The 144,179-nt window shown below is 36.3% G+C and overlaps 4 protein-coding genes and 3 long non-coding RNA genes across 10 annotated transcripts in view; 2 read left to right on the top strand and 5 right to left on the bottom strand.

The window, feature by feature from the left end:
* LOC128205886 (S-adenosylmethionine synthase-like) overlaps window positions 1-9,876 on the bottom strand; it is a 13,507-nt gene extending 3,631 nt beyond the window's left edge. The window contains exons 1-6 of one of the 2 annotated variants that reach the window (XM_052907936.1): window positions 9,696-9,876; window positions 6,275-6,475; window positions 5,894-6,006; window positions 2,783-2,926; window positions 2,342-2,560; window positions 1,669-1,689 (exon numbers count right to left, since the gene is read on the bottom strand). In XM_052907936.1, coding sequence (XP_052763896.1) covers window positions 1,669-1,689; window positions 2,342-2,560; window positions 2,783-2,926; window positions 5,894-6,006; window positions 6,275-6,475; window positions 9,696-9,840 — 843 coding nt within the window. In that variant the 5' untranslated portion in view covers window positions 9,841-9,876. The remainder of the gene's footprint in view (window positions 1-1,668; window positions 1,690-2,341; window positions 2,561-2,782; window positions 2,927-5,893; window positions 6,007-6,274; window positions 6,476-9,695) is intronic. The other variant, XM_052907945.1, reaches the window with a different exon arrangement.
* A 297-nt stretch (window positions 9,877-10,173) lies between these two features.
* LOC128218756 (uncharacterized) lies at window positions 10,174-19,984 on the top strand. 3 transcript variants are annotated; one of them, XR_008258445.1, is made up of 6 exons: window positions 10,174-10,279; window positions 11,815-11,894; window positions 12,495-12,620; window positions 12,748-12,872; window positions 15,289-15,401; window positions 16,665-19,984. It is a non-coding gene; the product is annotated as an uncharacterized LOC128218756 (long non-coding RNA). The 3 variants fall into 3 exon arrangements; XR_008258446.1 differs by having other exon boundaries at window positions 12,748-12,892; XR_008258448.1 differs by lacking the exon at window positions 10,174-10,279 and adding an exon at window positions 10,297-10,788.
* Window positions 19,985-28,828: 8,844 nt separating this feature from the next.
* On the bottom strand, window positions 28,829-128,135 carry LOC128204526 (follistatin-related protein 5-like). The gene is made up of 16 exons (XM_052905942.1): window positions 127,962-128,135; window positions 113,213-113,324; window positions 66,979-68,131; window positions 66,183-66,395; window positions 59,917-60,600; window positions 59,258-59,464; window positions 49,058-49,215; window positions 46,326-46,443; window positions 45,481-45,639; window positions 45,029-45,169; window positions 44,431-44,708; window positions 44,107-44,292; window positions 33,458-33,638; window positions 33,040-33,240; window positions 32,563-32,727; window positions 28,829-32,084 (listed from the first exon to the last, which is right to left on the bottom strand). Exons 2-16 carry the CDS (start codon window positions 113,282-113,284, stop codon window positions 31,879-31,881), a joined length of 4,122 nt encoding a protein of 1,373 aa, XP_052761902.1. The 5' UTR covers window positions 113,285-113,324; window positions 127,962-128,135; the 3' UTR covers window positions 28,829-31,878.
* Window positions 94,930-97,442, top strand: LOC128204583 (uncharacterized). Its single transcript, XR_008256150.1, has 4 exons — window positions 94,930-94,992; window positions 95,211-95,325; window positions 95,834-95,997; window positions 96,737-97,442. It is a non-coding gene; the product is annotated as an uncharacterized LOC128204583 (long non-coding RNA).
* On the bottom strand, window positions 119,183-120,115 carry LOC128213683 (uncharacterized protein K02A2.6-like). Its single transcript, XM_052919679.1, has one exon. The coding sequence runs from the start codon at window positions 120,113-120,115 to the stop codon at window positions 119,183-119,185; it is 933 nt and encodes a 310-aa protein (XP_052775639.1).
* On the bottom strand, window positions 120,766-122,748 carry LOC128213675 (uncharacterized protein K02A2.6-like). Its single transcript, XM_052919666.1, has one exon. The coding sequence runs from the start codon at window positions 122,746-122,748 to the stop codon at window positions 120,766-120,768; it is 1,983 nt and encodes a 660-aa protein (XP_052775626.1).
* A 5,791-nt stretch (window positions 128,136-133,926) lies between the features above and the next one.
* Window positions 133,927-135,423, bottom strand: LOC128204606 (uncharacterized). Its single transcript, XR_008256153.1, has 3 exons — window positions 135,235-135,423; window positions 134,612-134,675; window positions 133,927-134,161 (listed from the first exon to the last, which is right to left on the bottom strand). It is a non-coding gene; the product is annotated as an uncharacterized LOC128204606 (long non-coding RNA).
* Window positions 135,424-144,179: the final 8,756 nt, after the last annotated feature.

The following is a 144,179-nucleotide window of genomic DNA, read 5'->3' as shown; positions in this document are numbered from 1 at the left end:
TGCAAATTAATTTAAAATCATGCAGAATTTCCTATTTTATCAGGTTACCCCTGGACTTTCCATTCCAAATTAAGGATTTTTCTATAAATATTCCCAAATAAAGGTCCAATTTTGTGTTCCCAAAATGTGTAGAAAAAGCCCTTGCATATTAAAAGGGCTATTTTTTTTTTTATCTCTATCAAATCGACCATTTAAAATAGGCAATCCGGTTTCTTTACATAAATCTAACAGCATTAATCCATAATTATTTAGCTTCCCTTTATCTTTTGACCATCGTGTTAACGGTACATCAGTCATATAATTATTTCGTAACAACTCTGGCGACTACTATTTTCTGGTACAATATAAGATAATATAAACAGAAATACAGATCCTTATCTAAACCCAACGACACACTACTGATTTTTATACATAAAAAATCGTCATTACTCGTAAATATTAATGTTTCATTTGTAACATAAATGTTTCTCAAATAAACAATAATGCCCCCTGAAGACCGTTTACTATTTTGCTTATTTTCATGCCTATTTAAACATAACATTCAAAATTGTCAATATATAAATCAGGAAAGTCATTAGTCCAGGTTTCCGTCAAAAGAATTATATCATTTGATTGAAAAATATTTATTAACTCAGTACAGTGTAACTTATTCGTTCGTCTGCTAGTGAGACCCTGTACATTTAACAGCGTACATCTCAGCGTGGCCTTCTTGTCAGTACACTATGCCACAGTAAAGGTGTTATTCTTTATATAATCCAAGAAAATGCACGAGATTTCTTGTTTCATTATTTTCACATTATTATTTGAATATGCATTAATATGCATTCCTCTATAACAAGATAACAAGCAGAGTAAAATAAAGTCAGTTACTAGTCCTGTATGGTTTCGCACATTGAGAGAAGCAGACTACAACTAACTGCAATGATTATACGCCACCTTACAAACATCTACTCACTACATTTTGTGTGGAAACAAGTTTGAAAGTGTTAAAAAAGTCCAACAATCATGCATTTTTTGACAGGGTTACAACACACTGAGGTGCTCATTGGAATATTCAGGATTTACAAAATTCAATTCTCAAAGAATTGATTTATGTCAAAATTCAATATTTTTCTAATATAGCTTTCACATTTCAAAATACTTACTAGTTAGCACATCATGTCCTGATCAATATGAAGTATTTTGAAATGTGAAAGCTATATTAGAAAAATATTGAGTTATGACAATTCTTGGAGAATTGAATTTTGTGAATCTTGCTAGTAAGGTTTTATATATTGAGTTATGACAATTCTTGGAGAATTGAATTTTGTGAATCTTGCTAGTAAGGTTTTATATCTTTTATTTGTAGAGCAATATTAATTGTCAGTATATATGTACTTTCTAGGTTTAATCAATTGAGCAAACCTCAAGTTTAAAGCAAAGTTAGAAGGCAACGCAGCAATGTGAAAGTATAAACTGAAATGGATGGAAATGGTTATTCATTCATTACACACAGCTTTAAAACTAAACATTCAGATTTAAAGAAGTGAATTAGGTCAGGCAAGATAATTTATAATTTCAGTGATATCAACATTACTGTATTGCCTTATATAGAAGCAATACAAAATATAGAACAGCAAGTAAAACCAGTGCTGAAACACAAGCCGTTATATTAAACTGCTTGCTTACCCGCAGGTGCTGATAGGTCTTCTATTTGACATAAAAAAGAACTTCATGGTTATGGACAGTCAAAATGCAGATTGTAAATACATGATACATCTTTCTAGCCTTTTAGAAAAGACAAAAACTTAACAATGTTTTCAGTATAAAAATGAAAAGTTCACTGTTTATCTTGCCTGACCTATCACATAGCTCTTCCCATTGCCCAAGGCCAGTTAGTTGACATAATTTCTCAACTTCAGCAAATAAATCTCAGTCCAGAGGAGATAACACAAATCAAAATTGGCACACACATGCCATAAGATTTGACAAATACCTTTCCCACGTTAATCTAGGTTCTGCCTCAAGATAAGGACATTGTAAGCAAACTGGTAACAACACAAAGGCCATAACAAGCTTCAAGCACTTAATCCTCAGATGTTTTAGGTCATACAACATGCTGAAAGTGATGTAATAAACACATGTGAGCGAACCAAGCAGAAATGGTTCTTGTCATTTATTTCTTATATTGTCAGTTTTTAGCATCATTTCAAATCCAGAACATTAAAGCCAGATTTATGGGCATTGCTATACAGGTGCATCTTGTCTCCGGCATCATGTGTTCAATGTTTCAGTTGTATATCTTGAACATTTTTTTATAGTTATGGCCTATAAAAAGCTTTGACAAAATGGGGTATTGTACCTGTGGTCCACCAATTATGAAGATACCGGAAGGTTGGATGTGGTACACGGTCTGTTCGTCAAGATACTTCTTGGGGATGACTGGCCCAACGACCTTCTCCATAACCTCCTTGCGTAGCTGCTCCACGGAGATGTCTGGACTGTGCTGGACCGAGATGACCACGGTGTGAACACGGATGGGCACACATGCTCCTTCCTCATACTTGTACTCAATAGTTACCTGTATGATATATAGTATTTGCTATCATTAATGTCAAAAAAGCCTTCACCTTAACCTCACTTTTGACATACCAATTCATGTTCTTGACCTGGACAAGGCACTTAAAACATATTTCAACAGAATTTCTGCATATTTCATATATTTACAACAACAATAATAAGTATTATTTTCCATAGAGCACCATAAGACTTTGCAGCCAACACAAACACCAGTAGTGGGTACCTGTGTTTTAGTGTCCGGTCGAGCCCAACCCATCTCTCCATTACGTCTGAGCTGTGCAATCTTGGCATTCAGTTGGTGTGATAGAACAACTGTCAGGGGCATACATTCCTCTGTCTCATCTGTGGCATAGCCAAACATTAAACCCTGCAAATAAGCATCACAGAAGTGGAATGTGGAGGCAATGAATCTCAAGTTAAGTATCTGAGGACATTCATTTCTTCAGACTGAATAGCAACCCCTATTATATACTAAATGTTTACAAGATGTACATTCTTTGTACTTCCTTGCTCTTGGTATCAGTACATTACTAGTCCGTCTTGAAAAGCAACCAGTAAAGTGATAAGAAATATTCAGATCTTTTATCTGGTTCTAGATCTTGACCGTATACTAATTACTTGACTCAGTTTTACCTCAAACACAACTCTTGATGCTCAACACAGTTATTTAACACAACATCTTAAGCATAATTAAAGAAAGCTATTTATACATGCTTTACGGTGGATTAGAGAGATTTATCAGAAAAATTAAAACAATATTTTAGCCCATTCTCAATTCCAAGTCAAACATCAGCGTGCCAGGGCTTGGACAAAAATTCAACCACATGACGCAGCGATTATTTTCTAAAATGCAAATTGGGAAAAGAGAGTCAAGATTGGGAAAAATACAAAATCAGAACCAAATAGCAAACATAATGGCAAATATACCTGTTTAAACCTTTTTATGCATACATTATGCTGTGAAAGAGCAAGTCTTGTTAAGATTTTGTTTATTTTCCAAGAAATTTATTTCTTTTTTTATTCATCAACATAATCTGCATTTATCAAATGGGGAAAATATGATTTTTTTTGGAGAAAACGGACACTTTTTCGCTAGGGAAACAGACTTTAAAAGGCAGTAAATTGCACCAAAAAAACAAGAGGCCCATGAGGGCCTATGCTCTACTGGCATGGCTCTTGTGGTCATTTTCAATCCAGAGCATGTATGTATGGGTAATAGGCAACAAACACATAGTTCACGTTTTGTGTTTGGGTTAGCCGAAAACGTTGCACGTTCAACATCTGAGGACAGAAAGTGTTGTAAGCAGATTAGTTGCATGAACTATTTAAATATGTGCCAAGTAAAGGTCATCTGAGGAAAAATATATATTTGCTTTCAAAACTGTACTCATGGTCAAAATTTCATTTCATTAGTTTTAAAAATAAAAAAGTTGGTCAAAAGGTCAAAGTCAAGGTCATCCAAAGACAACATTGTTGCTCGTTTGCAAAACTGTACGCATGGTCCAAATTTCATTGCTGTTGCTTTAAAAATAAAAAAGTAGGTCGAAAGGGGTGGGGCCAGCTTTAGCATGAAGGTATGAGCCTTGTGGTTTGAAACAAGAAGATTTTGAAAATATTTCTTAAATAAGTCTCTTAGAAACTTGTGACGGGGCAGTGCCTGTTTTGACCCCAGGGGCATAATTTGAACAACCATGGTAGCGGACCACTAAATTATGCCTTATTCAAAATAGAAAGGGTCTGCATAGCTGGTTCAGACAAAAAGATTTTCAAACATTCCTGATTTAAGTAGACCAAACCTGTGAACCCCGGGGGATGGCCAGTAATGACCCCAGGGGCATAATTTGAACAAACATTCACAAGCAATTGTGTTTAGATGGATGCGCAAACACATAAAAAGATTTTCAAACATTTCCCAAATTAAGTATACCAAACCTGTGAACCTGGGGGCGTGGACAGTAATGACCCCAGGGGCATAATTTAAACAAACATTCACAACCAATTGTGTTTAGATGGATGTGCGAACGAACAAAAAGATTTTCAAACATTTCCCAAAATAAGTACACCAAACCTGTGAATCAGGGGGCGTGGCCAGAAATAACCCCAGGCTGAGGGGCATACTTTGAACAAACATTCACAACCAATTGTGTGGCCAATAGAGCTTAAAATGGCCTTTCAACAAGAACAAGGGAGAGTTATTCACAAAATCAACTGCAGAACCAAGAAGCAAGTTTTCTCCCTTTAATCCTAGACTTGACTTTACATGTAAACTTGGTTAAAAATAGACTTCGCTCATGTATACTTGGCTAAAAATAGACGTAGCATTTTTTTAATACTTTCAAGGCTCATCATCTAGGCATGAATTGGGCGGATCTGGCTGGTTTTAAAAAGGAACCGAGCTCTGATGGATATCTAAATATTGTACAAGTTTCATCGAGATACTATAAAAACTGAAGACTGTATCGTGTTCACAAGCAATTGTTTACAGACGCACGCACGGACGCACATACGACGTACACATTACCATTGCATAAGCTCTTCTGGCCTTTGGCCAGTAGAGCTAAAAAACACTGTGACGTTAGGATCGCATACAATTTGGCGCTTTACTGAAAAACTTCAAATGCTGTCATTTAAAATCTCTTTTAAGAATAATAAGAATAAAAGAAAAAGAAAAATTGTTTGTTTCAGTGGAGGATCACAATTTATTTCATCTCATGAACACCAAAAGTTAATATTTTTGTGGCTATAGCTTTTGGTGCTCACTCAATGAAATATATTACAATCTTACATTGAAAGGACAGATATCTGTTATTGTTTAATGCTTTGGACTGGCTTATAGACATTTATCAGTGAAATAAAAATGTTATTACACTGTTTCTAACAAACAAAAATTGTTTGGCTTAATACATCACTGGTGAAAAATAGCCTTTTGCACTTAAGTCTGTGAAAAATTGAGCGATTTAACACTGAAACAAACAAGTATCCTACATTTTTTAAGTCAGCAACTCTTATTTTGAAACCATACATAATGAATTGACCATCATAAAATAAAACTTATACTCAATGCATTCCTCACTTTTCTGAATTTTTTTGTACAAAATACAGTTTATGCAATCTCATTCATAATCTGATTATGACATCATAAATGAAAATATGCTTCTATGCAGATTTACTGGCTTCATTAAACTTCACTGAATTTATTTTTATTATTCAAGCATTCCTTAAGCTTATAAATAAACAATGATATGCAAGTCAACTGTTACTAAAACTTCCTGTCCTAAGAAAATGGGGAGAGTCCAAAATCCATTTAATGTATTGTTAGGTCATGGTTACCTACCTGGTCTCCGGCTCCAACATCATCTTCATCTCTCTGTAAGTGAACCCCCTGGGCTATGTCCGGACTCTGCTCTTCAAGTGCAATGAGAACATTGCATGTCTTGTAGTCAAAACCTGCAATTTAAAATTTGTATGTATAATTTTTAAAAGATGTTTGTATTCACAAATTTCATAAAAGGATACTAAATATATCTACTTATTACTTAAGAAAGCTATATTTAAGAGTGACAAACAGCATTCAGATATATGATGGCAACATGTACAGCAATCTAACGCTGTACAACATTGAAAACCTGTTAAAGCCATATGTGAAAGAATTTGAACAAAAGATGTTTTCAGTCCGTTAAAAACTCATATTTCAGTGTAATGTTACAAGTACTACCTTTAGAAGAGTCATCATATCCAATCTGTTTAACAGTGTTTCTGATGACCGATTGGTAGTCAATCTTTGCCTTGGATGTGATTTCCCCACAGCATAGGATCATTCCCGTCTTGGAGACGGTCTCACACGCCACTTTGGCTTCTGGGTCTTGACGCAAGTGGGCATCTAGGATGGCGTCGCTTACCTGGTCACATATTTTGTCTGAAATAGATCATCAACATTAATGTACAAAAATGACATAACATTTAAATCATTGTCAGGAATCAGTTCCAGTTTGACCATAGTCCACTCAAGTTACTGATATCGATAGTACAAGCAATTTTGACAATACCTTAATTGTAGTTTTATTCTTGTTAAATAACCTGTAATCCTTTACTATGCTTATATTATTTGTACCGGTATGTTTAAAGTAAATGAGTTACTGTTCAGTATTTAACTTGCTTTAGGCCATATTGTTAACAATAACAATTGAACACTGAAGAAGTCAAGACAAAAAAAATACAGTGAGTTAAAAAAAACTTTTAAATGTTTTTGTGTATATAAATACCTGCAGTGCAGCAGTTACTTCAATCTAATAAATATTATAACAATAAAAATAATATTTATATTCATAGAACTCATTTCAACCTTAACAAGCTTCCAAACAAAATACTCAACTGCATGTAAATGAAAGCCTGGGCTTGTAAAATCATTTAAGGGCCAGTAAAGTTCCAGTGCTACAGGCGACAGGGCTTCTACTTTTATTGTTTACTATCATTACAAAACTGCATGGACCTAAGCCTAGTAAGGCCTATGAATTTAATTATTCCATAGGCCCAGAAAGATTGTGCTTCAAAAATTCGCAGTCAGCAAAAAGAACAACCGTCTTGACAAAGGCATTTTTTTTTGTTACTGTCAGCTCTCAGAATATGAAACTTTATTGGAATGTAGGATTTTCATTGAGCATTCTTATTTTGTGCAAATTGTGGTGTATTCTCATTTTAATATTTAATAAGAAAGACCGTTGATAGAAAGCATCAAAGGGCACCATGAATTAGTTTGTAATGTTAACAAATTCATATGGAAGTGAATGACAAACAAAATATGAATGTGTTTTTAAAATATTCTGTTTTCAGATTCAATTAAATACCAAGTGACTGTCTTATCCTGCGATACTGCTGTTTTAAAATACAATAAGCCACGGCTCCAGCTTTTCTAAATAAGCCATAAAGGCAGTTATCAGCTAATGCCTTGGCCACAACTGTCACGGCTCTTCTCAATAATAGATCCGGGCATATTATCAGTGATGGTTGGTTCCGGCCAAAGCAGTCTTGACCTTTATTTTCAAGTCTACCCGGCAGTTATCGGTTTGAAGTCATGGCATATTAATAGATTGTCCTGGTAAAAATCTTATTCAGACGCGCCACATTTTAAAGCTGATCATATATGCAATATTATTTCTTCATAATACAAAAGGAAACATTATTTGGACATATTTTTTTGCTGTTTATATGGACTTAAAGAATCTTTTGTACGTTGGCAGATTTTTTTTACATTGTTGATATGGCAAATCATTCACGTACAAATTGTTTAGTATCAAAAGTGGGTAGTTGTTCCGATCAGGATTCCAGGTTAAAGCATATAGCGTCTATAAAATATCATAAAAACAAGAAATATTACCAGATAATGTTATTTTACATTAGTTCCGTACACAAAAAAATAAATATCCAACTTATAATTATGAGTTTGACGGCTTTTCTTCATTTCATTCTGTCAAAACATAACGATATATACATGAAGGGCACCTGCAAGGCTTCAAGGCACAGTTTTAAATCGCTTGGAACATTTCGGCCATGGCCGAATTGTTACGATTGTATTAACGAGGTCTATCTCGAAGCTTTGTCGGAGGAGGCCGAGTTATTACGATTGTATCAATTGTTCCCCTTGTATGTATGTATTTCTTTAGACCTTGCGATCAAGGATAACCCGTGAAAGTGCAAGCACTTATTTCCAACGGGGTCCTTTGTTTTTGCTGAAGGGACAGCACGCTGAAGAGACAGTGGTGGGATACAAGGAAGTCCGGGTGCGAGACCCTAGCTCTTTTTCGAAGAGACCCCTTGGTTCTTTTACGTGCTCGGTGTAAAGCACCGATACACGGGGTACAACTTTCCTGGGTTAAACCAGTACTGAGTACACCACTTTTCCAAGCACTACCCTTTAAATGCCAAGCGCCAGGCAAGGGAGCTACTTGTACCAACTTTTAACGTCTTTTGGTATGACGCGGCCAGGGATCGAACCCACGACCTCCCGCTCCGTAGGCGGACGCTTATCCACTAGGCCACGGAGACGGCATAATTGTTATCTGTCAGTCATATTTTGTATTATTGGAAAGGTAAACAACTTGTTTTAATGCATTAAATGCTTGTTTAGTGCTAAATAGCATTTCACTTACATGGTAAAATATGAATATAACTCTTTTTGATCAATTTCAACCATAGAATACTTCACTTTAAACGATTTCAATATTTTTAAAACACCCCTGGTTTTTGCACGGGTGCAGGACGAAGTGAACCATTTCACAAGTGAACCAGTTCCTAAGTGTACCATTTCAGGACCGAGTGAACCACATATGTATTATATAGTGGCTATTGTGTGATGGCACACTGTCTGAAAGGTGATAATAACTAGTAATTATCGCCATTTGAATGCAAGACTCAAGAGTAATTACCAATTAATAAGGCCAATTAAAATTAAAGTACAATTATCCATTAATTACACCCACACTTATTTGTTTTTGGGACATGATTGAGGTGTAAATAACAAACATAGATAATTTTTTGAACATATATGAAATAAAATTCAACAAAGTAGGATGTATTGATAATATATTCATTATAAGGATTAAATAAAAAGGTATTTTGTTTTTCTTTTTTCTTTTCCTTTTTTCAAAACATTGTTATATCAAAATACATAATTTTAATAAATAAACACTTTGATATGATTAACAATGTATTCATATTATCTATTAAATCATTTATACTCAGGAAAATAAACTCTGAAACATAACATTACATTAAGAGAATATTCCCTATATAACATATAGATGGTTCACTTCGTCTCACTGAGTGGTTCACTTGGGAAGTGGTTCACTTCGTCCTACATTCTTTTTGCACTAACCCGTTTAGACGTTAGGGATTGGAAGAATCCCGTATAACACGTCTATTATTTTAGACTACACTATTTAAATGATCTCCTTTCAAAATGACAATGGTGATTTGCAAATAATTAGTATAGCATTGACCAATTATAATATAATGCCTTTTGCAAACGGATTATTCATCAAATGTATCATATGATCCACTCAAGACATAAACATAAAATTATTCAAAGAAATTGGAACATAAACAAACCCACGTGACACTTTTGAAACACGAAAAAGTACCTGGGTGTCCCTCTCCGACCGATTCAGAAGTAAATAAGAATGTGCCTATGTCGTCTTGACTGCATTCTTCTGCATAATGATGGTGAATCTCTTTATAATGTTGATGATGCTCTCCAGCTTCGCCATTTACAGTGTTTTCCGACATATTTGATATGTTGTCACTCTGCCTTTAGTATTGGAAAAGAGATAGATTGAAAGAAATCGGCGCTTTTTATAATGGTATTATTCACGTGACTTCCAGTGATGTTTTCAATTGGTCTAAAAGTAGAACGATGGTAGGAGAGTTTAATTATGAAACAGGGGGAATAGATGTAGTGGGTATTTTGGTGTGTAGTTGCAAGCCAACTCGTATTTCGTCTAGAGTTTTCTTTTTCATTGTGTTAAAATGTTGTTGAAAAGATAAAGAAAGCGCATTTCTACTGATATAGACAATAACCCATTCTGAAATATACCGTACAATTGACTGATCCGGAAGTAATCTGGGTCAAACTGAAAGTAGAAAATGTCCACTTCTACGAGTTGGAGTTGGGCGATATTCGCATGCGGATCTGGCGCGCTAGGAGTTGTCTCTTACTTTGGGATAGGTAGCATGTACTACCAAATAATACATTGTATAGATAGCAGAGACGTTATTGACCCATTTCAATTCTACGCAATACAGTATGGTACTGTAGTGTAGTGTCGGTCACTGTGGCTCGAAGTTTTACATTTGTACTGTATTAATATTTATTAATTATATAATATAAAAATGCGGTACTGGTAGCTGTAAGACATCATATAAAGCTTCAAATACTAGATCTCTTTTATATACAGTTATATGTGTTTTAGAAAATCCAGCCCGTGTTGTCTCTGTGTTTTGCCGGTACTAGTCGGTAAATAGACGTGTTATACGGGATTCTTCCAATCCCCAACGTGAAGGATTTGCCATATCAAAAATCGTAAAAAAAATCTGTCAACGTACAATTATTTGGACTATGCCGGTACCAGCTGTTCTTATCCATGCTGCTGGTGTACACGTTGACGTCAGCAATTGCTTGTGCATTTCGTGCTTTGTGGAGGTTCAGTAAACCCTTTCCTTTGCAAAACAATGATGGTAAAATTCTGGATTTGTGGATATTTTATTCTATAAGATTAATTTGTGTATGAATAATTCAATTAAAACCCCAAATCTTTTAACATAACAATTTGTTAGGTATACAACAACTGCCAGTAAAAGCCCAAATGATTTCATCTTATATTATGTTTACAGTACATGTCTGACATTTCATTCATATTATCAGAATGCTACTCTTCGTTTTGGTACGCCAGATTCCACCCATTTTGGGCAGTATTCTGGATGCCAAGGTTTAAGAAAACTGGATGCCACTTATAAATAAAGACTAAATTGACCAGGAACTAACATTTGCTACATATATATGTAAATATTTAAGTAATATCTGATAATATTGAAGTAGCAAATATAAGTCAATATAATTTATTTATGAACAATGTTTATTGCAATCATGGACTAATTGACAGTGAAATCACATCTGTTAAAAGAAGAAGAAAAAATTGAAGGAATACATGGCATATAATTAAATGATATTGCTTCTATTTCCTGGCTCTTTTGGTGTAAATGATGTTGCATTCTTAATCTTAATGTATCTAAGGGACACAATTCTTTATATACTACAGCATATTTCTCTATTGTAGTTATTCATACTGAATACTATGTTTCCTATATAGCTATGCCTGTAGTACTGTATTTCACTTGATGCTTGGGTATGAATGAATGAACATGTAACTCCATTTGAGATCTTATGAATCTAACCCATTCCACAGGTTGTTGTAAGAACTAAACCAACAACGCAACAAATATGGTGCATAAAAAATCAAAATGCATGCTCTGTATGTTAGAGCGTACAAAAACCAAGCAATATTGGGACGTTTTATTTCATATTAATACTGGTATTCAAGTTTAAGATTAGGTGGTATTGTTGAATCCTGTGAAAAAATACAGCAGGATTCTGGATTACAAGGGTACTGGGAGTAGGATTAAATACTTGTTATTGGTCCCAGTTTAAATTCATAAAAGGTGGTACATGTACAAATTGGTTCTTCTCATTATCTCATGTTTTAGACCACCATGAAAGGGAAGAATACCATGATACTAAACAACACAGTGCTAGAGAGAGCCTTCAAAGGATAACACAAGAAAAGGTACTGTTTCCTGAATGCCTCGAGATGGATAGTTTATTAATATATTGAGGATGTAAGTTGTAACACCCTCCCATGTTGCCTACTGCATACTCAGCTTACAATTTCATGTCGAATCCTACAAAATGTATACTTTAATGAATTTCAGTTTCTTCATACAGCATACAAGACTTCCGGTGAATAAAACCTGTTTAATACTGTGTGTCAAAAATTGAAGTTTCAGCATCCTAATCCAGTATTGATTAAAGAACAATACAATTTTTGGTAGAAATCCATAATTTTAAAGATTTCACCAACATCAAATTAATAACTAAACAACACCAACTGCGGGGGTGAGTAGACTTGTGGTATAGGTGTCCGCCATTCATCCAAAATGTTGTGAGTTATGGGTACTTTCTCATGGCCTTAAAAATGGAAATCTGTACTGGTTTCTACAAAGAGCCAATACCAAAGATTGTTTTTAACTTTCGTCATTAACAATGTTTAATGAAATGAGTATAAACTTTTCAAGAAGTGTTTTTTATAATTGGTTAATTTTAGTTTGAAAATCGATATGTTTTTAAAGTCGATATGTAAATTTTCATATTTCAACTGATTCTACAGGCAGAAGAGTACCGGGAGCTGATACTGGAACCGCTGGAATAGGCATGCCTGGAGAAACAAGAGAAACACCTGAGACATGTGCTGGAGCCTTTGTTCTTCACAGGCAAGGGGGAGTTGCTTGGAGGGGTATGTTAAGCTTATATTGTAAGGGAAGTTCCTGGGGTAGATATATGTAGACAGGATGTGAATTGAATAATAGAAGCTGGCTATAAATTGGAATAGCTGTGTAGTACCCTTTCTTTCTTTTTCCTAGGACGAAAGACTAGAGACCAGTAGAGATGACAAAAGTGTAAACAAAGAGGCCAGGAAAGTACGGTAAGACGGTTTCCAGCTCACGTACAAGAACACATACCAGCACAGCCAACCAGGAGAAAGAGGGTAACATACCCATCAGATGGGTAATTTTTTTCGAAGAATCATGGGGAATGTTGGAAGTCTTCTATTTGCAGAGTAAGAAGGGCTGTACTACTTGCCCTGGCGTCTGTGTCGGGTCCAGTTCAAGTTTTAGGCTTAGTAGGCATTTTTGCTTTTACTGTTCATTCAATCCTTTCACACTTCACACACTTGTTCAGGACCATAACGAAATTGTATTTCATATCATTCTAAATACAAATTATGGCCCCTGATTGACTTGGGAATGTAGGTTAAAGTTTTAGGGCACATTATATGAGGTTAAAGTTTTAGAGCAAGTTGCACTTTTCACTAATAACAACTATACCCTTCATTCTGTTCACTTCATACTTCACACAATTGTTTGCGGCCATCATACAATCAGTTACATAACTCCATGTTATTCTAAAGAAATTATGGCCCTTGATTGACTAAGAAAGTTTGGTTAAAGTTTTATGGCAACTTGGCATTTTTACTTTAAATTCCAATACTGTTCATTCACTGGACATCACACAGTTTTTCAAGGCCATCACACTATAATGTTTTCTTGACTCCATATTGTTCTAAATACAATTTATGGCCCTTGATCAACTTTAAAGTTTGGTTAAAGTTTTAGGGCAAGTTGGGATTTTTACTTATAAATCCTCTACCCTTCTTCACACTAACGGCCATTATGCAATTAGGTTACATAACTCCATGTTAACCTGAATACAAATTATAGCCCTTGATCAAGTTAGGTTAGGTTAATTTTACAGGTTTTAACTCAGTTCTTAGATAATATTTGTTCAAGAGACTTCATACTTTACACAGTTGTTCAAGGCCATCATGCCATTTGGTTACATAACCCCATATTATCCTAAACACAAGTTTTGGCCCTTAATCGAGATTGAAAGTTTGGTTAAAAATTAAGGGCAACTTGAGGTTTTAATTTAGATCTTAAATAATGTTCATTCAATGGAATTAATTCTTCACACAGTAATTGTTGTTCACGGCCATCACACAGGTTACATACAAATTATGGCCCTTGATTGCTTTTTTTTCTACTTTTTTTCTTGATTGCTTTTTGTTTTTCTTCATGCATTTTTGATAGGCACATATATCATATTCGAGCATGCAACGACAGCTTTTGTTACATTTACACTTGGAAAAATGTATACTTTTTGGAAATGGGAACATAGCTTCATAATGGCCAAAAACAGCTTGAAAAAGCCTTGTTTTATGAAATATATAAAACAATGCCCTGAATAATGTCATAAATAATGATGGAATGGTTTACTTTATTAATACAAAGTTTGGACTTGAATGGATTATTTGAATCAACATGTTTTCACTTTGCTTTTTACTTTTGAGTAATGATTTGAGCATGAAATAGAATAACATTCAGAACTACATCTATTACTTGTACCATATTGGAAAGTGTTTTCTTGTTCTTGTTAATGTACTTATTCTCATACCAGAAAGGTTACCAGTAGGCAGAGCTCTTAGGTACAATAAAGCTACTCCATTAATGATTGCACGGTATCTTGACAATATGGTACAAAGGAGTACACTTGTTCAGTATGATTTCAATGACCCTCCTAGTGGCTTCAGTAGCTTTTTTGTACATATTCTAAATTAAATCCGATAAGCTGTCTGAAAAGAATATTTTTGCCTTTCATTGAGCTTACATAAAATATTTGTTATATACAATAAAGTTGTGAAGATACAGTTATACTGCTTGAGAAAAACAACCCTTGAATGTTCATGTCCACTTGCAGTGATCGTCTTTTTCCTTGTGGTGATATCTTAACCAATGGAAATTTTGCAATTCAGTAAAAATCACAATGAAATTAAATGTTAAATGTCTGATCTGATGTCATCCTATATGATATGCAGGTTAATTTACTCCTTTATCAATTAAATGTTTGACCTCCTTGAAACTAAGGTGAGTGTCACTGCTCTTTTGAAATATTTGATGACATTATATGTGACACATTTTGTTTATTCTATGATTAGCAACTTTTAAATAAGATTGGTTTTTTAACTTTCCCATTTGTCGTGTTTGTTTTTCATGCTCATTTTGCTGTTGTTCTATCAATCATGTTCAAATAAGTTATAAATTACATATGTTACTGTAGTACATATAATTCTTATTTTGAGACATTTCATGTGTATATTAAATGATATTTTGGAATTGTTTGTGTGTGTGTGTGTAATTTTCATGGATTTACATGATTTTTAGCTTGTAATTGAGGTATTGTCATGATCATCTCTTCTGTAGTCATCATGCAAAATCTTTCTGTCCAGGTTGTTGTTATCCAGAACTGTAAATAAAGCCTATAACCCAAAACTGTATCAATGTTTATTTACAAAAGAGAAGTAATTAACAGTTTTCAATATTGACATACCATTTATCAATTGTCAGGTAATTGTGTTACCAGAGGACCAGAGGTGGGTGAGGATGTCGTCATGGTGACGGTGCATACACTGCGGGATGAAAGGCGAGCACGCAGGTTCCACCTAGATACCACCATGCAGGTGATGATTACAAAACTGTTGATGCACTGCTGCATTTATCTCTCATGAAATGTGTCAATGAACACTAGACATAATCAATGTAGCAAAAAACAAGTATGTTTAAGCTACAGTTTGGTTATGATTCCAATGGTGACTACTACATCTTTTTTTCTTTATTGCAAAAAGGCGTTGTATAGGTATTACCTTTGGCGAGCTTGATGGTATCAGCTGAACCTCATGCAAACAATAACAAAGGTATTTATCATCTAAACATGATAAAACATGGTGACAGGGTTCTTGGGCAATTTCTATGTGGATCAAGTTTGTTTGATCTTTGATAAATCACCTTAATACCACTTGAGATACTGTATGCTCCTTTTACATTTAAAACAGAAATAATGAAACTTCTGTTAAGTGTGTACAACCATGCGAACAGAATTGCATAGTGCGAAGTTCTTCATGCATGTTTTGTCTGTATAGGGTTAGAAACATATGAGTTATGGTTCTATATTTTATGAAAAAAACTTGAAATTTGTCTACCAACAGCCAATATGTTATTCAGGAATGTACCAATTTTGCCATACTAATTCCAAATCCTTAAAGCTAAAAAAATGTCAAAAACTTTTGACTTCATCATCGCATTATACCTCACTTGTTTTAATAATCCCTAAACCCACCAGAGCTCACCATATCATGTGGGTTATTTAAATTGTCCCAAAGAAAGGCCTTCAAACTGCCAAGCACATTAACAGCACTCCAACCACCTGGGTACTAAACACTCCACCAGCTTTTATGGAATGCTTCATAGGGCATACATGTATCGCAAAAATTAACCTTTCATTTTTAGTTCCACTATTCAAGAAAAAAGAATGCTATACTACCCACCCTTGTGTCAGCGTTGGCATCATACTTTGGTTAAGGTTTTGCCTGAAAACACCTTTAAGTCATTATCTCTGCAAATACATCATGTATTGCATTGAAACTTTAGACATGTGTTCCCTAACTATCTGACCTACTTAACTAATGAAGTTTGATAGCACTATTTTGAATGAAATGCAAATATAATGGGCGTTTAGTATTTGACTTGGAAATTCTGGTTAAGGTTTTTCTGGTCATTGGTGGTTTTAAACAAACTGATTGATGCCATTTAAGCTGAATAAGATTGCCCAAATTTCTTGTAATATTTGAATCCTATTGGAGCACATTAGACCCTGTTCACATGTGTATGTCTATATCTGTTGCTATGCATTGAGGGGTTACATGTTGCATGTCTGTTTTTCTCAGGTGCTGTTTGACTACATGACCACTCTGGGTTACAACCCCCATAACTACACACTGGCCTGGTCGTATCCAAGACAAACACTCCCTGACGAACCGGATGTCACTCTAAGCCAGCTCCAGTTTGGTTGTCGCACCTTGCTGTTTGTTCAGGAGAGGGAGCTCATGTGACAGTTATGTGATCAGTGAAACTGTCTGTACATGAGCTCATGTGACAGTCATGTGATCAGTGAAACTGTCTGTTCAGCAGAGGGAGCTCATGTGACAGTCATGTGATCAGTGAAACTGTCTTTACTTGAGCTCATGTGACAGTCATGTGATCAGTAAAAGTGTCTGTTCAGCAGAGGGAGCTCATGTGACAGTCATGTGATCAGTGAAACTGTCTGTACATGAGTTCATGTGACAGTCATGTGATCAGTGAAAGTGTCTGTACATGAGTTCATGTGACAGTCATGTGATCAGTGAAACTGTCTGTACATGAGTTCATGTGACAGTCATGTGATCAGTGAAACTGTCTGTACATGAGTTCATGTGACAGTCATGTGATCAGTGAAACTGTCTGTACATGAGTTCATGTGACAGTCATGTGATCAGTGAAAGTGTCTGTACAGCGGAGGGAGCTCATGCGACAGTCATGTGATCAGTGAAACTGTCTTTACTTGAGCTCATGCACCAGCCACCCAAGTTTTTGAAATAGTACCAGAGCACATAGCATGTATAATTTAAGTCACATGGGTTGTTGGTGAAGTAACTGTTTTGTACCATGTAGTCATTACAAGTTTATTTATCCGCATGCTAGTAATCACATGATTAAGCTTCACCTACTTTTTACCATTCAGATATGGGAGTTCATGTATAGGCGAAAACAATGAAAATACTTTCCAACATGGTACAATGAAAATAAATGACCTTCTCATGTAAATTTCTGCTGGTCTGAATGTGTCATGTTGTTGGAATTTTAAGCATAAATCTATATGTCCTGTCTCTTGTAGCATTTGCCTGCACAAACACTTTCTGTTGGGAACAATGATTCCTATCTTGACTTTAGACCACACCAAATTGATGTTTCATTTCTCAGATTTACAACACCTATTATTAAGAAAATGCAAAAACAAAATTTACAAAAAATCTTAAAAAGGACCAAAACCAGATTTCTTGTGAAGTCATGTTGCATCTTACAATGCAAGAACATGTTATTTGATGTGTCTGTGACAACTTCTGGGAAACAACAAAATTTAAAAATGATTACTTTGTGGCATTATTTTGTAAACTTACATGAGAGAATGAAGTTTTAATGTTCAGAATTATCATTCTAAATATTTATTTTGTGGGAAAACAACAAAATGAATTTTGTTTTTGTTTTTATGCCCCCAAAAGAGGGCATCATAAAATTGAACTGTCTGTCCAACTGACACATGAACTAGACATTATAAGGCTCAATAGAACCAAAGATCATGCAGGTCTTTAAGATATCTTGAATTGACTGGTTTTATATTCATATACAGAAGGTAACATTGGTTTTTATCGAGAATTAAAGGAATACACTATGCATCCATATTTACTCAGCAAAAAAAGTCATGCGACTAGGTATACGAGGTGCAGTCAAAAAGTTCCCGGACTGCCTTTGTACTTTTGACATTTTTGGGATTTGAAAAAATAAAATTACATCAAATTAAAGCTGAAACTATATTCTACATGACTAAACATATATTAACTTTTAATCACACATAAAACAATCATTTTTTACATAGCAAATAAACATAACTCACTCTGTACGGATCACTTCGTACGGAAATGACGTACTGTTGACGTTCACTAATGAAATTACGTCAATGTAGGCGCTTGTATGCTAGTCAATGTGTTTCAAAGCATATTGCCCTTGAAATTCAATACATTTTCTGTGCCAATCTACCCACTTATTAAAAATGTCTGCATACCACCCCTTTTTGCAATTGCTTACCGCCGACCTGACGCCACTTTTCATTTCTTCTGCTGATTCAATTCTGCCACCTCGTAAGTTGGCCTTTAATCTTGGAAATACACAGTAGTCCAAAGGCGCTAGGTTGACACTTTAAGTCGGATAATGCAGTCTTTCATACCCGAAAAATCTAATGTTAGTAGCGCGTCTTGATGAAAGATCAAATTTCGCAGTACGGACGTTTATTTCTCAATGATCGTGAGATGTCTCTGCACGTCTCAAATGTCACAAACATATGTTAACTCAATGTGAACCCAATTCATATCATAAAAAAGCCTGGAATCAATTATAAATAAATAATTGTCAAGATGTTGTGTATATTCCCATGGCTAAATCCGACACATCAGCTATTTCGTCGATCGATTTCCGCCGATGTACCGAAATGACACGCTGCATTTTGTCAAAACTGCCACTATCCTGTTCCATTATTGTCAGTTATGTCATCACCTGGAAATGCTTGTGCCAATCCAATATGAATGTCCGGGAACATTTAGGTAAACTATCTACCAGATTTATAAATTTCCATGCATCCTTTGGTGTCATTCCTGCACTCGCAGAGTAGTTCATGACTGTCCGTTGCTCTGTTCGCACGGATGACGTTGACATTTCTTCACCGGCGATATCTTCCATTGCTTCAGACAATGCATACTAATTCAATAATTTTTAAGTGATGATGTTTGTTTTGGACGTGTGTTTAGAAATGACGTTAGTGAGACGTCATGTAAATTTACATGATAAAACGGCGCCAAAATATTGCATATGTAGCGTTTTTAAGAGTGAAAACAATTTCGTAATCGGTAATAATATTCAAGGTGATCCGTAGCGTAGGTTATATACTACAATGAACATATTTTTCTATCAAAATATGGATGCTATGTAAATAATTCTGCTTACAAAATGTAAACATGTTAGGATTTATGTGTGACAAGTATCGTCATAGTCAGACGTCAAAAGTGTGCAATATATAACCAGTCCGGGAACTTTTTGACTGCACCTCATATAAGGGCATATAATTTAGAATGTATTGGAAAATATTTTAATGAAATACATAATATGAAATAATAAATCGAGGACAATCGTTTATTACAAATTTTAATAAAGTTTATGGCAGTGAACAAATCATTTTATCGATTTGATCAGTATAGGGGTCAGGGTGTAAAAGACACAGTACAGCTTGTTTCAGCATATAACCGTTTTGTATGACCAACTACTGGAATGAAATAAACAGTCGCAAAATCAACAAAAACAATGTAAAAAAATAAAAAGTAAATAACATAAACAGAACATCACATGACTACAAAGCCTTATATTAATTTTTTCTTGCTAATAAAGGCATATACTTTCTCTTTTTAAATGTTAATAATGTGTATGTCCCCCAAAATTGTCCCTGCATTCAATCATTCTGGCTCTTGATGAATAAACGAGTTTTTAGCTCGACTATTCGAAGAATAAGGAAAGCTATACTACTCACCCAAGCGTCGGCGTCGCCCCTTGGTTAAGGTTTTGCATGCAAGCACACATAGGTTAATATCTCAGCAACTACTTGAGGTATTGCATTGAGACTTTATACAATGGTACTCAACCATCCAACCTACTTAATTTACCAAGTTTGATAACTCTACTTTGCATTTAATGCCAATAATAGGCCTTTATAATTTGACTAAGAAATTCTGGTTTAGGTTTTGCGTGCAAGCACACATAGGTTAATATCTCAGCAACTGCTTGAGGTATTGCATTGAGACTTGATACAATGGTACTCAACCATCCAACCTACTTAATTTACCAAGTTAGATAACTCTACTTTGCATTTAATGCAAATAATTGCCCTTTATTATTCGACTCAGAAATTCTGGTTAAGATTTTGCATGTAAGCACACATAGGTTAATATCTCTGACAGCAACTACTGGATGAAATGCATTGGGACTATATAAAATGGTACTCAACCATCCAATCTTCTTAAATAACCAAGTAAGATAACTCTAGTTTGCATTAAATTCAAATAATGGCCCCTTTTTTATTCAACATAGAAATTCTGGTTAAGGTTTTGCATGTAACCACTTTTAAGTCAATGCTTCAGCAAATACATCATGTATTGCATTGAAACTTTACACACAGGCTCCCAACCATTTAACCTTCTTATTTAATCAAGTAAGATAACTCTATCTTTCATATTATATAATTTTTGCCCCTTTATTATGCGACTTAGAAATTCTGGTTAAGGTCTTGCATGTTAGCACACATAGGATAATATCTCAGCAACTACTTGATGTATTGCATTGAGACTTTATACAATGGTATTCAACCACCCAACCTAATTGAATAATCAAGTTAGATAACTGTGTTTTGCAAATAATGGCCCTTTATTATTACACTTAAGAATTCTGGTTAAAATTTTGCATGTAACCACATTTATGTTAATATCTCCGCATATCATGTATTGCATTGAAATCTAATCTAACAGTGATTCATGCATGTTTTGCCAAAACTTTTCAATCCTTACACTGAAAACCGGCGGAATAGTCGAGCGCGCTGTCTCTGTGACAGCTCTTGTTTAATTTCTTGTTGTGGAATGGCATCCCATTCCTCTTCAAGAAATCTTCGAAGGTCCACTAGGGTGCTATGTCCCAGAACATCCCAAACATGTTTAATATACGAGAGGTCGGGCGACATTGGGGGCCAGCTCATGCGCCAGAGGCGGATCCAGGAATGAACGTTAGAGGGGGCGTAACTTAGGGGCGCAACCTTTTGACATGCACCCCTCCCTCTGAACCGAAAGTGTATGGCATAAACTGTTTGCATATGGATTGGGGGTTAAGCAATCAAGAAAAATTAACAATTTGTAGTTGGAAATGATGCATTATAGGCGTATTTTATTATTTTTTATCTCCTAAAATGACATAAAAAGTAAACTTTGACGATTTTAGAGGGGGCGCGCGCCGGAAGCGCCCCCCTCTAAATCCGCTAGTGTGCGCTGTATGCCATTTTCCTGGACAAACTGGTTCACAATAGCAGCCCTACGGGGCCTAGCATTGTCATCTTGATAGATTGGCTGGCGAACGTTTATCTGGCGTAAGAATGGAAGCACATGCGGCCAAAGAATCTTGTAACGATACCGTTGACCGGTCAATGAGCCGTCAACAAGCTACCCTCTGCCATTTTACCTCCCCAGATCATAACTGATCCTTCCTTTCCTGCGACAGTCAGCATTACAGTACAATGCGCGTGATGCTCACGACGCTGGCATCACACACGCTGGCGCTGTCAACATTCCGAAGGTAAATGCGACTCATCACTGAACAACAGTCCGCCACTGCGCTCTGTTCCAGTGGGCATGTTCGTTGCAAAATGCTAGCCGGATATGTATGTGCCGGTCTTGTTAGCCTGGTTTCTTCGCCAAAACACGTGAGTTAAACCCGGCAGGGTGCATCCGGTTACGGATAGTTTGGAATGAAACAGGTCTCGTGTCTGGACCCGGCCTCGCCATAAGAGTTTGATGCAACGCAACACTGGACAAAAACCTGTTTCTAGCGACGTTTACTTCATGGTATAGGTCTTCCTCGCCGGAAGTGGCTCTTGGTCGCCCTGACTGCGGCATATTACGAACGCTCCCTGTCGCTTGAAACCGTTGCCATAAGTGATAAATCGTTGCACGGTTGACGTTTAAGCGCCTTGCACAATGTTTTCAACGTTCCACCCCGCTACTTTAAATCCGTAAAATCACGTAACCGGTCGTCCTCGGATAAATGGTTACCATTCATGTCTTCCAAAAGTGACATTTGGACATACAGAATCAAAACAACTTGTGCCTAATTCAAAATGAAATCCTCATTATGTAAAATAGAACCATTTATGTGAACAAAACAAGTTATGCAATTTCTCCGTAAGTCTGAAAAACACGCGCATTTTATGACTTTTTACTGTAGACCCCTACCCATTTCTAACAGTATTATTTTAAACTTTCACAAAATCAATACCATAATTTATGAATATTTAAAGTGCCTGAAAAAATCATAAGGGAACACGTTGTCACATGACTTTTTTGCCGAGTATATATAGCTATCATTTCTCAAGTTTTAGGTGCATAACTAGACTTGAATTAGAGCTTTGGTCTTTTGAAGAATGATAAAAATGCTCATAACAACATTATAAATCATTTGAAACCCTGTAAAAAAAAATATCCAATGATGTTAACCATGTTAAAAAGAGGTTCTTTTGTATATCCCAGGAACTTAATGTCTTTTGTTTCTGTATAATAATGGATTTTCAGGGCTTCTGAACTTTATGGGGAAAAAAATATTAACATAACATGGGAGTTTGACTTTTTGTTTAAGGATTATGTACCTTTCTGATTTCCATTTGTTATTATTCACAAAGTGAAGTGGGGGCTTTATAGGAATCGCGATTGTCATCACACAGAACCCTTGTTCCTACCTTCAAGGTCAAGGTCACAGCAACCTTCTGAACATACCAGTAGTATGTGTCCATCAGTCTGCCCAGTTTTTGTATTTTCAATATCTTTCACATTCATTGTCAGATTTTAAACTTACTAGAGTACTTATTATCTGGAGTAGAATCTTATGAATTCCCCTGCTTTCGATAAAACATGTTTCTTCTGCACTTGTTTCTGCATCTAATCATTCATTTTTACAATTTACCATGACTTATGATATAAATTTTGTTATTTCTTTAATGCTTTTCAGTGAAATATCATGTGTTTTCCACTGCAATAGGATATTTCCACTGCATTTTGATATTTTCATTGCTCTCAAAAATAATTTATTCTTAAATTTAGGCTTAAAAGAAAAAGATTTTTTATTTTCAGTGTAAAATCCAATTTATGTCTCTTGACTGCACCTCTTATCAACTATGTCTTTCTGTGATCACTCTGTGAAATTAATTTTAAATAAACATTTTTTATCATCTATATCATAGTAGGAATGTTACTTAGTATGTCTTTATTTGCAGAAGAATAACACTCAAATTTCCGCAATATTTAGAATCGTCTTAGTCCAGTATGTACAAATTTAGCTTCCACCCCTTAAAATATGGTTATCATATATATTGAATATCACAATAGTTGTTTCTGGCTATTATCATCTTAGTATGTCTGACCTTGATATCTGGAGCTGACAATTTTGTTTTTATGTCTTTAATTTTAGTCTTCATTTTAAGCAAAATATTGCCGTCCGACGTAGCATATACGACGTCATTTGTCACGTGGTATACACACACTGGATTAATGTAATTGATACATGTATGTAATTTAATAATCTATCAAGCTAATAAGGAGGTTTTTGCATTCAAGAACTTCAAAGGAGTGATAACTTCCCGGCACCACGCCGCCTTGACACAGGACGTTATTTATTGAATCTAGCAGATGTATTGATAAAACAAGTGGTCCATGAGGGCCCATGCTAGTGGCATGGCTCTTGTGGTCATTTTCAATCCAGAGCATGTATGTATGGGTAAAAGGCAACAAACATATAGTTCACGTTTTGTGTTTGGGTTACCTGAAAACGTTGCACGTTCAACATCTGAGGACAGAAAGTGTTGTAAGCAGATTAGTTGCATGAACTATTTTAATATGTGCCACGTAAAGGTCATCTGACAAAAAAAAAATGCTTTCAAAACTGTACTCATGGTCAAAATTTCATTTCTGTAGCTTTAAAATCAAAAAAATTGGTCAAAGGTCAAAGTCAAGGTCATCCAAGGACAACATTGATGCTCATTTGCAAAACTGTACACATGGTCAAAATATCATTGCTGTAGCTTTAAAAATAAAAAAGAAGGTCAAAAGGGGTGGGGCCAGCTTTGACCCCAGGGGCATTATTTCAACTGTTTTGCTTGAGAGTCATCATATGATGCTCCACTACAAATATCAAAGGTATGAGCTTTGTGGTTTGAAACAAGAAGATTTTGAAAATATTTCTTAAATAAGTCTCTAGGAAACTTGTGACCCTCGGGGCAGTGCCAGTTTTGACCCAAGGGGCATAATTTGAACAACCATGGTAGCAGACCACTAAATAATGCCTTATTCAAAATAGCAAGTGTCTGCCTAGCTGGTTCAGACAAAAAGATTTTTAAACATTCCCAATTTAAGTATAGCAAACCTGTGAACCCCGGGGGGATGGCCAGAAATGACCCCAGGGGCATAATTTGAACAAACATTCACAAGCAATTGTGCTTAGATGAATGCGCGAACACACAAAAAGGATTTCAAACATTTCCCAATTTAAGTTTACCAAACCTGTGAACCCTGGGGCGTGGCCAGTAATGACCCCGGGGGCATAATTTGAACAAACATTCACAACCAATTTTGTTAAGATGAATGCGCTAACTACAGAAACTTTGGCCAGTAGAGCTAAACAAGAACAAGGCAGAGTAATTCACAAAATCAACTGCAGAACCAAAAAGCAAGTTGTCTCCCTTTAATCCTAGACTTTACTTTATATGTATACTTGGCTAAAAATAATAAGATAATAGATGATTTATGATTATTTCAAAGGCAGTAGGTCTTATTTGCCACATGGGCATAGTGTGGAAAAAGTTTACTTTTCAAACCTTTGTAAATGTAAAATGTATGTTCAAGGGAACATCAACATGGACAAATAAGTCTTGCCTTATAACAAATATGCCTGGCATGAGTACCCTTCATGATGATCATGTGTACCAAGTTTCATAACTCTTGAAACACTTGTCAGTAACTAATACTAGTGTGGTTTCTCAATAGGTCAAGGAAATTGCACCTTGCATTTAAACCCCTGTCACACTAGGGCTGTATTCCAACGGCGTCTAAAAACAATCCAGAATGCCGATCTGCGCGCAGAGGAAGCATCACAGTGGCATCACCAGTGAACGTGTTTGGATCACATAAAATGCCGAGGGACAGCGTGCACTTTGAGCATGCCCAAAAAAAACACCGTTGCTCGGTGTTTTGATAATAGTACTGTGCGACTGCCATGAGGTCCCCGTACCAGTGCAGGTCTCCCACGATGCAACAGGATTGTCAAGGGGGCGCACAGAGGTGGCAGCGCGAACTCAATGGTTATCGGTGGCTCTTGCACAGCAGTCATACAGGCTGAGCTTTTTTTGAGATGACACTGCGTCTTCACTGGACTCAAATGGCACGTCTACGATGCTTACAACGAGTTTTGTTTTATAACTGTGCTCTGACAACAATTGTACGGAGCTGCCATGGCAATCACAATTTAAACAATTAGAATGGCTTCAATTTGAATACCGTTGCAAATATCAAACGGCTGTTATGGTATATAAATCTATTAACAATCTTACACCGAGTTATTTAAGAGACATTATAAAGTTATCTAACAATACAAGACATGGATTAAGATCTTCTATGCGACAAGACATTGCCCACATTCGACATAAACTCAATACAAGAAACACTCATGCATGCTACAGTGGGAAAGTTGGGAACTCTTTACCAGAACGAATACGTAAATCGAACACGGAAAAGACATTTAAAGCCTGCTGCAAGAAGTTCTTTTTACATCATCAATTGCAAAAACCGTTGTAAGAATTGTACACATAATTCCATGTATCTCGAGTAAGGTGTTAAATACATGTGTGACTGTCTTACTTACTCAGTTAATTAATTTTAATGATATGTTTTGTTAACCTTTAGGTACAAATTGATGTATTGTTCGGCATTGATGTTGTTATTAATGTATTATATTCATGTTTCTTTATGTTTTCGTATAACATTTTAATACGTACCCTTTTGAAATAACAAATTTATGCTTGCGTTTTCATTCTAAACATTTATGTGTGAGTGCGTGTGTATGTTCTTTCAGAAGGCCACATTGTAAATAAGTCGTGTGTTATGTTTGTTTATAATATGATGCCTATGTCTTAATGTGTTACCTTCTTTAAATAAAATTATTATTATTATTATTATTACTAATGTGGAACAGCAAGCCGGTCTACTGCTTGCCTTTATCCAGCAGATCCAGGATGAAGCAAACGCTGTGGATCTTATTTTGTGGCGACAACAGAGGGGGCGTAGAAGGCTTTGGTTAGATCATGGCTGGACAAAGGCAGATGGTTGCAGCATGGATACTATCATCAGCTCAAGCCTGAGCTGTAATATGAGGACCCTGCCAGTTATTTCAACTACTGCTATTTCATTTTTATAGGTAATGCAAAACAAAACACCATCAATGCCGTGAAAGCGCAGTGACAACTCCATGAACACAGTAGAAGCGGCATGACAGCGCAGAAAATCGCTAACTAGAATTCTGTAGGAATGCGGTAGATCGCATGGAGCTCTGTAGAAATGTAGAGTTGCTGTGAGAACACCTTGACATTGCCATCTTCATGAAAACTAAGTACTAAATTTCATAGTTACATTTCTAAAACTGTTGGGAGAAGTTCACTCCACGAAGTCCAATATAATTACATGTAATAGTGTAAACTAGACGCCAAATAGTGACAAGTTGAACCCGTTGAAAGAGCCTTTAGCTCAGACAAAATGCACTTTCATACACATGCAATACCAAAAAACATTGAGTTGAACAATAAAAAGATTATTATTAATGCATGGTAAAGATACAACCCATACAAGGTTCAGTCTGGACGGACAGACAGACACATTAGTGCGCATACGTGTTACCTGCTACTTTCCATCTCATCATGGTGAGCCTCCATGGCAAGATTTATAGAAATCCTATAATGCATGGTCAAGATACAGCCTGGACATGAATCATTTTAACTTTTGAACTGTTGAAAGTGTGGCTGACTTTTGAGGAACAGGCATGGGTCTTGTGTGCAACATGACACCTTTTTTACTTTCATTTTTTACTTTTTTTGAAAATCCTATCATGCATGGTCATACAGCCTCGACAAGGTTTTGTCCTGACGGATGCTCTGATGCATGCAACTGTGATTGTGACAACTTTGTCACACTCACAGCACGATCATGTTCAAGGACATGTAACTGAAAGATAAGCAGGAGTTTGGCTACGAGCTGTGGGAGAAGTATGCTCCACAGCATCCAATATAGCTATGTTCAAGGGCATTTAATGCACTCAAGACAAGTATTGGCTGCTAAAAATACGTCCGACACTCAACTCATCATTGTCATAATGTGTACAAAGTATTTTCATGACAGGCAGCTTGACTGACCTAGCAAACAAATGTATGATGACTCCAATAAACCCACCTTCAAACCTTGCGGGGAATTAATAATGGCCGCTAGCAGTAAGTGACTCTTTTAAGTATTTGACCTTGAACAAAATGTCTGGAAAATACTTTATTCAGATGTAAGGCACGTAATTACTGAGCTTTTGCAGTTAAGGATTTATTGATTGAACACATGATTATATAATAACATTTGTCCCCAACTGACCTTGAACCAAGTCAGCTAATGCCTTGGGGATGACTGGCCAGTCCTTATAATGTCATACGACCCTCAGTTTTGTGATTTATTTCATTGTTTGATATCCTTTCATTAGTTGGGGAGTTATAGAGTGGACATGAGAAATGGCTTCGTAGAGGTCTTTACAACTTGAAATTATGTAGCTAGGATTTATGCCAGATTATTTCAACTAGAACTGTCACAGGAATGGTATACTTATTCTTCAAAAAGGGTCATGCCTCTGTCAAAAATTGGTGGATTGTACCCCCAATTTCAAACTTTCAACAAGTTTGACAAATTTTATGTTGAAAAGGGACCATAACAGATGGAACAGATTGTCATATTAGTGGCCACTTAATGTACACCCAAAACATTCGGGGAGCATAAAATACTTATTGCAAAACTATGTCTCATGTACTTCGTATGTTTGCTCTTATGAAGTGAGTATTCAATCATACTTAGACAGCTGTTCTCACCCTTGCTTCTTAAGGATCTCTCTTCTAGATTGTATACTCCACAACATTTTGTCAGATTTAAAATATGCCACTTGTTATGAAACTTGGAAGCCTTGCCTTTGAGTCAAGGTCTTAAAGAGAGCACCACAAGTAGCTGCCAAAGAAAGTGTGTAAAACTCTGTTAGTATTTATACCTGAGCCCTTGCTTCATATGCGAGTATTGTTTCTGGTGACATGCGTACCAAGTTTCACATAAATATTTTTACAGTTATTAAGTTATGGCCAAGGAGGTAGGCAACACTTACACCAAGGCTAAAACAACACCTCAATTTTTGTGTCATCAAAAACAGACTAGCAATATTTTATGTTAGGCCATTTATTAAAAAGCAATGACCAGAAAAAGTAACAAACAAGCATTACAATAACAGAACAACACCGAGTGTGGAACATGAGACATGATTGATAACAGAATGTTTACCAGTCTTACAGTAACCTCTACAGTCATGATGACACCATTGTCAATATCAATAACATGTCCCAGATAGTTGGCCAACATGTCCCAGATAGTTCATCAACATGTCACGAGATAGCTCATCAACATGTCACGAGATAGCTCATCAACATGTCAAGAGATAGCTCTTCAACATGTCACGAGATAGCTCATCAACATGTCACGAGATAGCTCATCAACATATCACGAGATAGCTAATCAACATGTCACGAGATAGCTCATCAACATGTCCGAGATAGTTCATCAACATATCACGAGATAACTCATCAACATGTCACGAGATAGCTCATCAACATGTCACGAGATAGCTCATCAACATGTCACGAGATAGCTCATCAACATGTCACGAGATAGCTCATCAACATGTCTGAGATAGTTTGCCTATATTTTCAAGATAGTTTGCAAACATTTCTGAGATAGTTCTTATAATCAGAGATTAAAATATATATTTTTCTTAACACTAAGAATTCTCCAAGAGTTTTTTTTTAACTATATTATTACAACAAATGACTAGTTTAAAAGCAGGACTTTACCGGTACTTGAATACATGATTATGCATAACATGAAAAAGACCGTGTATTAAAATGGAACATGTAATCACCTTCATCTTGCACTATACAACAGGCATGTCAGAACACAGAAATGTTCTTGCATGTATTGGAATAAGAGCAATATTAACTTCCACAATTGCACATTTCATGTTGGAACGAAAAACTACTACATGTGTTGGTTGCATATTAAACTGTTGTATCTATTTGAATTCATGACAAATGTTAATACAGTCTTGCAAACAACCTTGAACATGTTAAAAAAGTCATGGCATAACAAAGTTAAGTATGCTAGCTTTTAATTCATATCATTATGACATTCATGGTGATTACAGTGAAAAAAAATGAATGGATACAATGAAGCAAAATACTTTACAGTTTGTAACAAGAGGCCCAAAAGGGCCTATGCTCTACTGGCATGGCTTTTGTGGTCATATCAATCCAGAGCATGTATGTATGGGTAAAAGGCAACAGACATATAGTTTATGTTTTGTGTTTGGGTTACCTAAAAACGTAGCACGTTCAACATCTGAGCCCAGAAAGTATTGTAAGCAGATTAGTTGCATGAACTATTTTAATATGTGCCAAGTAAAAGTCAACTGACAAAAAAAAAATGCTTTCAAAACTGTACTCATAGTAAAAAATTCTGTAGTTTTAAAAGTTAAAAAAAGTTGGTCAAAGTCAATGGCATCCTAGGACAACATTGATAAATTTGAACAAACATTCACAATCAATTGTGCTGAGATGGATGCACGAACACACAAAAAGATTTTCAAACCTTTCCAGATTTATGTTTACCAAACCTGTGAACCCTGGGTGTGGCCAGTAATGACACCAGGTGCATAACTTAAACATTCACAACCAATTTTGTTAAGATGAATGCGCAAACTACAGAACTTAAAGCTAAAAAATGGCCTTTGGGCTTTCAACAAGAACAAGGCAGAGTAATTCACAAAATCAGCTGCAGAAGCAAAAAGCAAATTGTCTCTCAAAATCCTAGACTTGCAAATTGTCTCCCTTAACTCTAGACTTGAATTTACATGTACATGTAAACTTGGCTAAAAATAGAATTCGCTCATGCAGACCTGGCTAAAAATAGAAAGCATTTCTTTGAAACTTTCATGGCCCATAATCTAGGCATTCATGGGCGGATCTGGCTGGTTTTCGAAAGGAACCGAGCTCTAATCTATATCTAGATACTGTACAAGTTTCATCGAGATACAATCAAAACTGAAGACTGTATCGTGTTCACAACCAATTTTTTACACAATAGCATTTTTTTATACTATCAAGGGCCATAATCTAAGCATGCATGGGCGGATCTGGCTGGTTTTCGAAAGGAACCCAGCTCTAATGGATATCTAGATACTGTACAAGTTTTATCAAAATACAATCAAAAGTGAAGACTGTATCGTGTTCACAAGCAATTGTTTACAGACGCACGACCGCACGGATGCACATACTACGTACACATTACCATCGCATAAGCTCTTCTGGCCTTTGGCCAGTAGAGCTAAAAATGTAAAATCTTTAGAATAAGTAAATGATAAAAATAGGAATGTATGAAGAACATTAATAAATTATATGTACATGAAAGTATATATAAAGCTTTACAAAAATGTCAACAAAATCTTGGTAAAAATAACAAATCAAAGTAAGCTAATAACATGTATACATGATCTTTAACAAAAACATAATGCACTAAGTCATTATAAACTTTTTCTTTTTTTTTCATAAAGAACACATTATTTAATACATAAAAACATTCACAAAGGACATTTATAAATTCAGATTACACATTACCATTCGGCGACTAGAAAAAGTTTTGCATTTCAAAATAAAAGTTACTAAAAATGTAAATAAACAACCCATTCAAACCGTATGAAAAAATGTAAAAATGTGACTTATAATCACTTGATCCATAAAATATTGCACATTATATTATTACAACACTGAACAAGCAATCCTACACCCCAGCTATGTATATAACACTATTGTTTTATTTTGTGAAAATGTCTTAATTAAAAGATAGATTACTTACATTTTAAATGAAAAAAGTAGACATAAATGAAAATCAATAAATATGTTTTTTAAAATTGATTAACCAAGATAAATTTTAAACACTTGGTATTAACCTATAAAAACAGAGATATTCCCTCCCTGTAATATTTGTTGTAAAGGCGGTCATGTTTTTTTTATTTCTAATAACTGCACATATACCAAGATAACCAAATGTGCCCTTTTAAATTTCAACGAAGTTTGTACACATACTTTTCACAGTTACTGAATGCAGGTGAAATGACGGCACAATGCATTTATACAGAGAAACTCACTCACATCAAATCACTCTATTACGTGGTAAGGTGGGTGTACACAATAACAGACGGGTTCTGTAAGTCCTTGTAATGACACTGCACGGCATGTTTCTTCCCATTGAGAACCAACATGGCTGACTCTCCAGTCGTAGACAGGAAGTCGCTAAAGACCCCCCCAGACACTAGAGGTCGGAGATTATTGAACCATGGTAAATACAGCTCGGAGTCCACCTCACCGATATCTGTGGTTAGAAAAAAATGGTAACATACGTCAATGAATTATGATAATGTCATTTAAACACTTGTATAAATTGTGTTTCACAGGATTTCTTTGTATGACAGTAGTTTTTACCTACACTGCCTTTTTATGATTCAACTGAAGCTCAGGGGCCAGTTGCTCAAGTCCTCTGTTAAATATTAACTGTCCGTTAAGCCTAACAAGCCTAACGGAGGTTTTGAGCAACCAACCCCAGGACTGCTCTCATGATATTTGCCACAAAATTACAATTTTTTTTCATGGAGTTAAAACACATAATTTATGTCAACTTCATTCCTGTAGTTAGCAAGTGAACCAATTTTCATGTGATATTTACATTTTCAATGGTTTTCAAATTATGGCTAAGGCTAAGTCTGCAAATATCCACAGCTAATCATTTCTTCTAAAAGCTGTCAAGAAAATAATAACAGTGTACAAATGTACAATTAATCAGACAGTTTTACCTGTTATGGTTTCTATCTGTCCATTGCTGAGACTGACAGAGAAGATGACTGGTTTATCAAGGGCAGTCAGGTAAATATCATAACCATGGTGATGGCTGGCTCTGTGGAATGTTGCCTTGCCGACAGGAGTACCCAGGGCAACATCAAACTGGTGGACTATCTCTCCTGTAAAATAATGCTGATGTAATTAAGTGAAGTATGTCACAATTAGTTAAGATCTTACTGACATGGAACTACATGGAAAAAAGTAGCTGTCTATAGTTGAATGATCATACTAGCTTTAAATGATACTGATTCACTTTGATTTTTGTGAAGAATGTTTGACAATAACATGAAAACTAGCATAAACATTTTGTATGACATGCCTTAAATAACCAACAAAACTAAAATACAACTAAAGCAATCTTGACTTTACAATCATGTACACAAAATTCTGTTCTGCTTAATCTGCTTCACAAAGATTTAATGTCTACAGACCATTCTCGTTGACTAGGTGGACATCGATGTTTCCCATTCTCTCCTCAACGAATACAACAAAGCTGACATCGGGACTGACATATGGGGTGGCGGGAGAGGTGATGTTGTGTATCACAGTGTCTGTGACTGTGTCGAGGGTGAGAAGACTGGTCACCTCAATGTCCACAGTCTGCCGCACACACTGTACCAGGGCATGCCCACCTGCGGGAATAGGACATACATTTAAAGAAGTTCAAGTGAAACAAATTGTTAGTCCTATTTCAAAAGTAAGTCTCAACCCTTTCGCTTTAGTTCATTTGATATTCTCACTTTAAATCATATTGCATGAAAATGTTTAAAAAGAACATTTGTTAACATTTTCAGTGAAATTAAATATTAATATACAGTCCGCTTGAGTGTCTTAACAATGCAATCCCACCTAACGGCACAAAAGCGATATTTGTTGGGACACATTCAAACTTGGAGAAGTCAACAGCCCTCTCATATTTCTTGAATTCAAGGTCAATCTTGAAGAGCCCCTGCTGACCGTTGTGGACAGTGTAACCATAGTGATACGGGTGATGTAGTTCTGTGTCTTCTGGGAGGAACACACCTTGGACCTGCAGAATATATGTTACAGATAAAAAATAATTTTACTTGAACAAACAGTATAAACAGTGTCAAGAAGTTTGTTAAACAGACATCAATCACTTATTACATAGCTGGTAGGGATGGGATGACCTTATTGAGTTGGGTCCTGGAAATGACCTACTTAAATTCAATACACTGGTTTAGCAGACCAAATTCTATAACTAAGCTGTTGGAAGACAGTTATCATCTCTCATTCAGACTACTCAACAAAACTTGTTTTGCTTTAAAATGTGCATAAATGAAATTAAAAATAAAATTTTCATAAATAATTACACAGGAAGAAGCCCATTGTCTGCAATGAAAGTACTATAGAACACTGCATACATACCACAGAACACTGCACAGGTACCAAGGAACCCTGCAAAGGTACCAACAAACACTGCACAAGTACCACAGAACACTGCACGGGGAACCACGGAATGCTGTACAGGTACCACAGAATGCTGTACAGGTACCACAGAATGCTGTACAGGTACCACAGAATGCTGTACAGGTACCACAGAACACTGCATGGGGGACCACAGAATGCTGTACAGGTACCACAGAATGCTAATGCTGTACAAGTACCACGGAATGCTAATGCTGTACAAGTACCACAGAATGCTGTACAGGTACCACAGAATGCTAATGCTGTACAAGTACCACAGAATGCTAATGCTGTACAAGTACCACAGAATGCTGTACAGGTACCACAGAATGCTTATGCTGTACAAGTACCACAGAACACTGCACAGGTACCAAGGAACCCTGCAAAGGTACCAACAAACACTGCACAAGTACCAAAGAACACTGCACGGGGAACCACGGAATGTTGTACAGGTACCACAGAATGCTAATGCTGTACAAGTACCACAGAATGCTGTTCAAGTACCACAGAATGCTAATGCTGTACAAGTACCACAGAATGCTGTACAGGTACCACAGAATGCTTATGCTGTACAAGTACCACAGAATGCTGTACAAGTACCACAGAATGTTGTACAGGTACCACAGAATGCTAATGCTGTTCAAGTGTAATGTTCATGGAATCATGTAGTCCGGAGCCCGGAAAATAATCATTTCTGTTTTAGTGAATTTTATAGAGTATTTGATTTTCGCTTTATCGCTATGAGGTCTTTATGATGATTTCATGTATTTAATACTTACGTTATGGTTTTAGTATTAAATGTCTAAATTTAGCTAGTAAATGATTAATTAATACGAACTAAGTTGTATTCTTAATAGTTTTCTACTTTTTCGTAAGTTTGACAAACTTGACACCCCTACTCTGTAACGTTAGTTATTTATAATGGTTTCGCCCATCGTGTTTGTTAAAATGGACCATTCCATTCTGGTCACGTGATGTTAGGGTATATAAGAAGCGAAAGGCATAGAAATAGTTAGTTCGTGTCTCGACGCCGATGTGAGAACATCAAGTTAATAATATATAGTGAAGCTTTAAAGTATCTTTTTTGTACTGTTTAGGGCGGGTTCTGAACTATTGGAGGCTAGGAGAATTAAAGTGAAGCATTGCGCTACAGCTTCTAGTTTCCAGGTTCGGACATCCGTGGGGTTTCTTTTTGGCCTCTTAGTAAGCCTGGATCATTGCGATACAGACGGAACAGGGTCAATGGTTTGATTCCCCGTAAAAGCTATACATTTAGGACTGTGGGTTTCGCTGATATATTGTGATTGGTTTATAAGCGTTTTGTATGCTGGTCTTGTTTGAAGTTATAGCATAGGTGTTGTAGTGTTTCTGTTTGTGCGTTTTTTTTTGGTTTTGGCATAATTAAACATTGATTTTTGAACCATTATAATTATTTCTCCAATCATTGGTTTTGTAAGCAATCATTGTTAATCACTTGTATATATTACTGATTTCATACTTAAATTTTGGGACAATGCAGTCCGAGAATAGGTTTATAGTTTAATTTAAGGTAGCGTGTCCGAGCTAGCTAGGGAAGACACGTTACACAAGTACCACAGAATGCTAATGCTGTACAAGTACCACAGAATGTTGTACAGGTACCACAGAATGCTAATGCTGTTCAAGTACCACAGAATGCTAATGCTGTACAAGTACCACAGAATGCTAATGCTGTACAAGTCCCACAGAATGCTGTACAGGTACCACAGAATGCTTATGCTGTACAAGTACCACAGAACACTGCACAGGTACCAAGGAACCCTGCAAAGGTACCAACAAACACTGCACAAGTACCAAAGAACACTGCACGGGGAACCACAGAATGTTGTACAGGTACCACAGAATGCTAATGCTGTACATGTACCACAGAGTGCTGTACAGGTACCACAGAGTGCTGTAAAGGTACCACTGAGTGCTGTACAGGTACCACAGAATGCTGTACAAGTACCACAGAATGCTAATACTGTACAAGTACCACAGAGTGCTGTAAAGGTACCACTGAGTGCTGTAAAGGTACCACTGAGTGCTGTGCAGGTACCACAGAATGCTGTACAAGTACCACAGAATGCTAATGCTGTACAAGTACCACAGAATGCTGTACAGGTACCATAGAATGTTAATGCTGTACAAGTACCACAGAGTACTGTACAAGTACCACAGAAAGCTGTACAGGTACCACAGAATGCTGTAAAGGTACCACAGAATGCTTATGCTGCACAAGTACTACAGAATGCTAATGCTGTACAAGTTCCACAGAATGCTAATGCTGTACAAGTACCACAGAAAGCTGTACAGGTACCACAGAAAGCTGTACAGGTACCACAGAATGCTGTTCAAGTACCACAGAATGTTGTACAGGTACCACAGAATGTTGTACAGGTACCACAGAATGCTAATGCTGTACAAGTACCACAGAATGCTGTTCAAGTACCACAGAATGTTGTACAAGTACCACAGAATGTTGTACAGGTACCACAGAATGCTAATGCTGTACAAGTACCACAGAATGCTGTTCAAGTACCACAGAATGTTGTTCAAGTACCACAGAATGTTGTACAGGTACCACAGAATGCTAATGCTGTACAAGTACCACAGAATGCTGTTCAAGTACCAAAGAACACTGCACAGGGAACCACAAAATGTTGTACAGGTACCACATAATGCTAATGCTGTACAAGTACCACAGAATGCTGTTCAAGTACCACAGAATGCTGTTCAAGTACCACAGAATGTTGTACAGGTACCACAGAATGCTAATGGTGTACAAGTACCACAGAATGCTGTTCAAGTACCAAAGAACACTGCACAGAGAACCACAGAATGTTGTACAGGTACCACAGAATGCTAATGCTGTACAGGTACCAAAGAATGCTGTTCAAGTACCACAGAATGCTAATGCTGTACATGTACCACAGAGTGCTGTAAAGGTACCACTGAGTGCTGTACAGGTACCACAGAATGCTGTACAAGTACCACAGAATGCTAATGCTGTACAAGTACCACAGAGTGCTGTAAAGGTACCACGGAGTGCTGTACAGGTACCACAGAATGCTGTACAAGTACCACAGAATGCTAATGCTGTACAAGTACCACAGAGTGCTGTAAAGGTACCATAGAATGTTAATGCTGTACAAGTACCACAGAATGCTGTACAAGTACCACAGAATGCTAATGCTGTACAAGTACCACAAAATGCTGTACAGGTACCATAGAATGTTAATGCTGTACAAGTACCACAGAGTACTGTACAAGTACCACAGAAAGCTGTACAGGTACCACAGAATGCTGTAAAGGTACCACAGAATGCTGTAAAGGTACCACAGAAAGCTGTACAGGTACCACAGAATGCTGTACAGGTACCACAGAATGCTAATGCTGTACAAGTACCACAGAGTGCTGTACAAGAACCACAGAAAGCTGTACAGGTACCACAGAATGCTAATGTTGTACAAGTACCACAGAATGCTGTACAAGTACCACAGAAGGCTGCAAAAGCACCACAGAATGCTGTACAAGTACCACAGAATGCTGTACAAGTAGAACAGAATGCTGTACAGGTACCACAGAATGCTGTTCAGGTACCACAGAATGCTAATGCTGTACAGGTACCACAGAATGCTAATGCTGTACAAGTACCACATACCACAGAATGCTAATGCTGTACAAGTACCACATAATGCTGTACAAGTACCACAGAATGCTGCAAAAGCACCACCAAATGCTACACAAGCACAACAGAATGTTGTACAGGTACCACAGAATGCTGAACAAGTACCACAGAATGCTGTACAAGTACCACAAAATGCTGTACCACAGAATGCTGTACAAGTACCACAGAATGCTGCACAAGTACCACAGAATGCTGTACAAGTACCACAGAATGCTGTACCACAGAATGCTGTACAAGCACCACATAATGCTGTACAAGTACCATACAATGCTTAACAAGTACCACAGAATGCTGCAAAATTACCACATATTGCTGTACAAGCACAATAGAATGATGTACAAGTACCATACAATGCTGTACAGGTACCACAGAACACTGTACAAGTACCACAGAATGCTGTACATGTTCTACCGAATGCTGTACAAGTACCACAGAATGCTGTTCAAGTACCACAGAATGCTGTATAAGCACCATAGAATGCTGTACAAGTACCACAGAATGTTGTACAAGTACCACAGAACACTGTACAAGTACCACAGAATTCTGTACATGTACTACAGAATGCTGTAAAAGTAATACCGAATGCTGCACAAGTAACACAGAATGCTGTACAGGTACCACAGAATGCTGTACAAGTACCACAGAATGCTGTACAAGTACCACAAAATGCCGTACATGTACCACAGAATGCCGTACAAGTACCACAGAACACTGTACAAGTACCACAGAATTCTGTACATGTACTACAGAATGCTGTACAAGTACCACAAAATGCTGTACAAGTAATACAGAATGCTGCACAAGTACCACAAAATGCTGTACAGGTACCACAGAATGCTAATGCTGTACAAGTACCACGGAATGCTAATGCTGTACAAGTACCACAGAATGCTGTACAGGTACCACAGAATGCTAATGCTGTACAAGTACCACAGAATGCTAATGCTGTACAAGTACCACAGAATGCTGTACAGGTACCACAGAATGCTTATGCTGTACAAGTACCACAGAACACTGCACAGGTACCAAGGAACCCTGCAAAGGTACCAACAAACACTGCACAAGTACCAAAGAACACTGCACGGGGAACCACGGAATGTTGTACAGGTACCACAGAATGCTAATGCTGTACAAGTACCACAGAATGCTGTTCAAGTACCACAGAATGCTAATGCTGTACAAGTACCACAGAATGCTGTACAGGTACCACAGAATGCTTATGCTGTACAAGTACCACAGAATGCTGTACAAGTACCACAGAATGTTGTACAGGTACCACAGAATGCTAATGCTGTTCAAGTGTAATGTTCATGGAATCATGTAGTCCGGAGCCCGGAAAATAATCATTTCTGTTTTAGTGAATTTTATAGAGTATTTGATTTTCGCTTTATCGCTATGAGGTCTTTATGATGATTTCATGTATTTAATACTTACGTTATGGTTTTAGTATTAAATGTCTAAATTTAGCTAGTAAATGATTAATTAATACGAACTAAGTTGTATTCTTAATAGTTTTCTACTTTTTCGTAAGTTTGACAAACTTGACACCCCTACTCTGTAACGTTAGTTATTTATAATGGTTTCGCCCATCGTGTTTGTTAAAATGGACCATTCCATTCTGGTCACGTGATGTTAGGGTATATAAGAAGCGAAAGGCATAGAAATAGTTAGTTCGTGTCTCGACGCCGATGTGAGAACATCAAGTTAATAATATATAGTGAAGCTTTAAAGTATCTTTTTTGTACTGTTTAGGGCGGGTTCTGAACTATTGGAGGCTAGGAGAATTAAAGTGAAGCATTGCGCTACAGCTTCTAGTTTCCAGGTTCGGACATCCGTGGGGTTTCTTTTTGGCCTCTTAGTAAGCCTGGATCATTGCGATACAGACGGAACAGGGTCAATGGTTTGATTCCCCGTAAAAGCTATACATTTAGGACTGTGGGTTTCGCTGATATATTGTGATTGGTTTATAAGCGTTTTGTATGCTGGTCTTGTTTGAAGTTATAGCATAGGTGTTGTAGTGTTTCTGTTTGTGCGTTTTTTTTGGTTTTGGCATAATTAAACATTGATTTTTGAACCATTATAATTATTTCTCCAATCATTGGTTTTGTAAGCAATCATTGTTAATCACTTGTATATATTACTGATTTCATACTTAAATTTTGGGACAATGCAGTCCGAGAATAGGTTTATAGTTTAATTTAAGGTAGCGTGTCCGAGCTAGCTAGGGAAGACACGTTACACAAGTACCACAGAATGCTAATGCTGTACAAGTACCACAGAATGTTGTACAGGTACCACAGAATGCTAATGCTGTTCAAGTACCACAGAATGCTAATGCTGTACAAGTACCACAGAATGCTAATGCTGTACAAGTCCCACAGAATGCTGTACAGGTACCACAGAATGCTTATGCTGTACAAGTACCACAGAACACTGCACAGGTACCAAGGAACCCTGCAAAGGTACCAACAAACACTGCACAAGTACCAAAGAACACTGCACGGGGAACCACAGAATGTTGTACAGGTACCACAGAATGCTAATGCTGTACATGTACCACAGAGTGCTGTACAGGTACCACAGAGTGCTGTAAAGGTACCACTGAGTGCTGTACAGGTACCACAGAATGCTGTACAAGTACCACAGAATGCTAATACTGTACAAGTACCACAGAGTGCTGTAAAGGTACCACTGAGTGCTGTAAAGGTACCACTGAGTGCTGTGCAGGTACCACAGAATGCTGTACAAGTACCACAGAATGCTAATGCTGTACAAGTACCACAGAATGCTGTACAGGTACCATAGAATGTTAATGCTGTACAAGTACCACAGAGTACTGTACAAGTACCACAGAAAGCTGTACAGGTACCACAGAATGCTGTAAAGGTACCACAGAATGCTTATGCTGCACAAGTACTACAGAATGCTAATGCTGTACAAGTTCCACAGAATGCTAATGCTGTACAAGTACCACAGAAAGCTGTACAGGTACCACAGAAAGCTGTACAGGTACCACAGAATGCTGTTCAAGTACCACAGAATGTTGTACAGGTACCACAGAATGTTGTACAGGTACCACAGAATGCTAATGCTGTACAAGTACCACAGAATGCTGTTCAAGTACCACAGAATGTTGTACAAGTACCACAGAATGTTGTACAGGTACCACAGAATGCTAATGCTGTACAAGTACCACAGAATGCTGTTCAAGTACCACAGAATGTTGTTCAAGTACCACAGAATGTTGTACAGGTACCACAGAATGCTAATGCTGTACAAGTACCACAGAATGCTGTTCAAGTACCAAAGAACACTGCACAGGGAACCACAAAATGTTGTACAGGTACCACATAATGCTAATGCTGTACAAGTACCACAGAATGCTGTTCAAGTACCACAGAATGCTGTTCAAGTACCACAGAATGTTGTACAGGTACCACAGAATGCTAATGGTGTACAAGTACCACAGAATGCTGTTCAAGTACCAAAGAACACTGCACAGAGAACCACAGAATGTTGTACAGGTACCACAGAATGCTAATGCTGTACAGGTACCAAAGAATGCTGTTCAAGTACCACAGAATGCTAATGCTGTACATGTACCACAGAGTGCTGTAAAGGTACCACTGAGTGCTGTACAGGTACCACAGAATGCTGTACAAGTACCACAGAATGCTAATGCTGTACAAGTACCACAGAGTGCTGTAAAGGTACCACGGAGTGCTGTACAGGTACCACAGAATGCTGTACAAGTACCACAGAATGCTAATGCTGTACAAGTACCACAGAGTGCTGTAAAGGTACCATAGAATGTTAATGCTGTACAAGTACCACAGAATGCTGTACAAGTACCACAGAATGCTAATGCTGTACAAGTACCACAAAATGCTGTACAGGTACCATAGAATGTTAATGCTGTACAAGTACCACAGAGTACTGTACAAGTACCACAGAAAGCTGTACAGGTACCACAGAATGCTGTAAAGGTACCACAGAATGCTGTAAAGGTACCACAGAAAGCTGTACAGGTACCACAGAATGCTGTACAGGTACCACAGAATGCTAATGCTGTACAAGTACCACAGAGTGCTGTACAAGAACCACAGAAAGCTGTACAGGTACCACAGAATGCTAATGTTGTACAAGTACCACAGAATGCTGTACAAGTACCACAGAAGGCTGCAAAAGCACCACAGAATGCTGTACAAGTACCACAGAATGCTGTACAAGTAGAACAGAATGCTGTACAGGTACCACAGAATGCTGTTCAGGTACCACAGAATGCTAATGCTGTACAGGTACCACAGAATGCTAATGCTGTACAAGTACCACATACCACAGAATGCTAATGCTGTACAAGTACCACATAATGCTGTACAAGTACCACAGAATGCTGCAAAAGCACCACCAAATGCTACACAAGCACAACAGAATGTTGTACAGGTACCACAGAATGCTGAACAAGTACCACAGAATGCTGTACAAGTACCACAAAATGCTGTACCACAGAATGCTGTACAAGTACCACAGAATGCTGCACAAGTACCACAGAATGCTGTACAAGTACCACAGAATGCTGTACCACAGAATGCTGTACAAGCACCACATAATGCTGTACAAGTACCATACAATGCTTAACAAGTACCACAGAATGCTGCAAAATTACCACATATTGCTGTACAAGCACAATAGAATGATGTACAAGTACCATACAATGCTGTACAGGTACCACAGAACACTGTACAAGTACCACAGAATGCTGTACATGTTCTACCGAATGCTGTACAAGTACCACAGAATGCTGTTCAAGTACCACAGAATGCTGTATAAGCACCATAGAATGCTGTACAAGTACCACAGAATGTTGTACAAGTACCACAGAACACTGTACAAGTACCACAGAATTCTGTACATGTACTACAGAATGCTGTAAAAGTAATACCGAATGCTGCACAAGTAACACAGAATGCTGTACAGGTACCACAGAATGCTGTACAAGTACCACAGAATGCTGTACAAGTACCACAAAATGCCGTACATGTACCACAGAATGCCGTACAAGTACCACAGAACACTGTACAAGTACCACAGAATTCTGTACATGTACTACAGAATGCTGTACAAGTACCACAAAATGCTGTACAAGTAATACAGAATGCTGCACAAGTACCACAAAATGCTGTACAGGTACCACAGAATGCTGTACAAGTACCACAGAATGATGTACAGGGACCACAAAATGCCGTACATGTACCACAGAATGCTGTTTAAGTACCACAGAATGCTGTACAAGCAATACTGGATGCTGCACAAGTACAACAGAACACTGTACAAGTCCAAAAATGCTGAACAAGTACCAAGAATGCTGAACAAGTACCAAAGAACACTGTAAAGTAACACATAATGCTACACAGGTACCACAGAATGCTGTACAAGCACCACGGAATGCTGTACAAGTACCACAGAATGCTGAAAAAGTACCACAGAATGCTGTACAAGTATCTAAGAATGCTGAACAACTACCACAGAATGCTGCACAAGTACCACAGAATGCAGTACAAGTACCACAGAATGCTTAACAAGTACCACATAACTCTGAGCCATTACCACAGAATGCTGTACAAGTACCACAGAATGCTGTACAAGTACCACATAACACTGTACAAGTACCACAGAACACTGTACAAGTACCACAGAATGCTGTACATGTACCACAAAATGCTGTACAAGTACCACAGAATGCTGCACAAGTACCACAGAATGCTGTACAAGTACCACAGAATGCTGCACAAGTACCACATAACTCTGAGCCAGTACCACAGAATGCTGTATAAGTAGCACAGAATGCTGTACAAGTACTACATAACACTGTACAAGTACCACATAACTCTGAGCCATTACCACAGAATGCTGTACAAGTACCACAGAACACTGTACAAGTACCACAGAATGCTGTACATATACCACAGAATGCTGTAAAAGTACCACAGAATGCTGTTCAAGTACCACAGAATAATGAACAAGTACCACAGAATGCTGCACAAGTACCACAGAATAATGTACAAGTACCAAAGAATGATGTAAAAGTACCACAGAATGCTGCACAAGTACTACAGAATGCTGTAAAAGTACCACTACACAAGTACCATAGGATTATAGACTAATTATGTTTGTTGTGAAGAATAGTTGTAAGTAAATCAAAAATGTTGATTCAATGCTGTTTATTGCCTCACTGTCAATACAACTATTAACTGCATACATTCATGACAAAGAGTTGAAATGCATACTTTTTCCATCACGCAAATGAAGAATTTTTATTTTACGAGGATTCGAGGTATCAGAAGATGGAAACACCACTCACCAGGTCGAATGTGTTGCCGATAGGCTGTGTATGTATGGCGTGGTGTTGGTTGCGCTGTCTGGCATCCCGGATCACCACAAGTGTCTTAGATCCACCGTCTTGCTCTCCATTCCAGCACAGAACCCACACCTCATCCTGGCTTGCCACGTAGTGGACGGAAACAGGCATGTGGTCTGTGTATATCACCTGTAATGGTAAGAATATTATGAGATCAACAATTGAAGACTGACATCATGGAAAACGTTCAATGAAAACATTTTATTTTCAGTTAAAAATTTACAGTACAGTGAATTTCAGAACTGTGTCTATGATTTCAGTCCTCACCTGATCGGGATTAAGAGTCTTTTTTACATCAATAACGAGGACTCTGTTTTGTCTGGGCTGCGTAATGTACACAAACTCATCTCCCACACTGACTGCCGAGCCCCAAACACAAGGGATTCCTGGCTCACACATGGAGGGCGGGGCATCAAGATCATCGGGCAGGAAGTGGAAGTTGGCAAACTCTGGTTTCACATGACGCTGGGTCAGACACTCTGTGGGCTCATGCATTGTGTAGCCATCATCATGGAAAATGATGAAACTCTCCTCATTACTGGCTTCTGAAATGAATTATCTTTTCTATCAGCAGACATTTTTTCAGTCTCAACTGTTTTCCTTATAAAAGACAAAGGACAGAATAAAACAACTCTTGTACAAGCATTTGAAAGCTTTCGCCTATCTCACTCAAATTAATAATTCAAAACACAGACATAATTGGTGTCCTTAATCTTACTCTTTCAGAACACTCTCAGATTTTCTGCATTGGACTAAACTCAACAATATATTTCTGCTCCTTTGAATAGACAATTTTAAAAATAGAAATTGAAAGTAAGTATCTGAATGAAAAGTTCAATCTTAAGTAGCAGTCTCATTCAAGTACCTGTGTTAGCGGTGTTGTTTGGATTATGTACAGAGATAGCTTCAGATGCCTCTGCCGTCCCCGCCGTATTTCTCCCCTCACAAGTATAGACCCCTGTATCGCTGGTGTAGTCTGCGCTGTACACGGTCAATGAGTCATCAACTGCAGGAATCATTCAGATTTAACCATTGTGTATCAGGATGCAGCACTGAGTTCAGTGGAATCTAATGCATAGTTTTGAAAATGTCTTAGTTTAACACAACTGGAATCATTCCCCACACAGTCTTGTATATTTTGTTTTCTTGGATTAAACCATGTTTCAACATTTGAGGACAAGTAAACTGACCGAAATGTTTACTAAAAATGCTTTGGCTAAATTGTCATTAAAACAAACATACCTTTAAAAACTATGACATTCTGACAACTTTTTGTTCAAAATGCTGATACAATGTATTTAACTGAAGCCCACTCACAGCTGTGTACATGGTACTTCTGTCCATTCTGTATGGTGTTTCCATCAAACTTCCATGTTACAGCTGGTCGGGGAAATCCCTCGGCATGACACTGGATGACAAGGTCACGGCCATGCCTCACTTCCGTTGATCTCATGTGGACCCGCACATGTGGTGGCTCTGGAATAAGTTGTCAGTTCTGAGATAGATAGCATTGAAAGAAATAGTTGCATTATTTTTTTAGTGTGTGGTTTTGTCCACATGTTGTTAAAACCTGTTTCAAAATCTATTAGCCCGTTGTTCAGAACATGCAGCAGATGTATCAAGTGTAAGCCATTAAACTTCCAGAGAAGTAACCATTTGAAACTTAACACGATGATGTTAAAAATGTTGTTAACTTTAAAGTCATGAACTATTGGCACACTATTGCATAAAAAATTTGAAAGTAATAAAATGTTTGTGAATGATTGTTACGTTTGCTTCTTGAGTTTTAGAGATAAATAGTGATCATGAACATTATAGTTATTTTATAAGCACTCAATGTAGCACTAGAGATGGCACAATCATCCAATATAATGAAAGAATTGTTAATTGGTGTTATCATCAAGCTTAACTGTTTCACTAAAAAACATGTGTTAAATGTCATTTGTCGAGTTATATTAAACATCACAATAGGAATATATAAAAAAATTATAAATATATATTCTTTCAAACATTGTTGGGCTAATTTTAAAATATGTGATACATAATAGTTGTTGAAATTAACATAACATTATTTCAAACCAATATTTAGGAAGCTTTTTATTTATTTTTTTACCCAATTATCGATTACACAATTTGTTTGATTATCCAACACTAGCACCTACTCTGTACGATGAGCATGTGAATCTGTTTGATAGCCGGCTTCTTGCGGTCATAACATGTCAGGTTGCCCACAACATGGAACCCGATAGTCTCTAAGTACAGGCTTCCATCTCCCAGCACCTGTGGATCAATAAGGTAAACATACAAATGTGGCAGTAATAAAAATATTTGTAAAATCTTAAGGTTTTTTCTTTTGTTTATTGATTGGCATCCGTTACACACTAAAACATTGATGACATCAGGATTAAACTGCTGAGTGCAAGTTTCTGGTAACATTCACATACATAATTAACCATGGCAATGGCATGGTAAAATCTTTTACATCCATTGAGGGTTAGTGAAAGGTCAGTAGATACAATTCTATATTGGTAAATGGCAACAATATGAACTATTGCTTAATACACTACCAACCAAGTGTTTTTGCATGGCTTCGGAAAACATGCATGCGGTATATCACTGCATTGCAGCTTATCACGATATGCAGGACTTTAAACAGATGCCATGGGAACAAAAAAGGAATTGTTAATTGTACCATGCTCGCAGAATGGCTTTCACCTGTATTGTGAGGGTAAAAAATCTCATCCCCCACACTTAATTAATAAGATTATTGAGTGTTTGTTAAATCGTTTTTGGAAATAAGTTAATTGATACTAAAATAAACCTGTGAAAGGAAGAGTTTGCACAAAAAGCTCCATTTATTTTTCATGGCTCTTTTTAGGTAGAGCAGAGATTATTGTACATTTTTGTACCGTAAATGACTAGACGCACTTTTTTCCCTCAGATTTCGATGTAAAAAAATGCCTGCGTCTTAAAACCAGTAACAAGCTTTTGAACTTTTTTCTGAGGTCGATTTCAGGCCGAGCGTTTGAGATTTATGTAGAAAGGGATGTTACTCGCGTCATATCGATCGAGTATATAGGGGTTTAAACGGCAGTTGAAGATCGGGATACGGTATATTGTAAGACGTTTATAATAAAAAAAAAAATTTGTATGATTAAAATTATTCAATATTATTTTGAATAAATAACAATAATTAAACATGCATATCAAGAAGCAAAGCTGTGCACTGTCAAAATATTTTTTGTCAGTTGTACGATAAGGTGTGAAAAACTTGCACTGCCTTTAAAGCTGTTTAACATACCAATACTACAAACTGTTGCGATAATGGTCTTGTTTTTTTGCACTTTGCCACATTCTTTATTCTTTTCTGTAGGTGGTGACATTTTGAGAACAAATCCGTACAATATAAGGTTTTTGCATTACAAACTTTTCATTCTCGACAGGTTATCGTTTACGATATATACTGTCAGAAAGAACTCTTACAAATTGTCATAAAAAGTACTTTTCAGTGCCATCCAGCTACAAATTTTAAATAATTTGTTATGTTTTATATAACATGATACAAATAAACAATGAAACATATTTTGCTTTTTATTAGTATTGTATGGTTTTAAAAATAACCATCACCATTTTCACGAAAAAAATAATTTCGTTACTGTCAACAAACATGGTGGCCGATCACGCCAGATGATTTTGACATTTTTTCCATGCGTCCTATAACCCAAAACAAAAAAGTGTCAAAACTAATTGAGCAAAAATTGAATGTCAAAACTAATAAAACAAAATTGAATATAGTTTTAGTTTAAAAAGTTATTATTTTGCAAATAGTTTGTTTAAATGTGGTTTGTGATTTTCAAAGTTCACAGCATATGGTTGAGGACCTTCTTGCCTCGTTTTCATTGGGAAAATTCCCCTTAATGTCACTTGCTATTTTTAACCACCAAAAATAAATATCATATAATTATACGCTACATTGTATTCAATATATTATTTAAATACATATACAAGTTTAACTAGGGCATTCAAAATTTAAATTAGTGCGAATAAGGTGATGCTGAATGAATAGCGTCTGAAAACAAATGTAAAGCAAAACTTTCAAGGTCAAACAATTTTTCGAGTACAAACCAAGTGATTTGTAGATTATGGGTGTAGTTTGTATGTGTTTAATAAAACTGACTAGAATTGGATGGGAACAAAGTAACAGCATTCAAAAAAACAGCTACATTAATTATTTTAATTACCAATATTTAACACTTCACATATAACGTTGACTCACGTTTGGAGACGAGGGGCAAAGTATAAAAATGAACGCGGTGTGTGATATGCTTATATTGCTGGGTATAGTGAAAAGAAGATTAAAAAGATAATGCCTGCGGTAAGGAAAAGTTAACTTGCATGAGCAAAATCTGCAAAAAACGTGTGATTGGTAGTGAAGGTAAAGAGAATAAGGACTGCAGTTTATGTACACAAACAGTCATGGCATAACAGATATTTGCCATTTATTTAAAGCTTCAAAAACAATTTTGATTAAAACTGCAACCTGATCCTTAATTAAAAGAAAATAAATTTAACATCAGAGGAATAATTGAAGCCTGAATGATACAATGTTATTTTTCTTAATATAACAGTTAGTATTTATTTTTCTTAATATAACAGTTAGTACAATGCTTTATTTATGGTTTATCTATATTTACCATGCTAGTTTAATTTCAACAATTTTATAAACTCAGGCAAGTAGTTTTTTTGATAAAACTCCAATTGGCATTCAATAAAGGAACTGAGATCCCTGATCAACGAAACTAAATACTCCTTTTACTAAATTTATTTCAATTCCTCGCTCAATTTAAGCTCAGTCTTAACATCAAAGCAACATAATTCTTGTTGCTACACTCACAGTAATCCCTGGGTAGTTGAGTACTGCAAGGTCCAACCCGTCCCGGGTCCAAATGACATCACGTGAGTCAGTGACATCACACTTCACTTCAAGCCCATTACCGATTGTGGCCAGCAGTGGAACCACCTCTGTCTCCCAGCTAACCAAGTCAGGGATGTCTGCAACAGATGGGGAGTGGTAAGACACAAGCGCCTGTACCTCTATCTTAAGTCTACTGCTACCTGTATCATGGGTCTACAAGTACCTCAATCATGAGTCTACTACAACCTATATCATGAGTCTACTAGTACCTCTGTCATGAGTCTACAGGTACCTCTTTCATGAGTCTACAGGTACCTCTATCATGAGTCTGCAGGTATATCTATCATGAGTCTACAGGTATCTCTCTCATGCGTCTACAGGTTCCTCTATCATGAGTCTACAGGTTCCTCTATCATGAGTCTACAGGTACCTCTCTCATGCGTCTACAGGTTCCTCTATCATGAGTCTACAGGTACCTCTATCATGAGTCTAAAAGTACCTCTATCACGAGTCTACAGGTACCTTTATCATGAGTCTACAGTGACCTCTATCATGAATCTACAGGTACCTCTTTCATGAGTCTACAGGTATCTCTATCATAAGTCTGCAGGTACCTCTCTCATGAGTCTACAGGTTCCTCTATCATGAGTCTACAGGTACCTCTATCATGAGTCTAAAAGTACCTCTATCATGAGTCTACAGGTACCTCTCTCATGAGTCTACAGGTACCTCTATCATGAGTCTACTGGTACCTCTATCATGAGTCTACAGGTACCGCTATCATGAGTCTACAGATACCTCAAGGTACCGCTATCATGAGTCTACAGATACCTCCAGGTACCTTTATCATGAGTCTACAGGTCCCTCTCTCATGCGTCTACAGGTTCCTCTATCATGAGTCTACAGGTACCTCTATCATGAGTCTAAAAGTACCTCTATCACGAGTCTACAGGTACCTTTATCATGAGTCTACAGTTACCTCTATCATGAGTCTACAGGTACCTCTTTCATGAGTCTACAGGTATCTCTATCATAAGTCTGCAGGTACCTCTCTCATGCGTCTACAGGTTCCTCTATCATGAGTCTACAGGAACCTCTATCATGAGTCTGAAAGTACCTCTATCACGAGTCTACAGGTACCTTTATCATGAGTCTACAGGTACCTCTATCATGAGTCTACATGTACCTTTATCATGAGTCTACAGGTACCTCTATCATGAGTCTAAAAGTACCTCTATCATGAGTCTACTGGTACCTCTATCATGAGTCTACAGGTACCGCTATCATGAGTCTACAGATACCTCATGGTACCGCTATCATGAGTCTACAGATACCTCCAGGTACCTTTATCATGAGTCTACAGGTACCTCCAGGTACCTTTATCATGAGTCTACAGGTACCTCTCTCATGAGTCTACAGGTACCTTTGTCATGAGTCTACAGGTACCTCTCTCATGAGTCTACAGGTACCTCTATCATGAGTCTACAGTTACCTCTATCATGAGTCTACAGATATACCAAGGTATCTTTATCATGAGTCTACAGGTACCTCTCTCATTATTCTGCAGGTACCTCTATCTTAAGTCTACAGGTACCTCTATCATAAGTCTGCAGGTACCTCTATCATAATTTACAGGTACCTCTACCTTAAGTCTACAGGTACCTCTATCATGAGTCTGCAGGTACCTCTATCATAATCTACAGGTGCCTCTATTATGAGTCTACAGGTACCGATATCATGAGTCTACAGGTACCTCTATCATGAATCTACAGGTACCGCTATTCTGAGTCTACAGGTACCTTTATCATGAGTCTACAGGTACCGCTATCATAAGTCTACAGGTACCGCTATCATGAGTCTACAGGTTCCTCTCTCATGAGTCTACATGTACCTCTATCATGAGTCTACAAAAACCTCAATCATGAGTCTACTAGAACCTCTATCATGAGTCTACTAGTACCTCTGTCATGAGTCTACAGGTACCTCTATCATGAGTCTACAAATACCTCAATCATGAGTCTACTAGAACCTCCATCACGACTCTGCAAGTACCCCTCAATAAGTCTAAAGGACCTCTATCATGAATCTACAGGTCACTCTATCACGAGGAACCTCTATCTGAGTCTACAGGTACCTCTATCATGAGTCTACAGGTACCTCTATCATGAGTCTACAGGTACCTCTATCATGAATCTACAGGTCACTCTATCACGAGGAACCTCTATCTGAGTCTACAGGTACCTCTATCATGAGTCTACAGGTACCTCTATCATGAGTCTACAGGTACCGCTATCATGAGTCTACTCTATCATGAGTCTGCAGGTACCGTTATCATGAGTCTACAGGTACCGCTATCATGAGTATTCAGATACCTCTCTCATGAGTCTACATGTACCTCTATCATGAGTCTACAAACACCTCAATCATGAGTCTACTAGTACCTCTGTCATGAGTCTACAAATACCTCAATCATGAGTCTACTAGAACCTCTATCATGAGTCTACAAGTATCGCTATCATGAGTCTTCAGGTACCTCTATCATGAGTCTACAAGTACCTCTGTCATGTAGTCTACAGGTACCTCTGTCATGAGTCTACAGGTACCTTTATCATGAGTCTACAGGTATCTCTATCATGAGTCTACAAGTACCTCTGTCATGAGTCTACAGGTACCTCTATCATGAGTCTACTAGTACCTCTGTCATGAGTCTACAGGTACCTTTATCATGAGTCTACAGGTATCTCTATCATGAGTCTACAAGTACCTCTGTCATGAGTCTACAGGTACCTCTATCATGAGTCTACTAGTACCTCTATCATGAGTCTACATGTACCTTTATCATGAGTCTACAGGTACCTCTATCATGACTCTACAGGTATCTCTGTCATGAGTCTACAGGTACCTCTATCATGAGTCTACATGTACCTCTATCATGAGTCTACAGGTACCTCTATCATGAGTCTACAGGTACCTCTATCATGAGTCTACAAATACCTCAATCATGAGTCTACTAGAACCTTCATCATGAGTCTGCAGGTACCTCTCAATGAGTCTTAAGTACCTCTATCATGAATCTACAGGTCACTCTATCACAAGGAAACTCTATCTGAGTCTACAGGTATCTCTATCAAGAATCTACAGGTACCTCTATCATGGATCTACAGGTACCTCTATCATGAGTCTACAAATACCTCAATCATGAGTCTACTAGTACCTTCATCATGAGTCTGCAGGTACCTCTCAATGAGTCTTAAGTACCTCTATCATGAATCTACAGGTCACTCTATCACAAGGAAACTCTATCTGAGTCTACAGGTATCTCTATCAAGAATCTACAGGTACCTCTATCATGGATCTACAGGTACCTCTATCATGAGTCTGCAGGTACCTCTATCATGATTCTATAGGTACCGCTATCATGAGTCTACAGGTACGGCTATCATGAGTCTATAGGTACCTCTCTCATGAGTCTACATGTACCTCTATCATGAGTCTACTCTATCATGAGTCTACAGGTACCTTTATCATGAGTCTATAGGTACCTCTCTCATGAGTCTATAGGTACCTCTATCATGAGTCTACTCTATCATGAGTCTGCAGGTACCTTTATCATGAGTCTACGGGTACTGCTATCATGAGTCTACAGGTACTTCTATCATGAAACTACAGGTACCGCTATAATGAGTCTACAGGTACCTCTATCATGAATCTACAAGTCCCTCTATCATGAGTCTACAGATACCTCTCTCATGAGTCTACAGGTACCTCTATCATGAGTCTACAGGTCCCTCTGTCATGAATCTACATTCACCTCTATCATGAGTCTACAGGTACCTCTATCATGAGTCTACAGGTACCTCTATCATGAACCTACAGGTACCTCTCTCATGAGTCTACAGGTACCTCTATCATGAGTCTACAGGTCCCTCTGTCATGAATCTACATTCACCTCTATCATGAGTCTACAGGTACCTCTATCATGAATCTACAGGTACCTCTATCATGAATCTACAAGTATCTCTATCATCAGTTTCAGGTATCTCTATCATGAGTCTACTTTATCATGAGTCTACAGGTATCTCTATCATGAGTCTACAGGTATCTCTATCATGAGTCTACAGGTATCTCTATCATGAGTCTACTTTATCATGAGTCTACAGGTATCTCTATCATGAGTCTACAGGTATCTCTATCATGAGTATACAGGTACCTCTATCATGAGTCTACAGGAACCTCTATCATGAGTCTACAGTTATCTCTATCATGAGTCTACTCTATCAAGAGTCTACAGGTATCTCTATCATGTGTCTACAGGTATCTCTATCGTGAGTCTACAGGTATCTCTATCGTGAGTCTACAGGTATCTCTATCGTGAGTCTACAGGTATCTCTATCATGAGTCTACAGGTATCTCTATCATGAGTCTACAAGTATCTCAGTCTACAGGTATCTCTATCATGAGTCTACATGTATATCTATCATGAGTCTACAGGTATCTCTATCATGAGTCTACAGGTACCTCTATCATTAGTCTACAGGTATATCTATCATGAGTCTACAGGTATCTCTATCATGAGTCTACAGTTATCTCTATCATGAGTCTACAGGAACCTCTATCATGAGTCTATTCTATCATGAGTCTACAGGTATCTCTATCATGAGTCTACTCTATCATGAGTCTACAGGTATCTCTATCATGAGTCTACAGGTATCTCTATCGTAAGTCTACAGGTATCTCTATCATGAGTCTACAGGTACCACTATCATTAGTCTACAGGAACCTCTATCATGAGACTACAGGTATCTCTATCATGAGTCTACAGGTGTCTCTATCATGAGTCTACAGGTATCTCTATCATGAGTCTACAGGTACCTCTATCATGAGTCTACAAATACCTCAATCATGAGTCTACTAGAACCTCCATCACGACTCTGCAAGTACCCCTCAATAAGTCTAAAGGACCTCTATCATGAATCTACAGGTCACTCTATCACGAGGAACCTCTATCTGAGTCTACAGGTACCTCTATCATGAGTCTACAGGTACCTCTATCATGAGTCTACAGGTACCTCTATCATGAATCTACAGGTCACTCTATCACGAGGAACCTCTATCTGAGTCTACAGGTACCTCTATCATGAGTCTACAGGTACCTCTATCATGAGTCTACAGGTACCGCTATCATGAGTCTACTCTATCATGAGTCTGCAGGTACCGTTATCATGAGTCTACAGGTACCGCTATCATGAGTATTCAGATACCTCTCTCATGAGTCTACATGTACCTCTATCATGAGTCTACAAACACCTCAATCATGAGTCTACTAGTACCTCTGTCATGAGTCTACAAATACCTCAATCATGAGTCTACTAGAACCTCTATCATGAGTCTACAAGTATCGCTATCATGAGTCTTCAGGTACCTCTATCATGAGTCTACAAGTACCTCTGTCATGTAGTCTACAGGTACCTCTGTCATGAGTCTACAGGTACCTTTATCATGAGTCTACAGGTATCTCTATCATGAGTCTACAAGTACCTCTGTCATGAGTCTACAGGTACCTCTATCATGAGTCTACTAGTACCTCTGTCATGAGTCTACAGGTACCTTTATCATGAGTCTACAGGTATCTCTATCATGAGTCTACAAGTACCTCTGTCATGAGTCTACAGGTACCTCTATCATGAGTCTACTAGTACCTCTATCATGAGTCTACATGTACCTTTATCATGAGTCTACAGGTACCTCTATCATGACTCTACAGGTATCTCTGTCATGAGTCTACAGGTACCTCTATCATGAGTCTACATGTACCTCTATCATGAGTCTACAGGTACCTCTATCATGAGTCTACAGGTACCTCTATCATGAGTCTACAAATACCTCAATCATGAGTCTACTAGAACCTTCATCATGAGTCTGCAGGTACCTCTCAATGAGTCTTAAGTACCTCTATCATGAATCTACAGGTCACTCTATCACAAGGAAACTCTATCTGAGTCTACAGGTATCTCTATCAAGAATCTACAGGTACCTCTATCATGGATCTACAGGTACCTCTATCATGAGTCTACAAATACCTCAATCATGAGTCTACTAGTACCTTCATCATGAGTCTGCAGGTACCTCTCAATGAGTCTTAAGTACCTCTATCATGAATCTACAGGTCACTCTATCACAAGGAAACTCTATCTGAGTCTACAGGTATCTCTATCAAGAATCTACAGGTACCTCTATCATGGATCTACAGGTACCTCTATCATGAGTCTGCAGGTACCTCTATCATGATTCTATAGGTACCGCTATCATGAGTCTACAGGTACGGCTATCATGAGTCTATAGGTACCTCTCTCATGAGTCTACATGTACCTCTATCATGAGTCTACTCTATCATGAGTCTACAGGTACCTTTATCATGAGTCTATAGGTACCTCTCTCATGAGTCTATAGGTACCTCTATCATGAGTCTACTCTATCATGAGTCTGCAGGTACCTTTATCATGAGTCTACGGGTACTGCTATCATGAGTCTACAGGTACTTCTATCATGAAACTACAGGTACCGCTATAATGAGTCTACAGGTACCTCTATCATGAATCTACAAGTCCCTCTATCATGAGTCTACAGATACCTCTCTCATGAGTCTACAGGTACCTCTATCATGAGTCTACAGGTCCCTCTGTCATGAATCTACATTCACCTCTATCATGAGTCTACAGGTACCTCTATCATGAGTCTACAGGTACCTCTATCATGAACCTACAGGTACCTCTCTCATGAGTCTACAGGTACCTCTATCATGAGTCTACAGGTCCCTCTGTCATGAATCTACATTCACCTCTATCATGAGTCTACAGGTACCTCTATCATGAATCTACAGGTACCTCTATCATGAATCTACAAGTATCTCTATCATCAGTTTACAGGTATCTCTATCATGAGTCTACTTTATCATGAGTCTACAGGTATCTCTATCATGAGTCTACAGGTATCTCTATCATGAGTCTACAGGTATCTCTATCATGAGTCTACTTTATCATGAGTCTACAGGTATCTCTATCATGAGTCTACAGGTATCTCTATCATGAGTATACAGGTACCTCTATCATGAGTCTACAGGAACCTCTATCATGAGTCTACAGTTATCTCTATCATGAGTCTACTCTATCAAGAGTCTACAGGTATCTCTATCATGTGTCTACAGGTATCTCTATCGTGAGTCTACAGGTATCTCTATCGTGAGTCTACAGGTATCTCTATCGTGAGTCTACAGGTATCTCTATCATGAGTCTACAGGTATCTCTATCATGAGTCTACAAGTATCTCAGTCTACAGGTATCTCTATCATGAGTCTACATGTATATCTATCATGAGTCTACAGGTATCTCTATCATGAGTCTACAGGTACCTCTATCATTAGTCTACAGGTATATCTATCATGAGTCTACAGGTATCTCTATCATGAGTCTACAGTTATCTCTATCATGAGTCTACAGGAACCTCTATCATGAGTCTATTCTATCATGAGTCTACAGGTATCTCTATCATGAGTCTACTCTATCATGAGTCTACAGGTATCTCTATCATGAGTCTACAGGTATCTCTATCGTAAGTCTACAGGTATCTCTATCATGAGTCTACAGGTACCACTATCATTAGTCTACAGGAACCTCTATCATGAGACTACAGGTATCTCTATCATGAGTCTACAGGTGTCTCTATCATGAGTCTACAGGTATCTCTATCATGAGTCTACTCTATCATGAGTCTACAGGTATCTCTATCATGAGTCTACAGGTATCTCTATCATGAGTATACGGGTACCTCTATCACGAGTCTATCAGGTACCTCTGTCATGAGTCTACAGGTACCGCTATCATGAGTCTACAGGTGTCTCTATCATGAGTCTACTCTATCATGAGTCTACAGGTATCTCTATCATGAGTCTACAGGTATCTCTATCATGAGTCTACTGGTATATCTATAATGAGTCTACAGGTATCTCTATCATGAGTCTACAGGTATCTCTATCATGAGTCTACAGGTTCCTCTATCATGAGTCTACAGGTACCTCTATCTTGAGTCTACAGGTACCTCTATCATGAGTCTACAGGTATCTCTATCATGAGTCTACAGGTATCTCTATCATGAGTCTACAGGTATCTCAGTTTACAGGTATCTCTATCATGAGTCTACAGGTATCTCTATCATGAGTCTACAGGTATGTCAGTCTACAGGTATCTCTATCATGAGTCTACTCTATCATGAGTCTACAGGTATCTCTATCATGAGTCTACAGGTATCTCTATCATGAGTATACAGGTACCTCTATCACGAGTCTACAGGAATCTCTATCATGAGTCTACAGGTATCTCTATCATGAGTCTACAGGTATCTCTATCATGAGTCTACTGGTATATCTATCATGAGTCTACAGGTATCTCTATCATGAGTCTACAGGTATCTCTATCATGAGTCTACAGGTATCTCTATCATGAGTCTACTGGTATATCTATCATGAGTCTACAGGTATCTCTATCATGAGTCTACAGGTATCTCTATCATGAGTCTACAGGTTCCTCTATCATGAGTCTACAGGTACCTCTATCTGAGTCTACAGGTACCTCTATCATGAGTCTACAGTATCTCTATCATGAGTCTACAGGTATCTCTATCATGAGTCTACAGGTATCTCAGTCTACAGGTATCTCTATCATGAGTCTACAGGTATCTCTATCATGAGTCTACAGGTATGTCAGTCTACAGGTACCTCTATCATGAGTCTACAGGTACCGCTATCATGAGTCTACAGGTACCTCTATCATGAGTCTACAGGAACCTCTATCATGAGTCTACAGGTATCTCAGTCTACAGGTACCTCTATCATGAGTCTACAGGTACCGCTATCATGAGTCTTCAGGTACCTCTATCATGAGTCTACAAGTACGTCTGTCATGTAGTCTACAGGTACCTCTGTCATGAGTCTACAGGTACCGCTATCATGAGTCTACAGGTACCTCTATCATGAGTCTACAGGAACCTCTATCATGAGTCTACAGGTATCTCAGTCTACAGGTACCTCTATCATGAGTCTACAGGTACCTCTTTCATGCGTCTACAGGTTCCTGTATCTTGAGTCTACAGGTACCGCTATCATGAGTCTACAGGTACCTCTATCACGAGTCTACAGGAACCTCTCTTATGAGTCTACATACTGTAAGTAATATATTTGTTAATCTCTCAATTTGAGTATTCCTTTTTTAGATGATTAAAAAAATGCAAATAGCTTAAATGCATCAGGTGTATGCATGCAGCTTAAACCTCTATATGAGTTTGAAATGGAAGCAATCCTGTAGAAACAAATCAATGATGGAAATAACATGCACAAATAGCTTATTTTTCCTTATGGAATCAATAGTTTCAGACAAATACACTGAAGCTTATGACTAACAGTTTAAGCCACAAACGTCAATGAGTAGGGAAATTGCACTATGGCATTATCTGGTGTGAATGCAGTCGTGTAATCAGTATATTTCCATAATATGTAATGATATTCTAAATAGTAATTTAAATGCCCTGACATCTATTGATCTTTCTTTCATAATAATTAAAAGTTTACGATTGTTTATACGCATTCTGTCTCAAGTTGAAATCATTTTACATGTCTTAAAGGTTAACAGTTATCTAGACAAAAATCCAAAATCAAGACATATAGTTCTGTGCTTAATGAAGGCCAGTACTTTGGCAAAAGTGGTCAATCTTTCTTTAGATAAAATGTAACATTGATAAACTACTATACTCCCTAAAGGAAATCATTATGTAGTAGACAAGTGCTCTATTTCAAGAAGATAACTCATCATAGCCAGTGCTCAATTACAAAATAATAGATTGAGATTAATGTGGCTATTTCACTAATGAGAGAATTTGCATCTCCTTTAAATATCAAAGAGATTCTGGCATTTTGTGTTTATTTCATCTTTTATTTCTAAGTAATATTCTAAACTATATATTGTTGCCATAGCTATTTTTCAACTTTTCATGAATTATGCCTCTATTTGATTATTCAAAGCAGACAATGGTTATAAATTAGCAATACTATACATAAATAGTACTGACGTGAATTTTAAGAGAAATATTTCAAAATGCTGTCTTAATTAATCATGATTAAAGCCCCCTTACCAAATGCCTGTATAAACTCATCAGCGTTCAGCTTTCCATCTCGTTCACCGAGCTCGTTGAACATGATGATATCGAGCAGTGTACACATAGAGGAGAGGTCGTCAATGTGCTCGACCATCTGCATCTCCCATAATTCCTCCTTCTCAATCTGCCCGCTGAAGTCTTTGTCATAATAGTTAAACATGATTGCTGCCAGCCTCTGCTTCTCTGTGAATATAAAATTGAAAAATTTGCTAATTACTTAACTGTTTGGGTGAAGAAATAGGCTTGATCTGAAGCTTTTAATGTTACATAACTAGTTTCTAATTTCTGATTTCTAATTATTGGAAATGTCTGTCTTTGCAGCTGACATCACACAGAAAATGCAGGACATGGAAACATAATTGATCAACGGTGGTAATGCATTAATTATGCAATTTTGAGTAATAATCCTAATGTATCCTTTTATGGTCCTTTTTAAATAGCTGCATACTTTTATGCTGACACAAAAGAAAAACCTCATGCTAAGTTTGTTACTATCAGGAATCAGAATGCACCTTTAACAACAATATAGTTCTGACTTTTTGCTCGGTCTTGGAAAACAGATACAACAGGAACAACTTTACACCTTGTGTAGCTATTAAACACACACATGAGAAGCTCATCATAAATTTCCCTACCTTCTTGGTTGAGCTTGTTGCAATGTTTCTCCTCAAAGAAGACACAGTGATACTGCATTACATCAGCCTTGAACTGCATGAACAGGTCAGGCGTACAGAACAAAGGCACTAGGCTGGGACTCTCTTCAGAATCTTGTCTTTCACTGTTGTCTTTGCTCAGAGATACATCGTCATAGTCATCTGCATATTCATCACTCAAGTCATAATAGGAATCATCAATGTCATCAATATCATGTTTACTGTTATCATCAAATCTATAAGCAACATCTCCAAATTTATTTCCATTATTGTTAAGACCTTCATCTGAATCATCATCATAACTGTCGTCATAGTCATAAGAATCATCATACTTATATTCCTCTGTGTCAGAACTACTATCATTGTAATCAGACTTATCATGAACACTACCCATTTTACTATTCTCCTGAACCACAACATTGTCCACAGCTTTAGCGACCACAGCAGTTTTCACAACGTCTTCTACAGCATCTGTCTTCCTATCAGTCCTGTTATCCTTCAGTATACCAGCCGCTTGTTCCTCGTTTTTGTCCCCCCTACTCATGTGCTCCACAACTACTGGAGTGTTTGTCTTGGAAATTGGGCTGGGTATTTCAGTGGACTTCTCGGGGGCTTGTCTCTCATCCAGTGGACTGTCTGCTGCCATATCAGCTTGCATCTTCTCATCTGAAGTCATTTAAGGCATGATAGTATCATGTAATTAAATTGTAAGCATCAGAGGGTAATGGCATATGATTTAATACAATACTAAAACTAATCCAAATGTGAAGATTTTGTTCCTCTGTCTGTTGCCATCTGGATTGCTGAATCCCAGGACCAAATTGAATTGTTGAAGCCAATTGTTAACACTTTTAAGACACAGCAATAAAAACATGTTTGAGGTTTTGTTTAGTGTACTTATTCATTTACCTGTTCTCTTTGATCGTCAGATATGTTTTAATAACTTACCCCTAAAGCTGGTACCATGGGCATTAACAGTGTTGCATGTATCATTAATGTCAATGAACAGCCTCAATCAAGACTGAGGTTCTTATACCTTGTAATTGTCTTGCTTCCAGAATGTATTTATACCTAAGAGTGGTCAACAAAAATGGCAAACCAATCAAACATCTTTCAGTGAAATAAGCTTTAATTGTTAAACCTTGCATCAGAGCAATCAGTATTAAATAAATACAATAGTTGGAAATTATTCTCCTTTGTTAATACGAGGGTTGATCGCGAAGTTCGTGTAAATTGTTTAAACATTTTTATTTTTATTCCAATTCATCTGAAACTGTATTATCCACAAGATCAATCAATTAAGAGATAAAATATAAGGCAAAATAATAATCGGCTAACGATAACGACACTAAACGGTATCCTTGGCAATGCATCAGACACTAGTCGGCGCACGCCAAAATGTGTATTCTTTTCATCATTCATTCACCTAAGTAATGCAATTTATACACTGGTTCTTATCGTCAAATATCCGTGCAAATCTTGCACGTTCAATGTCAATGTCATGACGTCATTTCCGTAAAATTCATCGTTGTTTACTACATACGGTTTGAAAATAGCAGCTTTTTTGTTTGAACAGTCAAGGAAACCAAACCTGCGTCATGATGTCAACTGGAGACGTTGAATTACGGAGCGTCATTAAATTTTGTGTCGGAATAGGAATGACATGAGCTGAAACGATTTCAATGATGAAAAGGAGCGATACTTTAAAGGAGTTTGGCCCGGCATTCGTCTACAAATGGCACAAAAGATTTAAGAACGGCAGAAATCGATTGAAGACAATAAGAGAGGAGGTAGGCCTTCGATCGTGATTCCTAGTGTTCGATAAAAATTGAGGGGTATTATCTGGGAAGACAGACGAAAAACGTTGAGACAGATTGCCAGTGAATTCGACATATCTCCTTCAACTGTGCATGGGATTCTTACGAAAGAGTTAGGTATGTCGAAAGTCAGTGCGCGCTGGCCCCGAAATTGCTGTCTGATGAAGAAAAGCAGATGCGTGGAGGTGTTCAGCTGCATTCTTGGATCGGTACACAGCAATAGGTGACAAATTCCTTGATAGGATAGCAACAACACCCGAAACTTGGCTTCATCACTATGATTCGGAGACTAAGGCCCAATCGTCGGTGGGGAAAACACCAAGAACACCGCCACCAAAAAAAGCTCGGGTGCAAAGAAGGTGCGGAAAAGAGATGTTCATCTTCTTCATGGATCGCTACGGGATGATCTTTCAGCACAGAGTCAAAGCGGGGAGAACGGTGAATGCTGACTTTTATTCAACGTTAAATATCTATGCAACCCACGGATGTAACTAATAAATATATTAATAAACTACAAAGATATAAAAATTAAATATTTATATACAAAGTATAGCAATTTATTAATTTTATACTTTCTTGCATTAAAACATCACCGCTAGCATTGCTAACTGAAACACGTTGATTTTCAGGTATTGAAAAGGGATCTCGTCAATGCTCTTAAGAGGAAACGGCCAGCTTTGGACCTTGATCAGATTATCCTGGTGCCGCTCCTGCACATAGGGCCAAATCTACACAGTTCGAGATTACATTACTGGGATTTGAAGTATTAGAACACCCTCCCTACAGCCCTGATTTAGCACCCATGGATTTTAGGACCTTTCCCGAGATAAAAAACTTTCCTCCGTGGACAGCGCTTCCAGGACGTTGCTGATTTGACATTGGCAACCCGTCGAAAAGCTTCACAACTTGACACAGACTGGTACCGGGAGTCATTTACCAAGTGGATTGCGAGACATCAGAAATGTGTAGCCTTGCGCGGTGACTACGTAGAAAAAGTGTGCCGTTCATTAAACATGGATGACGTGTGATGTTAATTGACTGAAAATGCAAATGAACCCTCCAAAAAAGCTAATTTTCTTTTGAATATTTTTTATTTTAGTGGCTTGTGTTGGTCTGGTTAAGGTTTATTTAATCCTTTGATATGTAAGATTTAAAGGGTAAGAAACTTCAGTCCTGAAATGTTCCATGATAATGCTTTGTAAGGAGAGAAATTTATATTGCCCTCTTTGGGCTCAGCATCTTGAGATGCATAGGTTTTTATATTACTGTAAACAACAATAATTGCCAACTTGGAACATTCCAATATCCTTCAAGTCTGGTTTGATTATTGATTATCCCATCAGGAAACCAACACACATGGGCCAAGGATAAAACTATCCCACTGACTCCTGAATATCAGCTAACATATGATACGATTGTCATTTCATTTCTGTAATTTGCTGCAGAAAATTATAAATCCCCAGGATATGAGCTGACTCAGAGTGCATGTCTGGAGCGTGACCATATATTATTGAAATCTCTATACTTGCATGTGCACACGCAGACTCCTACATAACTCTATGCAGGTCTATTGTGAAGTAGGCTTCTTATGTTAATGTGCCGTTTGTGATTAATACCATAATTTAAAAAAAAAAATTTCCCTTGAATTTCCTAGTACAAGGATTTAAGCCTGAGATAGCCTTCTCCTCAATGAAAAAAAAAACAAATACAATTTTAAGTTCATTAACATGCCAATGCTGACTAATATCCATAGATAGTTTTGGGCTCATGCCAGACAGATAACAATAAAACATCCCACTGCAACATTTCATCAATATGTTGCATAATACCTCCAGACAGATATTGCTTTTACTGAAAGCCTGCTATACCCTGTAGGAAGCGCCATTCCAATGGTTACAATCTGCACCATTGTTGCAAGGACAACCAGTTATTGTTATACGGTGCTATACAGACCTATACAACAAATTTTAAACAAGACAGTGGAATAAAATATGCATGGACTGAAATTCTAGCTGATTTTACCTGATTACTTCAAAATTAAATGGGTCATCTACAGGTCATGCTTAACCTCCACTTCAAGTTTGAAATCTGTCAGTGCAGGCATTGTCAAGTTATCACTAGAACAAGGTTTTTCAAGTTCAATGTTATTATGAACCTTTAGACCTAATGACCCCTAATCAATAGGGGTTATCTACTGTTCACATCGGACCTCCAAGTCAGGTTTGAGGACCCTAAATCTATGCATTATCTAGTTATCACTCCAACAAGCTTTTCACGTTCAACGGTCACTGTGACCTTGACCCTTGACCTGATGGCCTCAAAATCAATAGGGGTCATCAACTGGTCACACCCACAACCTCCATGTCAAGCTTGAGGAACATAGGTCAAGGCATGGTCTATTTATCACTCAAACAAGTTTTTTCTTAATTCAAGGTCACAGTGATGCCAAACCCTAAAGTCAAGTTTGAGTTTGATAGGTTCAGGCCTTGTGGATTTATCACTCGAACAAGCTTTGGTCTACTGACAAACTGACATATGGACCGACTGACATGTGCAAAGTAATATTCCTCCTCCTCTTTGAAGGGCGGCACAATAATGAGACAAGTCACATATCCCTTCTCAATAAGCAATACAGTCAAACCTGGTTGAACGGTCACCTCTATTAAATGGCCACCTGCCTTAACGGGCCACTCCAAATTCCCCCCATACGTTTTTACTATATAATGTACGTGCATTAAGCGGCCAACTGTCTAACGCGGCCACGGCCACTAATTCTTGTCCCCATGAAGCCATATAATCACTAATTAGCGGCCACTTATCCCTTGTCACTGACACTTCCGCTTATAAATTTTTCCGATACACAGCTTTAATTGCGTATAGAAGTTTACGGAAAAGAACGACGGCCTCGGGTATCTCCGTCATCCAATGAAAATGAATATTGCATCACACGATTGTCATGCGTGTTTACTCATTGAGAAATCATGTTTATTACACGTCGGCGAATGTTTTGATCAGAATTGACACAATTAATGACACAATTAATACGATAATTAAATAATTAAGAAGTTAATTATTAAATACCGACAAAATTACCGGTTATTATAAATTTACATTTTGCATTGTCATTCAACGGCGTGAAACGAGTTACAATTATTATTCATTTCAATATTATTATTCAAAGTGCACGGATTTATATTTCTACGAACGGATATTTAAAATGCATTGTTCTTGATATTTTTTAACTTTAATTATGGTTGAAAAAAAGACTAATCGAAAGTGTTTGACTCCAAAAGAACGTGTCGAATGTTAAAGTTATTAGAAAACGGCCGTAGTGCAAGAAGTTTTACCAAGGAATTTAACTGTGGACGGACTCAAATCAATTTCTTTCTTAAGCGTAAGCGTGAAACTGTGTAGGAATATGAAAGCAATGGAAATCCAAACGCAAAAAGACAGAGAAAAATTCAGGAAATGTATATGCACATGTAGTTGTGTAAATGTGTAGACTGATCTGTGGTGTGTTTTATTTATGTCATGCATCAACATTTATTTAATGTACGGACTACTTTAAAAAGTGAACTCAAAAATGTGTATGTACATGTAGTTGTGTAAATGTGTAGACTGATATGTGGTGTGTTTTGTTTATGCCTTGTATCAACATTTATCTAATGTATTTTAGTTATAAATTTGAAATAAAGTTATTTTATCTAAACAAATGTATTTGTAGTTAACCTTCTTCAATAATATTGATACAGATGTTATTGATTGTGGTGTGAGGTGGTGGTTAAGATACATAATCCATCTCTGAATAAAGCTAATGTGGCGGAAATGTCAAACCTGGATTAAGTGGCCACCTGTCTTAAGCAGCCACTTTGATATTTTCCCAAAGGTGGCCACTTAATACAGGTTTGACTGTAGTTGTATTTACTCAGACACAATATAAAAAGACATGACTGATGTCTTATATGTGAAAGAATGATTTGAATGTTTTGAACAACATATCCAGGCTTTGGTCATTGGACCCTAATATAGACCATCAGACAATGTTAATTTGAACAGTGCTTCTGGCTAGCCTGTACCAAAATTATTGGATATTAAAAGTTTTACATTGGCAATAAAATGCTTCTGGTCCAATAATTGAGTTAAGATGGGAAAAATTCCTGTAAAATATATTTTCTTTGAGAGTCTAACCATTGGATTGTTTTTGTCTTGATACCAAACAAGGTTTCAAAAAGGATTTAAAATGCTCACAACTTGACTGTAAATCACTGTTATAGCAAAAGCTAGTACAATACCTTCACTCAATTTCTTTGAAAAAAATAACAAACAAGCTCAAGTGAAAGAATGTAACAAAGTTATCATCGATTGATGGAAGTTTGGTTTGTACACACAAGGTTTACACATCTTAATTAGGCCTTTATACTCCAGACTTACCATTTTGAAAGCAATTGCCACCCTGGTCAATGCGGATGTGGATGCCAAGGACACAGGCAGTCCGGTGGAGCTCACAGTGACTCGGGTATCGTCGACCATCAGAACCACACACAGGTTTGCTGCGCCCTTCACAGAAATCTGGCTGACCACAAAGACACAGCCCGTACCTGCACATTCGGCCTGACTGGCAGTCTGTGGCCTCTTGGCATGAGGCTGAAATGGGGGGAATAGCATTCTATCAGACTTATATGAATCTATTGGAATCATACCTCAAGGAAAAGGCTATGAAATAAAATGCAGTCATTCAAGATCTTCTTTTTTTAAACCAAGCAATGTTTTCAAAACTACTTATCTTTAAGAGAAGATACTTATATAATGTATCATAAGTTGAAGTATGTTAATCAGGTTCTGCACTTGTTATCAAGCCCAGATAAATAAAAGACAGTTCTGTCTCTGGAAAACAGTAAAACACTTTGAATAGCTCTTAAACTTTCAGTGTTGAAACTTTAAAAGAGTCCTTAAATTCAAAGATTGTGAACCAAATGTTATATTTAAACTCAACAAGAAAGCATTTACAAAGGTAGAAAATTTTACTAAATTATACTACATATAGTATCCTCAGTGACTTTGTCATAATAAATGATTTGTAAAAAGTGACATGTGATGAACTAATCAGCCAATGATTTATCTGCATGACAGCCCAAATTTCTGGACAAATCTAAGCAGCATCTCATTTGTCAAACAGTAGGAGGAGCATGCACCAACTACCAAAACTGCTGCTTGCAGGATTCCTTACCTACAGGTTTAGACTCAATTAGATTCCAGGTGTTCACTCTCTCGTTCCAGTGGGAGTAGGCCGGCTGAGTTACAGTTGATTTGACTCCCTTCTGCGGAGTTGGGGGGTTTGGGCTTGTACTTGGTTCAACATCAGTCTTTGGTATATTATCTTTATTGTTGTCAGTTTCACCTTCTTTCAGCTTTCCTATAGTATTGGTCTTTATATCATATTCCATTATTGTTTCCGATCTAAAATCGCTCTTCTTGATATCATCATCAGCAGGTGTGGTAGTTGGATCAATATGGGCATGGTAGTCATCCATCTGGGGTTTGTCAAAGTGTTTAAACCAATCAGCAGGTGTGAGATCATGTCTTTCTGCCTCTGCCGCCTGTTCACTACTGCTGTAACTACTGTCATCATCCTCATCATAATAGTCATAGTAATCATCTCCCTCACTACTTTTGTCCGCAGAAACACTATCTACACCATTCTCTTCGTCATCATCAGCATCATCATCAACATCCATCATGTCTTTAGCCATTTCATCCACATCATCTTCACTTTCACTCAAATCATTAACTCCTGTAACCATATTCTTTTCAGTTGTTGTTTCATGTTTGTCATGATCAGTTATAGTTGCAACATTCTTTTTGAAGTTAGGATTTTCACGATAGAATTTCTCCATATTGAAGCCAAGATCATCAGCATCATTATCATCTTTCTCTTCAGCTTCTTCATCTTCCTTCAAAGATAAATCCTTTTTCACAGATTGCTTGTGTTTGTGTCCCTTACCTTTCTTGTTACGTCTCCTTCTTCCTCCCCTCTTGGTGGAACTATTATCTTCAGTATTGTCTTCAAACATTGTCATGTCCTCTAATCCACCTTCCACTGGTTTTATTTCATTAACAATTGGTAATCCTCCCTGTGATTCATCTACATCTTTTCTCAAATCCTCATTCCTATCAACTAAATTGTCACCTTCACCAATACCAGTATCCCTATTCAGTTTCTGGTTATACTTTTTATATAAGGATTCAAACTTATCATGTAGGTCGTAAGTACTATTTGGTTTAGTAAAGTCATTGTGATAGTCACCATATTGACCTCTAGACTCTTCACCATTGTCCACAAATGGAACGGTCTTCAGATCATCATACAGTCCTTTGTGACTCTGGAAATACAGAGAATAGACAATGGTGAAAATCACTTTTATAATAACTCAATGTTTTGCTTTCCAAGTGTAATAATGTTTGGGACCATACAAGATAACAGTGCTGATAAAATAATTTATGGATCCAAATATCAAATTTGATTAGTGTAAAAGTGTCATACATTTACAGCCTGGACAATGTAAAAATAATAATTACTATTTTGAATTGGTGCAAATCGGGTACGATCTAGGAAGCATCTGCTAAAAAATTTGAAATAAAATTAAAATGGCTTTAAGGCCACACCAAAATTAATGTCTTGTTCTACAGATTTACTGCACCTTTTTTCAGACAAGTAGGCCAAAATGGCCCTATATAGATCACTGAGTAAAACTTTAATGGTGCTCTAAACATTTCTATAATTAATGGGCAATAACTGTTGGGTGACTAAAGCGAAATGGCTGGTTATGAAACTTTTCTGAGATATAATGCCCATATACATTCTGACCAAATTTTGTGATGATTGGACAAAGGCTTTTAAAGTGATTGATCAAACAAGACCAATTTAAGGTCATTTGTATAATTAAAGGGCAATAACTCGCTGGAGACAAAAAAGAATTGGCTGTTGATATTATGCCCATACACATTCTGACCAAATTTGATCATGATTGGACAAAGAGTTCTAAAGTAATCAATCAGACAACATACTAGACATTGCCTGCCCAGACACCCACCTGCTCTTACACTGCATGTGAAACTTTAATATGACCTGTTTTTTACAGTTGTATAAAAACATGAAAAATATGTTTTTTGTCTAAATAGTTACAAAGACCCATACTTCTTACAATATTTAAGTTGGCTTTATATAACTTTCCACAAAAGAGCACATTGTTACTGTGAATATTTTGAAGTCAGGCCAAATTGTTTCTGAAAAGAAGTTTTCCATATAAACGTACCGTATTATATCATGCATAGGACGCACTTTTTTACCCCCAATTCTCGTCATAAAAACTGCCTGCGTCCTTTCTATGCTATTAGAATTTCATCTGTTTTTTTCCAAGTCCATTTCAGGTCAAAAATATCGGATCGGGGAAGAACGCGGTAATAGTAAGTATCTGTACTGCGTCACCGAAGAGAACAACTGACATAAAATCAGGTAAAATCACGCAAGTTAACACACGCAGAAATATATTGAATGTTTACTTTAAAATGATTTATTGAGAAATAAATTGAAAACAAACATGACTGTTTACTTTTTTACAAAAGAGACGCTTAACTCACAAAAACTCAATGTGAGTCAGCATTTAACTGGATTGAGTTATAACGACAAACGGAAAATCGGGAAAGGAGGTAAATATCAATTAATCGTTGTTCATGATTTTAATGTTTCGATATTTTACAAAACATTTTGTTGTATGTTACTGTTTTAAAAAAATAATAAAGGAATGTGCATAACGCAAAGTAGCATTATTGTCACCATCAAATATTTTCAAATGTGCGAAGGTGTGAAAAACACCCGCTGTCTGTCATTAGAAAAACATCAATAGAACAAACTATTGCGATGGTAGTACCGTATAGTTGTTTGTTCGCACTTTACCCGTCGTGCCTTCCGCTGGCAAGGATAATTACGGACACGCATTAGCTATGCCTGACATGCTTTATTCCGCGCAGCGACAAGCCTTATCAAAACAATAATCAGTTTTGACGATACACAGTTTTGCAACGGTTGCAACGGTTGAGTGTCATTCAGGAGGCATGTCGGAACTATTGCAACGGTTGACTGCCAGTCAGAAGGCGTGTCGGGACAATTACAGCATTTGTACAAGTCTTATAATATGCGTGAATGTTCTCAAAATGTCAAGACTTATATCATTGTTGTGTACACTAAATTACCGAAATGTTAAATTACCGAAATACGACGATAATTATCGAAATACACAAGACAGTTATCGAAATATGCCTTATATACATTTTTTTTTTTTACTTCAATATATGTTATAAATACTTTACCAACCTCAATTTTTCGGCTCTGATTTTGACATTATTCCGCTGCGTCCTATCTTATATATTAAGGGTTTTTACCCGTTTTTTCAACTATTTTTTTGCCTGCGTCCTATTTATGCTAGCGTCCTATACATGATATAATACGGTATAGTGAAAACAAGCCCCGCAAATGGTGGCCATGTTTTTTATGAATCACAATGGGGTAAAAGAATTTGATACATGTATATGGTCATCGATGGAAAATTTCTGTGAAATTATTTTGAAATTGTGTCAATAGCTTCTGCAGAGAAGATTTTCAAAGCTTTTCACATGTAGACATATTTTTTTTATTCTATCTAAAAGGATCTTCAGCTTTTGAGCGGAAAACGTTTTTTTCACTGCGACCATGACCTTTGACCTTTGATCTCAAAATCACTAGGGGTCATCTACTGGTCATGACCAACCTGCATACCAAGTAAGACATTCCTGGGTCTTGGCATGAATAATGTTGTAATAATTACAAAACATGGTTTTTGCCTTCCTGTTGCTAAACTCAATGGAAAATTTGTTGTTGTTTTTTTGCACCCTCACTTTCTTCATTCTGAAGCCAAAATCTGAGAACAAAACTTTAAATTATTGCAGCCTAATGTAAATAACATAATTTCACAATATAATATTTGGCAATAACAACCATAGATTGCTCTAAATACCAAAATTTCTGACCACCTTTTAGCTTAAAGTAATTTGGAATTTTTATATCAAAAGACTGGTTCAAGCAGGCCAATACTGAACAAGAGGCCCAAAAGTGCCTATGCTCTACTGGCATGGCTTTTGTGGTCATATCAATCCAGAGCATGTATGTATGGGTAAAAGGCAACAGACATATAGTTTATGTTTTGTGTTTGGGTTACCTGAAAACGTAGCACGTTCAACATCTGAGCCCAGAAAATATTGTAAGCAGATTAGTTGCATGAACTATTTTAATATGTGCCAAGTAAGTCATCTGACAAAAAAAAAAAATGCTTTCAAAACTGTACTCATAGTAAAAATTTCTGTAGTTTTAAAAGTTAAAAAAAGTTGGTCAAAAGGTCAAAGTCAAGGGCATCCTAGGACAACATTGATCAATTTGAACAAACATTCACAATCAATTGTGCTGAGATGGATGAACGAATACACAAAAAGATTTTCAAACCTTTCCAGATTTATGTTTACCAAACCTGTGAACCCTGGGTGTGGCCAGTAATGACACCAGGTGCATAACTTAAACATTCATAACCAATTTTGTTAAGATGAATGCGCAAACTACAGAACTTAAAGCTAAAAAATGGCCTTTGGGTTTTCAACAAGAACAAGGCAGAGTAATTCACAAAATCAGCTGCAGAAGCAAAAAGCAAATTGTCTCTCAAAATCCTAGACTTGCAAATTGTCTCCCTTAACTCTAGACTTGAATTTACATGTACATGTAAACTTGGCTAAAAACAGAATTCGCTCATGCAGACCTGGCTAAAAATAGAGAGCATTTCTTTAAAACTTTCATGGCCCATAATCTAGGCATTCATGGGCGGATCTGGCTGGTTATCGAAAGGAACCAAGCTCTAATGGATATCTAGATACTGTACAAGTTTCATCGAGATACAATACAAACTGAAGACTGTATCGTGTTCACAACCAATTGTTTACACAATAGCATTTTTTTATACTATCAAGGGCCATAATATAGGCATGCATGAGCGGATCTGGCTGGTTTTCGAAAGGAACCCAGCTCTAATGGATATCTAGATACTGTACAAGTTTCATCGAGATACAATCAAAACTGAAGACTGTAGCGTGTTCACAAGCAATTGTTTACAGACGCACGAAAGCACGACCGCACAGACGCACGGATGCACATACTACGTACACATTACCATCGCATAAGCTCTTCTGGCCTTTGGCCAGTAGAGCTAAAAATAAGATCATTTAACAACCATTTTTCCTACATTACTTATTGACAACAGGAAACAATCATTTGCAGTGCTCTATCACCTCTGAGAGCCCGATCAATACATGGTCCTCTTGTTAAGTGCTGTCTTAGAGTCCCACAGGAGTTTAAAGCATTTTTCATTTGGCCTGTTGCTTCATATTGGTTTTCATAAAGCCCCATCTGTATTTACATGAATATTCTAGGAAATAACCAGGAAGAATGTAATCTATCATTATTATATGTTGTTTCATTTTGATTAAATATTAAAGGTAAATGCAACATAAATTCAACAAAGGTGAACAGTGAGACTTAATTCTGTAAACGAACAGACCACAAAATAAAAACATACTTTGTTATATCAATTTGTCTTAGATAAATCATGATCACAATTTATATATCGGTAAAGAATCAATATCATGAGTGCACCTAGCAATGGAGACGCAGTGACTCAGTGTAGCACTTACCAATCAAGGGAGCAACAGTGACTCAGGGGAGCAGTCAATATAACTGCATTTATCAATCAAGGGAGAAACAGTGATTCAGGGGAGCAGTCAATACAACTCATCAATCAAGGGAGCAACAGTGACTCAGAAGAGCAGTCAATACAACTGCACTTATCAATCAAGGGAACAAAAAAAGCTCAGGGGATCAGACAATATAACTGCATTTATCAATCAAGGGAGCAACAGTGACTCAGGGGAGCAGTCAATACAACTGCACTTATCAATCAATGGAGCAAGAGTGACTCAGGGAAGCAGTCAATACAGCTGCACTTACCAATCAAGGGAGCAACAGTGACTCAGACGAGCAGTCAGTAGAAGCAGTCAATACAACTGCACTTACCAATCAAGGGAGCAACAGTGACTCAGGGAAGCAGTCAATACAGCTGCACTTACCAATCAAGGGAGCAACAGTGACTCAGGGGAGCAGTCAATACAACTGCACTTACCAATCAAGGGAGCAACAGTGACTCAGGGAAGCAGTCAATACAACTGCACTTATCAATCAAGGGAGCAACAGTGACTCAGACGAGCAATCAATAGAAGCAGTCAATACAACTGCACTTACCAATCAAGGGAGCAACAGTGACTCAGACGAGCAGTCAATACAACTGCACTTACCAATCAAGGGAGCAACAGTGACTCAGGGAAGCAGTCAATACAGCTGCACTTACCAATCAAGGGAGCAACAGTTACTCAGGGGAGCAGTCAATACAGGTGCACTTATCAATCAAGGGAGCAACAGTGACTCAGGGAAGCAGTCAATACAACTGCACTTATCAATCAAGGGAGCAACAAAGACTCAGGGAAGCAGTCAATACAACTGCACTTATCAATCAAGGGAGCAACAAAGACTCAGGGAAGCAGTCAATACAACTGCACTTATCAATCAAGGGAGCAACAGTGACTCAGACGAGCAGTCAATACAGCTGCACTTACCAATCAAGGGAGCAACAGTGACTCAGGGGAGCAGTCAATACAACTGCACTTACCAATCAAGGGAGCAACAGTGACTCAGGGGAGCAGTCAATAGAAGCAGTCAATACAACTGCACTTACCAATCAAGGGAGCAACAGTGACTCAGGGGAGCAGTCAATAGAAGCAGTCAATACAACTGCACTTACCAATCAAGGGAGCAACAGTGACTCAGGGAAGCAGTCAATACAACTGCACTTATCAATCAAGGGAGCAACAGTGACTCAGATGAGCAGTCAATAGAAGCAGTCAATACAACTGCACTTACCAATCAAGGGAGCAACAGTGACTCAGACGAGCAGTCAATAGAAGCAGTCAATACAACTGCACTTACCAATCAAGGGAGCAACAGTGACTCAGGGAAGCAGTCAATACAGCTGCACTTACCAATCAAGGGAGCAACAGTGACTCAGGGGAGCAGTCAATACAGCTGCACTTACCAATCAAGGGAGCAACAGTGACTCAGGGAAGCAGTCAATACAACTGCACTTATCAATCAAGGGAGCAACAAAGACTCAGGGAAGCAGTCAATACAACTGCACTTATCAATCAAGGGAGCAACAAAGACTCAGGGAAGCAGTCAATACAACTGCACTTATCAATCAAGGGAGCAACAGTGACTCAGACGAGCAGTCAATACAGCTGCACTTACCAATCAAGGGAGCAACAGTGACTCAGGGGAGCAGTCAATACAACTGCACTTACCAATCAAGGGAGCAACAGTGACTCAGGGGAGCAGTCAATAGAAGCAGTCAATACAACTGCACTTACCAATCAAGGGAGCAACAGTGACTCAGGGGAGCAGTCAATACAACTGCACTTATCAATCAAGGGAGCAACAAAGACTCAGGGAAGCAGTCAATACAACTGCAATTATCAATCAAGGGAGCAACAGTGACTCAGAGGCGCAGTCAATATAACTGCACTTACCAATCAAGGGAGCAACAGTGACTCAGACGAGCAGTCAATAGAAGCAGTCAATACAACTGCACTTATCAATCAAGGGAGCAACAGTGACTCAGAAAGTCAATACAATAACAGGCCCAACTGCCCCAACACTGAATCAAGTCAGTGATGATTGTGTTACAGGTAAATATGGGGAAAATTATTAATATCAAAGCATGTGTAAATATTTGCCCTCATTCCATATTATAATCATATTATAATCATTTGTACCATTATTTATGTTTGTAGAAGAACACAATAATTAATGCTTGCATTGCCTGCCCATGAAATTTTCTCAGTGACTCACACTTTGTATACAAGAAAATACAAACTAAAAAAACTAATGCTGTGTATTTTAATTAATTATTTATAAAACTGGAAACATGGTCTGTTTGTGAAATATATCAATTATATTCAGAATTAAATACTCAAAACACATTGTTTCTTTTGAAATGTTCTTTAAAAACTCTTTTAAATGATGTCACCATGGGGCAACTTGTCTGACCACCATTGTTGCTCCTCAGTGACTTGAGATAAATACTCGAGTCAGACCACCAATGTCACTCCTCAGTGACTTGAGTTAAGTCTTGAGCAAGACCACCATTGTTGCTCCTCAGTGACTTGAGATGATTACTCGAGTAAGACCACCAATGTCGCTCCTCAGTGACTTGAGTTAAGTCTTGAGCCTGACAAACAATGTTACTCCTAAGTGACTTCAGACTTGACTTGAGATAATTACTCGAGCCAGACCACCAATGTCACTCCTTTAGCGACTTGAGTTTAAATATTGAGCTCGACAAACAATGTTGCTCCTTAGTGATTTAAGATAAGTCTCGAGCCAGACCACCAATGCCGCTCTTCAGCAACTTGAGATAAGTTTGCTGGTCGACCACCATATCGCTTTGCAAGTCTCAAGCCCAACCACTGATGTGGCTCCTCAGCCACTTGAGATAAGTCTCCATAGGTACAACACTGCATTTTATGACAATCAAATCATCACATGGCAACTTAATGATAGCATATAAAACAAATATTACAAACAATTAATAATATAGTGAAATGTATTTTCAGGTGCATATGCAGCTATGAAACACAAAGCTTCTCATTTCATGTCATGAACTATTCTAATTATCCCTGATTACAGTTTGAATATTGGAAAGGTTAATCAGACCATTATACTGTATATGTTTGTTGTTTTGTTGGACGGTACTGCGAAGCAGTGCCGTTCATAGGTTTCATGCTACTTTTCGACAGGCATGCATCATTTGGTCCCCGGCTTCATACCTCAAACAGAAGCGTCCAGGAACCAGTTTTAAACGGAAGTGCACGGCCAAATAAAATAAACCTTTTGTCCGCTATTCATAAGTACGCGAGTCAAGTAGCGCCCAAAGGCGGCTGATTCATATTGTAAAATATATTCTTCGACTGTAACTCCACAATATTCACAGTGCATTGTTAAATAAAAACACAATGGTTACACATGAATTGTTTGTAGGTTATACCTTTCTCTTATGACACTAGTGTTTTATGAAAAAACGTATTCAGATCGGCTTCTTTCAACAAAACATCGCCATTTGGAACTATCTTAGCAGGTGCGCGTTGTCTCGTGCTAAAAGGCTGACCCGAGAGCTGACCATATAAATGAAGAGGGAAAACGCTAGCCAGAAAATTGAAAATTGAATTATTTCTGTTGAATTAATTTTTATGGGTTATTTTGATTTCCTTGTACTATTGAATGTATTATACCAGATTTATTATAAATATTTGTATAATTTATAAGAGCGTTTAGTTAAAGATGGATGACTTTTTAATCATTTGTAGATATAGAAATATCAATCTAGATCTAGGCCACACCACGTACATTAACCTATCACTTGTAAATTATTGTTGAACTAAATTGGTTTTGACTCCTTACTAAATGTGAAGACGTTATTCAATGACAATATCAAGTGACTGTAAATTGTAATTTCTGGAAAGAGCATGTCAATCGTCAATTTGATTTGTCTAATTATGAATTATATGTTTTTCTTACAAAAAAATCATTAGAACTTATTGTCATTTCGTTTCATCACTTTGAAATGTGTTTACTTGTGTAATACTTTCATTTGATCGGAAAAGAGACAATTTAAAGAAGTCGCGAATATATGTGACAGTTTAGAATTGTGATATGTGACTGCATTCATTTAATGTTCTTGGGTGAAAAAACATGTCTTACGCATAATTGTTTATGATATTCACTAAAGTAAATTGTCCATTTCAGACTCAATGGAGACCAGTAATACACAACCAGTTATGCAGTTACTCAGCTAGGCCATTTTTTTTTATTAATTGGTTAACAGATTTTTTAGGAAAAATGTTGGACGGGTGGTGCGAAAAAAAAAAAAGAAAAGGAATTCAGACTACCGTATTATATCATGCATAGGACGCACTTTTTAACCCCCAATTCTCGTCTTAAAAAGTTCCTGCGTCCTTTCTATGCTATTAGAATTGCATCTGTTTTTTCCAAGTCCATTTCGGGTCGAAAATATTGGACCGGGGAAGAACGCGGTAATAGTAAGTATCTGTACTGCGTCACCGAAGAGAACAACTGACATAGGTAAAATCACGCAAGTTAACACACGCAGAAATATATTGAATGTTTACTTTAAAATGATTTATTGAGAAATAAATTGAAAAAAAAAATACGAGTGTTTACTTTTTTATAAAAGGGACGCTACTCACAAAAACTCGATGTGAGTCAGCATTTTAACTGGATTGAGTTATAACGGCAACGGAAAATCGGGAAAGGAGGTAAATATCAATTAATCGTTGTTCATGATTTTAATGTTTCGATATTTTACAAAACATTTTGTTGTATGTTACTGTTTTAAAAAAATAATAAAGGAATGTGCATAACGCAAAGTAGCATTATTGTCAATATCAAATCTTTTCAAATGTGCGAAGGTGTGAAAAACACCCGCTGTCTTTCATTAGAAAAATGGTTGTTTGTTCGCACTTTACCTGACGTGCCTTCCGCTGGCAAGACTAATTACCGACACGCATTAATTATGCCTACATGCTTTAATCCGCGCAGCGACAAGCCTTATCAAAACAATCCTCAGTTTTGACAATACAGTTTTGTTGCGATTGCAACGGTTGCAACGGTTGACTGTCATTCAGAAGGCATGTCGGGACTATTGCAACGGTTGCAACGGTTGACTCTCAGTCGGGACTATTACGGCATTTGTATAAGTCTTATAATATGCGTGAATGTTCTCAAAATGTCAAGACATATATCTTTGTTATGTACGCTAAATTACCAAAATACGACGATAATTATCGAAATACACAAGACAGTTATCGAAATATGCCTAATATACAATTTTTTGTTTGTTTTTTACTTCAATATATGTTATAAATACTTTACCAACCTCAATTTTTCGGCTCCGATTTTAACATTTTTCCGCTGCGTCCTATCTTATATATTAAGGGGTTTTACCCGTTTTCTCAACTATTTTTTTGCCTGCGTCCTATCTATGCTAGCGTCCTATACATGATATAATACGGTAGTTAGTTACTAAATTTTTTACAATGCGTGTATTTTTCATAGCGTTTGTGGGGAAACCCAAAACAAAAAGATCAAAATATCATTAATAATAGCAGCAATTACATCGCTTACAGTTGAGTTTACATTTATTACTAATTTTTTTTTTCTTTAAATGCAGATGGTATGTTGAAAATGAGAAATTTATATTTTTTGTATGATCTCAGCTCAATTGAGGCCGCCATTTTGAAAACATTTTTCAGAACTGTATCCTTATGTTGCAAAGGAACAGGCAACAGGTTTTACATCATTTCATGTGCGCAGAAAAAAAATCTGACTTTGTTTTTCAATATTTAAAAAAAAAAAAAAAATTACTAAAAAAAAATTTTGTTCAATTTTTTTTTTTTTTTTGGAGATTTCGATTTCGAAATAATTGGGCGGCAGATCCATAACCAATTTATTAAAAAAACAAGGGAAAGTTACAGCCCAGACACGACAACCTATACTCTATGTCGTTATATGCAGCATTCCATTGTGAATAAACACTAAGTGTGACCTTGACCTAAGAAATAGGGACACGAGTCTTGCACGTGACACGTCGTCTTGGTATGTCGAACACATGTGGCAAGTTATTTTATTATCTGTCTATACAAGGGAAAGTTACAGCCCAGACATGACAACCTATACTCCATGTCGTTATATGCAGCATTCCATTGTGAATAAACACTAAGTGTGACCTTGACCTATGAAATAGGGACACGGGTCTTGCACGCGACACGTTGTCTTGGTATGCCGAAAACATGTGGCAAGTTATTTTAAAATCTGTCCATACAAGGGAAAGTTACAGCCCGGACACGATAATCTATACTCTATGTCATTATATGCAGCATTCCATTGTGAATAAACACCTAAGTGTGACCTTTGCCTTAGAGGTAGGGACACGGTTCTTGCACGCAACACGTCGTCTTGGTTTGTCAAACACATATGGCAAGTTATTTTAAATTCTGTCCATACAAGGGAAAGTTACAGCCCAGACACGACAACCTATACTCTATGTCCTTATATGCAGCATTCCCTTGTGAATAAACACTAAGTGTGACCTTGACCTAAGAGGTAGGGACATGGGTCTTGCACGCGACACGTCGTCTTGGTATGCTGAACACATGTGGCAAGTTATTTTGAAATTTGTCCATACAAGGGAACGTTACAGCCCGGACACGACAACCTATACTCTATGTCCTTATATGGGGCGATACTATTTCCCGGTCTCTCCTCATAAAATCCGGTCTCATCCGGTCTCATAATTCCCGGTTCATAACATATGGCCCAAGGCAACAGATTGTGTTGCCGATGTTTGTTAAACTAATTTGACAGTCTTATTTGCTTTTATATGTAACAAAATAGAATAAAATATATAAACATTATGTCTTAATTTATGCAATTTGTTAAAGGTGTAGAGAAAGATGCGATGGCAATAAAAATGCTCATGTTGTTTAATAAAGGATTGAGGACAGCTAGAGTAACTTAGAATTGCACCTTTTAAATTATGTTATGTCAAAGTTGGTTTATTGTTCTTCTTCTTCTGTTTAAAAACAAACAAACATGATATTGTTTAAGCAGTCCAGCTATGAGTGTGAACGGTTCTCTTTGAAGCAGTGCGTGTGTAATAAAACTGGCCAATCCGTTTATCATGTCCTTAACGAGGGACATGCGCTAAACTCTGGCACGCATACGTTGTATAATGCATTTAAACCTTTTATGGCATGACAATATTGTGTATTTTCATAAACCTGTTAAGAAGAGTTCCTTGACAAAATATAGTGATGGTGATAATTAAAGAAGTCCAACTTCAACACAAATTATTTATTTATGAAACAAAATATAATAATAATAAATTAACTGCTGAAATATTCGGAGGGCTATTTTACAAATGAAATATAACTTACAAGATACAAGAATCTTTATTCAAAGTCGTCATGATTGTTGGAACTACGATGCTACAAATTTATAAAAAGTAACAAATCACAGCTTGTGATTACTCAAGTTCCACGAATTCTAGACTAGTTCTAGACTACAACAACCAAATGGACATGCCTGTGGTGTCTTTGCAATTGCGAATGCTGTAGAATTTTGTTTTAAGAATGGCTGTGTAAATACAAATGTCAATTTCGTTGAAAGTCAGCTGTCTAGAAAATAAAAAAAATCTGTTTCATAAAGAAAATTAAAAGTCGCAATCCCTTTCAAAATATAATAAAAACATTCTGTTTATGTGAAATGCCAGAATTTGTCGATAGTGATATGCAAAAAAAGAACATGCAGGAAAAGATTCCACATCAAATGCGTCGGCATAAAAATTAAAAATAGACGATCAGTTGGCAGAAATACATAAGGCAACTGGTCGTGGCAGTGCATCTCCTTTAACAAAATTAATAGTTAAACAAAACAAAAATGTAAGAATTCCTGAAGTACTGAGTTAACTTACAAATTTGATTTACATGTATTCATGCATTTCTATTTGTATTACTTTTATCAAAAGTATACTTATAACTGAATTTAATAAGGAAAAAAAACACAATGTGTTTATTATTCATAACATTAATTTTAGTACATGTGCATATATTATGTTTTTATCTTTGCCTTAATTTATTATTGTTTTATTGATATAAAATATGAAATAAATGGTGTAATAATTATCATTAAATATCTGATGTTTTAATCAACTGTAATCTTTTGTAATCGTATTACCCCCCGCGGTCATTCACACCTTCTCGATCACGCCCGATAGCTACAATAAAATTTTGAAAACAGAGACCAGATGAGACCGGGACCGGATGAGACCGGGACCTGGGAAATAGTATCGCCCCCTTATATGCAGCATTCCATTGTGAATAAACACCAACGTGTGACCTTGACCTAAGAGGTAGGGACACTGTTCTTGCACGCGACACATCGTCTTGGTATGCCGAACACATGTGGCAAGTTATTTTAAAATCTGTCCATACAAGGGAAAGTTACAGCCCGGACACGAGTTATTGAGCCGGACACACAGACGGACGGACGGAGCGATTTAAATATGCCCACCTTCGGGGCATAAAAAGTTTTACTCTCTGAACAAAAACTTACTTTCTGAACATTTTTTAAAGCTGCACTCTCATAGATATACTATTTTAACAACTTATTTTATTTTTTGTCTTAGATAGAGAAACTTTTGACATAAATACCTGCAAACCAACGATAAAAGATTGCCGACAAAAGATCAGATCGCTGATTTTCATATTTCCGTTCTAAAATTTATGTTTTATAGTTTACTAACGGTTACCGTAACAATGCATAAAACATCAATTTTTGAACTTAAATATAAATATCTGCGATCTATTTTTTTCGCTCGTTCCAAGACAAAAGTAAAAAAGTTGTCAAATTGTTCAATCCGTGAGAGGGAAGCTTTAAACATTTATTGAACAACTTGAACTCATAACATCCAGAGTCATTTTAAAAGAGTTTAACTCTCTTTAAAAAAAATCTACATGCATCAGTGAGCATGCAATTTAGCTATATTTGATCATCAATCTTCATCAATCCTTGTTCTTCGCTTCAACCATGGGTGAAAATGCAAAATAAGTGACTTTTTTCACAAGTTTAAAACTATTATGATGTCTTCTGGCCAAAGAACTGAGGTCTTCTCAATGTCTATAAATATGAGCAAGGTCAGTCTAAAGGCATCATTCATAGATTCACACTTGAATAGCAAATATTTGTCAGGCTGTGTAGCACTTCGCAGCCCATGCCAAATAAAAACGAAGCTTCATAAAAAGCGCAGCTTTAGCGAAGCTACTTCTTCGCTAAAGCTGCGCTTTTTATCCAAAGCTGCGTTTTTTTCAAAAGCTTCGCAAAAGATGTGCTTTTTCTTCGCTTTTTTCAAAAGCTTCGCAATAGCTGTGTTTTTTTTCATGAAAGGTTCGCTTTTAGTAAAAAAAGCTTCGCTAAACCTTCGACTTTTGAAAAATAGCTTTGTCTTTTTGTTTAAGCCATATTTTCCTTGAACAAAAGCTTCTTCTTTAACATAAAAGCTTCGTCTTTTGCATAAAAAGCTTCGTCTTTTTAAAATTTAAGATGGCCAATATTTATTGGAAAAGACGAAGCTTTTCAACCAAAGACGAAGCTTTAAAAGAAAAGACGAAGCTTATTTTTTTGGATCTTTTGCTTTGTAGGTCCACTTTTTTACGTTTTAAGTGGTTTATATAAAGTGCTTTTTTCTTAGCTTAAGAATTTTTTCTTTTAAAAATTCTGCATTTCAACTCAATTATAATAATTAATGTTCAAGTTAAGAATTTCTTTTATCAGCAGTAATTTAATTGTTTTAGTTTATCCATGTGTAAATCTACAATAACATAAAAAAAATATTCAGTCATATACATTCTATTCCTGATTGAATGAAGTATTCAACCTCTTGATGAATGAATGAAATATGGAAAAAAAAGGGTTGAATCCAAAAACAAGAGGCCCAAAAGGGCCTATGCTCTACTGGCATGGCTTTTGTGGTTATATCTATCCACAGCATGTATGTATGGGTAAAAGGCAACAGACATATAGTTTATGTTTTGTGTTTGGGTTACCTGAAAACGTAGCACGTTCAACATCTGAGCCCAGAAAGTATTGTAAGCAGATTAGTTGCATGAACTATTTTAATATGTGCCAAGTAAAAGTCATCTGACAAAAAAAAATGCTTTCAAAACTGTACTCATAGTAAAAATTTCTGTAGTTTTAAAATTTAAAAAAAGTTGGTCAAAAGGTCAAAGTCAAGGGCATCCTAGGACAACATTGATCAATTTGAACAAATATTCACAATCAATTGTGCTGAGATGGATGCACAACACACAAAAAGATTTTCAAACCTTTCCAGATTTATGTTTACCAAACCTGTGAACCCTGGGTGTGGCCAGTAATGACACCAGGTGCATAACTTAAACATTCACAACCAATTTTGTTAAGATGAATGCACAAACTACAGAACTTAAAGCTAAAAAATGGCCTTTGGGCTTTCAACAAGAACAAGGCAGAGTAATTCACAAAATCAACTGCAGAAGCAAAAAGCAAATTGTCTCTCAAAATCCTAGACTTGCAAATTGTCTCCCTTAACTCTAAACTTGAATTTACATGTACATGTAAACTTGGCTAAAAACAGAATTAGCTCATGCAGACCTGGCTAAAAATAGAAAGCATTTCTTTAAAACTTTCATGGCCCATAATCTAGGCATTCATGGGCGGATCTGGCTGGTTTTCAAAAGGAACCGAGCTCTAATGGATATCTAGATACTGTACAAGTTTCATTGAGATACAATCAAAACTGAAGACTGTATCATGTTCACAACCAATTGTTTACACAATAGCATTTTTTATACTATCAAGGGCCATAATCTAGGCATGCATGGGCGGATCTGGTTGGTTTTCGAAAGGAACCCAGCTCTAATGGATATCTAGATACTGTACAAGTTTCATCGAGATACAATCAAAACTGAAGACTGTATCGTGTTCACAAGCAATTGTTTACAGACGCACGAACGCACGGATGCACATACTACGCCTTTGGCCAGTAGAGCTAATAAAATAATACATGGATGAATGAATGATTGATTGATTGATTGATTGATTGATTGATTGATTGATTGATTGATTGCACAAATGAATGAATGATGAATGAATGATGAATGAATGTGAATGTTTGATTGATTTACTGATGTATTGTTTGATTAACTGGTGGATTGATTGATTGGTTGGTTGATTGATTAGTGATTGAATGAATGAATGAATGAATGAATGAATGAATGAATGAATGAATGAATGAATGAATGAATGAATGAATGAATAATGAATGAATGAATGAATGAATGGATGGAAATTTGAATAAATAATTGAATGAAGGAATGAATAAATAAATTAATAAATAATAAATAAATTGATTAATTAATTTACTTAATTGGTTACTTTCAAATGACTGGATGAATAAATGAATTATCAATTAATGATTCAAAATAAAATAAAAAAGGATATTTTTAATAAATCAATGCAATAAATCATAATTTTATAATATTATGCAAAATAATACACAAAATAAACAGTTATTAATTGCATTCAACTGAATATTCACAGAATTCATATTACTTTAATTTCTATACATGTTATCATCATAGATCGTAATGCTTTGTTCATAAGCCATTCCCATGATAAGCCATATTTGTACAACAACCAATCAGAATCTCAGAACCAAATTTGAAATAGGGGCGGCCATTTTGTTGGGATTTCAGCAGGAAGGGTTGGATGTTTTTAAAGGAATTAATGAATTTTCACAAATAACAACCATTGATAATTAAAGGGATAAATTAATGATATTAAATTTATGATATAATAGTGCTGCAAATCAGATCACATTACACGAATATTTAGAGGAGTAACTGGTTTATGTCTGCCAACAAGGAGTTTCATATACCAAAATGTTCGCAATGATATGTAGTTTTTGGAAAAGTTAATCGTTTGTGTCAAGACCGATGCAGAGCTGAGAAATCCAAGATGGCGTCCAAGATGGCCGCCAAATCAAAAACATTTAGAAAGTATTCGTATTTGCCTATTTCCATTACTACATTTGAGTTTTCACTGACATATATCTACTGATATGTTAGTAGGTATATAACTAATGCAAGATAAGTGTATTTTATTACTATTTTTGGCGTTTTTGTTTATTTATTAAGCTAAAATATGCTTAATTATGCGCAAAATAGGGGTTTGAGTTAGCACTTCTATATGTTGACTGAATTTTTTTTGTTTTTTTCTGTTTAAATGACAATACAGAATATGGGTATGCATGTATAATGTTTTCCTGAACAAATGTTGAATAAATGTGTATGAAATGACAGCGAAAGTCAGATTTAATTGATCACATGGCAGTATATGAGTACAATTCACGTTTTAAATTAATTTAGTACTAACTGCAGAACAATGTGTTATAAATAACGCGTGTTATTTAAGAAATGCGTTATAGTTATATTACACTAGAAACAAGTGATGGCATTCTTTTTATTCATCGTCGGAGCTTTCGGTGTCCTCGACAAAGACGGATTCAAGTGTGTAAACGTTCGTGCACATCATTTCGTTTGTCTTAGTGTTCCCTGTGCAAGAACATGCCACTGTGCATGGTTGTCTGTTTGCAAAGCAAACACATGTTTCGCTAGATATTTCGCATCCGCAAATGAGGTCGTTCAAGAGCCCGGTGCAGCGGCTGGCTGACTCATCATTTTTGGTGTCAAACCATCTCCGTCTATTTCATATCCAAAGTAGGTAAATGGAGGAAGATCGTATTGTGCTGTAGTGGCGTGTCTCCATATCCACAACTGGATCACAAATCATTGCAGATGAAGATTGAGACTGTCAGCGGTTGGGGGAATGTTCCTGGGATGAACAGAAGACTTGGCTTCGATGCATCGTAACTGGTGAAGAGTTTGCACGTCGTTTCCCCCGTACAAACTGATAACAAACCTAGTGCATGCTGTTCTTTGAAGGCCGGAAAGCAGTAATTCTTCGCCCAAGTTGAAGAGAGGTTGGTAGTTTGACGCGCGCTCCGTCAGCAATTTGAATGCTCTTCGCTTTCCCTTTCCGAAAAATCCGCTGGTAGTATCACATCCTGTGATACAGTACACTGACAGCAGATTATATTTAATTGGTCTTTAGTCAGTTTGTCGATCAACTGGTGGACTGGAATAAATCGTCTACCATCCGTGTGAAGAGTAACCCTTCCAGTTGACATACACAGATGAGCAGCGCCTATATATCGATAATGATGCAGCAAGAGCACAAGAACATCTGTGTCTGGAGAGTGGATTGCTATACAAGTTGACCCTCTATCCGCCTCATACTTGGCATGAAGTATCATTACAGTGTCTGCTTCCTCTTTGTTAGTATCGAGTATGGGTTGATTGCAACACCCATTTGTGGTCACAATAACGCATGGTGTGCTTTTACCACCATTGATCAACACGACTTCCTGTGCTTTTAATTTAGTACATGCATATTCGGCCATGTATCAACTGTAAAACTGGATCAGTCTCTCCTTATTCTGCCCGTTACTCAAAAACATTTTCCAGTCCTTCGATACTTTAAGCTCACCCCGGACATCAACATTTCTACAACTGCTACAATCACCTCTGTATTTTCGTGTTTCCGTTTTCTTGAAAAGACCTGCAAGAAATCCCTCTTCGACTTCCGTCGGTAGCCTGTTCATAGTCAGAATTTGAATTGACATAAACGTAGCATAAATTGTATAATTGGAAGCAAACAGTAGAGGAATAAGCTGTAATTTTGCATGTTGATATACTGTCCAACTTGGGAGACCTTGTAGAAGCCAGGAGAAGTTTAAGGGGTGTTGATACTCTTGATAAATAATTGTTCCATACCTGGAACGTTGGGGATACTTTCCGACCCTCCTCTCGGAATTCGTCGAGCAGACGCACCACATGAGTCGCAAAAGCTTGGCAGAAACTTTCTATTTCAGGCTCTGGGTAAGAATCATCATTCATACATTTGAGTGTTGACAAGACCGATGTAACGTCATGATGTAGATTTTTGTTGTTGTTTATACACCAGCTTTCAAAGTTAATGAGCAGACCGCTGTATAACACTTCGTCGATCAACTTGAAGGCTGTCAATGCTCGGTCGAAATCTTTCCCAGTCATGATGTTGGCTGCTGTAGCTTGGGCATATGTTCCAGCATCGGTTAAAAGATGCTTCAGGCCTGCTTCCCTGTACAAGTAGCCTATTCCAGCAAAAATAGACATGAGAAGGTGCATCCCACCTTCGACGGGAATAACACCTTCCAGAGAAATGTCTTGACTCCATACAATTTCACAAGCTTTTGACAGCAGTCCCATGTCACAAATTACAGGGATATGACTCTGTTCTAACTCATGCATAACCTCTTTGGCCCGAAGAAGTGTTGTGTATACAGTGCTGTAATCTGTTGTTTGGCCATGATGATTGGGTTGTAGGCGATAGTCGAGATGGTTTGATTGGCTTGCCCAATTGAATTTGCGAAAAAAATGCTCCAGTTTGGAACTTTTTTATCTTCAGCTAAGTCATCACAAAAGACGGAGCTCCGTCCCAATGAGTATAGCAACTCCTTCAGTCTCGCACATTTTACAGCATTGGGCTCTACTGAATTTATTTCGTCTAGTGTGACAGAGCTTTCGAAAACAGGAGTTGGGCTTTGACTTGGTTTCTTGTAAGCATCTGTTGCTACTTGGATGAAACGTTCTCTTAACGTAGACAAGTAAAACACTTTATTTTGGACTACAATCGAGTGCTCGCACTCTTCCTTTAGCCTCTCTGCTGCCTTTATATATATTTCACTATACTTGTCAGATTCAATAAATACAGTTTTGGGTGGAGTACGGCCACCAGTGCGTGCATAACTGTAGTAAGTCGCAAGACAGCCTTTTCTCCTGTGATAGCGGGCTTCAACTGCTACAAGATCACCATTTGCAACAGCACTTAACCGATCGATAATTGTTTTATCGTTGATCTGTAGAGCGGTTTTTAACACCTTGTGATATATGGAATTATGGTCTGTAGAAATAGAACTTTCAAAATACGACCAACTTCGCGAATAACCTTGTGATGACGATTTACAGTTAGGGTCACATTTACATCCACAAATAAAACAATGTTCATTCCAGTCAAAGTTATCGCTGTAAGATCTTGTTTTTAAATGTGTTCCAATATTTTCCTTGTTGGCCATATTTAAAACCCAGCGTTATTCCAGCCGATGGTTCTGAAAGTAAATACATTTAGATTGAGAATGATATGCATCATGTTCTCTTATTCATGTACGGATGCTGCTGAGTGAGTTTGAGTAAGAGTGTTTTAGTTCCTTATAACAAACATTACGATCTCTTTGCCTAATGAGTTGACATTTATGAAGTTGTCCAACAGGCAACAGTATATGACTTTTTTACATAATAGTGTGTACTTCAAATTTTCTATAAAGATCTTTTCTATAAAGATGAAAACATATTTTTTCTCTCAACATGTATGAATTTTGTTATAATATTGGTATTCTACAAGTTACTAATGTACTGATAAATAACAAACTGTATTTGAGTTTATACAAATGTACATAATGCATGAGCTATATACCTCCATAAGTAACATGCATAAAAATCAGTTTCGTCATGTGCGTAAAGTGTGGTGGTGGTCAGCAAGTAGGTTTACTGATAATTTCGCAGTTAAAGGCAAATGTAGCATGCGCCTTCTGTAAAAAGAAATAAATTAAAGAAGCAACACAGATTTATGAATTATATTCATTTTTTTTAAATGTAATATATTATGATGGGTATGACCTCTCATAAAATTATGAAAACTTACCCCCCCCCCCCACGTATTCTTTAAAATTAGGTGCCACCTAGCTTGGCCAACAAATTATGAATCATTAAAGAGTGTATTTAACCGTTTTAATATGTGTCTTGTTTAACTATGAAGTGTAAGAATACTTAAAACTAGATAAAAAATAGTAGATCTGTAGTAGAAAAAGCGCAGTATGAGGTACCGCTGAAACTCGTTTTAATTACCCCACCCACATCATAAACCTTACTGCAAGAGGACATCACACTAATTTTAATTAAAATGCCACATACATGAATGTCCATACTCTGTGCATCCATTTAAACTGAAAAATACATATGTCTGTTTATCCTCTTTCAGTATGCACATAAAAATGCTAACCCCAACCCCTATTTTGCGCATAATTTAGCATATTTTAGCTAAATAAATAAACAAAAATGACAAAGACAGTAATAAAAAACAAGTATATCGCATTCGTTATATACCTACTAACATATCAGTTGAAAATTGTCATTAAAAACTCAAATGTGGTAATAGAAATAGGCAAATATGAATACTCACTAAATGTTTGTGTTTTGGCGGCCATCTTGGACGCCATCTTGGATTTCTCAGCTTCGCATCGGCATTGAACAAAATGATTATCCATTCCAGAAACTACAGACCTTTGCGAACATTTTGGTATATGAAACTTGCTGTTGGCAGACATAGACCAGTTAGGTGCTCTATACCTCTCAAAATTTGCAGCACTATAACTATCATAAGATCAGATGAACATGGACTATGATTTGGAATGACAATCCAATCATTTGATGTTTTGTAAAAGATGACATGCAATACTGGTGAGTTCTTATAATATTCTGATGTTATACTTATTTTAGTTGTTTATCAATTACTTAATAACCTCAGTGACTATTTTCTTAAACATGTTGGACTTATATTTCAAAATGATATCCAGCTCATAAAAATACAATGAAATTTATAAGATATCCCAGCAGGCACACAACGTTGTTTCAACGTTGAAATATAGTTGAATTTTGGTCACAACGTAGATCAACAATATTTCAACGTTGAAACAATGCTGAAGCTTCAACATTGAAAAATTGTCGACATTTCGACGTTGAAACGAGGTTGAAATACGGTCGATACCTCAACATTGAGGATGGTTGAAAAATGGTTGTCATATTGATGTTGTCATGACATTCGAATATAGATCGATATTCTGTTCTGATTATATTAATATTTCCACATTCAATTTTTAATAGAGAGCCATTCATGCTTGACGAGTAGACTTCTTTTTTTAGGCTGAATGGCCATCTACCGCAATACAGAGTTACCCCGATTGGAAAGTTCGAAACGAGTTGCGCCCCTAGCATATTGCGTAGTTCCGGTCAGTTTAAAAAAAAATATCGATTGTGCAGATCATCAGTAATAGCAGAGCTTTAAAATTATCGTAAATTCCATTAGTTCAAGCTAACTTCGTGTGGGAAATGACAGTCGGTTCCATTCGAGTAAATACGTTTGGTATTTATTTACAAAATGTCAAAAAATTATGTTTTTGAACGAATTATGTGTTGAAAATCATGCATTTCGGATACGACGGGATTTCGGATACGATTTCCATTGTTCAAATTATGGTGAAAAATGTTCATATCAAGCGGTGATCTTGCATTGTTATTAACAATACTCTTTTTTGCATCTATTATGTTTATAAAGGATGGTTTATTTACATTTATTGTTTTAATCTTTTACATTTCAGCATGGATGAAGAAGAGGTGGCGCATCATTGTTGATGGGGCAGTTTTTACCATTAACATGTACATACTGTATATATGTAATCCAAACAAAACTGTGTTCTTTATAGTTTTCACCTTACCGTAACCCTTCAGCGGTTTAACTGCAACGTCTATTCAATGTTGAAACTGCAACTCTGGTTCAACCTCATTTCAACGTTGTTTCAACCTCATTTCAACGTTGTTTCAACGTTTAAACTGCAACGTTGTTTCAACATTGAAATCACAACGTCAAAACAACTTTCAAATACAACCATATTTCAACCTTTTCTTAACTTTGAAGGATGACTGTTGTTTCAACGTTGCTTCAACGTTGTTGTGCCTGCTGGGATTGTTTTAAAACTCATTGATTTCTTGTTTTTACCATTGGCTTAACAGAATATCTATCAAAATTTGCAGAATGTTTTTCCATTAAATGTACATCTGATAAGAATCAGTATTGTTTTCCAAGCGGTAATAAAACTGCCATATGCCAGATGGCCTACCAGATATTGAAAATTGGATTGATCAATTATGTAAAGTATTAATTAACAATCAGGTAGTTCACACTGTGTAATAAACAGAGCTGTTAGGAACCTCTAAATTTAACAAAAAGGTAACATAAGGCAGCTGGAAAAAGTCATTTTACTATGTAGTTGACAGTTTTAAAAAATAGTTTACAATTTAGGTATCATACTGAAAGGTATGCCTCTACAACAACTAATTGTGTAAATAATTAGAAGATCTAAACAAAAATAAACAATATTAAGTATAAATATTGATTTCAAACATTTAGAATATGCTTCCATGTGGTTTGATAGAGACTATAGTATCAGTGAAAAAAAAATGATATTCAACAATTTCACATTTTAATACAGCAATAAAAGGTCATAATGTTTTGTTTTTATTCTTTATTGGGGAAGTTTATACACAGGTCAATGGGATATTTATTCATATCATGTGGGAACTAGTGATAAACTTGGCATTGATGTATATATGGTTTATATTTTATTAAAAGTTTTTGGTACACCAGTCTGAGGCTTTTTATCCCCTACAGTATTAGAGGGTTGGAGAGAAAAAAGCAGCTTTTGTAAAAAGCTGCGCTTTTTGGCCAATACCGCACAAAGCTTCGCAAAAGCTTCGCTATTTCAAGCAAAAAGTGCAGCTTTTGCGAAAAGCTGCGCTTTTTGGACAATACCGCACAAAGCTTCGCAAAAGCTTCGCTATTTCAAACAAGAAAGGAAGAAGCTTCGCAAAAGCTGCGCTTTTTCAAACAAAAAAACACAGCTATTGTGAACAAAAAACACAGCTTTTGCGAAGAGCTGCGCTTTTATGTCCAAAAAGCTTTGTGCGGTATTGGCCTGAAAAAGAGCAGCTTTTGCGAATAGCTGCGCTTTTTGGCCAATACCGCACAAAGTTTCGCTATTTCAAGCAAAAAGCACAGCTTTTGCGAAAAGCTGCGCTTTTTGGCCAATACCGCACAAAGCTTCGCAAAAGCTTCGCTATTTCAAGCAAAAAGCGCAGCTTTTGCGAAAAGCTGCGCTTTTTGGCCAATACCGCACAAAGCTTTGCAAAAGCCTTGCTGTTTCAAACAAGAAAGGAAGAAGCTTCGCAAAAGCTGCGCTTTTTCAAACAAAAAAACACAGCTATTGCGAACAAAAAACACAGCTTTTGCGAAGAGCTGCGCTTTTATGTCCAAAAAGCTGTGCTTTTTTTTGGCCAATACCGCATTGTTTTGCGAGGCTTTTAGCATTGTTTTGCGAGCTTTTAGCATCGTTTTGCGATGCTTTAGCGAAGCTTTTTTGGTACGGGAGACTAGTGAGATCATTGCAATTAGCATTCATGTATGTTATTGACAGCGTATGTAAAGTTTATTTTAATGAACAAGGGCCAATTTCATGTTTAACTAAAGAAGAAGTGAAAAACTGTTCCTGTATAGTGAGGGACTGCTTTACACAAACTAGATCCTGTCAGAAAAAGTTTGGCAAGTCGCAGTGATTAAATAAATTTGAAACTTACACACATTCTACCCTAAAGAAGAAGAACCATCATCATCTACAATGATTACATCATTTGGCAAGGTCTTAGGTGTATATACTCACAACAGTGTTATGTGTCATAAAAAGTGGAAGTGTTATAAATGGACGACTTCTTCACAAAACCATAGAACTGTCATATTTTATAATGATTAGTCTTGTTTCATTATAACTTCTTAAACCATTATGAAAAACAATGAATTAGTATTATAAATTAATGTGTGTTCAATTGCATAACTATTGAAAGTACTTTCATTTTTAATAGAACATTTATGTGAAGGTCAAGTTTAATTTGCTTACAATCCACTAATAGTTTATTACAGTTGTGATCATCACATTTCTACATGTTTATTGCATAACATTCATAGTTTCCAATTATTGAGTAAATTGTTGTGGTCAAAGTGAAATTTTGTTGATGAATATTTATGAAATTCATAATATTAATTTGCTGCAAAAAGTTCATGAAAGAAAAATGACCACTTATGATGAACACTTAGCTCAGTTACTTTTAGTTCATGAAGTTCTTAAAATTTGGTTTATAAATTTCATGAATAAATTGGCCATTTTTCCTTCATGAACTTTTTCATGAATAATTCATGAACTTCATGAAAATTTAGTTCATGAATAAATTGGCCCTTTTTCCTTCATGAACTTTTCATTAAAAAGTTCATGAACTATTTCATGAATAATTCATGAACTTCATGAACCTTTAGCTCATGAACTTCATGAATAAATCGGCCATTTTTCCTTCATGAACTATTTCATGAATAATTTATGAACTTTATGAACCTTTTTCGCCGGGGAAGGAACTGGCAGTCTTAAAAATGTTAAATGAATATGACAACAAGCAGAATACATTGTATGTCAAAAGAAAACAACAAGACAATTTGATATGATTTGGAAGCATGATTAAGGTTATTATAGTCATCAGAAGTTAGAACATCTGGCTTTCTCTTCAAAATGACCTACATTTGTGCATCTTTTATAACTTTAAAAATGAAATTTGTTTTGCTTTCATTGTTTTTTTTGGTCAATATGGTTCTTGAAACTGTGTCTCACCCTATAGTTGTCACAATAACATTGATGTAGTTACATGCCAATGTGGTTCTTGAAACTGTGTCTCACCCTATAGTTGTCACAAAAACATTGATGTAGCAAGCCAATATGGTTCTTGAAACTGTGTCTCACCCTATTGTTGGTACAATAACATTGATGTAGCAAGCCAATATGATTCTTGTAACTGTGTCCAACCCTTAAAGGGACTGTAATTTGGCACCAAAAATATTTTTTTCTGTAACAAATCTCAGGACAATTATTTAATAGAATGTGTTACGCTTTGATATCATAATTGTAAAAAAAAGTATCAAAATGTAAAAAAAAAATTGTGGCAGACACCGGGTTCGAACCCGTGTCGCAAAAATTGCAGCCCAGGGTCGTATCCACTGAGCCACGAAGACTTACTCTAAACAAGTGGTATATTTAAGCTATATACCTAACTTGGTAATATCACGTGATAACATCGACTAGCCCGAATCACGCATAAGGAATTAATTCTACTAGGTAGACATACCCTGTAATCTTTTTTAATGGAAAAATACGAAATAACTAGTAAACTTAAATAAATTGTAAACAATGTGGTACTTTAGTTAGTAAGTTTCAATGCATTGTACACATGAATACCAAGTTTATGTCTGTTTTCGACAAAAAAAAATTCTTGGAAATTGATCATCTGGCCCCAATTTCTCGAAACTTCTTAAGCCTTAAGGCTTAAGTCACTTATTTCAATTAGCGAAAATACATACTGAAAATGGATTTTGATTAATGAAAAATTTTTATTCTGATAATCATACACATTATTCCTACATAATTTCTAAAAATTCTTGAAGAAGTTAATATAACACATTTTATAGAACAACAAAAATGGTGAGATTAGCTTAATCCTGTTATAAGGGACTTCAGAAGTTTCGTGAAATTGGGGCCTGGTGCTTTAAGTAGTCTTAAATAATAACATGTATGTAACACGGGGAAAATGGCTCTCGAAACTGTGTCTCACCCTAAAATAGTGTTCATGCCATTAAAGAAGACCTCTGGCCCCAATTTCTCCAAACTTCTTAAGTCCCTTATAACAGGATTAAGCTAAGCTCACTATTTTTGTTTTTTGAATAATTTGCATTATATTTATTTCTTTAAGAGTTTTAATACTTTAAATTGGAATTATCTTTATGATAATCACAATAAACCATTTTTCATTTATCAACATTCAATTGAAGTATGTATTTTGGCTAATTGAAATAAGTTACTTAAGCCTGTTATTGCGCGGGCGCATCGGCGCCCGGCGCATATATTGATTGTTTTAGAAGTGTCCCTGGTGCAATGGGCTTGCGCATGCGGCGTTTTCATTGTTTGGATCGCGCATGCGCCGTTTCTTACCGTCCGCTCTCGGATAATTCCGAAGCAGTTCGCCATTAGACTGGTTCCTGTTCGATTTTGCAATAGAAGATTGGTAATCTTTTAATATGTGAAGCTTTGAAAATATAAGGCAAATTAAAACCAGAGATTTTTTTAAATAACTCGTTGAGAGAAAAAATATCATAAATGCACAGTTGTTGAGAAAACTTCTCTTTTTTTATTTAAATATTTCTACATAAAAGAATAAACCACGAATGCGCAGAATGTATCTTACAATAATCTTAGAAAATCGGTGAACCAGTCTATTATCTGATTACCCGGTTATGACAGTACGGGTCAGATGCAAGCGTCCAGTAGACTAGGGATATCGAGGTCAACACGCTGGCGGTTGGGGAAAGGTATTTTCATTTTCTTGTTACGAAGTGAACTGAAAAACTATTTTTATTTTATATATATCATTTTAAAAACAGGTTTCGTGTCTTTCGATTTAAACAGTAGCACGTTTTTTTTGCGGTATTCCTACTTTCATTTTGGACAACATTTGAAGGCTTTTCCAAATTGCGTCATTAAAACCTGGAATGATAGCCGTCCAATGAAAACGCTTCTTGCATTTCAGATATAGGCGAGTGTGCGGTCAAGGTCAAAATTGCGAGAGGGTGATTCGAAGAGAAATACCGCAACAAAAACGTTCGATTTGGACATTAACGCGTCTAACTGAATGAGTCACAATGGTAGGGATGATATTTCAAGCCCTTCTTTGTAATGCGTGCGCAAAGTTTGCATGTCAGTCTGTATGTAACGAGTTTAAGGTGATTTGTTCGTAGTCATTAAATTTTTGCATCGTTTTCATTATTCACCAGTTATTATTTTAGACTAATGCATCAGTCAATTGAAACCACGCCCCCCCCCGGTCAGGGGAATGGTGAGGACCCTGACCATAGGTCCAGCCAATCTTGGCTAAAATCACGTCCTGCGGGGATGAACAGATGGTTTAATCTCGCCAAATGCCCCCGCACCTCAGGGGCCCTAGGTAAGGCCCATTCCCTGCTATATTTAAAGCGAGACATAACCATCCCATTCACCCTGCAATGCAGGGCCACCCGGCTATCCCCGGTATACCCCCGGACCTTGGGGGTCGTGGTTACAATTGACTGGTGCATTAGTTTAAAATAATAAACATGTTTTACGGGATTCTGTCTCAATAAAATGTATATTTATATTTATCATCCTACATTCCAGTTTCTACCACAAGAGTTGTAAATATTGAACAGAAAGGGCTTCATCTTCAAGATGAAAACTGCAAAAAATGGCCACCAACAATAATGGGCCAGGACTGAGGAGTTCCAAGAAATGAGTATTCTTCAGCCCACAAATATCAGTGCTGCCCCGCTGCCCAAAACCAGGTTTGTTCTCTTTCTTAGTTTCCTGTTAACTTTATGGTTTCAGAACAATAGCCAGCATTCATATTAAAAATGAAATCCCAAACCTTCTGCATTTTGTGTTGTTATGTAACACAACTAAAGCTAGGCAAATATTTTGTTAAGTTTTTAACTGCAACTTTAAATAGCATTGCTTTTGGTATTAACATTCAACCTTTAATAAAACAAAAACATATGGATGTTTCAATGCATTTCAATAAATATTTGAATGTATTTACAATTATTCACAATTTCATATAATGTTTAAAAAAATTAACTCTACAAGCTTACATTATTTCACAATATAATCTTTTTTTAGACATCATTTTGATATTTATTTCACACAAAATACATGACCTATAAACAAGCCTTCCTAAAAATTAATAACATTTTTTCACTTTTTCTAACAAAATTGCTTAACTCAATAGCTGAATAAAGGAATGAAATCATTACTTGTATATAAATACTTAATCTTAATTATTATTCTGCAATTCATGCATCAATGTTTGATTTGTAAAACCTGATTCAGAATTGACATCAAATTGCAAATTACCTGTCAATTCACATTTCGAATAAAGCTTATGAAATCAACCTTGAAACCTAACAAATTCACCTCAGTTTAATGTTAAGAGTTATTTTATTTCTCATGTTTCATGTTATCAGGTCTTCAGTGCTACATTCACTTATCATGATATCATAACAAACTCCTTTCATATCTTTTTAGAGTGTGGCAACAAGTAAATGGACCTTGACAAATGTCCTCCATGTTAGAGCCAGTCCCTTACACAAGTGACCTACTTTTGCACAGCTGAGGTTGTTATCAAACGCAGCAGTAGGTATGAAATGCGGAAACTGTTCCAACTTGATCTTCAACAGTTGAGTTACTCCTCATCACAATACCTGAACTGAAAACAATCGGTGAAGATCCTGCACTTCACTTCTACCTCACAGTGCTCTTCCCTATAAACGCTAGAGGAAAGTTTGAAAATGAAAAACTTGTCATTGCAAGAAAGGACCAATTGATTCTTAATGAAACAACCTGCCTCAATGCTTTAGCTGACACTACATCAAGTCAACACAAGGCAATTTGTTTTTCTCGCAACCTGACCGGTATGTTGAATCTGATCAAAATTGTACACAACCACTGGTCAAGAATATAGAAATACAAGTTGTATGATCAGTAACCTAAAATATTCTTGAATATTTGAACATAATAAAAGAGTATTTGTTAAAGTTATACATATTGTGTAGTGTAGGTAAGATCAATGTCAAGGTTATTTTGGCTAAAAAAAAGGAAAATGAGTCTTGATTCATAACATCGATGAAATAGCAAGCCTTAAGTATTTTCGATAAAGTGATACATATATTTTGTGGTGATGTCATAACCTTGTTTCACTGTTTTTGAAGAGAAAACACATGTTATAAATATATTATCACATTTGTGTTTTTTTTGCTCGACTATTTTAAGAATAAGGTGGGCTATACTATTCGCTCTGGTGTCGGTGTCCGGTTCAAGTTTTAGGGCAAGTTGGGATTTTCACTTATAAGTCCAATACCCTTCATTCAATTGACTTAATACCTCACACAGTTGTTCAGGGCCATCATATAATGGGAATAGATAACTCCTTTATACAAGTTATGGCCCCTGATTGACTATCAAACTTAGGTTAAAGTTTTAGGGCAGGTTGGGATATTTATTAATAACTTCTCTACCATTCGTTCATTTAACTTAATACTTGACACATTTGTTCAGGACCATCACACAATGAGGTTACATAACTCTGTATTATCCTCAATACAAGTTATAGCCCCTGATTGACTTAGGTTAAAGGTTTAGGGTAGGTTAAAGTTTTAGAACAAGTTGGGATTTTCACTAATAAGTCCAATACCCTTCATTCAATTGACTTAATACTTTACACAGTTGTTCAGTGCCATCACATAATTAGGTATGATAACTCCATATCATATTTTATTCACATAATGGCCCCTGATTGACTATGGAACTTAGGTTAAAATTTTAGGGCAGGTTGATATATTTATTGATAACTTCTATACCCTTCATTCATATTATCCTTAATACAAGTTATGGCCCCTGATTGACTTAGGTTAAAGTTTTAGGGCAAGTTGGGATTTTAATAAAAAAAAACTTCTATACCTTCATTCAATGCACTTAATACTTCGCATAATTATTGACGACCATCTTACACTTAGGAACATAACTTCATGTTAACCCTAAATACAAATTATTGCCCTTGAATGTTTTTTTTTTCTTTTTAACTCTTCTTTTAATTTCTTTTGAAAGGCACATTTTTATATTCCTAACCACATTTTCATAAAGGGAAAACAAGATATTTGAATGACCTGTGTCATTGTTCGGGCGGGCTGGTGTTAGAGCAGCGTCAAAGTCACCTTATGTATCGAATAATTTTAGCTAGGTTTGACATAAAGAGACCAAACTTGGTATATGCAAAGAGTTTATGGAGACCTTTTATGGGAATGCGTTTGAGGCCCCTATGATCAAGGTCAAGGTTACTATTAATAGAAAAAGGGTTGGTTTTGAATAACTTAAGTAAGGATCTTCTAATTGGTACCAAATTTGGTATATAGGAAGAGTTTATAGAGACCTTTCTTGAGATTGTGTTTTTGGCCCCGAGAGTTATGGTCTAGGTCAAGGTCAAAATAGAAATATGGTAAGTACTGAATAACTCAAGGAAGGGTTGACATAGTGTGACCAAACTTGGTATATAGGACAAGTTTATGCAGAGCTTTAATGGATGCTTTTTGGCCCCCTAGGGTCGTTGTCACTGTTACTAAAAATAGATTACTGTTTCAGTTAAGGCTCACATACTGTGACCAAACTTGATATTTGTAGGAAGAGTTTATAGCGCGGACACGAGTATGTGTACTCTGACATTTAAATATCTCGTGTGACTTTGATCTTTATGGACCCTGGTCAATGTCACTGCTCATCGTCTCAATGAGGACAACATTTGTACCAAGCAATATGGTAATCCATCAATGCATAAGTAAGCTATAGCACGGACACGAAATGTTACAGCCAGATGGACAGACAGACTGATGAAGTGTTTCTGTAATCCCCTCCCCACTCTATGGCGGGAGATTTGAAATTTGATATTTATAAAATAGTGTACTTCCATTTTTGCCTATGTTGTGTTTTACCATTCTGTCAATATGTTAAGTGACAGTTGTGCCAATATCTTACATTATTTAATAACCTCATCATAATGATTACTTATCTTCCTATTGTTTTCTTAAATGTTCTGCAATTTCAATAATTGTTTACAAAACATGTTCCTAAAATCAGAGACATTTGACAGTATTATAAGACTTCTCATTCAAGGTTTTGTCTATCTGAACACTGATGTTTGCATAATGCTCTGTAGATATCACTATGCTTTTGCTAAGTTTAATTCCCATTAATGTTTAAATTAATTTCTCATATGTACATATATTTAACAATGTTCTGTTTTTCAACATCTCACTTAAACAGTTACAAAATGTTAATTTACAAGAAATACTTGTATTTATATCACTATGTCATTTTGCCATGTCACCCTTCTTTACTACCTGTTATGCTTAAAGCTGCATTCTCACAGATTTACCATTTGTACAACTTTTTTTATTGTTTGTCTTGGAAAGCGCAAATTTTGTGTTAATATCCGCAAACAAATGATTTAAGATTACTGACAAAAGATCAAATCACAGATTTTCATATTTCCATTTGAAAATTAATGTCTTATGGCTTAAGCTGTTACTAACAGTTTAAGAAAATTGCATAAAACATCAATTTTTGAACTTAAGTATAAAAATCTGCAATCTTTTTTTGTCAACAGTCTTATATAACTGGTTTCAATGGATTTTCGCAAAATATGGCTCGTTCTTAGTCAAAAAATGAAAAAGTTGTCAAAACGTTCAATCTGTGAGAGTGCAGCTTTAACTCTGATGAATATATCATTCAATGTCTCTTTTATAGGCACTGACTCTCCATTTACAAACATTAGAATTCATAATGCTTAAAAAAGTATGCCTGTTTCAACTTCTCAACTTACCCTCCTTTTTTTTGCATGACCCTTAACCATTCTATTGTGTGTTGTTGTATTTCATTTTCGTGATTTATGACTTTTCAAACTTTAAAGAATAATGGCCTTTTGGCTATCAACCATATTAGCAATGCTTATACTGATAATATAAAACTCCAGGCATATCATTTATAGTTTTGGGTTTGACAACTTTCAAATTTTAAGTTAGTACATCATTTAACAAATATACCTATATTCAACCCAATTCATTCCAACATTACAACTGAAACTGAGTCTTTTTAAGCCCCCCCCCCCCCATGTAAAAGATATTTATCACCCTATAAATAGTTTCATTCAAATACTGTGCATTTGCATACTAGGTACATATTACTAGGTTTTCATGCATTTTCATTTATATTCTTTTCTTTCATACCTGTTCTATTTCATTGCTTATGAAATAGTGGCGGCATGTATTTTAGTATTGTATTAATTTGTCTGTGTGCATTCTTATTCCAAGTATTGGTCATAATGTATATGTCGCAATTACACCAAATTATAACAAATATTCTTTCTATTGTTTATTACATTTCAGTACAACTCTGCCATTCCCAGCATACATACTAACTCTGTATATTTTGTTATCATGCTTCTTACTCTTTGTTGTATACAAAATGTATATAAAATGTCATATTGCTCATGTTCTTTCTTGTTTGTACATATGTTCACATTTCAGTAATACTCAATGCAGTATTTATTCTTATATTTCAATGTCATATTTTAAAGAATTGAGAAGTTTTACAGCCAAAATAACATTAACACATTTCCACCAAACTTTGTACAAATGCTTCACTTTTCATGTATTAAAACATATTCCTCACTTCATTTCATTGTAACCTATAATTTTCAGCACTTTCTTCATAAATCTTTGGTGTCATTATATTTCCATACACATTAAGTGATCAACTTCCTAGTCATACCACTATCAACCTGCATCACATTCTGCTCATCATTCTTATATCTTATGCCTTAAAAGTGCATAATGCATGATGATTACATAATGTTTATTACCTATAAGTGTCAGTATATGCTAAACTTGTTTCCTTTGTTTAAAACATCCTGCATGCCTATAAATCATCTACACCACAGAACAAGGAAAATGACATTAATAATGATGATCAGACTTCTTTCTTTCAGCTCATGTATAACCAACTTTTAGTTTATGTTAAATGTATTTTTTTAATTGTGTTAAAATCTGTTACATAAGCAAACAGTTGTATGTGTTTTTCAGTTAGAAACAATGGATTTGTAACACTTAATTATAACGGTCAACTTGTTTCGCGAATTATTAGCAAAAAGTAGACATTGTTTTAAGCAGATGTCCTTAATTAGTTTTTTAGCTCCACTGGCCGAAGGCCATGGAGCTTATGTCGTCACAGATTGTCCGTCGTGAGTGCGTGCGTAAACTTTTACTTTAAACGACATCTCCTCTGAAACTGATAAGCGGATTTTGACAAAACTTCACAGGAATGTTCCTTTGGTGGTCCTTTACCAAAATTGCTCAAATGGTTCCGGTCCATTGCACAATATGGCCGCCAGAGCTAAAAATAGCAAAATCTTTAAACGACATCTCCTCTGAAACGGATAGGCAGATTTTGATGAAACTTGACAGTAATGTTCCTTGGGTGGTCCTTTATTAAAATTGCTCAAATGGTTCTGGTCCATTGCACACTATGGCCGCCACAGCTAAAAATAGCAAAATCTTTAAACGACATCTCCTCTGAAACGGATAGGCAGATTTTGATGAAACTTGACAGAATTGTTCCTTGGGTGGTCCTTAACCAAAATTGCTCAAATGGTTCCGGTCCGCTGCACAACATGGCTGCCAGGGCAAAAAAATAGAAAAACCTTTAAAGAACATCTTCTCAGAAACCGATGATCAGATTTTGATGAAACTTAACAGAAATGTTCCTTGGATGGTCCTTTACCAAAATTGCTCAAATGGTTCCGGTCCATTGCACAATATGGCCGCCAGAGCTAAAAATAGCAAAATCTTTAAACGACATCTCCTCTGAAACGGTTCGGCAGATTTTGATGAAACTTGACAGTAATGTTCCTTGGGTGGTCCTTTATTAAAATTGCTCAAATGGTTCTGGTCCATTGCACAATATGGCCGCCACAGCTAAAAATAGCAAAATCTTTAAACGACATCTCCTCTGAAACGGATAGGCAGATTTTGATGAAACTTGACAGAATTGTTCCTTGGGTGGTCCTTAACCAAAATTGCTCAAATGGTTCCGGTCCGCTGCACAACATGGCTGCCAGGGCAAAAAAATAGAAAAACCTTTAAAGAACATCTTCTCAGAAACCGATGATCAGATTTTGATGAAACTTAACAGAAATGTTCCTTGGATGGTCATTAACCAAAATTTGTTAAATGGTTCCAGTCCACTGCACACCATGGCTGCCAGAGCTAAAAAATAAAAAAAAACTTTATATGACTTGTCGTCGAAACCGATGACCTTTTTTCGATAAAACTTGACAGAAATGTTTGTTTGGTGCTCCTTTACTCAAATTGCCCGAATCATTTCGGTCCACTGCACAACATGGCAGCCAGAGCTATTAAAGTAAAAAAAAATTTTAAATAACTTCTCCTCAAAAATTGATGATTGTATTTCTATGAAACTTGACGAAAATGTTCGTTAGGTGGTCTTTGCTTGAACCTTTTGGCCAGTGGAGCACAGGCACTGATGTGCCTCTTGTTTGAATAAACCTTTGGTGCTACTCCTGTTTAAAGTCAACATTTCACCAAAGTACTTCAAATTCTCAACGTTTCGAACTTTGCCCAGAATTTACCAAATCATGTTGGCATATTTAACATTTCAGCTATCATATCAGCCACTCCAAAAGAAAACCACCACTGTGGCCATGTTGTCTTTTATAAATGTGTGTATATTGATACAGTTCATGAATAAAGTTATTTGATACAATTATGGTTATTGTCATAGATATACCATCAGTTGTACAATTGTTATTGTGTTAAGTTTCATTTTCATTTCAAAACAACAGCCCAATTCTGTCATCTTTTAAGTAACTTCATTTCACTGACATCTACAATCAATGTTAGTCCTTACCTCATTTACTTCGTTCTGACCCTACATATAGACTTGCATAACCAATAGTTGGCCCGCGCTAACATCCAATTGCTGCATCTTGCAGCAACTTTTGTACTTGTTAGTGTTAACTTTGCTTAAGAAGTTTCGAAAAAATTGGGGCCAGTAGCACAATGGGTTGTTCCCAATCAATTCATTCAGATTTAACTAACTCTTCAGTAATGTTATTTTTATCAAAGCAAAATGTTGCCAATTAACATAATACCGTATTTTCCGGACTATAAGGCTATCCGCTTATAAGACGACCCCCCTACTATGCCCATGAAATCTGGTGTTTTTGTCTAGACTTGTTTATAAGACGGGGTAGATTTAAAAGGGACCAAACTGCTTTGTTTAAAAAGTGTTATTTTTGGTAAGAAATGTATTGCATTTCACTATTTCTGGCAATTTTTCACAATTAAATGCATTTATCTTGTCCGGTTGATCAAAATATGCTATTTCCTGGTTTTCACAACTTCCGCCTATTTTTTTTTTTTAAAAATGAGTCGTCTGCAATCTTACGAGCACTGAAAAAATGTCCAAATTTGGTGAAAATTTGACTGCGAGAACTTGAAATGTGTGCAAAGATGTGTAGAACTGCCCCATTTGATGCTTAGAATGCCATTTGAGTCAAGGTTCAGTTGAAAAACCTCAAAGAATGGCATTTTGGGCCAAAACACCTTAGAAAATACAGACGCACAGGCACTTGGGTGACAGGCAGTGAAACTGGAAAACCTGACACAGACTATCAGATTGAGCTAGCTTTGGGTGTATTTATGTATGAAGGACTAATCGAAAGTGTTTTTCATAAATAATGCAGGGACGGGTTTAGTTATAGGGACCAAACTGCTTTGTTTAAAAAGTGTTATTTTTGGTAAGAAATGTATTGCATTTCACTATTTCTGGCAAATTTTCACAATTAAATGCATTTATCTTGTCCGGTTGATCAAAATATGCTATTTCCTGGTTTTCACAACTTTCGCCTATTTTTTTTTTTTTTTAAATGAGTCGTCTGCAATCTTACGAGCACTGAAAAAATGTCCAAATTTGGTGAAAATTTGACTGCGAGAACTTGAAATGTGTGCAAAGATGTGTAGAACTGCCCCATTTGATGCTTAGAATGCCATTTGAGTCAAGGTTCAGTTGAAAAACCTCAAAGAATGGCATTTTGGGCCAAAACACCTTAGAAAATACAGACGCACAGGCTTGATTTATCATTTAGAGTAGAGATTTTTTATGAAATTCTTATAGACTCGCCTATAAGACGGGCCCCCTACTTTAAGGTTCAAAATCAGGACCAAATTTCCCCGACTTATAGTCGAGAAAATATGGTAATTCATCTGGTAAAATCTGGTGCATCTTTTCTTCCCTCGAGGATCACCAGTATTTTATTTGCCCCTATAACAACATATGATGTCTAACAAACAGACAAGTTTCTCAAATTATCATTTCAGTATGTAAACCTAGTTTTTCTTTCTGTCAAATTTTAATCATTGTCAGTAAAGCTAGGAGTTCATTCTTGAACATTGAACATGAGATATGAGTAACACAATCAATATCATTACCAGGCAAGCATGATTCAGTCCCTAGGAAAAGCGACAAGTGTCTGCCTGATCATTATTCAGTGACTCAACTTGGCCATCTTGTTCTTGTATAATATGCAGAAAAATATTTCATAAAATTGAACATGCTGGGTTAGAACTTAATGTAGTAAGTAGCAACATTCAAGCAAATGTAATATTCACCTTGATTTCAAAGAGTATATAGAGGATATTTGTTGACTTCAGTTTAAGATCTTATTTTAATTCACAAGTGTCGTAAAAAAACATATTTTCAACAGTTCCAAAGCCGCAAGTGAAAAGTAGTTTTAATATGATATAGAGTGAAATTACCCATTTTTTTGAAGAGTGTAAACTATGATGCTACTCATGGGAAGCCCCTCAGGCAGAGTTTTGATGATGATGATATGGTTGTCATTTCTGCCGGCTAGTGGAGAAGTAGTTCTCCAAGATTATTGTTTTTAAACTTTATTATTTACTGGTGTTTCACTGCAAACATTTTATGAACATTCATCAATGATCATTTGTTAATGCTTTCATGTTCCAAAAAAATAACAGTTAATACACAATTGTATTTTTAAATTAAACAGGGTATGAATACATGAACCTGAATTACACTTGTCACCATTCACTGAATGGAAATTTGAAAGGTCAAACGTGTCAGCAAAACAATTACAGATTATCAAAGGATCAACTAGAAACACGGCAATGTGACAAAACCAGGTTTTTACTAATGGCAATAAGAAGTTATAGCCAATTTTTTTCTTGTATGGGTAAGGAATAAGTAGCAGCCTAATTTAATTGGGCGGAAACCATTCTCCTATTTTTAAATACAATGACCTTCAATTCCTTCCCCCCCCCCCCTTCAAAAGCAATCCCAAGCTAGTTCTTCAAATAAGCTACCTTCACACCAACTTTCATCACTATCCATATATTCTAACTTAAGTTGTTGGATGGATACCATTTTCCTATTTCTAGTTACAGTGACCTTCACCATGACCCCACCTCCCTCAAAAGCAATCACAACCTAGCTCTTCACATCAGAAACTATCCAACTTTTATCACTATTCATCCATGGTAACTTAAAGCTTAAAGGTAATCACTGTTGTTTTGGGACTAAATATAATTTTCCCAGTAATGCATCAATTTGAAAAACACTTATTCTATCATTATTTTACTCTTTGAAATAAAAAAAATGCAGAAAAAATACAGTTTTTGTATAAATATTTTGGTTTTAGTGGGATGCAATCCCAAGCTGGTAAAGTCAAGAAAAGAATAGAAAATGGACGCCTAAACTTCAATGCCACCGGTATCTTAACAAAAGTGGGAAATATTTTAAAATTACATGATAATGTCAATCAACCAATCATGCAACAACAAAGCTGTACTTAAGTGACTGTTAGCATTGTTAACGCTCATGCAAATTGTGGTCTTGAAAGACAATATCTGAGGACATATCAACATTTGCCGAAGGGTTCCAGATTTAATGGTATCTTAGTTTTAACACTCCTGATGATTTGCCGCACTTTATTTCCTCATACAAACATATATATATAAGCGCATTTTACGAACACATGAGCATGAAGTCAAGTCATTGGGCAGAAACCAATATTTGGAGTTTGTTTCATGATACTGAGGTATTCGATCTCCCCTCACTGCCAGAGACCAGTCTGATTGGCTCAAAGATGGGTCGTTTTCCAGATAAAGAGTGAAAGCCACGCTAGGTTGTTGACAAATTTGAGAAATGATAGGGTAAAAAAATCATCAGTTAATTATTGTGCCAATCTGACGTAAAGTTCAGCAGTTCGTATTACAAAGTTAAACAAGTTATTAAATACAGGGGTGTAGAAATGGGCCGGAAGCTGGTAAAATAACCCGGTTACTTTAGCATCTTCACCCGGCTATTTTCCCCGCATCAACGAAAATAAAATCTGTTCTGTCATGTTTTTATGTCCACATCTGTTTAAAACCCCGTTGGTATTGTTTATTTTGGTTTCCGCGTTCGGACTACAATACAGCATTAGCTCGATACATGACGTCATTAGTCACATCCCCCTCTGGGATGTTTTCAAGTGCTAGGTTTGCGTTTCCCAGCGTTCCCAATACAATAACATAAGCTCGATACATGACCTCATTAGTCGCATCCCCCTCTGGGGATGTTGTGAAGTTAATGATTCGCGAAGCCAAAAAGCGTAGTAAGTTTGCAACATGAGCGTGTCTGGCCATCTGCTAGTCCAATTACCATTATTATGCAACATTCATTTTTGTATATGCGTGCTACCCGGGTGTAAACAAAATGAAACAAGGTTGCGGTGATGTCACTGCTAAAAATAATCCATTTAATACTTTGATGAATTTTACATGTACCTTAGGTGAAATTTTGTACGCTTTAAACATCACAAAGTATCCAGATATTTCTTTTGGTTGTTAAAACGGAATAAGTTAGCTGCAGGTGAAATAACTAGAACCACAGAAAATGAAGTTAGATGTTTAATTTTCAGAGGATCAGAGTGATTCAGTGGCTGGAAGTATATATATATATAATTTGTAGAGAAGAAATTACATATATTACATATACAATTTGGAGGGAATTGATAGTAAATGGCAAGGCCTGGAATGTTATAATATTATCATGAATCTGAATTTGACAGTTATTTGGTTTATTAGTAAGCCCTCAATGGTGTGTGTGTGGGGGGGGGGGGGGGGAAACAAACAAATACTGGCCAAAATTCATTTAAAATCATCGATTATTTGCAAACAAAGAAGAAAGCATGTATGAAACAAACTAGGAGCATACATTTGATGAATATTCATAAGCTTTGTTAAAATTGATAATGAAGGCTTTCAAAGTGAAGCAGAATGATGGCTCCTGGTTTTATATTTTCTGTTTTATTCACTCTGTACACTGTTATATCTCCATTAGGATGCATGGCTTTAACAATTTAGGAAGAAATGAGGAGAAATTTTGAAAAACAGATGATGTTAATCAAACACCAGTTACTGTAGCTTTTTGCGAGGTTCATATAGCAAACATAAAACATTGTAACTCAATTAAGAGTACCCATTTTAGCCCCATGGCAAATAATACAAGACTAGATTGTGAGAGATAAAACATCAGACCCACTCTCATGGCCACTTTCCCTAAAATAGTTCTATACTGTCCATGGGCAAATCAATATTTTTCCTGGGGACAAATTAATGTCCGGTGTCTTGAAATAGGCATATGTAACTTTTCATCTCTTATCAAGACAGTCAATTCTGTTGATGGACACCTTGTCTAAATTTCAATGGCATTCTAGATGTAGATGATGTGAGTCTTTCTCCTGTTGTCTTTCTCTCAGAACGAATACTCCTATTTTACAAAAATACTATCAAGGGGGAGGACGTATTTTCGTTTCATACTAACATTGAGTGAGAAAAATGTTTCATGTCAAACAAAATGGCGGATTTAGAATGAAAAGTACCGATGCAGGTACCAACTTTTGCCTGGTTTGTGGACTTTTTCTTTAAATTTTGAAATATGAATGCGTCCAGTATGTGGCGAAAAGAACATATTCTTTGATCAACATCTTAGTTTGGTATTATAACTTTAAAGATAAAAAAGTTATTGAACAGATTGTGGCTGAGGAGGCCATGTTTACAAATAAACGTGTTGATTTTATCCACAATTTTTCGTATTTTCTCTGCAAATATGGCATATCTGTGCAACTATTATGATCATTCTTTTTGCATTATATTTTGTTGCAAAATATTGAATAATAATAATGTCTTTAGTACATCTTAACTTCTTAAATTTTGGATAAACTCATCATATTTAGTATGAAAACGCTTGTCAACTTATAAGGATTTCATTAATATTCTTTATAATATTGTACCTTTAAATTATATGCAATATTAGATACATTTTATTTATTTCCTTTTACATCTGAAGGGTTTCATAATGTGTTTTTATTCTTTAACAACCTGTTATTTCTTGTTTCTATATGTTTCCTATGATTTTAGCACTTTTATTATATTATGCTCTAGATAATCTTTATGCAACAGGCTTAGCTAGACAAGTTTTGATAGCTAAGCCTGAGTGAGACATTTCAGACATTCCTGTTATTTCTTAACCTTTTAAAACACCAATATGTTGGGTATAAAAGCCCTTTAAGGGTGACTTTCAAAAAAAATATGTATGGTGTTCCATTACATTACCTTATACTTTGTGTGTTACCAAAGTAAGGACTTTTGTGTTACAAATATATTTTTATTATTAACAGTTTAAAAAGACATCAAATTTGTGTTACCAATTTATAAGACTTAAATTCATCTGTGTTACAAGACAATTTAGATGACTGTGTATGATTTATTTCTATTGGTGTTCCATAGAACTGCATACATGTGTTTACATCGTGGAGATTAATAAAACTTTAAAAACATTCATTGTGAGTTGCGTCAGGACTGAATCCACACATTCACGTCATTATACATTTTATAACTGTGCTTTCATGTGTATATACTTATTTTTCAAACTTCATGGTTATAACTCGACTGTACAAGTTTCCTGACTGATGTTTTGTTCCTTAACCACCCATTTTGTTTATTGCAAGCACATTACCCACATTTTGGTGAAATGCAAACAAACTGTTAATTGGCATCCTACTAATCAGCATTTTTATAAATATCAAAGACATTATAAACATTAAAGAAAACAACATTTCCAAGGTGTTATTAATTATCTACAGAGTATAAAATTTTACGACATTTTGGCGGGAAAATTAACATACAGTACACTCCAAGCGGAACTACCACTTTCCGTTTTCCTCGGCTGATTTTGGTCATCGCGACCACGACATCCAATTTATCATAATCCGCTTTCTTTGGTGTTTTCACTCGTTCACCCTCGGAGGCTGATCAGTGGACCGTATAATTACAATCGCCGCTAACTCGGGAGTGAAAACCCCGCGAAACTCCGAGGAAACAGATAAGAATCTCCTACTGTACATGTATCTGATTTTGTGTAATTTATTGGAAAACTGTTCTTTTAATGTTATTGTGTTGTATCAATATTTTTCAGACTTACTTGCACATAATTAGACTCACAATCCTTTGACGGCGCAAAAAAGCAATATATGTTGATGTCCATTTATGACCCAGTTCTAATTATATCTAACTCATTTGACTTCCAACAGTCCAAGTTACTTAAAGTAATGTAAACATTCTGTTTGCTACCTTTATTCAATTAATTTCACTTAACTGTTTTACATTTAAACCTGCAGTTTGATAAAAAAAATGCATTTTTCGCAATCACCAACATGCCAGATAACCAAAAGTAGTCTAAATTTAGCGCACAATACGTCACTACAAAATTTGCATATCACGTGACTTCCACAATGTCAAAAATACTACATTGCTTTTCATACTTATAATTTCTAATTATTAACTAAGAAGTTATGGTTTCAATATTTTTAAGCACAATATTCATACAAACGCCGTAACTTTAATAAAATAGTTCAATTGAAAGCTGAATTATATTCATTTAGAGTAGGAAATAGATTACGACAATATCTTCATACAGATGTAGATAAAATCGGCATTTTTTTAAACCACAGTACATGAGTTACCTTCACACTTTTTTAACGTCATAATTAACAATGCAATTTAGATATTATCTGGAATGCGGAAAAACAACTGATGTGTATCACAAAAGAAATAGTGACAGGAAAAATATTCACACTTTAAAAACATGGTACTCAACACCTGCATATTACTCCAATCCAATTTAGTTCTCAACAACACAAAAGCTGTATGACGTAATTATGGTAAACAAAAAACACATGGTGTTATATCTTAAATGTGTGCGGATATCAACAGGCAATTAACGAATATTAGTTGAAAGGTAAATTAATAACCAAACGAGATAAAGATGTCTGTTTTATTGAATATGTATTCTTTCTTTCTTTACGAGAAAATTGATTTTTATAAACGAAATAATTGCAAATGTAACAATTTATTTTCAATAGTAGTAATGTAGTAGCAAAGCATACAACTCGGAGTTCCGCTTTGAGGCCAATAAAACAACACGATCACTGGCGATACTGGCAATAAAACCCTCGGCGGAAAACGAGCAACACTGCAAAACTCGGCGGATTTTAGCAAGGAAAGCGGTTATGTACTCGGCGGATGTCCGCAATATTAAAAAACCCTCCGAGTGACCGAGGAAAGTAATAGTTCCACGTGGAGTGTACTGTACACAATTCTGCAGTCATCTGCACTTACAATCCGACATGTTTTGGCAGTCTGATTTGATTTACTAGCAGCTCTTCTGATTATTAACTTGTTTTTACAAGTCAGAGGTAATATTCCTTCTGTTTCTCAATAAAAAACACTGACATTTGACAAGTTTCTTAACCATGACGTATTTAATGCGAAAAACTAAAAATAGTCACAAATATCAAGTTTTTGTTTACATTGCTTTCATCATTGTTTTTGACTGAAAATTAAAGGAATTAGAAATTCTACCGCTTTTGAACCCAATCTACCACTTTTGAGACCTAAATCTACCTCTCTGTCATTGCCAATTTACATTGTTACTTATGTACTTTATATACAATAGCCTATCATCCAAAAAGCAAATGTTAATACTCTTTAATGATAGCCTCCATGTAAATCATATGGCCAATATCAATGTCATCAACAAACGGGAAAATTTCTGACAATGGAATAATCAACTGCATGCCCAGACATATAATTCCAGTTCAGGGGGGAAAGATCATTATTCAGAATATTCGTGTAAAATGATATTTTTGGAAAGTTTCCTGAATTTCTTGCACAGAAATATTGATTCCCTGAATGAGATCCCAGTATGAGATCTCAGATTGAACCCACTTTGAGTATATTCCTATATTCTTAAAATGTTCCGATGCATTAAATATTGGCTCATTACTGATATTAAGGATCATTAAGAAGCATGTCTACAACCTATCCTTGTTAAACATCCTATCCTTGTTAAACATGGAACATCCGTCTACAACCCGTCCTTGTTAAACATGGAACATCCGTCTACAACCCATCCTTGTTAAACATGGAACATCCGTCTACAACCCGTCCTTGTTTAAACATGGAACATCCGTCTACAACCCGTCCTTGTTAAACATGGAACATCCGTCTACAACCCATCCTTGTTAAACATGGAACATCCGTCTACAACCCGTCCTTGTTTAAACATGGAACATCCGTCTACAACCCGTCCTTGTTAAACATGGAACATCCGTCTACAACCTGTCCTTGTTAAACATGGAACATCCATCTACAACCCATCCTTGTTAAACATGGAACATCTGTCTACAACCCATCCTTGTTAAACATGGAACATCCGTCTACAACCTGTCCTTGTTAAACATGGAACATCCGTCTACAACCCGTCCTTGTTTAAACATGGAACATCCGTCTACAACCCATCCTTGTTAAACATGGAACATCCGTCTACAACCTGTCCTTGTTAAACATGGAACATCCGTCTACAACCCGTCCTTGTTAAACATGGAACATCCATCTACAACCCGTCCTTGTTTAAACATGGAACATCCGTCTACAACCCGTCCTTGTTTAAACATGGAACATCCGTCTACAACCTATCCTTGTTAAACATGGAACATCCGTCTACAACCTATCCTTGTTAAACATGGAACATCCGTCTACAACCCATCCTTGTTAAACATGGAACATCCGTCTACAACCCATCCTTGTTAAACATGGAACATCCGTCTACAACCCATCCTTGTTAAACATGGAACATCCGTCTACAACCTATCCTTGTTACTAACCATATTTTCCAGCATGTGTTTGATTTTGGTGGATAATAGGAAGCTATTTATATAGAAATGATTATGCAAAAGGGTAAACAGAATATCAAGTAGCTCCTATTCCCAGGTTATAATTTTTTACTAGCACATCCCCCACTATAATGTAAACAGGCAGGAGTAATTGTTTAGTCTAATTGTTAAAATTTCTGTCCCCAGCATGTGAATGCATAGCAATTTTTCAAAGGGAGATACGCAAATAACCATTGCGTCTGATGAGTGACCAGTATAAGTGAAAAGCAAGTGAATAAGTTTGTAGATTTCCGTCATTGCTGTCTGACTAATATTTCTTTATAAAACATGTTATGTATCAATTGTTTAACTATTCAAGGACATCAAAACAGTTCCCTAACACCAAAGAATAAGGAAAATTGAAAGAAATGTGTTATTGAAAGTATTCACATTTCTTACAATCTAAAAATTTATCCATATACCCTTGTTCATTGAAAATTGTTTACATGTATCCCTATAGAGGCGGCTCCTGGCTGTGTCTAATAATTTACATTTGAAATATTGTAATAGAAGTGTGCTAAATTTTTCCACGAGGTCTTGCTTCAATGAGCAGTGCAGGTCAAGTTGTAGTAGCGCTACTGAACAATTTCACTCACCAGTCTATCCCTGGGCCTGGCTGTAGCGCAGAAGAGCAGGGCAGTGAACACCAAGACAAGCAGCGACGACATCCTTGTGTAGTCCTTCACACTTGCATTCTATATACAATACCTGCAACAAATGTCAACAGTCATTGGAATGAGACTTGGATGAATAAGCCCCAATCCTATTTATTTTCAGTAAAGTTAAGCATTTTTTGGGGGTTTCATTTGAATTATTTTCTGTACAAGGGTCTTTCTGAGCTAAACTGCAACAGTAGGGGTTGTGTCTTTTGATCATTGATATTAAAAAATGTAAATACTATTTAATATCGAGAATAATTGTTATAGGGAGATAATAAGTTCTAGAGATAGAATAAACAGTTTCAAACTGTTCTTACATTCAGAAAGAATTATATTTGAAAAAATATTTCAAAAACATGCGTAATTCCGGACGTTTTTTGTGACAAATTTTATGTGTAAAAAGTTCATTGTTGGATTTTTTTCTTATGTTGTTTATTTCCCCCACAAGCATTTTAAAATGATTCCATAATGGGTTTTTTACCACATGCCATTAAAAAGTAAGCAAAATAGTTATGTTTTTTAGCTTTTTATTCATTTACCAAATGCGTGTTCGGACGTGTTCGGTCAATAGAGAGCGTCTGTAAAAACACTAACAACTAAATACTTGTGAGTGATTTGTGCTTTAGCAATTAACTGAATCAAATTATTAAATCGTGTCCAACGAGAGAAGCATGCACTTATTGATACAGTTGTATCAGGAAGAAGGAAAAATATTAATTTTTGGCACACGAAAATAATCGGTTAAAAACTGACTTTATATGTGCCGATCCTATGTCAATCTAGATAGTTTATGCATAACATCGTCTGCAAAGATGAACATGAGTACTACCTCATCGTTTTTTGTGTATGTGATGACGCAGTGAGAAATACGGAGGTAAGTTTTTAATCGGTCAAACATTAGTGCAAAATCACGTCCGCATAGATAAATAAAAGTTCCGAATATTAAAGTCTTTCGATGAAATGTATATTATAAGCAAGGTCGGCGTTTATTTTTTATTGAGTTTTTAGTTATAATAATGCACAATTACTCCAATAAATGTCAAATGCAGACGAAAACCGATACATGTATATTCGGATGTAAACATTCGGTCCGCAAAGCCAAGCAAAGGCATATTTGCATGATATCTGCATGATACAATATCTGAGTCAAGCAAAGTCGAGTAAATTGAAAAAAAAAAAAGTCAAGTTTTATTTTGTACAAAGTCAATGACTTAACACGCATAAGTAATATTAAAAGACAAAAATATGTCTTTGTTAAATAAATGATGTATGAGAAATAAAATACCGTATACTTTCACGATACAATTTCTAATCCAAGCTACGTCTAGCAAAGTCAAGCAAAGCCTAGCAAAGTCAGAGATATTTTGAACCTAGTCAATGAATTAACACTCATAAGTAAGATTTAAATGTTAAAAAAAGATGTCTTTGTTGGATAATTGTTCTTATGAGAACAAAAAATATGCATACATGCATGCTACAATATCTAATTCAAGCTACGTCGAGCAAGGTCGAGCCGAAGCAAAGTCTAGCAAAGCCTAACAAAGTCTGATTTATTCTAAACAAAGTCAATATATTAACACTCAGAAGTAATATTCAAATACAAAATACAAAAGGATGTCTTTGTTGAATAATTGACGTTATTGGAACGAAAAGTTGGCATACTTGCATGCTACAATATCAAATTTAAGCTACGTCGAGCAAGGTCTAGCAAAGCCTAGCAAATTCAGATTTATTCTGAACAAAGTCAATATATTAACACTCAGAAGTAATATTCAAATACAAAAGGATGTCTTTGTTGAATAATTGACGTTATTGGAACGAAAAGTTGGCATACTTGCATGCTACAATATCAAATTCAAGCTACGTCGAGCAAGGTCTAGCAAAGCCTAGCAAATTCAGATTTATTTTAACACTCAGAAGTAATATTCAAATACAAAAGGATGTCTTTGTTGAATAAATGACTTTATGAGATCGAAAATTAGGCATACTTGCCCGATACAATTTCTAATTCAAGCTACAATATCAAATTCAATCTATGTTGAGCAAGGTCGAGCTTAAGCATAGTCTAGCAAAGCCTAGCAAAGTGAGATATATTCCTAACAAAGTCAATATACTAACATTTTTAAGTAATATTTTAATACAAAAGGATGTCTTTGTTGAATAAATGACTTTATGAGATCAAAAATTAGGCATGCAATTTCTAATTCAAGCTACGTCGAGCAAGGTCAAGCAAATTCTAGCAAAGCCAGGGATATTTTGAACAAAGTCAATGAATTAACACTCGTAAGTAAGATTTAAATCTAAAAAAAAAAAGTCAAAGTCAGTTTTATTTTGAACAAAGTCAATGAATTAACACGCATAAGTAATATTAAAATACAAAAAAGATTTGTAGATTAAATGATTTTATGATAAAGAGAATAAGGCATATGTGCATGATACACTACCTGAGTCTAGCATAGTCAAAGAAATTAGAGCTAAGTCAGTTACATTTTGAATAATGTCGATGAATTATTTTGATTGGCTTAACCTATAAGGAGGCGGAGTGAGCGGGACGGGACGGAATATTTTCATTGGCCAAGGAATACAGGGCACATTATGTAAGAGGTGTGAATATTCTCATTGGCTGTGGACGGGTGGGCGGAGGTGTGAATGTATTCAGTGGCCGAAAACTGGACAGCGGCCGGATGCGATGTTGTTTATGGCCTGTGTCAGTTAGGCCCTGTGCATTAAAAGACACCTGAAGCCATTTGACACCTGACAAATGTCGTATTATTTGTGTTACCGTAATGTACCAAGTTCCATACAAATTGTGCTTAAAGAAATAGAGTGATTGATGTATTTAAACAATTATAGATGTTTAACCCAAGAAATAAGAAGCCTGATATTGCATATATTAAGGTAGATAGATAGATAGATCGTTTATTTCCTCCACACGACTGTTTACATTACATACATGTGCAGAATATATATGAAAATCACCCGTAAAACAGAAATGGATTTTTTATATAGGAGTGTAGTAGATATTTAATTGCCGAATAAATTGTCATTTATAAACATTGTTATGGTACATATTTATTGCAATTACCGAGGAATTTCTCACATTTAATAGCTATAAACAATGTAAATGTAAGAATTTCGCACTGTTTGGTAATTAGGAATTGTCAAGGCTGAAGTTTTTTAAATGATTAGATGAGTTGATTGAAAAAATCTATGAGCTGGTTAAAGGTGCAACTGGTAGACTTAAGAAGAGCACTATACGGAACTGGAAACTTCATTTTGAACACAAGATATGCGAAACTTCAACAAAGAACGAAAACTCTGTACAGTCTACAGATGGCAAATACACAGTGTTCCAAATTTGACTTTGCTTGGCTTTGCTAGGTTTTGATAGGCTTTGCTAGATTTTGCTAGACTTTACAATCTTGAAGTAATGTAATTTTACAAATATAACACAATATTTGCAATAAATTATACATTTTTCCAACTAAATATATAAAACTCATAAAAATAAATAATAAAAAAACTGACTGCTTGGCTTTGCTAGGCTTTGCTTGACTTTGCTAGACTTTGCTAGGCTTTGCTAGGCTTTGCAGTGTTTAGTAGGACCCAAACATTTGACAGAACGGAAAATGTCAGGATGTTATTTTTGACTAATCAAAAATGAGGTTGGTTACGTCCGTATCTTGAATGAGAAATTCATTCGTTTGTTGATGTATAATACGGTATTGTTGAATATGCATTTAAAATAAATAGATTCTTAACATACTAAGACATATTCAAGTAAATTTTAACTGAATCATAAATGTTTGTTATTTATCCGAGTATGTACGTTATTTTGACAACCTCACAAATAATATGAACATTACAGTACTGATGACTGAACAAGAATGGGATGGTTACGTCCAAACATGAAAAATTATAAAACTATTGTTTGAAGTAGTCTTTGTGTTAAACTTGATCCATTTAAAGTTGTGAAAACTTGAACTAGTCATGTATCTATGATATGTGTTATGAGATTTCAGCTGTATTTGAGTAACATAGTAATAGTTTCGTTGTAAAGACAGGTATACATGTACGTAATTCTTGACATATTTGAACATGTTTAGATGTTGCTGAAGACTGTGGCAAACTGTTGTATAAAATTTATACTGAATTTTAACCTAGCTCAGCCTCTAATATACCATATCATTTTGAAAATCAATACATTGGTGTAATTTAAGTTTGCAAACTAATAATACCCTTTGTACTAATCTCTGATATATGTTAATGACAAACGCATATGTCAATGCATTTCTTCTCTTCTTCAGGATATTGATGGTGATAAAAGCTCAGAGTTTGGAATTTGGGTCCAGTTAACAGTGTCCCCCCCCCCAGCAAAAGTGGATTCTTAATGATTGACATTACTTCATTGTTTTTAGCTCGACTATTTGAAGAATCAGGAGGGCTATACTACTTGCCCTGGCATCAGGGTCGGCGTTGTCATCCGGTTAAAGTTTTAGGGCCAGTTTGGATTTTCATTTATAAGTCCAATACCCTTCATTTAATTGACTTAATACTTCACACAGTTGTTCAGCGCCATCACATAATGAGGTTACAAAACTCCATATAATCCTTAATACAAATTATGGCCCCTGATTGACTTTGGAATTAGGGTTAAAGTTTTAGGGCAGGTTGGGATATTTATTGAACTTTTATACCCTTCATTTAATTGACATAATACTTCACACAATTGTTCAGGACCATCACACAATGAGGTTACATAACTCTATATTATCCTTTATATAAGTTATGGCCCCTGATTGACTCAGGTTAAAGTTTAAGGGCAAGTTGGGATTTAAAGAAAAACAACTTCTATATCATTCAAAGCACGTAAGACTTCGCATAATTAATAGGAATGCGTTTTAGGCCCCTAGGATCAAGGTCAGGGTAACTTTTAATAAAAAAGGATTGGTAAAGAATAACTTAATTAAGGGTCAACATATTGTGACCAAACTTGATATATAGTAAGAGTTTATAGAGACCTTTCTCGGATTATGTTTTGGTCCCTGAGAGTTGTAACTTGATAGATAGGAAGAGTTTATAGATGTAAAGATATGCTAATCAGATGCATTAAATCCACTTAAGTTTAGGATTGTAATAAACACAGAGAACAGCGATGTTAGCAGTGTGAGTTTATTCTAAGAACTGGCGCTTCACCTTTGGGCGGAAGTGCCTATCAAATTACAGCATGCTTGACCATGTGACCATAGACTGGCCACATACATGATATCATTACATCTTTCTTCTTTTGAGATTGAACAACATTTTTATGAGAGATACATATTTCATCAAAGAATCTTAATTTGATAACTTATATAAACAGTATAAAAATAACATGTGTTTGATGTAGTCCGGTATATCAACACGTCATATAAAACATGTGCTGCATGGTGATTTAATCCCGCGTGCCAGTCTATAGAGGCTGTTTACAGTCTGGACTGTGGCACTCGGGAATTTACTATGCATGGCATTTACTACGAATAGTAAACAAACCTCACATGCTTTCATTCAAGCGTGTTCTACTAAGCGGGAAGTTGGTTTCACAGAGCGCCCGTATCTAGTTACGTATGGCTGATTTTCGTGGGACGCAGACATATTTTGTGGAGAGATTAAGGGAGATATTTCGGCTGACTCATTGGACTGAGACTTGCCGCAATCTGTCTGATGCAGCAAATTTGGAAAGTTTTCCGAAAGTTCGGGGCATTTCTCTTTAGTACTCATAATAAATCGTCTGTTTCGTAAATACCACCGTCCTCAGTCTGAACTGTGTATGATCTGTCATGGTTGTCTTTAATAAGTTTTGCCGGAACCCATCTTTTTTTCATTTGAACCCTGATCGTCTGTCCGTCTGCCAAGGGCGGTAGCGATTTAGCAGTCTGATCGTAGTAGTGTTTTTGGCGATATATTGATCTTGTCCTGCACAATGTCTGTGTTAACCGTCTGTGGTTTAAGAAGAGATTTTACCGTCGGGATAATAGATCTCAATCGTCGTGACATAAGCAGTTGAGAGGGAGAGTATCCACACTCCAGTGGGCAGTTTCGATACTCTAGAAAGGCTAAGTATGGGTCTCTGTTGTCAGATTTTGCCTTTCGTAACAGTCGTTTAGCCGTCTGTACCGTCTTTTCTGCCAGACCGTTAGATTGAGGGTAAAGGGGACTAGAAGTCGTATGCTCAAAACCCCATTCCCTCGCAAATGTAATGAATTGTTCTGATGTGAACTGAGCTGCGTTGTCGCTGACAACTTTTTGGCAGATACCGTATCTAGCAAAATGTGTCTTTAGTTTGCGTATTACGGTGATACTTTTTGTGTCCGATAATTTGTCAACTTCAAAGAATCTGGAGTAATAGTCAACGGTAACGAGGTAATCAACACCGTCCAGTGTAAAAATGTCAGTTGCAACAACTTGCCAGGGCTGTTCTGGAATCTGATGAGGTTGCATTGGTTCTTTGTTATTTGAACTCCTATGCGTCAGGCAAATGTCACATTGTTGAACCATGTCGGATATGTCACTCGACATTCCAGGCCAAAACATTACGTCACGTGCTCGGCTGGTGCACTTGCCGATTCCTAAATGACCTATGTGAATTTTTTCTAACATGGAAGATCTCATTTTCTCACCTTTCACTATCATACGGTCCGTGACAGTTAGTTCGTCTCTGAATGTCCAGTATTTCAATACAGACGAAGGACAATGTGTGCGTTTGTCAGGCCATCCATCGAGAATGACACGTTTCAAAGTGCAAAGTTCGGCGTCTTTGTCAGTCGATATCCTTACCTCGTCTAGTTTTGTGTCGCTCATGTTGTGATTTGACTTGACTGAGTGGATTTGGAAATCTAGACCGTCAATTAAGTCTGAACATGTGTCTTCGGCATAATACCTGGAAAGTGTGACAGCGACTGGTATTGATTTTCCAGGTACGTGCGTGACCAGAATGTCGTATGCTTGCAGTTGCAATAACATACGTTGAAGTCTGGCTGGGGCAGCAGAGAGTGGTTTTTTTATGATACTCTCAATCGGTTTGTGGTCTGATTGAACAAGAACCTGACGTCCGTACACGAAATGGTGAAAACGTTTGCACCCAAATAGGATAGCAAGCATTTCTTTCTCAATTTGTGCGTATCCTACCTCTGTAGGTGTCAATGATTTTGATGCATATATGACAGGTTTACCATCTTGCAATATGCATGCACCTAGTCCGTATTTTGAACTGTCTACCTGAAGCGTCACAGGTTTGTGTGTGTCAAAATATACTAGCACAGGGCTCTCAGTCAGGGCTTTTTTGACATCGTCAAAAGCTTTGTCATGTTGTCTGTCCCAATTGAAGTGCACGTCATTTTTTAGCAGTGCCCGCAATGGGTTTGTCAACTCGGCCAGTTTTGGTGAGAACTTACTGAGTTATGTAACCATTCCTAACAGAGTCTCTAGCTCTGCACGTGACGTCGGTGCTTTCATTTGTAGGATGGATGCCACTTTGTCAGGGTCTGGTTTGAGTCCGTCGGATGTAAGAATATGACCAAAGTACGGGACTTCGTCAGTCCGATTTTGGATTTGTCAGGATTGAGTCGAATGCCCGTTTCTCTACATCGTCCTAGTACGTTGCGTAAGTTAGTGTCATGTTCCTCTAGCGTTTTTCCATGAACAAGAATGTCATCAACAATGCATTTTACACCAGTGAGACCCTCTAAACACTCGTCCATTCGTCTTTGGAATTCGTCTTGACTTGATTTGATTCCAAAAGGAAGTCTAAGAAATCTATACCGTCCGAATGGACTGCCAAATGTGCACATGTATGAAGACTCTTCTGTCAACTCGATACTCCAGTAACCTGATTTGGCATCCAACACAGAGAAGTAGCGAGCACCTGAGATGTCAGAGGTCACTTCTTCAAGTGTTCTCATTGGATAGTGAGGTCGCAGTAGGGCTTCGTTTAAGTGTTTAGGGTCTATACAAATGCGTAATTTGCCAGTTTGGGGTTTCTCTACACAAACAAGAGAATTGACCCATTCTGTTGGCTCTGTGACCTTGCAAATGATCGATTCTTGTTCCATTTGATCTAACTCCTGTCTGAGTTTGTCTTTTATTGCATACGGTACCCGTCTAGTAGCGTTTACTACGGGAATTGCATCTTTTCGCAGGTGTAATTGACATTTACCTGGAAGGAGACCAACACCTTGAAAAATGTCATTATATTCTGTCACAATGTCATGTTTAGAGGACGATTTATCGACAGCGTATGTCAGTTTGATGAGCTCTAAGTCAACAGACGTAGTCAGCGAGAGTAGAGGTTGGGAATTTGTTTCTACAATGTAAAAAGTGGCTGTTACCATGTGCTCTTTGTAGCCACATGGCAAGTCTACTGTGCCGAGTACTTTCAGAGAATCCCCAGTGTAAGAGGTCAGCTTGTGTGATGCTATTGATAAGGGGCCGTGAACTTTAAGCTGCCTGTAAACATTGTTAGGCAAAATGTTCACCATAGAGCCTGTGTCAATTTTGAACTTTATAGGTTTCTTGACGGGGCCAATGATAACAGTGGCATGGGCTTGTGAAACCAACTTACCTGCTGTTTTCACGGTGTCCACATAGAATGCATCGTCGTCTGATTCACAACTTGATTCATAATCCACTCTCAGTTCGTTTACCCTTTTGGTCACCTCATTTGTACGACACATTTGTGCAAAGTGGTTCCACTTTTTATACGCATGGCATTGTTTTCCCTTTGCAGGGCAGTTGGCTGTCCTTGAATGTTTGTTTCCACAATTACCACAGTTTTTGTTGTCGTCCCTCGGCTTATACGCCGCAGCTGGTCTCTCTGGCTGGTACTTCCGGTATCGCTCATTTGGGTGCCGCCGCACCTGGTATACAGCTGAAGAATGGGCTTCTTCGCCGGAAGTCGTCGTCATGGTTCGCATCTGCTCTCTGGCGTATTCAAAGTTCTGTGCTATTTGAACAGCTTTGTCCAGCGACAGTTTCTCTCCTTCGTTAATAAGCTTCTCGCGCAGTTTGGCCGACGAAATTCCAAAAACGATCCGATCGCGAATCATTTCGTCTGAGCTGGTAAACTGGCAATCTGTCGCCGCTAATCTCAGTTTTGTAACGAATGATTCAAAATTGTCAGCACCTTGAACTATGTTGTTAAACTTGAACCTGGCAAATATCGGGTTAAGTTTCGGCTGGACGTATTCCTTGAATTTCTTAAAAAACGTTGCCGGCTTTTTAGCGTCAGTCTCGCTAATTGTCGTCCACGTCTGGCGAATATCCCTTCCTTTGTCTCCGACCCAAAGAAGGACGTACGACGCTTTCTCTTCGTCACTTTTGTTCTTTAGGGGCCCAGAGAACACTAGTTCGGTGTCCCTTTGAAACTTATCCCAGGCTTGAGGTAAGTTCGTGCTTTCCCAATCCATTTTGGGAATTGACACCCCATACATCTCCATAATGGCCACGTGTTTGAATGGGCAAGTCCAAAACAATGTGTTATGTCCACGTATATCCTTTTGGAACGTTGAAATAATTCCTTTCAATTTCCACTAGATTCTGTGTCAGAGTTTTTACTTCTGACACCATGTAAAGATATGCTAATCGGATGCATTAAATCCACTTCAGTTTAGGATAATAGAGACCTTTCTCGGATTATGTTTTGGTCCCTGAGAGTTATAACTTGATATATAGTAAGAGTTTATAGAGACCTTTCTCGGATTATGTTTTGGTCCCTGAGAGTTGTAACTTGATAGATAGGAAGAGTTTATAGAGACCTTTCTCGGATTATGTTTTGGTCCCTGAGAGTTGTAACTTGATATATAGTAAGAGTTTATAGAGACATTTCTCGGATTATGTTTTGGTCCCTGAGAGTTGTAACTTGATAGATAGGAAGAGTTTATAGAGACCTTTCTCGGATTATGTTTTGGTCCCTGAGAGTTGTAACTTGATAGATAGGAAGAGTTTATGGAGGACTTTCATGTTTCAGGTTTGGGGCTCTTAGGATCAAGGTCACTGTTACAAAAATAGAAGAAAGCAGTTGAATCTGAATCTCTTCTGCCAATCATTAAAAATCCGGATTTGTCACATTGCGATTCTTTTTCTCCTTTTTAATTTGATTGTTTTATTGCTTTTGACAAGCACATATCACATCATTATTGTATTCACTTCTAAGTCAAAGCGTCATAGTCGAGTGCGCTGTCTTACAACAGCTCTTGTTTTTCTAATATAGTCAAAGACCTAGATGTTTCATCCGTTTTTGTGTTTCACTCTAGAGTGTATTATTTGTTTCCTGATTATCAGTAACCTTAGATTTGGTTTAGTGAAGATATGATAGTGTAAATTTCCATAAACAGAGTAGACCCTCCTGTCTTGGTATATTCTGATCTCACAGGCATTGAAAGGGGTGAACACATTGAAAATGGGTACATGTATTAATACATTAAGTATGCATAATGTGCTTACAATCATGAATATTTGTTGGGTGAAATAAAATTTCAGTTGATACATGTATGTCTGTATTTGTTATTTCCTGTCACAAAACGCAAATTATAAACGGCGCAAAGAAGTCTTTTGTCTAACAAATCAGAAAGCATGGGTGTACAAGGACCACAACATCTATCCATCTTCATTGCTTATATGTTACAAAGCATCATAGTATTTAGCAGAGGGAAGTAATGCACCTGTCAATTGTAACCACAGCATCCTGAAGTCCGGGGAATAGCAGGGACTTTGACTTTTGGTCAAGCCAACCAGGGCTAAAATCCCCGCCCTGCGCTGCGGACTAAAAAAAGAGAGTAAAATCACCGAAAAATGCCCCTGCACCCCAGGTACCCTTGGTAAGGCCCATTCCCTGCCATATTTAAAGCGAAGACAAACCCACCACATTCACCCGGCACTACGGGGCCGCCTGAAAGGTAAAAACACGGCCCATTCCCCCAGCTATCCCGGTATACCCCCGGAACTGGGGGGGGGGGGGCGTGGTTACAATTGACTGGTGCTTTAGGCTAAAACAGATAAACATGTACTTAATTTAAAAGCTATTAGTACACTGCAAGTGTTTTTTATACTGTGAAACTGTATTGTTGAGTTTTGGTGTTGTGGATGTTACCTTGAAGTGTCAAAATGTCAAGGGTAACATCCATACCTATTCACACACATTATGAAATATTCAAAAGTACAATGCTTATAAATATTTGCCCAAATATACAAATGTATTGCCAATAAGTAGTGCAATGCGTGCATGACTGTCAAATGTGGTACAAAACATAAGCATTCAATACTTTTATATTCACTTTTGAATTACGTCCGCAACAATAGGTAAATAACATTATTTCCTTAATTGCATATCAAGAAACATAATGTTACTGTTTAGATAATTCTTCTCAATGGTCTTTGCATATTTAATAAAGTTCATTCAATTATAAATTATATTGGTAAATACAATCATGAATTAAGTTTGTCAACAAACGTCCGCAACTTTTAGGGCCCAGTAGAATTTTCTTTATTATGAGTTAAAATGTGTTTCAACTATCTTCTATTCACTGCCAACATCTAGGTAAATGATTCAGCTAAGATAATTAGTTGGAAAAAGTCCCTTAAAACTATTTTGAAATTTTGCCATGTTTGTCCACATCTGTTGCAGTTTAGCTCAGAAAGACCCACAAACCAACAGCCCTTCCCAGCGTCCCTTCCCCCATGCATTCAAAATATGTCTTCCTTTTTTGCCCCATACTGCCTAAAAATAACTGACCAGTTTAAATGTGTTGGTTTTAATTTTGCTTTCATTAAAATGCATTCAGATATATTAGACAATGAGGGCACTACAATGTGAATTGGTACTTAATGTTGTGCAAATTTGATGAGTCAAAAATCCATTATTCCGGGTCCAATTCTCTTTTTAAGGAATAATATGGCTAATTGACATGTGGAATACACAGACACCCCTGGCTAGTATTAGGCCCCATAACTTAAACCCATGGTGAACATTGGAGTTGTTTTGTCATGCAGTGAAAATGGTCCATGTGGCACCAAGCACCAGAAAATGGAGGTAAATGGGGAGTATGATCTGTTGTTTTCTGTTTTAGATATGTATATACTGGTTGGAGAGCAGTGTACAGCAAATTTGACAGGCTTTTAAAGATTTTCTCGTTAGAAAAAGGTATTGTCTGAAATGATTCTTATAGTTACACAACTGGGGGTTAATGGCTTATGATTGTTAATAATAAAAATTTGTGAAGTCATAAAGCTTGGGCAAAATTGGGGCGCCAAAGGGGGCAATTATTAAAGCATTATTTAAAGCTGCACTCTCACAGATTGAATGTTTTGACAATTTTTTTATTTTTTGTCTTGGAACGAGTCAATTTATGCGAAAATGCATGTAAACCGGTCATATAAGACTGCTGACAAAAAATTAGATAGCAGATTTTTATATTGAAGTTCAAAAAATGATGATTTATGCATTCTTCCCAAACCATTAGTAACGGTTTAAGCCATAAAACCTTAAATTTGGAACAGAAATATGAAAATCTGCGATCTTTTGTCAGCAGTCTTTCATCATTGGTTTGCAGATTTTTAAGCAAAAATTTGCTCATTCTAAGACAAAAAATAATAAAGTTGTAAAAACGGTAAATCTTTTAAGTCCAGCTTTAAGCTTAGTTAGTAGCAGTACCCGGCATTTCTGCATAAAACCCAATAAATGTTTTTGTTTCATTCCAAATCCAATGCTATCCCGATATAAGCTCAAATGCACTCATTCATAATATAAAACGAGATGTATATAGTGTGTTTTGATGAAAATGATACAATTCAATAGCGAAGGAATAATTTACCAAATGAAAGATTTTAATCTTAATTTTACTGACTTCCTTGTTAAATATAAGAAAGCACTTAATTTTCTCCTTTGAAGTGTTTCTTTGAAGTTTGTGACAGTTTTCCCACAGAGGAACAAGTTGCCAAAACAATAAAACTACATGTAGGCAATCATGTGTTTGTATGAGTTGTCTGGCTTGATAAACAAAATGGTCAATAAATATCAAGGTGAATTTTGTATTCAGGATGTGGACATCAGTGTTACATTTATACTTCTTTTTTCAACTAAGCAATCTAATGAAATACCATTCCTGGAGTTTGTTGCACAAAAATTGATACTATACTTACAAAACTTCTTTTGAGAGAAAACTAATTGCTATAAATAAACATGCATATTGGTCATTATGCATGCGCAGTCAATCTCATGCGGCCATACGCCCCGTGAGAATTTGCAGATTTTGGCATGATTCTTTGGAAAAAAGTTAACATTGAGGTAAACTCAATTTGAAGGATTAATGCCAAAAGCAAAAGCAACTCTTTTGAAATTGTTTCCAATGTAATTTATTTTAATATTTTATATTTATTTCAATGTACTTCCTACTGTTTTTGACACAAATGTCAATGCACGAAACAATCTTTACAACTGTAAAATAGCCTGTAGTTGATTAAACTGAACAAAACACAAAATCTGATCATCTAGAATAACAATGTCTGAGAAATTGACAATGTCTTTCCATCTATCTACATCTGTATATCTACCCGGACCAATAAACCATTTAATTATACGTGCATGATATATATTATTATTTTGCCATTACCATGATACATATTATTATAAAATCTTAACTTAGAATCTATTGTCATTAAAAAGCATGCACTTTGATTTAAATGAGACTTAATTTATTTTGAAATATCACCAGAAACTGTAGTTAATATACATGTGTACATAATATACAGTTCAGGGACATTTTGGACTACATCAAATATAAACAGGTTTTGGAATGCATTCTTAGTTACCCATGATATTAATGATAGGGCACTAAACAATTTGATAGGCGTTTCCAAGAGAAACCTCAATCGCACACCATTGCACATGTTAAAGTAAACATGGTGGAAAAGTGTAAATGGTTTTTGCATGTGCTCTAACCCACGATCGTTGGAACCTCTACTGTAAGCCTCTAACCAACTGAGCTCACAAGGGAATGTCCCCTGTGACTGAGCTAGCCAGGTGGTAATTGGTTCTTACGCATATATACACATTTCAAACATCCTCAAACATTAGTATAAATAATAGACATTCAAAACACCTTTTATTTTTTACTAATGTGTTGTTCAGGACATCAATTATTTTCTACTTATGTTCAAGGATGTTTGAAGTACGTGTCTGTGTTCATTACGGAAATTTTCTATCCCTAAAAGGATTTGCCATATAACATATGTAAAAAAGTAATGCAATGTAAAATTATTTTGACTAGATCTACCTCAAGCACATAGACAGTGACATATTAATTAAGCGCAAAAATGAGTCATCACTCTTAATGTTATAATAATTATTACAGTACGTAATATTATAATTCAAAATTGTATTTAAAACGTCATTGTATCAAACCACAAATTTCATAAGAAAGAGATAGTCGTAAAAAATTTCTTCGAGTAATCATGCGAATCAATACAATATCGATCAAGATAAATTTCACCTTCACACCGCCGCTAACTCACGAAGGAGTTTTTATTATAATTTCCAATTACCGCACTAACGTACTTCAATACAACTCGATCCTAGATAAAAACGATACCAAAACAATGTTATACCACTACCAGTTATATACTGTAACAAATAACATAAGTTCAAAACACTTACTCTTTACAAATCCCGGAATAAACGTTGAAAACTACGCCTACGGAAGAAATGATTCTGCCAGCCTCTGTATCCGAAATGGAACTGATGACTATATGGAGGGGAGTATCGATCCGTCACATGGACTCGACCGGGTCAGACTACATCAATAGCATGCAAATGGATTTTGCTATTGATGCGAGCTGCATGCAGAACCCCATTAGCTTAGATTTAATCAATATTCTATTTTTGAAACAAGCAATTTGCGTTTGATATTGTATTAGCCATAGGTGGCATTTTTTTATTTATATCCATAATTTAATACAAAATGCAATAGTAATGGTATACTGTATTATCATTTTATAATATAAAACTTTTTTCATCATCCCGGCAGATTCTGTCACTTATAGTTAAAACGCACAGAAAGCTATTTGTCCTGCTGAGGCGCAAGCCACCCATCAGTTTGACGTACAAGAATGGTGTTGGATTCCCATCGCCACGTCGCCGACAAGGCAATAATCCGATGTCTAGCCCCGGTATCATGCCGACGTCCAACCGAAAGACCAACCGAATCCAACATGTACAAATGTAGTAACGGAAAAGTAAAAAAATGCTGCAAACACTGCAAGGAGAGAACATGGCGAAAAAAAGGTTTGGCTTGGGGCCCTTGGTTTGTTTAAATAGAATTTGGTTATCAATGTCACGGACCTACAGTATGGTTTATAGGTCCGTACCAATCTGCTCTTTTTTGTTCTTGCCATAATATTACGATTAGTACGGTGAAGGGACCGTGCAGTCCAGATCAATCAAGGTGTTGTAATGTCAAACGTTGTGAATACTAAAGTGGAGAAAACAAAAGGAACGTATAGAAACTTTTATTTGTGAAAAGTATAAAAAAAATCTACAATGTATAAGTTTGGCTAGTGTATATTGAGCAGCTTGAACACAATTATACTTTGTGGAATAGACTACACATGTAGAACTTTATAATGTAATACAATTTTATATGGCACTCTAGCTGTAATAATGATTAATGAAGGTTATATTTCGGGCGTTTAATATCAATAGTGATACAGTGATTATATTAATGACAGCTGGGATTGGATTGGTCCTAGATGATAGAGATTATGTGCTTGAACATTTAAATACATTATGGCCAACGGCTGAAAAGTTACAAACCGATTTACCGCCTGTCTCGGTCGAAGAAAGAGTGCGGTTTTTCAATGCTTAAAACACCAGTCATATTCAATAGCTTACAAGAACATTAATAATTATGCTATAAACCTATAATTCTAAAGCACAAAGGATATGTTTATAATACATTACTTAAGAATGCATGATTTATTTTATCTTGATTTTTTCCTGCGCGAGCTGACCGTTACATTTAATGACATTGGACTTTTTCCTTCTTTTTGGCACCAACCAAATTACTTGCTAGAATAAATCCGGACTACAAGCTTTACTAGAGTAAGGGCCAGTTTTATTAAACTTCGTACGAAGTCTGTTTTGCTTACGAACTTTGTACGATGTATCTCAGGCTGTTTAGCCGTTTTATTAAGAACTTCGTACGAACAAGCACCTGTTTCTTCGTAGATCTACGAAAATTTCTACGAAAGCTCTTAGGGTGGCGTACGAACTTCGTAGACTAAAAAATGGCCGCCACAACAACAGAAATATTCTATATTGGCGATCTTTCATTTATTATGGCGTATTTAAACAAAACCAACTGCCAATTTCAAGACAGAAGACGACTCTGTGGAATCTGCAACCCGGTGAGTAAATTAACAAATCGTTAAGACGCCGTTTGACTAAATTTTCAGGGGACGCAACATCGCGCCAACTGTCAAAATGTTTTGAAAAACAAAAAGCTCTTATTTCGATGCATTTCAAGAGTTTTGTTGTGATAAGAACACTAAAATATAGACTATGATACTATCCAACCATTAGACTCATGGTATTTGAATTTTACGGTGTTTTAAGTAAAACAAACAAGCTAAAAACAGACTGATTTTATGACGGTGTTTACACTGATTTGTCATTTCATCTGTCAAAGTTTTTATCATTTTTCAATAACTTGCTTTGACTTATATTTACAAGATTATCATGTCTCTAATAGTGTTCAGAAATTCTAAATCAACATTGAAGCTTATTAATTTAAAAGTTGGGACTTGGACTGGGGACTCCCTGTTTGCAAGTTTGTGCTCTATCAACTTTGCTCACAGGCCCTTAGAACTTAAAATAACTTAAAGCTTGCAGTTTAATTGTTCAACCAGCTCGACAAACTGTTCCTGATAACTTAATTTGCAAACAATCTGACCTTTGTGGGTTAGTACTGGGACACACTCATGAACGGTATAATATTAGTACGGTAAACCTGGGTGCAAAAGTGGGACAGGTTCAGATCTTGAACGCCACGACTGATGACTACTTGAGTTCAAGCAATGGCTTTCTTAAAACAGAAACCACCTTGCATTTAAAGAAAAATGTCAACCATATTTTAAGCTTCAGAAAGAAAACAGCATTTTTTTTTACCAAATCTCAATTTAATACAAACTTTTAAGCTTATCATGCATATAGTTTGATGCACATTCTATAATTATAATATTAAAGATGTGCAGCATATAATGGAATGATCCACATCACTGGATTCTGTATATATGTAACATTGCATGTGAAAATGCATAGCAACAAGTGATATAAGATTTCTGATTTCATATTTATTTTCAAAAAATGATGTTTTATGCATTTTTCAAAAACATTAATTTGCGACAGAAATATGAAAAACTGCGATAAAATCTTTTGTCAGCATTCTTGTATCGCTGGTTTTCAGATGTTTGCACAAAATTTGCTCATTCCTGGACAAAAGATGAAATATTATTAAAACTGTTAATCTGTAAGAGTGCGGCCTTAAAGAAAACAAATGAAATAAAAAGGGTTTTTAATGATTTCTAGCAGATAAGTCTGTTGTCAAAGAACCAAATTCAAGGTATCATTATAGCCGTCTGTCATGTCAGAGAGAATGCACTAATGTAATTGTATTATATTTGTATATGATGTATAGGTCCTAATTATTAGGTCTATAAATCCGGCTTGTGCCCTTTATTTAACTGAGAAAACAACTGATGTTTTATTATACGTATTTTACAAGTGGCTCTATGAAATATTCTGTGACTGTTAAATGGTGTAAATTTAAAATATTTTGTATATGTACTCAATTTTTTTTTATCATTGTTTTTTTTTTGCTCTTAAATAATTTTTGTTTTTCGTTTCAGAGACTCAGCGCCATGTCACAAATACTTCAGAACCTAGAATGAAAGTTACCGAAAGAGCAATAGACTTTCCAATCTCTACAAAATTCATCTTAAGTTAACTGTTTTTCAAGGTGATACTTGAGACTACCAAAGACTTTTCAAGGACAGAATTCACAAAACAGTCAAAGGATTGTGCTTGAGTTGAACAGCCTTCAAACAGAAACTGTTTCAAAACCTTCAATGGATTCATTCTGATTCAGTTTACCCTTGCTGTGATCTGAGCAACTATTTACATCAATTCAACATTGTAAATTGTTTAAACTTGAAAATTATGTCTTCGTGCAACTCACATGAATCTATTTACTGTGGACTTTGATGTTGACTCTATACAGGAAGAAGAGACCATCTTTATACATGCTGGCATATCTTTTAAAAAGGAAACAAATATTATAACCAACATACTACACTGTTATGTCATCCAAGGACTCAGCTACTGACTCAATTTATAAATACTTCAAAGGAAAAATGTCTCTGTCAATGTAATTACTGCTGTGCATAATAAGACATTTTTTATTATGTGCCCCTTCGAAGAAGAGGGGTGTATTGCTTTGCACATGTCGGTCGGTCGGTACCGTCTACCGTCTGTAGACCAAAGCTTGTCCGAGTGATAACTCAACAATTCCTGGACGTATGGTCATCAAACTTGACATGAAGGTTGGGCCTGACCAGTAGATGATTTTAGGGCTCATTGGGTCGAAGGTCAAGGTCACAGTGACCATGAATGGTAAATTAATTTTAAAGCTTGTCCGAGTGATAACTCAACAATGCCTAGACCTTTGGTCATCAAACTTGATATGGAAGTTGGGCCTCACCAGTAGATGACCCCTATTGGTTTTGGGGATCATCGAGCCAAAGATCAAGGTCACAGTGACCTTGAATGGTAAAAGGTTGTCCAAGTGATAAATCAACAATGCCTGCCCCCTCGGCCCTCAAACTTGACTCGGAGGTTGGGCCTTACCAGTAGATGACCCCTATTGATTTTAGGGGTCAAAGGTCAAGGTCAAAGTGATCTTGAAAGCAAACTCGACAATTCCTGGACCAATTATGCCATTCAGTCTGAATGGTCATCAAACTTGACATAAAGGTTGGGCCTGACCAGTAGATGACCCCCCTTGATTTTGAGGGTCATCAAGCCAAGGTCAAGGTCACAATAACCTTTAATGCAAAAAAGATAACAATTAACAAATCCTCTCTCAGGGATATCTCAACCATGCCTGAACCTATGATCATCAAACTTGACATGGAAGTTGGTCTTGACAAGGAGATGACGCTTATTGATTTTAGGAGTCATTGGGTCAAAGGTCAAGTTCACAGTGACGTTGAATGTGAAAATGTTTCGAGTGATAACTTGACAATGCCTGTACCCATGGCCCTCAAATCTGACTTGGAGTTGTGTCTGGTCTGTAGATGAGTCCCTTTCATTTTAGAGGTCATCGGGTCAAACGTCAAGGTCACAGTGACATTGATTGAAAAAAGCTTGTCTGTGTGATAACATGTCAATGCCTGAACCCATGTCCCTCAAACTTGACATTTAGATTTTTGTAGACCAGCTGATGACTCATATGGATTTTGAGGTCATAGAATCAAAGGTCATGGTCATAACACACTCTATCCTCACATTTTGAATGGTCATAATCTTAAAACTGCCTTAACGGCATCCAATGTCAGTGACTAATCAGCTGTCATTTCGGTCCATGCTTATTTCATTCAATTGTTCATATAATCCTGACAACATGGCGCTCAGGTGGGGGCATAATAATTGACAAACATCTCTTGTTGATACTTGGCTCACTTCTTACATGTAGCTGTAACATTTTGGGCAACTTCTCAATTATTTTGTTTAAGACATTTTTCATCCAGCTCATCTAAGCCTAAGTTAGTGTTCATGTTAACTTTTATGACTGCCTGTTTATTGTACTTTTTATAAATGATCTTTAATGACTTTTTCTCAAGAACCATTTGGCTAAGTAAGTCTCCTCCTGAAATAGACTAACTTTTTTAGCTCCAGTTGTCTGTCTGTCCGTCTGTAACAAATTGTGTCTGCTCCATGTCTCTTTAACCTTTTGAAGGATTTGATATAACTTCCCACAAATGTACACCATATTGAGAGGAAGGGTTTATTCTTATAACTGTTGAGCAGTTTCTGAACTTGACTGTATTATATCTGCATTTACCTCAAGCTGTTAAGTGAACAATATAACATTGACCAATACAAGGAACTAAACCTTCTAGGTCACCATTTTGGAATAAAGTAATACTTAAAGCTCATATTTCCATAAGAATCTGCTCATATACAGTTTAAATAACTTATACAAGTATATCATTTCAACATAACATCAGATCCTCCACTGTTTTATGTTTGCAACATTTTTTTTTAAACTTTGATTTATATATCATGACTTTTATGAACACATACCAAACAGCAACTCACAGATCTATACTCATTTGGGCAGAATTTTGTAAATCCAAGCATTGTCATTTGATATTCAATGCTTTTTGGCAAATTGGGGCATTTTCTGTCACATTAAAATCAATATTAACAATAAATCTCCAACTTCAATATTCTCATATTTTTGTGCACATTCTTTGCCAATTATTTTTTTGTCTTTTGGTATACATGTATGTTTATTCATACTGTTTTTCAAAATAACGAATTAATAAAATGTTTGAAATATTTTATTTGTTCATAACTTATTTAATATAACAAAAAGATGACTGCATTTTGTTTTATTTCACATCATGATCACTCATAGAGCAAGACTTGAAGAAGTATAGTGATATAGCCACAGGTGTTTGTCTGACTTTCTCCTACCCAAGAGGGCATGTGTTTGAATCCCAAGTTGGAAAACACAGTTCAAAGGTCAGTTGATGTATCCTGATTGCAGGCAAAGAGAAACACTCTTTGATGGGCACCTGTAAAATAGAAGATACATAATCTTTACTATTATCCATAAAACGTGAAAGTTGTTAGTAAAATAAAAAAAGAAGTGATCTAACATTTTTTTCAAATACAATTCTTGATAATATTTCTTGTAAAAGTACACATTTATCTTAAGAGATAAAAAAACACTACAGTACAAATTTGTATTGTAAAAGCCGTTTCTCAAATTCAAATGAAATGCCTGCCTTGACAGTGATATTTTGTATTAAGATTACATATATTGGTCAAAAATAGGTAGTTTGCAAGAAGCAGTAGCAAGTATTTTCTTATTTCATACTATGTTATAATGGCAATTGCATCTGTTTTTGAAAGACTAGGTCTAATAACACTAAAAAATATCATAATAATGTTACTCCCCGATTACTGTTTGCATAGTTTTTGCAATAGTTGGTTTAATCATACGCTGAGATATACAGTCTTACCCAATGCTTTTCAGTGCTGCAACACTGCATCCCAGATGACTGAGCTTTTCTTTCAAAAGATTGCCTGCAATGAAAAACTTAATAAATCATATCAATAACAAACAAAAAGGATACTGTTATTGACAATAGGTATACCTATTTGTAATGACAAATGTCATTTGTATACTGGTTAGTATATAGAATTGTATGTTAAAACATATTTGAGTGTGTAAACTTACACATCTTAAGGAAACAGTTCAAATAATATTCGCTAACTAAACTCTTTCTAAAATTTGTACTTCCGGGGTTTTCAATCGAATAGAACAAAGAATTAACGAACGTAATAGTACATTTACCTTTTGGGATGTGATTATTTAACATGTTAACGCCATAACAATTATTATACACAATACAAGCGATAAGAAATGAATATAGTTGGTATCGATATGTGTCATAACCTGAAAACATTGCAATGTGACACAGGAAACAACTGTTTAAACGGGTCAAACCATGCCGTAGCAACCGTAGTCGACAAAACGTTACCACCCACTATATTTATTAAAAAAAATAGTAAATGTATATTTTGATTATTCGAAAAGCGAAGCAGATCAAATCACTATTTGCGATTTTTTTAGTATACTCACATCTACGGTTTGTTTACATTTTCGTCCGATCCTTCCCCATTTTGAAGAGTAATTACGTACGAAAGCGTTAATAAAACGGTCGCAGAAATCTTCGTATGCAACTTCGTACGAAGTGATTGCTTGCTTAACATGCATTCATAAAAAATAGTCATGCATGACGAAAGTTGGCTCTTGAAATAACCAAACTGTCAATAGTTGATAACAACGACACGATTTTGAAACCAGGCAGCTCTCCCTGTATATTTTTCTGCACTTACACCAGAGGCACCGTCCCTCAGCACTTTCAGTGCTTTGATTTTGAAGGTACTCGCTCATGTAGAGTGTTAAAACTAAGATGCTGACGGCTGGTACCTTTCAAGAAATGTTGACATGTGCTCAAATATTGTCTTTGAAGTCCATGATTTTGAATAGGGTAACACTTATGGTTGCGATGAGTCCTTGTGGGTGTGTGGTTTTGTTGTCAGTTTTCTTAGTTTTCATTGACTGTGCCGGCGTGGGTTCGCTCCCCACTTAACCAGAATGTTTGTTTATGATTTATGTGAAATTTTCTGCATTTTCGGTATCAAAGAGTGAAATAGTGATAATATTATAAGTATTTTCAGATGCATTCCTGGGAAAAAATGGTGCCAAAACATGGGCGAGTTCCTTTAAGGCAACCTTTTGTCCTAAGATTTGACATAGAGACCTAGTATATGATTCGCGATGGCCAATATTCACAATAGTCGTAGTTAAGTATCATGCAGACATATAAACTGACAAAATTTAACGAAAATTTGATTTTTTTTTTAGAATAATTGAAAGAAAGGTTGAGGCAATTATGTCATAAAAATTGATCATGTGATCAGAAAAGACCCCTATTCGCAATAGTCGTTTATATTATATAAACAACTAGTCCGACAAAGTTTTATGAAGATTTGAGAACAAGTAGAATTTATGAAAGGAAAAAGAAAGTTCAAGGCAATATTTTGGCATTAACATTGTCCTAGTGACCTACTGTTTGACCCCAAATAACCCATATCCAAACTCGTATAAGATATCATGCATAATGCATTCTGGCCAAGTTTCCTTTATAGTCAACGAAAAGTTGTGAATTTCTTTTGGGAAGGACATGATATATTTTACACTTACCTACTTCTGTGTCACAAACTCATAATTCTTGACCTTTGTCAAGAAAATCTCGCACACTATATTAAACCGAAATACACTCGAATGCGTGTTTAGTACTTACACTTATACCAAAGCCGAACCAAGTAAGTAATTTTATTTCAAGTTTATTTTACTTACTCAGTATATTAATGATTTTATATGATATGAGACCTAGAAATATATCCTATAACCAAATAATTAAATCAAAGCGCTGAAAGCGCTACAAGACTGTCGGTGATGTAACTAAAGCAAGCAAACACTACTGCAAAGTTTTTTCAAATGAAACGTGATCAAATGATTTCATGCAAAAGACGAACACTCTTTAAGGTTGATGAAGAAAGATAAATGTGATTATAATAAGCACAAATATATTGGCCCTACTTAATCATGTATCCAATGGCCTACAAGATTCTTAATTCAAGTTTCCTAAGTTTGAACTGCTTTAAATTAGTTAAATGCATATTCATTATGTTAAAATTGCTTCAATCTATGACGTCACTTATAACAGTTTCAGCAAGCAATTACATTCCTTCATTCCATTAGGGTCCGTTGAAGCCAATATGTCTTTAAAATGCAAATACAATACAACTATACCCAAGATTCAAGGGACATACTAAAAATATAACTTTAAATGATGCTCTTTCAAGCCTAAAAATGCATTCCAGAACTTCTATCAACAGAGTCCACATATGTACAAAATTTGTGTACGAGTTACTTTCTTTGATATAAAAGTGAAAACAAATCTGCATGGTGCTGTGGCATCATACCATGAAAAAAACTAATATCTTTAAATTTGTTTTCTAGTGTGTTTTTATTATAAAAGTGTTAATAAATCTGCATGGTGCTGAAGAAAAAAACTAAATGTCTTAAATTCCAAACCTGCAGCATTAATAAGCACCATGTTGTCAAGAATATCTGGACAATTGAATGAAATATGCATGGACCGAAATGACAACTGGTTTTTCATTGACAAAAGATGCCTTTGAGGCAGTTTTAAGATTATGCTATTTAAAGTATGAGGGTAGTTGGTACAGTTTTCAATCGTATTCAGATTATGGCTGATATTTGCTGATAAACATGTATCCTCTTAGCAGCAGGGAATAAGTAAATGACATAGTTTTAATGACCATTACTGGAGTTGTGACCTTGACCTCCAAATTCAAAGGGGTTATCTGCTGGTCACCCCAAACCTAAATTTCAAGTTTGAAGGCCATGGGTGCAGACTTTGTAGAGTTGTCAAACAGGCAATCTTTTTGCGTTCAATGTCTCTGTGACAAATCAGTAAGGCTCACCTACTGGTCAGGCCCAACCCCAAAGTCAAGTTGTTAAGGGGCCATGGATGCAGGCTTTGTCCAGTCATTATTAATACAACCTTAAAGCAATCAGGGTCACTGTGACCTTGACTTTTGACCCAATACACCTTCCTGTTCAAGGTCACTGTGACCTTTGACCATATTACCCATAAAATCAAAAGGGGTCATCTACTGGTTAAACCAAACTTCCATGAAGGGGGCATAATAAATTGAAATTGATTAAACAGTTTTGTTTATTATGTTAATTAACTTACACTACATACATCAAGTACCATTTTTATATTTTCGAATGCTCAATTGGGCATTCAAGATCAATTTATCACTGTTCTTTTGATGATTTCTGTGCATTCCTGACTGCAGGTTTTTCCCATTTTCCCACACAGTTATTTCATATTGGCCTTACAAGGTCAGATCTTGAGTTGGGTCTTCATTAATGGACACTATCTCTTTATCTCCACAGAAAACACACTGGTGCAAGATTCACTGCAACAACTGCAAAAAAAGTTCAATTATTTTATTGGATTTAGGGAGTCTTTAAAAGTTTTAAAGGGTTCATATAAATTAATGCATTTTTTTTCAATTTAATGCATTATCCTGCTGGACTCGTTGACACTGATGGTTAAAACAAAGAAGGCATATGATTTGTGTACAGATTAAACATTATTAATTATAAATATGTTCTTTAATAAATAGACAAGTGGCAACAATTTCCCCAGTTAAAAAGTTTACATTTGCATATCTGCAGATTAATCAATTGCTTTTCTTTTGCTTTGAACATTTAAGTCAAATGAGTTAGACATGATAACGCATTAAAATAAGAAATATATTTTTGGGCATCAAATTATAGTGTGTGTCTTCAATCTAGAAATAAATTTCTTCTCAACATATGCTAAATTATAAAAAAAATATATAAACCAAGATTTTGATTATGACATACCTGCATAGTTATTGGTCTCCATAACTGCTCAGAAATGCTCCCTTTGACAAACTAAGAGCTGGTGTATGGCTGGGGAATAGTGCTGCTCCAACCAATAGCGCAATTCTTCCTACAGGTGGACCAGCTCCCAATATGGTTTCTGTCATGGCAATGATAACAGAATGTAACATGCCCTTTTCTATTTTCCAGAGAATGAATCCTCCAATCTAAATTACAAATTTAAGAACAAATTTATACATATGCAAGTGTAATGTTGTTAAAAACAAACCATTTAGGTGCAACAAAACTATAAGATTTTAGGTGAGAATTGAGCCAAATCAAAACATTTAGTCATTTAAAGCTGCACTCTGACAGATTTACTGTTTTTACAACTTTGGTATTTTTTGTCTTGGAATGACCTATTTTTTGCGTAAATATCTGCAAACCAGTGATATAAGACTACTGACAAAATATTACATTGCAGACTTCCATATTTCAGGTCGAAATCTAAGGTTTTATGGCTTAAGCGTTACTAACGATTTAAGAAAAATGCATAAAACATTTTGAACTTAATTATAAACATTTTCTGACTAATTTATTGTCAGCAATCTTATATGAATGGTTAACATGCATTTTCACATAAATTGGCCCATTCCAAGACAAAAAATAAATAAAGTAGTCAAAATGTTCAATCTGTGAGAGTGCTGCACTCTCAGTCACATATTGAATGTTTTGACAACTTCTTTTACTTTTTGGCTTGGAATAAGCTAATTAAAAGCAGTATGAAAACTGATGATATAAGACTGCTGACAAAAGATATGATCATGTTTTTTTATATATTTACATTTGTGACTAATTGTTTTATTTGTTTAAAAGCATTACTAACGCTTTACTAATAATGAGATTTTTGGCATAGAACACCATCTTTTGATCGTATTAAAATAAGAAATCAGCGTTCCAATATTTTCACTTGTCTTTTTTGACTGAATTAATATCAGAAAGCAGCGATCTACTTTTTCCAGTTGTCTGTTATGACCAGTGTTCAGAAATTCGCATAAAATAATTCATTACAAGATCAAGAAATAAAAAAGAGTTAGTAAAACAGTCAATCTGTGAGAGTGCAGCTTAAACATTTAAAGTGATATGCATTATCAGCCAAGTGCAGACCTATTCACTTCCTGGCTACACAACCAGTACATTCATCAGCTTTACTGATTCGAACCAGGCACATTCATATTGGTAGACTAGCATTTTACCATTCTGTGCTGGCCACTTAAGTTCTCATTTGAACTAGAATTCAAAATGTATATACCTTTGTTCATTTTTTTTTTGCCAACTCTGTTTCAACTGAACTTCCTAAATGAATGAAAAGTTTCAAAAAATAATTACAATATCTCAGCAAATACCTGCATTTATGTGTTTCTTGTACAATCTGTCAGCTTTGGTAGGCTCAGATTTCATTTTGTCCATCTCAATACTTGGTAGACTAGCATTTTACCAATCTGTGCTGGCCAGTAAAGTTCTCATTTAAAAATTAGAATTCAAATTGTATATACCTTAGTTCATTTTTTTGCCAACTCTGTTTCAACTAAACTTCCTAAATGAATGAGAAGTTTCAAAAAATAATTACAATATCTCAGCAAATACCTGCATTTATGTGTTTGTTTGTGCAATCTGTCAGCTTTGGTAGGCTCATGTTTCATTTTGTCCATCTCAATACTAATAATCTTCTAGTCTGATGTATTGCCATCTGATTTTTAAGTCAGGTCAGGCAGCCATTTCAGCTTTGTTCCAGTTGATTGTATCAGATGATGTTAACAATACTAGCGTTGTATCCAGGCACTTCTCAATCTGAAAGTTTACAAAAGAACATGGCCTGTAATATTTAATAAAAAAATTATAATCGTCAACCCCTGGATGATGGGTTCTAAAGTAAACCTGTGAGAAAAGATGCTACTGGTATGGTGCTTGAACCCACGACCCTGTGAACACTTGCATGGAGATCTGTCAAACTGAGCTAACCGGGTAACTGATTTTAGGCAGTTCCCAGCTTGGCTCTACAATTGACAGGTGCATTATACATCATAAAGAAAATAAATCAAACACTTGAAGCACTAGTCCAAATAATAGTAACTTGACTGATCTTTTTACAAATTTTGAAATGGCATATCCTTTACATACATGTTTTGTTGTACCAAAAGTTGGTAGCTATTCCGATTGGGATTCCGGTCAGACAATTATCTAAAATATGAGTTATGTACACAAAAATAAAATGTGACGAATTATTATGAGTTTGATGAGTGTTTTCCTTCATTTCATACTGTCAAAACATAATGATATAAACTGTTATAAATGAAGAGCACGTGCAAGGCTGCGGTACATAGATTTACAACAATCGGAGCCTTTTGGCCATGGTCAAGTTGTTAAAATTATATATACAAAAGGTGACTGGTCTATCTCGAAGTTAACCTGAGATGGTCCAGTTGCTATGCTAATATCTATTTCAAACATATAATACTTATCTTACTACGATTTCAATATCTTTCAACCCCCCCCCCCCCCCCCACCTGTTTTGCACAAACCCGATTAGACGTAAGGGATTGTAAGAATCCCATATAACACGTCTAAGACTATTGAAGCACATATGTTCTTTTTTGATGGTTGAGACGTTTCAGGTTAAACAACAATTAAAAATGCAAAATAATTTTAGTGAATAATCAACTCTGAATTGAAAGTAACATGAAGATGTTGTAATGAAGGATTTGCCATATTTATATAATGTAAATATATGTATATTTTTTATTTTTTTTGAATCGTAAAAAGAGTCCGTCAATGTACAAATATTTAGACTAAGAGATGTGGATCAGCTAGATGTACCTTCTAGCCCAAATAATTGTACGTTGACAGATTTTTTTAACGATTTTTGACACAACAAATCCTTCACGTACAAATTGTTTTGTACGACAAGTGGGTAGTTATTCCGATCGGGATTCCGGGGTTAAAGCATATTGTGTCTATAACATTTCATAAAAACAAGAAATATTATCAGATAATGTTATTTTATATAAATTTCGTAACCAAAAAGTAATATCCAGCAAATAATTATGAGTTTGATGGTGTTTTCTTCATTTCATTCTGTCAAAACATAACAATATATACATGAAGGGCACCTGCAAGGCTGCAGTTCACAATTTTACAACAATCGGAACATTTCAGCCATCAATTGTAACAACTCGCCATCTTCTGTAAGCTTCGAGATAGTCAATTCCTGTTGGATACTGGCCTAGGTGTTCCCAATGTTCGGCCATGGCTGAGTTGTTACGATTGTATTATCTAGAAGCTTGTCGGAGGTGGCCGAGTTATTACAATTGGGTCAAGTTGTTCCGCTTGGCATAATTGTTGTCTGTGTCAGTCAACTTTCCTTTCAAAAGGTAAAAACTGTGTTTTAATGCATTAAATGCTTTTTTTTTGCAAAATAGCTTTGCACTTCCATGGTAAAATATGAATATAAACCTTAATTATCTATTTCAACCATAAAATACTTCATTTAATACAATTTCAATATTTTTCAAACACTCCCGCTTTTTGCACAAACCCGTTTAGACGTTAGGGATTGGAAGAATCCCGTATAACACGTCTATTATTTCAGACTAATGTACATGTACCTTCGTGTCCGAAATCGATCACTTCCTGGCAGCTCATTTCTGGATTGTCTCCATCTAAATTTAACATTTTTAGACGCATACATTGATGCCATTTTTTATTGATGTTGAAGCAATAACACTAAATACAGGTCGGTTATTTTGTAGAGGAACGTGTTCGAAGTAACATTTAATTTAATTTCCGCATAATCGCCGCCATAGTGTGTATGACTTTAAAAACTACACCCTATAGTACAGAATAACAATAGGCATAACGTTGAAACACTGTGATAGTTATAATCCAAATAACTTACTCAAACAAATACAATAGTTCGATTGCTGCTGAAAATAAATCATTTGAAACATAAAAGCTATTTAACAAATATTACATGATATGAACTCTTTAACCGCGTATTATTTATTTCTTAATAGCTTTCATTCATAAAATATGTTATTTGCCGGGATTTGCCGGGTCAGTCCTGAATGCCGGGATACGTGTGACGTCACACGGGGTGCAAACATGTGGTGTAGCTTGCTATTGGTTGTAGGGTAAAATGACTTCGTATGTAAATGCTATACTTTCATTATTTTTCATTACTTTGTTCAATAAAACTCACCAAATTGCAAGTACAACTAGACTAAGAATAACACGCAATGTTTGTCATAAAAAAAAGGCAATAACGCGTTAAATACACATAAGCAAGTATTTGACGCCCCGCATTCACGTAAGTAGTTCTGTTGCTACGCAGGTGGTGTGTATTAATATATTCATGTTCAATATGTCGTGTCAGGCGACTAGTCGCGTTTCTGAAATACCGCTCTCTAAAGACTGTCGGCTTGCAGCCGACAGTCTAAAAACTGTCGGCTTGCAGCCGACAGTCTAAAAACAATTTGCTGTACAGACTTGATTTCTTATAATATCATTAAAGACGCAATATTTTTGACAAAATGCTTTAAAAAAAAACTCAAACGGGTTAAATGAAAAACACAGACAGACCACATACAAAAATAAACACAGACATACCACATAACAAACAACACAGACATACCATACAACAAACACCACAGATATAACAAACAACACTGAAAGACGACATACCAAACAACACTGTCATACCACAACAAACACCACAGACATACCACACAAAACACCACAGACAGACCACATACAAAACAACACAAACAGACCACATGCATAACAACACAGAAATACCACACACCAAACACCACAGACAGACCACATACAGAATAACACAGAAATACCACATACAAGACAACACAGGCAGACTCCATACATAGCAACAGAGACCGACCACATGCATAAAAACACAGAAAAACCACACACCAAACACCACAGACAGACCACATGCATAACAACACAGAAATACAACACACCAAACAACACAGACAGACCACATGCATAACAACACATAAATACCACACACCAAACACCACAGATCGACAGACCACATGCATAACAACACAGACAGACCACACACCAAACACCACAGACATACCACATAACAAACAACACTGACATACTACATACCAAACAACACGGTCATACCACAACAAACACCACAGACAGACAACACAACAAACACCACAGACAGAACATACAACAAATACCACAGACAGAACACATGCATAACAACACAGAAATACCACACACCAAACACCACAGACAGACCACATACAGAACAACACAGAAATACCACATACAAGACAACACAGACAGACTCCATACATAGCAACACAGACAGACCACATGCATATCAACACAGAAATACCACAGACAGACCACATGCATAACAACACAGAAATACCACACAACAAACACCACAGACAGACCACATACAAAACACCACAGACATACCACACAACAAACACCACATACATACCACATACAAAACACCACAGACATACCAC

The sequence above is a fragment of the Mya arenaria genome, chromosome 2, assembly GCF_026914265.1.
Source record: "Mya arenaria isolate MELC-2E11 chromosome 2, ASM2691426v1".
Lineage (NCBI taxonomy): Eukaryota > Metazoa > Mollusca > Bivalvia > Myida > Myidae > Mya > Mya arenaria.
Note: the sequence above shows the minus strand (reverse complement) of the source record. Positions and strands in the feature narration are given on the sequence as shown.

What these genes read in the sequence shown, in the direction of transcription:
- LOC128204526 (XM_052905942.1), bottom strand. Translation starts at nt 113,284, where the DNA reads ATGTCGTCGCTGCTTGTCTTGGTGTTCACTGCCCTGCTCTTCTGCGCT. An exon ending in TGAGTTTATACAGGCATTTG is followed by an intron (nt 49,216 to 59,257) that starts GTAAGGGGGCTT and finishes CATCTGTTGCAG; the next exon opens with ACATCCCTGACTTGGTTAGC. An exon ending in TATCGCTTTTGTGCCGTTAG is followed by an intron (nt 33,241 to 33,457) that starts GTGGGATTGCAT and finishes CTATTCCCGCAG; the next exon opens with GTGGGCATGCCCTGGTACAG.
- LOC128213683 (XM_052919679.1), bottom strand. Translation starts at nt 120,115, where the DNA reads ATGAGCGACACAAAACTAGACGAGGTAAGGATATCGACTGACAAAGAC.
- LOC128213675 (XM_052919666.1), bottom strand. Translation starts at nt 122,748, where the DNA reads ATGGAGATGTATGGGGTGTCAATTCCCAAAATGGATTGGGAAAGCACG.